General features: G+C 44.1%; 2 protein-coding genes and 1 long non-coding RNA gene across 4 annotated transcripts; 1 reads left to right on the top strand and 2 right to left on the bottom strand.

Annotated features, from left to right (window-relative positions):
• Window positions 1-2681: 2681 nt before the first annotated feature.
• Window positions 2682-4419, bottom strand: LOC127906441 (uncharacterized). The gene is made up of 3 exons (XR_008061383.1): window positions 3472-4419; window positions 3296-3418; window positions 2682-2891 (listed from the first exon to the last, which is right to left on the bottom strand). It is a non-coding gene; the product is annotated as an uncharacterized LOC127906441 (long non-coding RNA).
• Window positions 4420-20455: 16036 nt separating this feature from the next.
• On the top strand, window positions 20456-50912 carry LOC118391636 (macrophage mannose receptor 1). The gene is made up of 49 exons (XM_052458582.1): window positions 20456-20628; window positions 22425-22570; window positions 22666-22778; window positions 23066-23199; window positions 23310-23533; window positions 24102-24217; window positions 24323-24441; window positions 27566-27701; window positions 27788-27870; window positions 28083-28202; window positions 28302-28403; window positions 28548-28706; window positions 28834-28916; window positions 29036-29180; window positions 30442-30486; window positions 30707-30874; window positions 31116-31235; window positions 32149-32259; window positions 32343-32375; window positions 32918-33052; window positions 33200-33346; window positions 33516-33650; window positions 33770-33924; window positions 34129-34273; window positions 34372-34426; window positions 34634-34700; window positions 34812-34945; window positions 35067-35110; window positions 35452-35625; window positions 37337-37491; window positions 37606-37719; window positions 37915-38030; window positions 38455-38606; window positions 38699-38904; window positions 40427-40826; window positions 40959-41128; window positions 41251-41321; window positions 41421-41521; window positions 42858-42977; window positions 43072-43209; window positions 43311-43465; window positions 43644-43743; window positions 43858-44093; window positions 44223-44409; window positions 47482-47730; window positions 48824-49006; window positions 49098-49154; window positions 49273-49418; window positions 50308-50912. Exons 1-49 carry the CDS (start codon window positions 20586-20588, stop codon window positions 50350-50352), a joined length of 6492 nt encoding a protein of 2163 aa, XP_052314542.1. The 5' UTR covers window positions 20456-20585; the 3' UTR covers window positions 50353-50912.
• A 5718-nt stretch (window positions 50913-56630) lies between these two features.
• On the bottom strand, window positions 56631-129333 carry LOC118391635 (AF4/FMR2 family member 1-like). 2 transcript variants are annotated; one of them, XM_052458567.1, is made up of 19 exons: window positions 129119-129333; window positions 120982-121099; window positions 113740-114549; window positions 87265-87306; window positions 85779-85865; window positions 85453-85489; window positions 83532-83586; window positions 77085-77238; window positions 74497-75471; window positions 70249-70343; window positions 68784-68997; window positions 68512-68603; window positions 68340-68403; window positions 68080-68216; window positions 66296-66367; window positions 66044-66137; window positions 63666-63712; window positions 60862-61088; window positions 56631-60576 (listed from the first exon to the last, which is right to left on the bottom strand). In XM_052458567.1, exons 1-19 carry the CDS (start codon window positions 129133-129135, stop codon window positions 60452-60454), a joined length of 3462 nt encoding a protein of 1153 aa, XP_052314527.1. In that variant the 5' UTR covers window positions 129136-129333; the 3' UTR covers window positions 56631-60451. The 2 variants fall into 2 exon arrangements, with proteins under 2 accessions (XP_052314527.1, XP_052314526.1); XM_052458566.1 differs by having other exon boundaries at window positions 60862-61091; window positions 129119-129332.
• Window positions 129334-138333: the final 9000 nt, after the last annotated feature.

Raw genomic sequence — 138333 nt, 5'->3', positions numbered from 1 at the left:
AAAGTACTCATTACATTTTGAAAGCTTAGCAGGACAGGAAAATTGTGTTGTTTATTTATTTTATTTTATTTTATTTAACCAGGTAGGCCAGTTGAGAACAAGTTCTCATTTACAACTGCGACCTGGCCAAGATAAAGCAAAAGTAGTGTGACAAAAACAACACGGTTACACATAAACAAACGTACTTTCAATAACACAAAAGAAAAATAGAAAAATGTATGTACAGTGTGTGCAAATGTAGAGAGGTAGGCAATAAATGGGCAAAAGAGGCAAAAATGATTACAATTTAGCATTAATACTGGAGTGATCGATGTGCAGATGATGTTCGAGTAGAGATACTGGGCTGCAAAAGAGCGAGAGGCTAAGTAGGAGGTGAAAGCATGGCCAGCTGTGGAGAAATGCTTATTGAAATGATTGATTATTGTTGATTTATTGGTGGTGACAGTGTTTCCTATCCTCTGGGCAGCTGGGAGGAGGTGCTCTTATTCTCCATGGACTTTACAGTGTTTCCTATCCTCAGTGCATTGGGCAGCTGGGAGGAGGTGCTCTTATTCTCCATGGACTTTACAGTGTTTCCTATCCTCAGTGCATTGGGCAGCTGGGAGGAGGTGCTCTTATTCTCCATGGACTTTACAGTGTTTCCTATCCTCTGGGCAGCTGGGAGGAGGTGCTCTTATTCTCCATGGACTTTACAGTGTTTCCTATCCTCAGTGCATTGGGCAGCTGGGAGGAGGTGCTCTTATTCTCCATGGACTTTACAGTGTTTCCTATCCTCAGTGCAGTGGGCAGCTGGGAGGAGGTGCTCTTATTCTCCATGGACTTTACAGTGTTTCCTATCCTCAGTGCAGTGGGCAGCTGGGAGGAGGTGCTCTTATTCTCCATGGACTTTACAGTGTTTCCTATCCTCAGTGCAGTGGGCAGCTGGGAGGAGGTGCTCTTATTCTCCATGGACTTTACAGTGTTTCCTATCCTCTGGGCAGCTGGGAGGAGGTGCTCTTATTCTCCATGGACTTTACAGTGTTTCCTATCCTCTGGGCAGCTGGGAGGAGGTGCTCTTATTCTCCATGGACTTTACAGTGTTTCCTATCCTCTGGGCAGCTGGGAGGAGGTGGTCTTATTCTCCATGGACTTTACAGTGTTTCCTATCCTCACTGCAGTGGGCAGCTGGGAGGAGGTGCTCTTATTCTCCATGGACTTTACAGTGTTTCCTATCCTCAGTGCAGTGGGCAGCTGGGAGGAGGTGCTCTTATTCTCCATGGACTTTACAGTGTTTCCTATCCTCAGTGCAGTGGGCAGCTGGGAGGAGGTGCTCTTATTCTCCATGGACTTTTGTGTCCCAAAACTTTTTGGAATTAGTGATACAGGAAGCAAATTTCTGTTTGAAAAAGCTAGCCGTGGCTTTCCTAAATGACTGAGTATATTGGTTCCTGACTTCCCTGAAAAGTTGCATATCGCGGGGGGCTATTCGATGCTAATGCAGTACGCCACAGGATGTTTTTGTGCTGGTCGAGGGCTGTCAAGTCAGGGGTGAACCAAGGGCTATATCTGTTCTTAGTTCTACATTTTTTGAACGGGGCATGCTAATTTAAGATGGAGAGGAAATCACTTTTGAAGAGCAACCAGGCATCCTCTACTGACGGGATGAGGTCAATATCCTTCCAGGATACCCAGGCCAGGTCGATGACAAAGGCCTGACAAAGTGTTGAGGGAGCGTTTGACAGTGATGAGGGGTCGTTTGACTGCGGACCCAGTATGCACGCAGGCAATGAGGCAGTGATCGCTGAGATCCTGGTTGAAGACAGCAGAGTTGTATTTAGAGGGCAGGTTGGTCAGGATGATATCTAAGAGCGTGCCTATGGTTACGGATTTAGGGTTTTACCTGGTAGGTTCCTTGATGATTTGTGTGGGATTGAGGGCATCTAGCTTAGATTGTAGGACGGCCGGGGTGTTAAGCATGTCCCAGTTTAGGTCACCTAACAGTACGAACTCTGAAGATGGATGGGGGGCGATCAATTCTCATATGGTGTCCAGGGCACAACTGGGAGCTGAGGGTGGCCGGTAGCAGGCGGCAACAGTGAGAGACTTATTTCTGGAGAGATTAACAACTGGGGGCCGAGGGGGGACTATAACAAGCGGCAAAGGTGAGCGACTTGTTTCCGGAAAGGTTGGTTTTTAAAAGTCAAAGCTCAAATTGTTTGGGCACAGACCTGGATAGTATGACAGAATTCTGCAGGCTATCTCTGCAGTAGATTGCAACTCCGCCCCCTTTGGCAGTTCTATCTTGTCGGGAAATGTTATAGTTAGGATTTTTGGTGGCCTTCCTAAGCCAGGATTCAGACATGGCTAGGACATCCGGGTTGGTGGAGTGTGCTAAAGCAGTGAATAAAACACACTTAGGGAGGAGGCTTCTGATGTTAACATGCATGAAACCAATGCTTTTACGGTTACAGAAGTCAACAAATGAGAGCGCCTGGGGAATGGGAGTGGTGCTGGGAGCTGCAGGGCCTGGATTAACCTCTACATCACCAGAGGAACAGAGGAGGAGTAGGATAAGGGTATGGCTAAAGGCTATAAGATCTGGTCGTTTAGTGCGTTCGGAACAGAGAGTAAAAGGAGCAGGTTTCTGTGCGTGGTATAATGGACAGACAAGGGTAGGTTGTGAGTAAACAGAGAACATCCCTGGTCATCCCTACTGCCTCTGATCTGGAGGACTCACTAAACAGAGAACATCCCTGGTCATCCCTACTGCCTCTGATCTGGAGGACTCACTAAACAGAGAACATCCCTGGTCATCTCTACTGCCTCTGATCTGGAGGACTCACTAAACAGAGAACATCCCTGGTCATCTCTACTGCCTCTGATCTGGAGGACTCACTAAACAGAGAACATCCCTGGTCATCCCTACTGCCTCTGATCTGGAGGACTCACTAAACAGAGAACATCCCTACTGCATCTGATCTGGAGGACTCACTAAACAGAGAACATCCCTACTGCATCTGATCTGGAGGACTCACTAAACAGAGAACATCCCTGGTCATCCCCACTGCCTCTGATCTGGAGGACTCACTAAACAGAGAACATCCCTGGTCATCCCTACTACCTCTGATCTGGAGTACTCACTAAACAGAGAACATCCCTGGTCATCCCTACTACCTCTGATCTGGAGTACTCACTAAACAGAGAACATCCCTGGTCATCCCCACTGCCTCTGATCTGGAGTACTCACTAAACAGAGAACATCCCTGGTCATCTCTACTACCTCTGATCTGGAGTACTCACTAAACAGAGAACATACCTGGTCATCTCTACTGCCTCTGATCTGGAGGACTCACTAAACAGAGAACATCCCTGGTCATCTCTACTGCCTCTGATCTGGAGGACTCACTAAACAGAGAACATCCCTGGTCATCCCTACTACCTCTGATCTGGAGGACTCACTAAACAGAGAACATCCCTAGTCATCCCCACTACCTCTGATCTGGAGGACTCACTAAACAGAGAACATCCCTGGTCATCCCTACTGCCTCTGATCTGGAGGACTCACTAAACAGAGAACATCCCTGGTCATCCCTACTGTCTCTGATCTGGAGGACTCACTAAACAGAGAACATCCCTGGTCATCCCCACTACCTCTGATCTGGAGGACTCACTAAACAGAGAACATCCCTGGTCATCCCTACTGCCTCTGATCTGGAGGACTCACTAAACAGAGAACATCCCTGGTCATCCCTACTGCCTCTGATCTGGAGGACTCACTAAACAGAGAACATCCCTGGTCATCCCCACTGCCTCTGATCTGGAGGACTCACTAAACAGAGAACATCCCTGGTCATCCCCACTACCTCTGATCTGGAGGACTCACTAAACAGAGAACATCCCTGGTCATCCCTACTGCCTCTGATCTGGAGGACTCACTAAACAGAGAACATCCCTGGTCATCCCTACTGCCTCTGATCTGGAGGACTCACTAAACAGAGAACATCCCTGGTCATCCCTACTGCCTCTGATCTGGAGGACTCACTAAACAGAGAACATCCCTGGTCATCCCTACTGCCTCTGATCTGGAGGACTCACTAAACAGAGAACATCCCTGGTCATCCCTACTGCCTCTGATCTGGAGGACTCACTAAACAGAGAACATCCCTGGTCATCCCCACTGCCTCTGATCTGGAGGACTCACTAAACAGAGAACATCCCTGGTCATCCCCACTACCTCTGATCTGGAGGACTCACTAAACAGAGAACATCCCTGGTCATCCCTACTGCCTCTGATCTGGAGGACTCACTAAACAGAGAACATCCCTGGTCATCCCTACTGCCTCTGATCTGGAGGACTCACTAAACAGAGAACATCCCTGGTCATCCCTACTGCCTCTGATCTGGAGGACTCACTAAACAGAGAACATCCCTGGTCATCCCCACTACCTCTGATCTGGAGGACTCACTAAACAGAGAACATCCCTGGTCATCCCTACTGCCTCTGATCTGGAGGACTCACTAAACAGAGAACATCCCTGGTCATCCCTACTGCCTCTGATCTGGAGGACTCACTAAACAGAGAACATCCCTGGTCATCCCCACTGCCTCTGATCTGGAGGACTCACTAAACAGAGAACATCCCTGGTCATCCCTACTGCCTCTGATCTGGAGGACTCATTAAACAGAGAACATCCCTGGTCATCCCCACTGCCTCTGATCTGGAGTACTCACTAAACAGAGAACATCCCTGGTCATCTCTACTGCCTCTGATCTGGAGTACTCACTAAACAGAGAACATCCCTGGTCATCCCCACTGCCTCTGATCTGGAGGACTCACTAAACAGAGAACATCCCTGGTCATCCCCACTGCCTCTGATCTGGAGGATTCACTAAACAGAGAACATCTCTGGTCATCTCTACTGTCTCTGATCTGGTGGACTCACTAAACAGAGAACATCCCTGGTCATCCCCACTGCCTCTGATCTGGTGGACTCACTAAACAGAGAACATCCCTGGTCATCCCTACTGCCTCTGATCTGGAGGACTCACTAAACAGAGAACATCCCTGGTCATCCCCACTGCCTCTGATCTGGAGGACTCACTAAACAGAGAACATCCCTGGTCATCCCCACTGCCTCTGATCTGGAGGACTCACTAAACAGAGAACATCCCTGGTCATCCCCACTGCCTCTGATCTGGAGGACTCACTAAACAGAGAACATCCCTGGTCATCCCTACTGCCTCTGATCTGGAGGACTCACTAAACAGAGAACATCCCCACTGCCTCTGATCTGGAGGACTCACTAAACAGAGAACATCCCTGGTCATCCCTACTGTCTCTGATCTGGAGGACTCACTAAACAGAGAACATCCCTGGTCATCCCTACTGTCTCTGATCTGGAGGACTCACTAAACAGAGAACATCCCTGGTCATCCCCACTGCCTCTGATCTGGAGGACTCACTAAACAGAGAACATCCCTGGTCATCCCCACTGCCTCTGATCTGGAGGATTCACTAAACAGAGAACATCCCTGGTCATCCCCACTGCCTCTGATCTGGAGGACTCACTAAACAGAGAACATCCCTGGTCATCCCCACTGCCTCTGATCTGGAGGACTCATTAAACAGAGAACATCCCTGGTCATCTCTACTGCCTCTGATCTGGAGTACTCACTAAACAGAGAACATCCCTGGTCATCTCTACTGCCTCTGATCTGGAGGACTCACTAAACAGAGAACATCCCTGGTCATCCCCACTGCCTCTGATCTGGAGGACTCACTAAACAGAGAACATCCCTGGTCATCCCCACTGCCTCTGATCTGGAGGACTCACTAAACAGAGAACATCCCTGGTCATCCCTACTGCCTCTGATCTGGAGGACTCACTAAACAGAGAACATCCCCACTGCCTCTGATCTGGAGGACTCACTAAACAGAGAACATCCCTGGTCATCCCTACTGTCTCTGATCTGGAGGACTCACTAAACAGAGAACATCCCTGGTCATCCCTACTGTCTCTGATCTGGAGGACTCACTAAACAGAGAACATCCCTGGTCATCCCCACTGCCTCTGATCTGGAGGACTCACTAAACAGAGAACATCCCTGGTCATCCCCACTGCCTCTGATCTGGAGGATTCACTAAACAGAGAACATCCCTGGTCATCCCCACTGCCTCTGATCTGGAGGACTCACTAAACAGAGAACATCCCTGGTCATCCCTACTACCTCTGATCTGGAGGACTCACTAAACAGAGAACATCCCTGGTCATCCCTACTGCCGCTGATCTGGAGGACTCACTAAACAGAGAACATCCCTGGTCATCCCCACTGCCTCTGATCTGGAGGACTCACTAAACAGAGAACATCCCTGGTCATCCCCACTGCCTCTGATCTGGAGGACTCACTAAACAGAGAACAGCCCTGGTCATCCCCACTGCCTCTGATCTGGAGGACTCACTAAACAGAGAACATCCCTGGTCATCCCCACTGCCTCTGATCTGGAGGACTCACTAAACAGAGAACATCCCTGGTCATCCCTACTGCCTCTGATCTGGAGGACTCACTAAACAGAGAACATCCCTACTGCCTCTGATCTGGAGGACTCACTAAACAGAGAACATCTCTGGTCATCTCTACTGCCTCTGATCTGGAGGACTCACTAAACAGAGAACATCCCTGGTCATCCCTACTGCCTCTGATCTGGAGGACTCACTAAACAGAGAACATCCCTGGTCATCCCCACTGCCTCTGATCTGGAGGACTCACTAAACAGAGAACATCCCTGGTCATCCCCACTGCCTCTGATCTGGAGGACTCACTAAACAGAGAACATCCCTACTGCCTCTGATCTGGAGGACTCACTAAACAGAGAACATCCCTGGTCATCCCCACTGCCTCTGATCTGGAGGACTCACTAAACAGAGAACATCCCTGGTCATCCCCACTGCCTCTGATCTGGAGTACTCACTAAACAGAGAACATCCCTGGTCATCCCCACTGCCTCTGATCTGGAGGACTCACTAAACAGAGAACAGCCCTGGTCATCTCTACTGCCTCTGATCTGGAGGACTCACTAAACAGAGAACATCCCTGGTCATCCCCACTGCCTCTGATCTGGAGGACTCACTAAACAGAGAACATCCCTGGTCATCCCCACTGCCTCTGATCTGGAGGACTCACTAAACAGAGAACATCCCTGGTCATCCCTACTGCCTCTGATCTGGAGGACTCACTAAACAGAGAACATCCCTAGTCATCCCTACTGCCTCTGATCTGGAGGACTAACTAAACAGAGAACATCCCTGGTCATCCCTACTGTCTCTGATCTGGAGGACTCACTAAACAGAGAACATCCCTGGTCATCCCCACTGCCTCTGATCTGGAGGACTCACTAAACAGAGAACATCCCTGGTCATCCCTACTGCCTCTGATCTGGAGGACTCACTAAACAGAGAACATCCCTGGTCATCCCTACTGCCTCTGATCTGGAGGACTCACTAAACAGAGAACATCCCTGGTCATCCCTACTACCTCTGATCTGGAGGACTCACTAAACAGAGAACATCCCTGGTCATCCCCACTGCCTCTGATCTGGAGGACTCACTAAACAGAGAACATCCCTGGTCATCCCTACTGCCTCTGATCTGGAGGACTCACTAAACAGAGAACAGCCCTGGTCATCCCTACTGCCTCTGATCTGGAGGACTCACTAAACAGAGAACATCCCTGGTCATCCCCACTGCCTCTGATCTGGAGGACTCACTAAACAGAGAACAGCCCTGGTCATCCTACTGCCTCTGATCTGGAGGACTCACTAAACAGAGAACATCCCTGGTCATCCCTACTGCCTCTGATCTGGAGGACTCACTAAACAGAGAACATCCCTGGTCATCCCTACTGCCTCTGATCTGGAGGACTCACTAAACAGAGAACATCCCTGGTCATCCCCACTGCCTCTGATCTGGAGGACTCACTAAACAGAGAACATCCCTGGTCATCCCCACTGCCTCTGATCTGGAGGACTCACTAAACAGAGAACATCCCTGGTCATCCCTACTGCCTCTGATCTGGAGGACTCACTAAACAGAGAACATCCCTGGTCATCCCCACTGCCTCTGATCTGGAGGACTCACTAAACAGAGAACATCCCTGGTCATCCGCACTGCCTCTGATCTGGAGGACTCACTAAACAGAGAACATCCCTGGTCATCCCCACTGCCTCTGATCTGGAGGACTCACTAAACAGAGAACAGCCCTGGTCATCTCTACTGCCTCTGATCTGGAGGACTCACTAAACAGAGAACATCCCTGGTCATCCCCACTGCCTCTGATCTGGAGGACTCACTAAACAGAGAACATCCCTGGTCATCCCCACTGCCTCTGATCTGGAGGACTCACTAAACAGAGAACATCCCTGGTCATCCCTACTGCCTCTGATCTGGAGGACTCACTAAACAGAGAACATCCCTAGTCATCCCTACTGCCTCTGATCTGGAGGACTAACTAAACAGAGAACATCCCTGGTCATCCCTACTGTCTCTGATCTGGAGGACTCACTAAACAGAGAACATCCCTGGTCATCCCCACTGCCTCTGATCTGGAGGACTCACTAAACAGAGAACATCCCTGGTCATCCCTACTGCCTCTGATCTGGAGGACTCACTAAACAGAGAACATCCCTGGTCATCCCCACTGCCTCTGATCTGGAGGACTCACTAAACAGAGAACATCCCTGGTCATCCCCACTGCCTCTGATCTGGAGGACTCACTAAACAGAGAACATCCCTGGTCATCCCTACTGCCTCTGATCTGGAGGACTCACTAAACAGAGAACATCCCTGGTCATCCCCACTGCCTCTGATCTGGAGGACTCACTAAACAGAGAACATCCCTGGTCATCCCCACTGCCTCTGATCTGGAGGACTCACTAAACAGAGAACATCCCTGGTCATCCCCACTGCCTCTGATCTGGAGTACTCACTAAACAGAGAACATCCCTGGTCATCCCCACTGCCTCTGATCTGGAGGACTCACTAAACAGAGAACAGCCCTGGTCATCTCTACTGCCTCTGATCTGGAGGACTCACTAAACAGAGAACATCCCTGGTCATCCCCACTGCCTCTGATCTGGAGGACTCACTAAACAGAGAACATCCCTGGTCATCCCCACTGCCTCTGATCTGGAGGACTCACTAAACAGAGAACATCCCTGGTCATCCCTACTGCCTCTGATCTGGAGGACTCACTAAACAGAGAACATCCCTAGTCATCCCTACTGCCTCTGATCTGGAGGACTCACTAAACAGAGAACATCCCTGGTCATCCCTACTGTCTCTGATCTGGAGGACTCACTAAACAGAGAACATCCCTGGTCATCCCCACTGCCTCTGATCTGGAGGACTCACTAAACAGAGAACATCCCTGGTCATCCCTACTGCCTCTGATCTGGAGGACTCACTAAACAGAGAACATCCCTGGTCATCCCTACTGCCTCTGATCTGGAGGACTCACTAAACAGAGAACATCCCTGGTCATCCCTACTACCTCTGATCTGGAGGACTCACTAAACAGAGAACATCCCTGGTCATCCCCACTGCCTCTGATCTGGAGGACTCACTAAACAGAGAACATCCCTGGTCATCCCTACTGCCTCTGATCTGGAGGACTCACTAAACAGAGAACAGCCCTGGTCATCCCTACTGCCTCTGATCTGGAGGACTCACTAAACAGAGAACATCCCTGGTCATCCCCACTGCCTCTGATCTGGAGGACTCACTAAACAGAGAACAGCCCTGGTCATCTCTACTGCCTCTGATCTGGAGGACTCACTAAACAGAGAACATCCCTGGTCATCCCTACTGCCTCTGATCTGGAGGACTCACTAAACAGAGAACATCCCTGGTCATCCCTACTGCCTCTGATCTGGAGGACTCACTAAACAGAGAACATCCCTGGTCATCCCCACTGCCTCTGATCTGGAGGACTCACTAAACAGAGAACATCCCTGGTCATCCCCACTGCCTCTGATCTGGAGGACTCACTAAACAGAGAACATCCCTGGTCATCCCTACTGCCTCTGATCTGGAGGACTCACTAAACAGAGAACATCCCTGGTCATCCCCACTGCCTCTGATCTGGAGGACTCACTAAACAGAGAACATCCCTGGTCATCCCACTGCCTCTGATCTGGAGGACTCACTAAACAGAGAACATCCCTGGTCATCCCCACTGCCTCTGATCTGGAGGACTCACTAAACAGAGAACAGCCCTGGTCATCTCTACTGCCTCTGATCTGGAGGACTCACTAAACAGAGAACATCCCTGGTCATCCCCACAGCCTCTGATCTGGAGGACTCACTAAACAGAGAACATCCCTGGTCATCCCCACTGCCTCTGATCTGGAGGACTCACTAAACAGAGAACATCCCTGGTCATCCCTACTGCCTCTGATCTGGAGGACTCACTAAACAGAGAACATCCCTAGTCATCCCTACTGCCTCTGATCTGGAGGACTAACTAAACAGAGAACATCCCTGGTCATCCCTACTGTCTCTGATCTGGAGGACTCACTAAACAGAGAACATCCCTGGTCATCCCCACTGCCTCTGATCTGGAGGACTCACTAAACAGAGAACATCCCTGGTCATCCCTACTGCCTCTGATCTGGAGGACTCACTAAACAGAGAACATCCCTGGTCATCCCTACTGCCTCTGATCTGGAGGACTCACTAAACAGAGAACATCCCTGGTCATCCCTACTACCTCTGATCTGGAGGACTCACTAAACAGAGAACATCCCTGGTCATCCCCACTGCCTCTGATCTGGAGGACTCACTAAACAGAGAACATCCCTGGTCATCCCTACTGCCTCTGATCTGGAGGACTCACTAAACAGAGAACAGCCCTGGTCATCCCTACTGCCTCTGATCTGGAGGACTCACTAAACAGAGAACATCCCTGGTCATCCCCACTGCCTCTGATCTGGAGGACTCACTAAACAGAGAACAGCCCTGGTCATCTCTACTGCCTCTGATCTGGAGGACTCACTAAACAGAGAACATCCCTGGTCATCCCTACTGCCTCTGATCTGGAGGACTCACTAAACAGAGAACATCCCTGGTCATCCCTACTGCCTCTGATCTGGAGGACTCACTAAACAGAGAACATCCCTGGTCATCCCCACTGCCTCTGATCTGGAGGACTCACTAAACAGAGAACATCCCTGGTCATCCCCACTGCCTCTGATCTGGAGGACTCACTAAACAGAGAACATCCCTGGTCATCCCTACTACCTCTGATCTGGAGGACTCACTAAACAGAGAACATCCCTGGTCATCCCTACTGCCTCTGATCTGGAGGACTCACTAAACAGAGAACATCCCTGGTCATCCCCACTGCCTCTGATCTGGAGGACTCACTAAACAGAGAACATCCCTGGTCATCCCTACTACCTCTGATCTGGAGGACTCACTAAACAGAGAACATCCCTGGTCATCCCTACTGCCTCTGATCTGGAGGACTCACTAAACAGAGAACATCCCTGGTCATCCCTACTACCTCTGATCTGGAGGACTCACTAAACAGAGAACATCCCTGGTCATCCCTACTGCCTCTGATCTGGAGGACTCACTAAACAGAGAACATCCCTGGTCATCCCTACTGCCTCTGATCTGGAGGACTCACTAAACAGAGAACATCCCTGGTCATCCCCACTGCCTCTGATCTGGAGGACTCACTAAACAGAGAACATCCCTGGTCATCCCCACTGCCTCTGATCTGGAGGACTCACTAAACAGAGAACATCCCTGGTCATCCCTACTGCCTCTGATCTGGTGGACTCACTAAACAGAGAACATCCCTGGTCATCCCCACTGCCTCTGATCTGGAGGACTCACTAAACAGAGAACATCCCTGGTCATCCCTACTGCCTCTGATCTGGAGGACTCACTAAACAGAGAACATCCCTGGTCATCCCCACTGCCTCTGATCTGGAGGACTCACTAAACAGAGAACATCCCTGGTCATCCCTACTGCCTCTGATCTGGAGGACTCACTAAACAGAGAACATCCCTGGTCATCCCTACTGCCTCTGATCTGGAGGACTCACTAAACAGAGAACATCCCTGGTCATCTCTACTGCCTCTGATCTGGAGGACTCACTAAACAGAGAACATCCCTGGTCATCCCTACTGCCTCTGATCTGGAGGACTCAACTAAACAGAGAACATCCCTGGTCATCTCTACTGCCTCTGATCTGGAGGACTCACTAAACAGAGAACATCCCTGGTCATCCCCACTGCCTCTGATCTGGAGGACTCACTAAACAGAGAACATCCCTGGTCATCCCTACTGCCTCTGATCTGGAGGACTCACTAAACAGAGAACATCCCTGGTCATCTCTACTGCCTCTGATCTGGAGGACTCACTAAACAGAGAACATCCCTGGTCATCCCTACTGCCTCTGATCTGGAGGACTCACTAAACAGAGAACATCCCTGGTCATCCCTACTGTCTCTGATCTGGAGGACTCACTAAACAGAGAACATCCCTGGTCATCCCTACTGCCTCTGATCTGGAGGACTCACTAAACAGAGAACATCCCTGGTCATCCCTACTGCCTCTGATCTGGAGGACTCACTAAACAGAGAACATCCCTGGTCATCCCTACTGCCTCTGATCTGGAGGACTCACTAAACAGAGAACATCCCTGGTCATCCCTACTGCCTCTGATCTGGAGGACTCACTAAACAGAGAACATCCCTGGTCATCCCCACTGCCTCTGATCTGGAGGACTCACTAAACAGAGAACATCCCTGGTCATCCCTACTGCCTCTGATCTGGAGGACTCACTAAACAGAGAACATCCCTGGTCATCCCTACTGCCTCTGATCTGGTGGACTCACTAAACAGAGAACATCCCTGGTCATCCCTACTGCCTCTGATCTGGAGGACTCACTAAACAGAGAACATCCCTGGTCATCCCCACTGCCTCTGATCTGGAGGACTCACTAAACAGAGAACATCCCTGGTCATCTCTACTGCCTCTGATCTGGAGGACTCACTAAACAGAGAACATCCCTGGTCATCCCCACTGCCTCTGATCTGGAGGACTCACTAAACAGAGAACATCCCTGGTCATCCCCACTGCCTCTGATCTGGAGGACTCACTAAACAGAGAACATCCCTGGTCATCTCTACTGCCTCTGATCTGGAGGACTCACTAAACAGAGAACATCCCTGGTCATCCCCACTGCCTCTGATCTGGAGGACTCACTAAACAGAGAACATCCCTGGTCATCCCCACTGCCTCTGATCTGGAGGACTCACTAAACAGAGAACATCCCTGGTCATCCCTACTGCCTCTGATCTGGCGGACTCACTAAACAGAGAACCTCCCTGGTCATCCCTACTGCCTCTGATCTGGAGGACTCACTAAACAGAGAACATCCCTGGTCATCTCTACTGCCTCTGATCTGGAGGACTCACTAAACAGAGAACATCCCTGGTCATCCCTACTGCCTCTGATCTGGAGGACTCACTAAACAGAGAACATCCCTGGTCATCCCTACTGCCTCTGATCTGGCGGACTCACTAAACAGAGAACATCCCTGGTCATCCCCACTGCCTCTGATCTGGAGGACTCACTAAACAGAGAACATCCCTGGTCATCCCCACTGCCTCTGATCTGGAGGACTCACTAAACAGAGAACATCCCTGGTCATCTCTACTGCCTCTGATCTGGTGGACTCACTAAACAGAGAACATCCCTGGTCATCCCTACTGTCTCTGATCTGGAGGACTCACTAAACAGAGAACATCCCTGGTCATCCCCACTGCCTCTGATCTGGAGGACTCACTAAACAGAGAACATCCCTGGTCATCCCTACTGCCTCTGATCTGGAGGACTCACTAAACAGAGAACATCCCTGGTCATCCCCACTGCCTCTGATCTGGAGGACTCACTAAACAGAGAACATCCCTGGTCATCCCTACTGCCTCTGATCTGGAGGACTCACTAAACAGAGAACATCCCTGGTCATCCCCACTGCCTCTGATCTGGAGGACTCACTAAACAGAGAACATCCCTGGTCATCCCTACTGCCTCTGATCTGGAGGACTCACTAAACAGAGAACATCCCTGGTCATCCCCACTGCCTCTGATCTGGAGGACTCACTAAACAGAGAACATCCCTAGTCATCCCTACTGCCTCTGATCTGGAGGACTCACTAAACAGAGAACATCCCTGGTCATCCCCACTGCCTCTGATCTGGAGGACTCATTAAACAGAGAACATCCCTGGTCATCTCTACTGCCTCTGATCTGGAGGACTCACTAAACAGAGAACATCCCTGGTCATCCCTACTGCCTCTGATCTGGAGGACTCACTAAACAGAGAACATCCCTGGTCATCCCCACTGCCTCTGATCTGGAGGACTCACTAAACAGAGAACATCCCTGGTCATCCCCACTGCCTCTGATCTGGAGGACTCACTAAACAGAGAACATCCCTGGTCATCCCCACTGCCTCTGATCTGGAGGACTCACTAAACAGAGAACATCCCTGGTCATCCCCACTGCCTCTGATCTGGAGGACTCACTAAACAGAGAACATCCCTGGTCATCCCTACTGCCTCTGATCTGGAGGACTCACTAAACAGAGAACATCCCTGGTCCTCCCTACTGCCTCTGATCTGGAGGACTCACTAAACAGAGAACATCCCTGGTCATCCCTACTGCCTCTGATCTGGAGGACTCACTAAACAGAGAACATCCCTGGTCCTCCCTACTGCCTCTGATCTGGAGGACTCACTAAACAGAGAACATCCCTGGTCATCCCCACTGCCTCTGATCTGGAGGACTCACTAAACAGAGAACATCCCTGGTCATCCCTACTGCCTCTGATCTGGAGGACTCACTAAACAGAGAACATCCCTGGTCATCCCTACTGCCTCTGATCTGGAGGACTCACTAAACAGAGAACATCCCTGGTCATCCCCACTGCCTCTGATCTGGAGGACTCACTAAACAGAGAACATCCCTGGTCATCCCTACTGCCTCTGATCTGGAGGACTCACTAAACAGAGAACATCCCTGGTCATCCCCACTGCCTCTGATCTGGAGGACTCACTAAACAGAGAACAGCCCTGGTCATCCCTACTGTCTCTGATCTGGAGGACTCACTAAACAGAGAACATCCCTGGTCATCTCTACTGCCTCTGATCTGGAGGACTCACTAAACAGAGAACATCCCTGGTCATCCCTACTGCCTCTGATCTGGAGGACTCACTAAACAGAGAACATCCCTGGTCATCCCCACTGCCTCTGATCTGGAGGACTCACTAAACAGAGAACATCCCTGGTCATCTCTACTGTCTCTGATCTGGAGGACTCACTAAACAGAGAACATACCTGGTCATCCCCACTGCCTCTGATCTGGAGGACTCACTAAACAGAGAACATCCCTGGTCATCCCTACTGCCTCTGATCTGGAGGACTCACTAAACAGAGAACATCCCTGGTCACCCCCACTGCCTCTGATCTGGAGGACTCACTAAACAGAGAACATCCCTGGTCATCCCTACTGCCTCTGATCTGGAGGACTCACTAAACAGAGAACATCCCTGGTCATCCCCACTGCCTCTGATCTGGAGGACTCACTAAACAGAGAACATCCCTGGTCATCTCTACTGTCTCTGATCTGGAGGACTCACTAAACAGAGAACATACCTGGTCATCCCTACTGTCTCTGATCTGGAGGACTCACTAAACAGAGAACATCCCTGGTCATCCCTACTGCCTCTGATCTGGAGGACTCACTAAACAGAGAACATCTCTGGTCATCCCTACTGCCTCTGATCTGGAGGACTCACTAAACAGAGAACATCCCTGGTCATCCCTACTGCCTCTGATCTGGAGGACTCACTAAACAGAGAACATCCCTGGTCATCCCCACTGCCTCTGATCTGGAGGACTCACTAAACAGAGAACATCCCTGGTCATCTCTACTGTCTCTGATCTGGAGGACTCACTAAACAGAGAACATACCTGGTCATCCCCACTGCCTCTGATCTGGAGGACTCACTAAACAGAGAACATCCCTGGTCATCCCCACTGCCTCTGATCTGGAGGACTCACTAAACAGAGAACATCCCTGGTCATCCCCACTGCCTCTGATCTGGAGGACTCACTAAACAGAGAACATCCCTAGTCATCCCTACTGCCTCTGATCTGGAGGACTCACTAAACAGAGAACATCCCTGGTCATCCCTACTGTCTCTGATCTGGAGGACTCACTAAACAGAGAACATCCCTGGTCATCCCTACTGCCTCTGATCTGGAGGACTCACTAAACAGAGAACATCTCTGGTCATCCCTACTGCCTCTGATCTGGAGGACTCACTAAACAGAGAACATCCCTGGTCATCCCCACTGCCTCTGATCTGGAGGACTCACTAAACAGAGAACATCCCTGGTCATCTCTACTGCCTCTGATCTGGAGGACTCACTAAACAGATGCTTTGTTTGTAAATGATTGTGTCAGTGTTGGAGCGTGCCCCCCTGTCTATCCGTTTTTTTTTATTAAAGAAGAAAATGGTGCCGTCTGGTTTGCTTAATATAAGGAATTTGAATTGATTTTTACTTTTGATGCTTAAGTTTATTTTAGCAATTACAAAGACTTGATACTTAAGTATATTTAAAACCAAATACTTTTAGACTTTACTCAAGTATAAATTTACTGGGTGACTTGCATCATTTTCTATTAAGGTGTCTCTACTTTTACTCAAGTATGACATTTAGGAACATTTTACACCACTGTGTATCAGTGAACAGTATAACTTAGATTCAGATGAAGGTACAGATTCAATCGTTTTACGTTTTATTTATGTAAATTAGGATTTTATGCTTTTATTGTTGTGCTGATGGTTCTGCTGTTCCACCAATTCACCATACATAAATCAAGGCCTCGATTTAATCAGCAAAAGCGACAACCGGACACCCGCATAGCTGATGCTTTGGCCATGTAGGAGGTGAAGACATACCGTCCTACTCGCGTTAGAAGTTCAGAACGAGAAAGTGTAGGCTCTATAGAAATAATGACGCTAAAATGGAAAAATCCTTCAATTAAATAACGAGGGTTTCTATCATCGTAATGGAGGTGTAGATTACATCTCACATTCCAGTGTTAGAACTTGTAAACAAGGCTAAACGACGCTAAAGCGCGTCTGGGTAAAAAGTTAAAAAGTAACCATTCAAGGCAGTTTCGGTGATATAATGTTTACAGACTAAAAGTATGTGGGTTTTAGGAGAATCATAAAACATATTTTGGACTTTGAGATTTCAAAATTGACATTGTGTCAAATGTACCTCCTGATCATGAATCAGCCCATTATTTCATTCAACTCAAGACATGGATGTGAGAAAATGGTAACTGACACGCTCTTTCCATGACAGACTCAATATTAGGGTTCCTAATGTGTTGTTTACTCCGTGTATAAACACCAACAACTATGCCATCAACCAATGTTTTATTTAACTAGGCAGTTAAGAACAAATTCTTATTTACAATGACGGCCTACCGGGGAACAGTCGGTTAACTGGGATTTTTCACCTTATCGGTTAAACTCTTTTACACACCAGTATCTCTACCTGTACATGACCATCTGATCATTTATCACTCCAGTGTTAATCTGCTAAATTGTAATTATTCGCCTACCTCCTCATGCCTTTTGCACACAATGTATATACTCTTTTTTTATATATTTTTTAAAACATTTTTTTTAATACGGTGTTATTGACTTGTTTATTGTTTACTCCATGTGTAACTCTGTGTTGTCTGTTCACACTGCTATGCTTTATCTTGGCCAGGTCGCAGTTGTAAATGAGAACTTGTTCTCAACTAGCCTACCTGGTTAAATAAAGGTGCTTGCACAAAGGATAGTAACATCTCATCCTGTGATCTTGGAATCTGGTTAAATAAAGGTGAAATAAAATAAAACTGGAATTTTTGATTACTGGCCCAACATTCTAACCACAAGGCTTCCTGCTGCCCCGGGGCAAAATATTCACGTCAATTTGATCAGATCATGAAATCTATAAGAAATGTGGTGTAAATATTCGAATATATGTCACGGACTACTTTCCTTTATTTTAATATTCCTCCCCACTTTATGAACTACAATTTATTTAGGCTTTTTAGGGAATTCATAAAGACTATTTTTGACCTTTATTTAATCAGCGAGTCACGGTTGAGACCGGTGTCTTTTTTTACGAGGGAGCCTTGCATATACAATTTCATAAAATAAATAAAAAATCGAATACAATATAAATCTAACAACACATATTGAACAGACAAACATTAATATACACAAAACACAGACAACTAAAATGAACACATTCTTCACTGTACAAATCCTCTGTCTGCTTCCTGAACTGACCAAGGGACACTAACACATCTATTCGAAATGTATTTTGGAGATGTGGAGCAAGACAACTAAAGGCTGACTTACCAAACTCTCTAGACACCAAATGAGTCTCTAGAGTTAACCGGCCCTGTGAATGAGTTTGTTAACTTGTCATTTTAAATCTTACCAGTGATGTTAGGTAAGTCGGAAGCTTGTGGAGCAGGGCTTTGTAAACAAAAAGAGTGTAATGATGTGATCTACAGTGTCTTCAGAAGGTATTCATACACCTTGACTTTTTGCACATTTTGTTGTGTTACAAAGTGGAATTAAAATGGATTAAATTGTCTATTTTTGTTGTCAACGATCTACACAAAATTATCTTTAATGTCAAAGTGGATGAAAAATGATAACATCTGTTAAAAGAAATGATAGAAAATAAAACATGAATATATCTTGATTAGATAAGTATTCAACCCACTGAGTCAATACATGTTAGGACCATCTTTTGCAGCTGTGATGACGTCTTTCTGAGTCAGTCGCTTAGAGCTTGTCACACCTGAGTTGTGCAACATTTGCCCATTATTGTTTTCAGAATTCTTCAAACTCTGTCAAATCGGTTGTTGATCATTGCTAGACAGCCATTTTCAGGTCTTGCCACAGACTTTCAAGCAGATTTAAGTCAAAACTGTAACTCGGCCACTCAGGAACATTCACTGTCTTCTTGGTCAGCAACTCCAGTGTAGATTTGGCCTTGTGTTTTAGATTATTGTCCTGCTGAAAGGTGAATTCATCTCCAAGTGTCTGGTGGAAAGCAGACTGGACCATGCTTTCCTCTAGGATTTTGCCTGTGCTTTGCTCCATTCCGTTTATTTTTTATCCTGAAAAACTACACAATCCTTAACGAATACAAGCATACCCATAACATGATGCAGCCACCACTATGCTTTAAAAAATGAAGAGTGGCACTCAGTGATGTGTTGGATTTGCTCCAAACATAACACTTTGTATTCAGGACATAAAGTTAATTTCTTTGCTTCATTTTTTGCAGTTTTACTTTCGTGCGTATTTTGGAATATTTGGTATTCTGTACATGCTTCCTTCTTTTCACTCTGTCAGTTAGGTTAGTATTGTGGAGTAACTACAATGTTGTTGATCCATCCTCAGTGTTCGCCTATCACAACCATAAAACTCTGTAACTGTTTTAAAGTCACCATTGGCCTCATGATGAAATCCCTGCGCAGTTTCCTTCCTGTCCGGAAACTTTGTTAGGAAGGACGCCTGTATCTTTGAGTGACTGGGTTTATTGATACACAAACCAAAGTGTAATTCATAACTTCACCATGTTCAAAAGGATATTCAATGACTGTTTTTTTTTATTGTGAGGCATTGGAAAACCTCCCTGGTCTTTGTGGTTGAATCTGTGTTTGAAATTCACTGCTCGACTGAGGGACCTTACAGATAATTGTATGTGTGGGGTACAGAGACGAGGTAATCATAAACAAATAGTGTTAAATAATATTATTGCATATAGAGTGAGTCTGTGCAAATTATTATGTGACTTGTTAATGCACATGTTTACTCCTGAACTTATTTAGGCTTTCCATAACCAAGGGGTTGAATACTTATTCACTCAAGACATTTCAGATTTTCATTTTTAATTCATTTGTAAAAATGTCTTAAAAACATAATTCCACTTTGACATTATGGGGTATTGTGTATAGGCCAGTAATAAAACAAAGTATATCAATTCCATTTTAAATTCACACCAAAATGTGGAAAATGTCAATGGGCGTTAATACTTTCTGAAGGCACTGTAGATTACATTTACAACAGATTTACCAATAACGTTTCTATAAATAGTGAAAAGAACAGGTCCTAGTATTGACCCCTGCGGAGCACCTTTGTGTACTTAAAGAAATGTGGACTTAACCCCACCAACAGTAGGCCACTTTTGGTGATGGTTTGGCATCACAGCCCAGGTCAAGTGTTTGTCATCCCTGGTTTACTGCCCCTCAATCTTTGGACCTTGGGCTGGTTATTAAAAGAAGAGAAACTGTGCCAGGATGCTCAAAGCTGTGTTGAGTTACAGCAGGTACATACCCATTTCTAGAGAACGTTGAGAAGACTACTCCATTAGGATGTATTAGACCCTGAGAACTAAACCAAGACTACATATCGATCGGCTGGATAAAACACACAGCATGCTGCTACTGCTTTTCACCCTTGGTGGTCTGCTCAGTTGTGGTAAGTATAATCATTATTTATATCCAAAAGTATCTTTCTGTAGAACCTAATATCAAGTTCACATTGCTATAATTGACATGGAATGCTTACACTGACCTATGTATTTATTTGAACAGTGAAGCTAAAACCTTTACATTTGGCTCTATGCTCCAGCATTTTGGATTTGAGACCAAATGTTTCATGAGTCAACAGTACAGAATGTCACCTTTTTATTTGAGGGTATTTTCCTAAGAATCTGTTTTTACCGTTTAGAAATGAAAAGCACTTCATGTTTTGAGTCCCCTTCATTTGAAGGTGGCAAAAAGTATTTGGACAGATTCACTTATATGTGCTTTAAAGAAATCAAAAGTGTAATATTTTGTCCTATTTTCCTAGCACGCAACGATTACATCAAGCTTGTGACTCAAACTTGTTGGATGTATTTGCTGTTTGTTTTTGGTTGTGTTTCAGATTATTTTGTGCCCAATAGAAATTAATGGTAAATAAAGTATTGTGTCATTTTGGAGTCACTTTTATTGTAAATAAGAATATAATATGTTTCTTATCACTTCTACATTCATGTGGATGCTACCATGATTACGGATAATCCTGAATGAATCGTGTGTAATGATGAGTGAGAAAGTTACACAGGTATAAATATCATGCCACCCCAAAAATACTTACCTCCCCTGTTATTGTAATGGTGACAGATTAGCATGTCTTGTGGGTATGATATAAAATAATAACCTCCCATGTTATTGTATTGGTTAGAGGTTAGCATGTCTTGTGGGTATGATATAAAATGCTAACCTCCCATGTTATTGTATTGGTTAGAGGTTAGCATGTCTTGTGGGTATGATATAAAATACTAACCTCCCCTGTTATTGTATTGGTTAGAGGTTAGCATGTCTTGTGGGTATGATATAAAATGCTAACCTCCCCTGTTATTGTATTGGTGAGAGGTTAGCATGTCTTGTGGGTACGATCTTTGTGCCTCCGTTACTTTCTCACTCATCATTTATACATTCAGGATTATCCGTAATCATGGTAGCATCCACATTAACGTTAAAGTTATTGATGGAAGGAGGGCACGATGCCCTTTCAACCTTGGCACGAAGAGGTTGTGGAATGTTTCCTCATCTAACCCAATATAAATAAGGATACAAATAACAACACTAGGAATAGCCATGATAAGTTATGATCAGTTATACTGGACTGAAGTAATTATTTGTTTTCTTCTTGTTGTGTAATTAAGCAATAATGTACAAGGTCGTGCCTAAGAACAGCCCTTAGCTGTGGTATATTGGCCATATACCACAAACCCCTGAGGTTCCTTATTGCTATTATAAACTGGTTACCAACTTAATTAGAGCAGGAAAAATAAATATTTTGTCATACCTGTACATTATTGCTTAATTACACAACAAGAAGAAAAAATAAATGGGGCGGCAGGGTAGCCTAGTGGTTAGAGCATTGGACTAGTAACCGAAAGGTTGCAAGTTCAAATCCCCAAGTTGACAAGGTACAAAATCTGTCATTCTGCCCCTGAACAGGCAGTTAACCCACTGTTCCTAGGCTGTCATTGAAAATAAGAATTTGTTCTTAACTGTCTTGCCTGGTTAAATAAAGGTAAAAAATAAAATAATAATGTGGTCTTATATACCACGGCTATCAACATAATCAACATTCAGGGACCGAACCACCCAGTTTATAATGTTCCATACATCTTATTGTATTTACTTTGTTATTTTCCCATAAACTGAACTATGATCAGTTAGACCTGCAGCTAAACACTCCTGTGATTGTTGTGTTGTCAGCCTTCAGTCAGTGTGAGGAGGGATGGAGGGCCTATGAGAACAAGTGTTACTACTTCTCTACCAGCACAAAGTCCTGGGATGATGCCCGCACAGACTGTGTGGGACGGGGGAGTCATCTGATGAGCATCCTGGACATTCCTGAGAGGGTGAGCTTCTGGGTTTGAGATGCGTCCTACAGTCGTCTAGTTCACAACTACTGTATATGACTCTGTGTACTGTGACCTCTGCTCTCTCCTGGTAGACATGGGTACGGACTCAGGTTGGTACAGAGATTTTCTGGATCGGTCTGAATGACATTGCTGCTGAGGGAGTGTGGGAGTGGACTGACGGGAGCACCTTCCTCCCCTTCTTAGCGTACGTAGCCACACTATGATCCTCAATGATCTGACACTATATTAAAACACATCAGCAAATGATGGTTCCATGAAATTAACCATTTTGGTTGGAGGGTAATCAAGTGCTGTTAATCATTGACTTGTATCAAGCACAGTAACACTCTATAGTAGCCTTTGTTGTGTGAAGGTTGTTGGTGATTGGTTGACGGGCACCATACTTCCCAGGATGGTTGGGTATCAAAGCCATCATTTGACCACATGATTATTAATATTCACCTCTGATTTTCTCATGTGCACTCTACACAGATACTGGAAACCAGGGAATCCTGACAACTGGGAGGACAACGAGGATTGTGGCGAGGTGGTCGGGGGAGAGCAAGGACGATGGAATGATGACGTCTGCACTAGCCGGCGGAAGTATATATGCAAGCGCCCCAACCGTAGGTTTAACTGGCCAATCAACATGTGCCGTTGCCTGTTGTCTACAATAATGCTTATGGGACCGAAGAAGGTGAATGATATGCGTAACACATTTCACTCCTTTCCTCAGCTAATCCTCCAACAATGTGCGACACAGCCAACGGATGGAGCCAGTATGGATCCAACTGCTACAAACTAAAGACAGACACCAGGAAGAGCTGGTTGGGAGCCAGACACGACTGTGTTAGAGATGGGGCAGACCTGGTGTCCATCGCATCACCGGAAGAGGAGCAGTACATCACAGGACGACTGGACGATTCCTTCTTTGACATTTGGCTTGGCTACACCACTCTGGTAATCAAAACATACAGTATATGACCCATCCAAAAGCTATCAGACCCAGCGCCAAAATCAATATAGTCAGTACAATCCAGGATGAATTAATAAAATAAAATATAATCCTTTGACAGATATCATTTCAATGTACATTACCCACTGGGCACACACTGGTTGAATCAATGTTGTTTCAACATCATTTGTCAAGGGACTGTGACGTTCACCTACTCTGCGTCTCGCAAATATTTGTTATGTTTCTATGTGGACTTTTCAACGTATACATAGTCCTGATGATTATGTTGAAATTATATCAATTTAACAACCTGTTCGTCAGGTTAAGTCAATGTATTTAAGTTTAAGATTTACCCTAATCAATTGATTACAAAGCTGGTTGAAATGAAATGAGAAGAGTAATGGTTCATTTATTTTTTCCCCCAAATAAAATGTATTATCCACGTTGATCCCTCTTCACAATACAAAGACAAATTCAGTTGAAACAACATTGATCCAACCAGTGCGTGCTAGCTACATGTATTCTAAAACTTACCCCTTGTTATAATGAGTTCTCTTTTTTTTTTTCCCACAGAAATGCACAACAATATCATGTCAGGTTGAAATTGACAGCACTCAGTTCAGCTGGTCTGATGCTTCTCCTGGGACCTACACCAACTGGGGAACTGATCCTGTGCAGCCAGATCTCAGGTAGGACAGGACACGTGGGGTGACAGATCTATATAATCAACTGTATCACAGAGATTGTGCAGGGTTTATTCTTGCTTCGTAGTCAAAATATGTTCTCTCCGACAGTGAAAAGCAGAACGGGATTTGTGTGGCAGTGATCAAGGAGGCAGGACAGGACTTTGGGAAGTGGAAGTCCCATATATGCCGCTATGAGCGTCCTTACATGTGCAAAAGAGCACTCAACAGTAAGCTCAGATCTTCAGAAAACATTACTAGATAAATAACCACGTGAATTATGTGGTATTAGCTCAAATGACTCTTGATTCAACTTGATCTTGATTCAACTTAATACATTGCCAATGTATTAAGTTGAATTATATGCCAATTATTATATGGTTTGATATGGTCCTATTTAATTATCTCAAGGCTATTCAATACAAAGCAACAATGTAGATACAAGTGGTCACTGCTCGGTGGCAGAAAGGCGCTAACTTCGAAGGTCTACTGAGGCTCCTGAGTGAAAACATGGTCCTTTTTCTAAATTAAATCTGCTCAATACAAAACTAAATAGGGAATAAATATATATTTATTTACAAAGCTAAAAGACCGAATTTCAATATCCATCCTCCGTGAAGACAATCTGTTCCTGTTTTCATTGTGTATTTCTGAGTCTTGCCATTTTACGTCGCCATAGAAACGGCCCCCTCTCAACGCAGATTGATCGCGGTTATATGCAATGAAAGCCAATGAATGATCTGTATGTGAAAAATGACGAAGGTATCAAGTTGATTTTGATTTGTCCAACCAGCGGAAACACCTCCAAATGGTACCACCTCACAACACCAAATATGGAAGAGATACTGCCAAGAGCAGCGCAGTCTAAACTAGCAACGATCACAGCAAATTCATGTTCTTATTTCATCAACACTGTCAAGTGCACGCATAATAGCTAAGGTGACAATATTGTAGAGAACAATCTAATGATTAATTCTATGTAATTTATAGTAACACAGGGCAAAGAAAACAATGTTTTGACATTGATTTCGTAGCACCCTCTTGAATGGCCCGTTTTTTTCTACATTGTACAGCAGTGTGTGAATGCTCTATTACCAGTGGTCACCAACCTTTTTTGAGTTAAGATCACTTTGAATCAAAATGCAGATTTTTTAAAACATTGCTTAAAAAAACGTAAGCCTATGCAACATTAACCAATTCAAAACAGAACTCTAGCAATGAGGTTTGTGCATTAAGCTAATACATCTAATACATTATCACCACATATTGGGCTTTGCTTGAATTGCCCTGCCAATGCATTTAAAAATATATATATTTTAAAATTAGAGTTAGGCTTTATGATCACCCCGGTAATAGATCCGTTCTTGTATTACTTTTGAAGCACAGCTGAGTGAGTGTAGCCGATGTGAAATGGCTAGCTAGTTAGCGGTGGTGCTCACTAGTGGCGTTTCAATTGGTGACGTCACTTGCTCTGAGACCTTGAAGTAGTGGTTCCCCTTGCTCTGCAATGGGCCACGGCTTTGAGGGTTACTGTTGATGTGTGCAGAGCGTCCCTGGTTCGCGCGCAGGTTGAGGCGAGGGGATGGACGTAAAGTCTATGCTGTTACATGAGCATACATTTAAATCATTTGCTTTTTTATTTTTATTTTACTGTGCTGATGGTGCCTGCATCTGATGGTCAGTCTCAGCGGAGGGAGAGAACAGCAGACTGAGGGTCAGTCTCAGCAGAGGGAGAGAGCAGCAGACTGAGGGTCAGTCTCAGCAGAAAGAGAGAGCAGCAGACTGAGGGTCAGTCTCAGTGGAGGGAGAGAGTAGCAGACTGAGGGAGGGAGAGAGCAGCAGACTCAGTCTCAGCAGAAAGAGAGAGCAGCAGACTGAGGGTCAGTCTCAGTGGAGAGAACAGCAGACTGAGGGTCAGTAGCAGACTGAGGGTCAGTCTCAGCAGAGGGAGAGAGCAGCAGACTGAGGGTCAGACAGAAAGAGAGAGCAGCAGACTGAGGGTCAGTCTCAGGAGAGGAGTAGCAGACTGAGGGTCGTCTCAGCAGACTGAGGGTCAGTCTCAGCAGAGGGAGGGCAGAGAGGGTCAGTCTCAGCAGACTGAGGGTCAGTCTCAGCGGAGAGAGAGAGTAGCAGACTGAGGGTCAGTCTCAGCAGAGGGAGAGAGCAGCAGACTGAGGGTCAGTCTCAGCGGAGGGAGAGAGCAGCAGACTGAGGGTCAGTCTCAGCGGAGAGAGAGAGTAGCAGACTGAGGGCCTGTCTCAGCGGAGGGAGAGAGCAGCAGACTGAGGGTCAGTCTCAGCGGAGGGCGAGAGCAGCAGACTGAGGGCCTGTCTCAGCAGAGGGAGAGAGTAGCAGACTGAGAGTCAGTCTCAGCGGAGAGAGAGAGCAGCAGACTGAGGGTCAGTCTCAGCAGAGGGAGAGAGCAGCAGACTGAGGGTCAGTCTCAGCAGAGGGAGAGAGCAGCAGACTGAGGGTCAGTCTCAGCAGAGGGAGAGAGTAGCAGACTGAGGGTCAGTCTCAGCAGAGGGAGAGAGTAGCAGACTGAGGGTCAGTCTCAGCAGAGGGAAAGAGCAGCAGACTGAGGGTCAGTCTCAGCAGAGGGAGAGAGTAGCAGACTGAGGGCCTGTCTCAGTGGAGGGAGAGAGTAGCAGACTGAGGGCCAGTCTCAGCGGAGGGAGAGAGTAGCAGACTGAGGGCCTGTCTCAGTGGAGAGAGAGAGTAGCAGACTGAGGGCCTGTCTCAGTGGAGAGAGAGAGTAGCAGACTGAGGGTCAGTCTCAGCGGAGAGAGAGAGTAGCAGACTGAGGGTCAGTCTCAGCAGAGGGAGAGAGCAGCAGACTGAGGGTCAGTCTCAGTGGAGGGAGAGAGTAGCAGACTGAGGGTCAGTCTCAGCGGAGAGAGAGAGTAGCAGACTGAGGGTCAGTCTCAGCGGAGGGAGAGAGCAGCAGACTGAGGGTCCGCCTCTCATCATCCCTCTTTTCTACCTTCCCTCCACTGACACCTTCCAGATGATAGCGAAACCTGAGTCGCACCACATTAATGCACAAATTCATGTTGTCACTCCTATGAACAGAGAGAGTGAAATATTCCTCGATATTAAAAAATACCTAAGCCGCTAATAATAACAACACAAGCCTATAGATACACTTTCCTACTGATTCATTACTGCTGCACTGCTTGTTGTACATTACTGCAGATGCTGCCATCTGAGCCATCCGTTTGGCCAGCGGTAGACCTATAGTGGACTTGATTTGCTTTCTGGGCCCGCCCGGATAGGCAGAGTGTGTACCAGTCGAGAGCGATCGACCGGTTGGTGACCACTGCTCTGTACTGTGTTCTATTTTCCTCTGAAAAGCAATTTGCCCTCCCGGTTGGATCAGCTTCAGTGGGAACTGTTACTGGGTGGTCAGCAACACGCTGTTCCTGACCAGTTGGCATGAGGCTCAACAGAAGTGTTCAAGTGAGGGGGCTAACCTGGTGACAATTAAGACGTAAGAAACAACACATGATTTACTGAACATAATGATTGATAAGAAAATGAAAGCATTTTCTAATTCGTATCACTTGTTGTGTTAAGTCAAGAGGAGCAATACTTCATCAACACTCATCTTCCAGACCTTAATCAAGGGGAAGTGCCCGATGTCTGGATTGGTGTTGCAGGTATATCAGACGTACAGATTTAACCCCTAGCTTTATTTGGCCAATATCTTATGAGCTTTTCAGTGTGATCTGTGGCACTTGACCGATTTAGCATTGACAAGCACTGCTGGTTGCATCATGTAAAGAGAGACTGCAGAATATGTACTAAAAACTCAAATTTTAAATCAATGAAAAGGCCAAGTCTACAATTTCCTGATTTGTGATGTCACTAGATGAGGACCAGGATGGTACATTCAGATGGGTGGACAAAACAGATATTACATTCTCCAATTGGAAACCTAGCTTTCCCAAGAACACAGTAAACCTCTGGGACTGTGGTCAAATCTACACCGGTAAGGGCATGTTGTCTGTACTACACTTATTATAATCAATCAACAAACTCTCTGGATCATAGACGAAGAAAGGTTTGTTTTATTGTTTTTGTCTTACAGGAGATTTCTCTGGAAAATGGGAAACAACCAATTGCTTCAAAAACCTGGGATACATTTGTAAAATGGTGGGGGGTCAAAATGTTAAGCCGACCTCTGTTCCAGGTTAGTGGAACAACTGTGGCTGACAACTGGAAGACCTTTGTTTTGTATTCCTATAAATCATGTCAATGCAAACTAATACGTTCTTCATTCTATCGATATATTGTTTGACATATAACATAATACTTTTACATTGTGTTGGTGTAGATTCTCATTGTGATGCTGGGTATCTTCTCTATGGAGACTACTGCTATCACTTTGAGACTGAAATGGTGAAAAATTGGCAAGATGCAGAGAGTTACTGTGCCAGTCAAAGAGGCCACCTGGCAAGTTTTCATACTCAAGAGGAACTGAGCTTCATAACTAGTGAGTGGTTGACTAAATGTAAAAATAATAAAAATATTTAAAAAAAACATCTATATTTTGTACAAATAACAGGTAGTATTTTATTTTCTTAAAAATATTATATTCCATTGGAAATGCTATTTTGCAGCTCATATGCCTGCACCATCCTGGGTTGGTCTTAGTGACAGTAGGACAGAAGGAGTGTGGGTCTGGTCGGATGGGACTCCATCCGTGAGTGACACATATGCCATTGATTAAAAGTTTGTGGGCCAATTTTTTTTAAATGGTATACACATTTGAGAGAGTCTAGCTTAAATGAACATTCAGTTTGGCTTCACTCTCTCTTCCAGGACTTTCTACCATGGGCGCCCAACCAGCCTGATAACTGGCAGGACAATGAGGATTGTTCCAATATTAGGGGATTCAACCACCATGAAGCAGGGCTACTCAACGATGAGTTCTGTACCTCCACATTGGAATTTGTCTGCAGAAAAGGTCTGATTTGTCCTTTCACCATTTCCCATTGTTGAATGTTCTGTAAAACATATACATACAGTGCATTTGGAAAGTATTCAGACCCCTTCACATTTTCCACTCTTTGTTTCTTTACAGCCGTATTCTAAAATTGATCAAATTTGTTTTTTTCCTCATCAATCTATACACCATACCCCTCACAAAGCAAAAACAGATGTTTAGACATTTTTGCGAATGTATTAAAAATCTAAAATTAAATATCACATTTACATGTATTACAAATATTCAAACCAGCCGTATTCTAATAACTCAGTACTTTGTTGAAGCACGTTTGGCATCGATTACATCTTTGAGTCTTCTTGGGTGTGATGCTACAAGCGTGGCACACCTGTGTTTGGGGAGTTTCACCCATTCTTCTTCTGCAGATCCTCTCAAGCTCTTTCAGGTTGGATGGGGAGCGAAGCCACTCCTGTGTTTTCTTGATTGTGTGCTTAGGGTTTTTGTCCTGTTGCAAGGTGAACCTTTGCCCTGTACTTTGCTCCGTTCATCTTTGCCTCAATCCTGACTAGTCTCCCAGTTCATTCTGCTGAAAAACATCCCCGCAGCATGATGCTGCCATCTCCATGCTTCACCGTAGGGATGGTGCCAGGTTTTCTCCAGACGTGACACTTGGCATTCAGGCAAAATTGTTCAATCTTAGTTTCATCACAACAGAGAATCTTGTTTCTCATGGTCTGAGAATCTTTAGGGGCCTATTGGCAAACTCCAAGCGGGCTGTCATTTGCCTTTAACTGAGGAGCTGCTGCCGTCTGGCCACTCTACCATAAAGGCCTGATTTGGTGGAGTGCTGCAGAGATGGTTGTCCTTCTGGGAGGTTCTCTCATCTCTATAGAGTAATTCTAGAGTTCTGTCAGAGTGACCATCAGGTTCTTGGTCACCTTCCTGACCAAGGCCCTTCTCCCCCGATTGCTCAGTTTGGCCGGACGGTCAGCTCTCTGAAGAGTCTTGGTGGTTTCAAACTTCTTCCATGTAACAATGATGGAGGCCAATGTGTTCTTGGGGACCTTCAATGCTGCAGAATTGTTTTGGTGCCCTTCCCCAGTAGCTTGCTGAGGATTTTTTTTTTTATGTAATCAATTTTAGGTCTGTAACGTAACAAAATTTGGGAAAAGTCAAGGGGTCTGAATACTTTCCGAAGTTACTGTATATTGGCTCACTAATCAAAAGTAAATGCCTGTTGACCACAGAATGTTCATCACTCAACTGCCTTTCTAATCCTCAGCAAAAGGTCAAGGACCCCCACCCATACCTCCCACATCGGGGCCAGGTAAAAGTAGCAGCTTCTCTCCTAGGTTTTACCCTTCTTTGCAACCCCAAAACCTCTCGCTTGCAATTTCCAACAAGAAATCAGTTTGACCATTGGCCATTTTAACCACACAATTATATTTGTGCAGTTCAAATGCAAAACAAACAGGTTTCTTTTTTTCCAGAGTGTGTTGTAAGTCCTACCCTATTCCAAAAGATATCATCCGATTCTTTTCCTGCAGATTGGAATGAGAAGTGTGGCTCTTGGATGTCAGACCCGTTTAATGACTACTGCTACCTGTTTAACTACCTGTCCATGAGAAAATGGGCTGATGCACGTGCTGACTGTGTAAACCAGAAAGGGGACCTTCTCAGCATCACCGAGCCCTTTGAGCAAGCCTTCATTCAATGTACAAATGTTTTTTTAAATATATATATATATATATTTTTTAAATTGGACCTTTATTTAACCAGGCAAGTCAGTTAAGAACAAGTTCTTATTTTCAATGACGGTCTAGGAACAGTGGGTTAACTGGTTAAGTGCTATTAAGCTTCTCCGTAAAAAAGAAAGAAAAAGTACTACAACAATGTTGTTTATTCACAATGGGAATTCAAATGAATAGTACTCTGATGTGTTGTGTTCATGAACAGCTAAGGTCCAGCTGATTCCTACGGGCGTCTCCGTGTGGATGGGAGGACATGACTCCATTACAGAGGGGGGTTGGGAGTGGACTGATGGCTCTCCTTTCAGATACATCCACTGGAATGCAGGTAATAGTCCAGATGCTTTCAGATACCTCAAATCAATTAAAATTGTATTTATCACATGCGCCCGAATTACAGTGGAATGCTTATTCACAATCACTTAACCAACAATGCAGTTTTAAGAAAATAGAGTTAAATAGAGTTACTGGGGGTACCAGGTAGTAACATGGCTATATACAGGGGGTACCAGTACAGAGTCAATGAGCGGGGGTACCAGGTATTAGCATGGCTATATACAGGTGGTACCAGGTATTAACATGGCTATATACAGGGGGTACCAGGTATTAACATGGCTATATACAGGGAGTACCAGTACAGAGTCAATGACCGGGGCTACCAGGTTAGTTGAGATAATTGAGGTAATACATGTAGGTAGGGGTAAAGTGTACATGTAGGTAGGGGTAAAGTGTACATGTAGGTAGGGGTAAAGTGTACATGTAGGTAGGGGTAAAGTGTACATGTAGGTAGGGGTAAAGTGTACATGTAGGTAGGGGTAAAGTGTACATGTAGGTAGGGGTAAAGTGTACATGTAGGTAGGGGTAAAGTGTACATGTAGGTAGGGGTAAAGTGTACATGCAGGTAGGGGTAAAGTGTACATGTAGGTAGGGGTAAAGTGTACATGTAGGTAGGGGTAAAGTGTACATGTAGGTAGGGGTAAAGTGTCTATGCATAGATAATAGATAATAAACAGCGAATAACAGCAGCGTAAAAAATGGAGGGGGGGTCAATGCAAATATTCCCGGCTAGCCATGTGATTAGCTGTTCAGCAGTCTTATGACTTATCCACTGGAACGTGGGTAATGCTTATTTCTTTGTATATTTTTGTTGCATGTATTTTAGAGGGGGGACTCCCCCGAGTTGCGAGGTGGTACAAAACACCAAGCATCACATTTCTCTACCTCCTCTTTGCCTCACTCAGGCAACCCAGACAACTATGGAGGAGAGGATTGCCTTTCCATGCTTATCAACACCGGCTACTGGAACGATGACAACTGTGATTACAATAGAGGATACATATGCAAGCGCAGAGGTAACCTGGTCCTGTACAGATGGCTGTGTTTTTGAACCTTTTCAAATGTTATTTTTAAACCCTACTTCCATGGTTTCTTTCAGGAAACACACCAGTTTCTCCTCCACCCCACGATGGTAAGATAAAGTAACCCTGCTCTTATAGATAAATCATTTATTTTTCCTTTATTTAACTAGGCAAGTCAGTTAAGAACAAGTTCTTATTTTCAATGACAGAATACGGGGGAATACTGGGTTAACTGCCTTGTTCAGGGGGCAGAACGACAGATTTTTAGTTTGTCAGCTCAGGGATTCAATCTTGCAACCTTTACGGTTACTAGTCCAACGCTCTAACCACTAGGCTACCTGCCGCACCAATAAACTTGGTGAGGAGTGTTTGACCTGTAGTAGAGTTAGATAAACCACGCGGTCCATCAGAACAGCCACATTATTCAATGGTAGTTTTAAACTATTTCCCTTCTTCACAGTAATCTCAGATGCCTCTACTGTTAGAAGTGAGTTAGAAAGCTCTCTAACTGGGATCGTCAAGGCTGGAATAAACTGTGGACTATTAATGCCCATGTTTACTATTGCCTTTTTGATTTAAGAGTCTGGAGACTCCTTTTTCAATGTCTTTGAAACCTGTTGACCGTGTTTCTACGGGTTGCGATCTCCTGTAGGGTTTGAAACTGCTTACATCTGTGAGGACTCCAGTGCTGTCCTCCACTGTGATACCAACAGTGTCATCAACATCCAGTCAGCTTTCTTTGGCCGCAAGAGTGACAAGATCTGCCCCCACCAGGAAGGAGCTTCAGGTACAGAACAAATGGCTTTTACCTCTGAAACTCAAATATGTTAAAGCTATAAGAGCAACTAAATCCTAATGGCATATTATTTATGTGTTAGGCTTAATACAGTGTTTCAGACAGCCATGTTACTAACGCATTGGTTATCCCTATCAGGAACATGCACTGTAGATGGCATCCTGCCTTTGGTACGAAAGGCGTGTGACAACCGACCCTTCTGCTTCTTGTATGCCTATACTGAAACTGACCCCTGCCCTTCAATCTCCAAATACCTGGAAGTGGTGTACAGCTGTGAGCAAAATGGTAGGTGACCAGACCCAACCAGACCCTAACCAGACCCAACCCCCACCAGACTCAACCAGACCCTAACCAGACCCAACCCCAAAAAACTGAAACCATGAATCACTGTTACATTATTTTACTGCACTTATTTACATGATGTGCCTCTTGTGGTTGTGTTTTGATCTTTCAGTGTGTCTGAGGGGACTTGGTGTGGAGGATGGTAACGTCACTGACTCCATGCTGTCCGCCTCGTCCTCACAGAGTTCACACGGTCCGAACGGAGCTCGTCTGAATGGTGGCTCCTGCTGGATGCCATCAAATCCCTGTATGTTTCACCTGGCACCTCGTCCTTCATCTCACAATTGGTATTCGTGAAAGAATTATAATTTTTCCAGAAATTAACTTCAATCATGTTCATTTTCCTCTTCACTGATATCACCGCAGTAAACTCCTGGATCCAGGTGAACCTCGGTGAGGCCAAAAAGATCACAGGTGTTGTGATCCAGGGGTGTCCTGGTGCAGATCACTGGGTGACTAAATTCAAGATCCAGCACAGTATGGATGGAAGCAAATGGACTGAATACAAAGACGATGGAGGGGTAAACCACATCAAACATACACGGCCGGTTTCCCAGGCACAGTTTACGCCTAGTCTAGTCCTAGACTTAAAAAGCCATCTAAGACCAGGCTCAATATGTGTCTGGGAAGCCAGCCCACAATTTGTAGGTCTTTGGTCCAATATTGGGATAGCTGGATTATAAACTCCAGATCATAATTGCACTTTGTTCTTCCTGTTTGTCCAGGTATTCACAGGCTGCATGGACAGAAACACCCCAGAGACACAGCTTCTGGGCACTCCTGTCTCTGCCCAGTATGTCAGGATTCTTCCCCAGGAATTCAACGGACAGACTGGTCTTCGATTTGACATCCTGGGATGTATACCCGACTGTAGGCGAAAACTGTTTCGCTAACCTCTTAGCATTTCTTTGTTGAGAAATGTTTGGTGTCCACTCAGAATACAGAGAGAGGTGTTTTTCTTTTCACAGATGCTGTGTCCTGTGATGCAAAGCCCAACTTTAACTTTGCAAATGATCTTATGACGTAAGTCCCTGCGTCTACTGCCCTCTACTCCAAAATGCCTGCTCCGTTGCCCAGATCCTGACGACTACGCCAAGATCCCGACGACTACTGTGTCAAGTTATTTTGGGTCTGGGCTGAGCAGGCAGTGTGAAGTAGAGGCAAAATAGGATTTTAATAAGACATGAATGGAAAATACATTAAGCTAATTTCACATTGTGTATCTTTCAGAGTACACTGCCCAGCAGGATGTGCGCAAGTACTATATACTGTTTATGGCTCTGGCGTATATCGTGGGGTGAGTGAATTAAGTGATTTAACCATCAACTCCCAATGATTCAACAGAAAATTTGGAGTGAAGAATGTGAGGATATTGATGTACGTTGATATGTGCTTGCGTTACACGAAGGACTCCAACATCTGTGCAGCTGGTATCCATGCAGGAGTAATCCTGAATGATATCGGAGGAGACTGTACTATGTTGAAAGAACCAGGCCAGAACTTCTACAGTGGCTCCACCAAGAACGGAATCACCTCCAGGCAGTGAGTGTCTTATTATTATTGCGTGATGGTGCACTGTCTGCACTAAATTAATTAATTCATTAATTACGACCCCCCCAAAAATGCAACCAATACCAACATAGTAAACTTTGACCTTCAACAGGTATGATGGGAACTATGAAATTTCATACCAGTTTGCAGATAAAGGTATGTTAGACTACACCAATGCTCAGACATCAATCAAGTTACCTAAGGACACTAATATGGGCTCCCGAGTGGCGCAGCGGTCTAAGACACTGCATCTAAGTGCTAGAGGCGTCACTACAGACCCTGGTTCGATCCCGGGCTGTATCACAACTGGCTGTGATCGGGAGTCCCATAGGACGGCGCACAATTGGCCCAGCGTCGTCCGGGTTTGGCCGTCATTGTAAATACTAATTTGTTCTTAATTGACTTGCCTCGTTAAATAAATAAAAAAATGATTTGAATGTTATTGAATGTGCTGTAGGCTACATGCTGTCTCAACTCCTACTTTGATTCCTCTGCAGAGTTGAGTTGCTCGGGGCCTGACTGGTATGAATTTGGGGAGTTCTGCTACAAGCCCTACGGAGATAAAAAGACATGGCATGCAGCCCGTGGAGAGTGCAGGAAGCTGGGAGCTGACCTGGTGTCCATTCAGTCCATGACAGAACAGAGCTGGCTGGAGAGCTACCTTTACATGGGTAAGAGTCTGTATGGGGAAGTTTCGGTCCATATGGGGAAGTATGGGGAAGTATGGGGAAGTATCGGTCCGTATGGGGAACTATGGGGAAGTATCGGTCCATATGGGGAAGTATGGTGAAATATCGGTCCGTATGGGGAAGTATCGGTATGTATGGGGAAGTATCGGTCTGTATGGGGAAGTATGGGGAAGTATCGGTCCGTATGAGGAAGTATGGGGAAGTATCGGTCCATATGGGGAAGTATGGGGAAGTATCGGTCCGTATGGGGAAGTATGGGGAAGTATCGGTCCGTATGGGGAAGTATGGTGAAATATCGGTCCGTATGGGGAAGTATCGGTATGTATGGGGAAGTATCGGTCTGTATGGGGAAGTATCGGTCTGTATGGGGAAGTATCGGTCTGTATGGGGAAGTATCGGTCCGTATGGGGAAGTATGGGGAAGTATCGGTCCGTATGGGGAAGTATCGGTATGTATGGGGAAGTATCGGTCTGTATGGGGAAGTATGGGTCCGTATGGGGAAGTATCGGTCTGTATGGGGAAGTATGGGGAAGTATGGGTCCGTATGGGGAAGTATCGGTCCGTATGGGGAAGTATCGGTCTGTATGGGGAAGTATCGGTCCGTATGGGGAAGTATCGGTCTGTATGGGGAAGTATCAGTCTGTATGGGGAAGTATCGGTCCGTATGGGGAAGTATCCGTCTGTATGGGGAAGTATGGGGAAGTATCGGTCTGTATGGGGAAGTATCGGTCTGTATGGGGAAGTATCGGTCCGTATGGGGAAGTATCGGTCTGTATGGGGAAGTATGGGGAAGTATCGGTCTGTATGGGGAAGTATCGGTCTGTATGGGGAAGTATCGGTCCGTATGGGGAAGTATCGGTCTGTATGGGGAAGTATCGGTCCGTATGGGGAAGTATCGGTCTGTATGGGGAAGTATCGGTCCGTATGGGGAAGTATCCGTCTGTATGGGGAAGTATCGGTCCGTATGGGGAAGTATCGGTCTGTATGGGGAAGTATCGGTCCGTATGGGGAAGTATCAGTCTGTATGGGGAAGTATCGGTCTGTATGGGGAAGTATCAGTCTGTATGGGGAAGTATCGGTCCGTATGGGGAAGTATCAGTCTGTATGGGGGAGTATCGGTCCGTATGGGGAAGTATCCATCTGTATGGGGAAGTATCGGTCCGTATGGGGAAGTATCAGTCTGTATGGGGAAGTATCGGTCCGTATGGGGAAGTATCCGTCTGTATGGGGAAGTATGGGGAAGTATCCGTCTGTATGGGGAAGTATCCGTCTGTATGGGGAAGTATGGGGAAGTATGGGTCCGTATGGGGAAGTATCGGTCTGTATGGGGAAGTATCGGTCTGTATGGGGAAGTATCGGTCCGTATGGGGAAGTATCGGTCTGTATGGGGAAGTATCGGTCCGTATGGGGAAGTATCCGTCTGTATGGGGAAGTATCGGTCCGTATGGGGGAGTATGGGTCCGTATGGGGAAGTATGGGTCCGTATGGGGGAGTATGGGTCCGTATGGGGAAGTATGGGTCCGTATGGGGAAGTATGGGTCCGTATGGGGAAGTATGGGTCCGTATGGGGAAGTATGGGTCCGTATGGGGAGTATGGGTCCGTATGGGGAGTATGGGTCCGTATGGGGAACATGAACGCTACTTATTGTTGGAAAGCTTAGCTGACGACTTCTTTTGATGTGTTTTCCACCAGCCACCAATGATGTGTGGATTGGGCTGAATGATATAGGCTTCTCAGGCCTGTTCTCCTGGTCAGATAACCACTGGGTCACTTTCACCTACTGGGCACCAGGAGAACCCAACAATCATCAAGGCTTCAATGAGGACTGTGTGGAGATGTTTTATCAGGTAACACGGTTAGCTCGGCCACACATGCTTAACTCTTACCCCATTCTCTTAACCTTACTGTTATCGTTAACCTGACGCTTGTCCAACCGAACGTTTTATGTTCCTTTATTACAGACTGGTAGATGGAATGATGTCCCCTGCACAGAACTGAACACTTATATATGCAAGATGCCCAAAGCCCACTACCTGCTTCCCTCCGTCATGCCCACTGTGTACGGATGCACACAGGTGAGTGCTTGTCCTGTTGTACCTGTACCTGCCTATAGCTGTCCCTCTGCAGCACCACATCAGTGTGTGTGTGTGTGTGTGTGTGTGTGTGTGTGTGTGTGTGTGTGTGTGTGTGTGTGTGTGTGTGTGTGTGTGTGTGTGTGTGTGTGTGTGTGTGTGTGTGTGTGTGTGTGTGTGTGTGTGTGTGTGTCGTAGGGCTGGGACGCCTATGGCTATTCCTGTTACTGGATGGAAGAGACCGCCAGAACCTGGTCAGACGCCAAGGCCTTCTGTGAGCAGCAAAACAGCAAACTTCTACACATTGGGGACATGTGAGTGTGATCACCTCAGCATCTCACAAGATGTCTTTATGTGTATGTTGTGGCAGATACAGATCATCAGTCTGGTGTACTTCAGTCTGTTGGAAACCGGCTGGTCCATTTGATTTCTTATCTGAAGGGGCATCATATTTTTGGGGCGGCAGGGTAGTGGTTAGAGCGTTGGACTAGTAACCGGAAGGTTGCAAGTTCAAACTCCCCAGCTGACAAGGTACAAATCTGTCGCTCTGCCCCTGAACAGGCAGTTAACCCACTGTTCCTAGGCCGTCATTGAAAATAAGAATTTGTTCTTAACTGACTTGCCTGGTTAAATAAAGGTAAAATAAATAACAGCTTAGAATCTTGGCATGCCTCAAGATGTCTATAATGCTGGTCTTTGATTGATTGTTGAATATAATATCTGTGATGTCTTTCCCAGTTATGAACAGTCTCACTTCACGGTGAAACTGGCTAGATACACTGGTTTGTGGTGGATTGGACTGAGGGCCACGGGTGACTCAGGAGGGGTGGATTACATCTGGGATAATGGAGCACCTCTCACCTTCACACACTGGGATCGAAACCAGCCAGGTACAGTCATTTTACACCCATTATCGAATCTGAAGTATTTTCCTGTCAGTATATCAGTTGAATTGTTTACCATTTTCTTTGTGATCCTCCAGATAACCATGCGGGAACCTGCGTTGCCATGACTACGGGCCTTACTGGTGGGTTCTGGGATGACAAGCCATGCACTGAGGTGTTCCCATTCGTGTGTGAGACACCAAGACCTGACATCACCCCGCCCACTAAACCTCCAACTCCTCCCCCTTCATCGGACTGTGCGGACGGTTGGACGGCTGAGCGACACTTCAGGAACTGCTACAAGGTAAAGATATAGACTAGCTTCATCTGGACTGATACATGGTAACTATACACACACTATCTTTATGTGAACTGATACAAGGTAAAGATATAGACTAGCTTCATCTGAACTGATACAAGGTAAAGATATAGACTAGCTTCATCTGGACTGATACATGGTAAATATACAGACTAGCTTCATCTGAACTGCTACAAGGTAAAGATATAGACTAGCTTCATCTGGACTGATACATGGTAAATATACAGACTAGCTTCATCTGAACTGATACATGGTAACTATACACACTATCTTTATGTGAACTGATACAAGGTAAAGATACAGACTAGCTTCATCTGAACTGCTACAAGGTAAAGATATAGACTAGCTTCATCTGGACTGATACATGGTAAATATACAGACTAGCTTCATCTGAACTGATACAGTGTAAAGATACAGACTAGCTTCATCTGAACTGATACATGGTAACTATACACACACTATCTTTATGTGAACTGATACAAGGTAAAGATATAGACTAGCTTCATCTGAACTGATACAAGGTAAAGATATAGACTAGCTTCATCTGGACTGATACAAGGTAAAGATATAGACTAGCTTCATCTGAAATGATACAGTGTAAAGATACAGACTAGCTTCATCTGAACTGCTACAGTGTAAAGATACAGACTAGCTTCATCTGAACTGATACATGGTAACTATACACACTATCTTTATGTGAACTGATAATCATTAAAGACACAGACTAGCTTCATCAGAACTGCTGAACTAGTACAGGGTAAAGACACAGACCAGCTTCGCCTGAACTGCTGAACTAGTACAGGGTAAAGATACAGACCAGCTTCATCTGAACTGCTGAACTAGTACAGGGTAAAACACAGACTAGCTTCATCAGAACTGCTGAACTAGTACAGGGTAAAACACAGACCAGCTTCGCCTGAACTGCTGAACTAGTACAGGGTAAAGATACAGACCAGCTTCATCTGAACTGCTGAACTAGTACAGGGTAAAACACAGACTAGCTTCATCAGAACTGCTGAACTAGCACAGGGTAAAACACAGACTAGCTTCGCCTGAACTGCTGAACTAGTACAGGGTAAAGACACAGACCAGCTTCACCTGAACTGCTGAACTAGTACAGGGTAAAGATACAGACCAGCTTCACCTGAACTGCTGAACTAGTACAGGGTAAAGATACAGACCAGCTTCATCTGAACTGCTGAACGAGTACAGGGTAAAGATACAGACCAGCTTCACCTGAACTGCTGAACTAGTACAGGGTAAAGATACAGACCAGCTTCACCTGAACTGCTGAACTAGTACAGGGTAAAGATACAGACCAGCTTCATCTGAACTGCTGAACTAGTACAGGGTAAAGATACAGACCAGCTTCACCTGAACTGCTGAACGAGTACAGGGTAAAGATACAGACCAGCTTCACCTGAACTGCTGAACTGATACAGGGTAAAGAGCCTCAACACTATATGAACTGAAAAAAAACCTTAGCGTCTCGAAATGTTTGTTGTAGCTCTTCATGGTGGACTTCTCCAAGAAGAAGAGTTGGCCTGCAGCCCGTGAAGACTGTATCTCCAGGGGGGCAGACCTTGTCAGTATCCATAACATGGAGGAAGAGAGCTTCCTGTCCACGTACACCGAGGGGAAGTCCAAGTGGATCGGTCTGAAACACAACCCTACAGATGGAGGTTACCACTGGAGTGACGCTACTCCTGTGAGCCACACCAACTGGGGACTTGGGGAGCCCAACAACCATGAGGGTCGTGAGGACTGTGTAGAGATGGTGAGCAACACAAATGGGTCGTCCTCTTGGTGGAACGATCTCAACTGTGATGCCCATCAGGACTGGATCTGCATGATCTCCAAGGGGAAGAAACCCATCGTGCCTCCAGTTCCCCCTCCTCCTGTTCCAGGTAGCTTAGCTTAGTGCACCTCTGATCGCACTGTTAAACCACAAGATGGCACCATAGAGTCATGATCATTGATTTGTTCCAGAAGTTTCTATGACCTGTATGACCCTGAGAAATGGCTTGTATCTTTTCCAGCACCTGACTGCGGTACCAACGCTGTCTGGAGGAAGAACAATGGCATCTGCTACTACTACAATGACACCGACATAGTAGACTTCCAGACAGCTATGTCCCGTTGCTACGATGAGAAGGCTCTACTGGTCTCCATCTTAAACAAAGATGAACAGGCGTACATCAACACGATGGTGTGAAATGCTTGTCCAAGCAGACCTTTTTTTTGTGTTTGTTTTGTTTATCGGTTGTCCAGGAGATGTTACAAAAACTCTCAGTGTGCGGCGCCTCTCAGTAACGCTTCTTGACATTGCAGATTGGGACGGGACGGGCTGAATCATCATGGATTGGAATGGTTGTGTTTGGGATCGCAGCAGACCAGTACCAGTATGTCTTTTTTTGTATTGTTACTACCCAAACTGTTGTACAATATGGTGTGGGACATTGTCAAGACTGCTAACCACCTATCTCTGTTTCCCTACCCAGGTGGGTGGACTGGTCCCCTGTCACATATGTTTTCTGGGGTCCGGGAGAGCCTAATAATGCCAATGGGGAGGAACAGTGTGTCCAGATGAACAGACATCAAGGTACTGATGTAAACATGTTGAACTTTCTGGGGGGAAAAATAGAATAAAAATAGAAATAAAAAATATTCAACTCCCATCCAACAATTTTGGTCGCATATTTTGCTATTTTGCAACCAGATAATAATGATTAGTCTTCGTTGTACTGTTGTTTTCGAGTGCCTTAGAGATAAAAGTGCGCACAGATTCATTACTGTTTCATCATTACTAAACGGATAAACGGATTGTCAGGTAAAAAGATACTCTATGACCCATATATTACCGACTCAATGTTTTTTTTTTCTCCTCCTATTGTGAATTGTCTATACGTTCGTAAAATCAAATCAAATCAAATTGATTTATTATTTATTATAGCCCTTCGTACATCAGCCGATATCTCAAAGTGCTGTACAGAAACCCAGCCTAAAACCCCAAACAGCAAGCAATGCAGGTGTAAAACAATTCTCAGGCTGTACCAAAACCCCTCGCGGGGAATTTGTTGACACCTTGTTCAGTCATGTAAATTCATTAGCTAGCTAGCAAACTTAATTAGCAGCATATCCAAACATTTGAGGAAATAAAGGAAAAGGGATACTTCTTCAGAAGATCAATAATCAGATTTTTGCAATGAACGTGACGCTCTTAAAGAGACAGTGTATAATTTTCAATGGGTTGCATCTCAATACATGATGTAGAAACCTACTATTCCACAAATGACTGGAATGTCAATGACAGAGTTTTGCATCAACATTTTTAATGGCTTTTTACAGGGTTAAGGCACGAAAGTAGCTAGCACTTTGTATAGGCCCAATATAGGCTGTGTCTCAATCAATTTAAAAATCTTATTTTCTGGTGCTTTTATGTTGTGCTCCTAATTTTTATGTTGTGCTCCTAACTTTTATGTCGTGCTCCTAACTTTTTATGTTGTGCTCCTAACTTTTATGTTGTGCTCCTAACTTTTTATGTTGTGCTCCTAACTTTTTATGCTGTGCTCCTAACTTTTTATGTTGTGCTCCTAATTTTTATGTTGTGCTCCTAACTTTTATGTTGTGCTCCTAATTTTTATGTTGTGCTCCTAACTTTTTATGTTGTGCTCCTAACTTTTTATGTTGTGCTCCTAACTTTTTATGTTGTGCTCCTAAATTTTTATGTTGTGCTCCTAACTTTTTATGTTGTGCTCCTAACTTTTTATGTTGTGCTCCTAACTTTTATGTTGTGCTCCTAACTTTTTATGTTGTGCTCCTAACTTTTTATGTTGTGCTCCTAACTTTTATGTTGTGCTCCTAACCTTTTATGTTGTGCTGAAAATGGTTAATTTAGAGCCCTGCATCCAACATATTCTGCATCTTGTGTCTCGTAGGTAACTGGAATGATGTCAACTGCGCCCGTACCAATGCAGGTTACCTGTGTAAGAAATACCCTAATGAAGACCACACTCCACCTCCTCCCACCCAACCCTGGACGGGATACTGCCCAGCGGGTAGGGCAGACACACCCCCATTAATACTACAGGTTCTGATTGTAAAATGATCCCCCAAAACACTAGTAGTAACCAGTGTCTTTGTCTGTTCTAGGATGGATGCTGTTCCGAAACAAGTGCTTTATGTTCCAAGGGCACGGGCACGGGATGAAAGCCAACTGGACCTCTGCTCGGAGTTGGTGCCAAAGTAAAGGAGCAGAATTAGCTGTCATCGACAATCAATATGAGAACGGTAAGCTACAGAAGCAACTCTAGCTTTGGAGATCCAGTCGATCAACGTGCCTTTGACTTTTTTCATGGTGGTTTTATATTTGAATGGCCTCTGTTCTCCAGACTTTGTGTCCAGCTATCTAAGGGATCTGAGGCTGCCAACATGGATTGGCTTGACAGACAGCCTGGTGGAGGGAGGGTTTGGCTGGAGTGATGGTGTGAGTCCAGTGTTGTACACCAACTGGGCCGACAAGGAACCCAACAACAATGGAGGACGGGTGAGAATCATGCACAGCTCCAACATACTTCAGATGAGGGGGTTTTTGAAGGTCACCCCGAAGGTTCTAAGGTTCTAAGGTTCTAAGGTTTTTCCACTAATAGACTGGATCGGTTTAAAACGAGATTATAAGATACAAGTTTCACAAAGATTAAACTTTGACCTATTTCCTCCCCCAGGAGCACTGCACCGCCATTACCCATAACTACTTGGTGAGTGGACGCTGGAATGATGACTTGTGCACTGAAGAACATAGCTGGGTCTGCTCCATGAAGAAATGTTAGTGCTGACCTTTTTTTTTTACAACTTTTTTGTTGTTGCACACAACTCACTCTTTGCTGCTTAATGATTTTGTGACTTTTTGTTAAAAGTTTAATCATTTAATTCCGACAGCAAGCAGTATAGCTCCGCCAGCTCCAACCAAAAACCCCTGCCCCTCTGGTTACATCTCCTGGTATAAGAACTGCTACAAGCTGGTGGAGGAGCCAAAGACGTGGGAGGCAGCTCAGGTGGCCTGTGAGCAGGAAGGTGGTAACTTGGCCAGCATAGACATGAGCTACGACCAGGCCTTTGTGGCCGGGGTTGTACTCCAGGGCAAAGCAGACGCATGGATTGGACTAAGACGCAAGGTGCTAGCCCAATCCTCTTTATTGAATTGAACTGGCATTAATCACAACAAAGATCATTTGAAGTTGTAATTTCTTTGATTATGGTAAGTGGACAAGATGCTCTTGGTTGATTGTTTGTTGTATCTACAGGATGATAGCAGTTCATATACATGGACAGACGGCTGGTCAGTGTTCTTCACTCACTGGGGACCTGGGGAGCCTAGTAACCACAAAACAGAGGGCTGTGTAGCAATGCGTGCAGAGCCTATCTTCCATGGAACATGGAACGACACCGATTGTAATTCTGCCAAGGCCTATATCTGCAAGATCTCCTCAGGTAGGAGCTACAGCGCCTTCAGAAAGTGTTCATACCCCTTGATTTATTACACATTTTGTTGTGTTACAACCTGAATTGAAAAATTGATTAAATATATATATTTTTTTTAAATCTCACCCATCTACACACAATACCCCATAATGACAAAGTGAAAACATGTTTTTTTAGAAATGTTTGCAAATGTATTGAAAATGAAATACAGAAATATCCCATTAACATAAGTATTCACACCCCTCTGTCAGTGACATGTTAGAATCACCTTTGGCATCAATTACAGCTGTGAGTCTTTCTGAGTAAGTCTCTAAGAGCTTTTGCACACCTGAATTGTACAATATTTTCACATTATTCTTAAAAAATGATTCAAGCTCTGTCAAGTTGGTTGTTGATCACTCTAGACAGCCATTTTCAAGTCTTGCCATAGATTTTCAAGGTGATTTAAATCAAAACTGTAACTAGGCCGCTAAGGAACAGTCAGTGTTGTCTTGGTAAACAACTCCAGTGTAGATTTGGCCTTGTGTTTTAGGTTATTGTCCTGCTGAAAGGTGAATTTGTCTCCCAGTGTCTGTTGGAAAGAATGAAACAAAGTTTACCACTAGGATTTTGCCTGTGCTTAGCTCTATTGTGTTTCTTTATATATATATATACAACAAAAACATTCCCTTGTCCTTGCCGATGACAAGCATACACATAGCATGATGCAGCCACCACCATGCTTGAAAATATGAAGAGTAGTACTCAGTAATTTGTTTTGTTAGGTTTTCCCCAAACATAGCACTTTGTATTAAGACATAAAGTTCATTTGTTTGCCAATTTTTTTTCAGTTTTACTTTCGTACCTTATTGCAAACAGGATGCATAGAATATTTTTATTTAAAAAAATAAAAAATGTGTAAAACTTTCTTTAAACAGAATTCCACTTTGATATTATGGGGTATTGTGCGTAGGCCAGTGACAGAAAATATAGATATTTTTAAGTCGGAAGGCACTTTACATCTCCACTGCAGCATATCCCCCTGAGGTCGATGTCCACACCCCCGCCGAAATCTGATTTGCATAACAACAACAAAAATCCCCATTAAAATCTGTCCGCCTATGTTGCACTTCTGCATCTGCAGTGAAATGTGACAGAGCTAGAGAGGTGTTTGTCAGACCATGAGACATCGCGAAAAAGACGAGACTCTCACGAACACAATGGTGTTCTCCGTTTGGTTCTACGACCCCCACAATCGTTTTGGGACTCGTCTGAAGTTGGTGCAGCCGATCTGCCAACTTCTGTCTGAAGCTTCCGAAGAGTTTGGGATACACACGAATATGTTTAGTTCCAAAAATAAAGTTTCCTGATCTTTCTTATATCTCTGAGATATAGGAAAAGCACTTCAGAACAAACTTCCTTTAGATTTATTTTTCTGGGACTATCTGTTGTTCAATGTAGTGAATCTGTTATTCAATGTGTTTCTATGGGCTAATAGCAGTAAGGACTATCTGTTATTCAATGTGTTTCTATGGGCTAATAGTAGTAAGGACTATCTGTTATTCAATGTGTTTCTATGGGCTAATAGTAGTAAGGACTATCTGTTATTCAATGTGTTTCTATGGGCTAATAGTAGTAAGGACTGTCTGTTATTCAATGTGTGTGTATGGGCTAATAGCAGTAAGGACTGTCTGTTATTCAATGTGTTTCTATGGGCTAATAGCAGTAAGGACTGTCTGTTATTCAATGTGTGTGTATGGGCTAATAGCAGTAAGGACTGTCTGTTATTCAATGTGTTTGTATGGGCTAATAGCAGTAAGGACTATCTGTTATTCAATGTGTTTCTATGGGCTAATAGTAGTAAGGACTATCTGTTATTCAATGTGTTTCTATGGGCTAATAGTAGTAAGGACTATCTGTTATTCAATGTGTTTCTATGGGCTAATAGCAGTAAGGACTGTCTGTTATTCAATGTGTGTGTATGGGCTAATAGCAGTAAGGACTGTCTGTTATTCAATGTGTGTGTATGGGCTAATAGCAGTAAGGACTGTCTGTTATTCAATGTGTGTGTATGGGCTAATAGCAGTAAGGACTGTCTGTTATTCAATGTGTTTGTATGGGCTAATAGCAGTAAGGACTATCTGTTATTCAATGTGTTTCTATGGGCTAATAGTAGTAAGGACTATCTGTTATTCAATGTGTTTCTATGGGCTAATAGTAGTAAGGACTATCTGTTATTCAATGTGTTTCTATGGGCTAATAGCAGTAAGGACTGTCTGTTATTCAATGTGTGTGTATGGGCTAATAGCAGTAAGGACTGTCTGTTATTCAATGTGTGTGTATGGGCTAATAGCAGTAAGGACTGTCTGTTATTCAATGTGTGTGTATGGGCTAATAGCAGTAAGGACTATCTGTTATTCAATGTGTTTCTATGGGCTAATAGTAGTAAGGACTATCTGTTATTCAATGTGTTTCTGTGGGCTAATAGCAGTAAGGACTGTCTGTTATTCAATGTGTTTGTATGGGCTAATAGTAGTAAGGACTATCTGTTATTCAATGTGTTTCTGTGGGCTAATAGCAGTAAGGACTGTCTGTTATTCAATGTGTTTCTATGGGCTAATAGCAGTAAGGCGTATCTGTTATTCAATGTGTTTCTATTGGGTAATAGCAGTAAGGACTATCTGTTATTCAATGTGTTTCTATGGGCTAATAGCAGTAAGGACTATCTGTTATTCAATGTGTTTCTATGGGCTAATAGCAGTAAGGACTATCTGTTATTCAATGCGTTTGTATGGGCTAATAGCAGTAAGGCCAAATAAAATGTTTAATCCCCCCCCAAAAATTGATATTTTTGGGATTCTTCAAGGGGTCTTAAAATTCTAAATCAAATAGCAAAATGATCCTTGGTACGACCTTCTTAAAACAACTCATTATAGCTTAGTAGGACCCCCCCCATTTTAGACAGGGCTTAGACTCTTATGGGATAAGCAGACTAATTTAACTAGCCCACTCTTGACAAGTGTACTATATTTTCCACAGGTTTCCGATAATTGCAGATGTCACCTGTTAAAATACTAAATATTTACATTCCTCTCTCCTCAGAGTCTCCTCCTCCAACCCCAGCCCCTGGAGATGGGAAATGCCTTTTAGGCTGGGTTCCCTTTGGTCGCTACTGCTACTTTGTCTACAACGGGCCCCAGGGATTCTCCTGGCCAGAGGCAAGACACTACTGCCAAATAGTGAGAGGAGACCTGGTGTCCATCCACAGTAGACCAGAGGTGGAGTTCATCTTGAAAATGAATTACACCAGAGTACACAACGTCTGGATAGGCCTGACCAGGGACAACAACTGTAAGTGGGTCGTTCCACGAAACCGTGCCTTTTGCATACCTTCTTTATTTGAAGTAGAAATAAAAAACTTGTTTTGTTAACTGAAGTGCCCTTTAAAATAGACCCATGGAGAATTCAATATATCAGATTTTTTAATATGAATAAAGTCTTGCTAAAGTGCCAAAATGTTGCATTTCAACCCATTTTAATCCAATCTAATGTAAAGACCTAGTTATTGTGTTGCTTCGGGGCGGCAGGGTAGCCTAGTGGTTAGAGCGTTGGACTAGTAACCGGAAGGTTGCAAGTTCAAACCCCTGAGCTGACAAGGTACAAATTTGTCGTTCTATCCCTGAACAGGCAGTTAACCCACTGTTCCTAGGCCGTCATTGAAAATAAGAATTTGTTCTTAACTGACTTGCCTGGTTAAATAAAGGTAAAATACATTTAAAAAAATTGATGACTATTTATTTAATGTGATTAGTGATTAATTTACATCTGTCACTCATTTTAAGGTCAACCCCCTGTTACGTGACCTGAACTCTCATTTTAATGTGGTGAAACTATTATTTTAAATATTTGGTTCAATAGAAACATTTTAAATATCTAATAGTCAAATCATCGTGTAAAAGCAGGTGAGCTGATTCTACTGTTTAATTTGCCATTTTCTGGTGTTTTGTGGTGAAACACTGAGTGGGACGAGTACAACATGTCAACCCTGTTACCCCATAGATAGACAGGCTAGAAATGTTTGAGCAATTACATTTTTCAGTGATGCTTGCATTCAATTGCCAATCGCTGTTGCACACAACCAGCTTCCATTCCCCTCTGTCACGAGAGGATCTATGGCTGATTTAAGATGACAGAGTTACAGTCAACCATGTTAATTTATTTGGCACTTAAGAGACACTTACTACAGTATTCTTTTAATTTAACCTCTTCTTGAGATAGGAAAACTTAGTTTATTTATTAAGTTGATCGTGTGCTCTTCATTACAGACTTTTAAACCAAGTTACACTTCTCAAAAGGCATTGAATACACTGACTTTCACTGTGTGGTTTTCTCACCTAAGTATCTAACGTTATACTAATATACTAATCTTTATACCTGTTTCCAGTTGGCTGGAGTTGGACAGACATGCATTCCTTGGCTTTCCTAAACTGGGCGCCTAACGAGCCCAACGAAGCCTTCCACAATGGAGACGTGGGAGGAGAGAACTGTGTCGAGATGTACCCTGACGGACAATGGAATGATAACAACTGTATGCAGAAGAGAGGATATGCCTGTCGCCACCGCCAATGTGAGTACTCAGTATAACTGATACAGACAGGCACAAGGGTCCATTGATGCGGTATTTTCAGATGTAAATGCCACTGTTATTTCTCCTGCAGACTACACCACAGATGGCGGTGGTATAGTCATTCCCACCGATGCTCCCCAGGCTAGCGGTAAGTTTGCTAGACTAGTTACAACATTTGAAAAAAATAAACATAGATCGTTCCCGAAAACATAGATCATAAAAAAACATAGATCATATTCATTCATATTTTGTCCTTTGTTTAACAGGTGCTGGACTGATCGCTGGGGCTGTGATTGGGGCCATTGTTGTCTTCACCTTGATATTTGGACTGCTTTATTATGTCTTCAGCATCAGAGGAGTCAAGCTGAGTGACGTCAGCTTCCCAACGAGAACGGGAAGGAGTGTTGATGTGGTAAGTGAAGCTTATAGCAACTGTGGTTTCTTAAGCATAAAATATGTACATGATGGTAACAGAGCACCAGAGAGGAAATAGCACTTAGCTATAAACAAAGAAAATAACAAACAGGGATAATATCAAATCAAATTGATTTATAAAGCTCTTCGTACATCAGCTGATATCTCAAAATGCTGTACAGAAACTCAGCCTATAATCCCAAACAGCAAGCAATGCAGGTGTAGAAGCAAGGTGGCTAGGAAAAACTCCCCAGAAAGGCCAAAACCTAGGAAGAAACCTAGAGAGGAACCAGGCTATGAGGGGTGGCCAGTCTTCTTCTGGCTGTGCCGGGTGGAGATTATAACAGAACATGGCCCAGATGTTCAAATGTTCATAAATGACCAGCATGGTCAACTACTAATAATCCTAGGCAGAACAGTTGAAACTGGAGCAGCAGCACGGCCAGGTGGACTGGGAACAGCAAGGAGTCATCATGCCAGATAGTCCTGAGGCATGGTCCTAGGGCTCAGGTCCTGTGAAAGAGAGAGAGAGAGAATTAGAGAGAGCATTCTTAAATTCACACAGGACACCGGATAAGACAGGAGAAGTACTCCAGATATAACAAACTGACCCTCGTCCCCCGACACATAAACTACTGCAGCATAAATACTGGAGGCTGAGACAGGAGGAGTCAGGAGACACTGTGGCCCCATCCGATGACACCCCCGGACAGGGCCAAACAGGAAGGATATAGCCCTATAATAGACATCCTTGCCTAGTTCCTCTTATCTATATTGAGATAAGGGGCGATGTTCATGTGAGGAGGTTTACAGGGATTCACTCTCCAAATGTTCAAATTTAAGAATGAATCTTCCCTCAAATGACACAATTTGTTCTTATATTGCAGCCTGCTTTTAACAACCCCAACTTTGGAGGAGAATCGGAAACATGAAACATGGGATTTGGATGACTTTTTGTATATTTGTAATGAACCATGATTGCCACAGTTTCTCTTGTATAAGAAATCACCATGTCAATAACGTAGGTCTGTTTAAATAAAGCATGAATACAACAATCTCTAATCAGTCGGCAACATGTAATATTTAAATTTCAAATGTTTATACTTTTTTAGGTTGGATGCTTGTCTGTGGTAGTGTGTATCGCACTACATTAGTAATAAAATCACTTTTCTGAATACCAAATAAACTGGGCTACAACTACCACCGGAGATTTAATATTTCTGCCAAATGGTCAAGCTATTTTACGATAATGTGTGGAATTTTATTATTTACTGTTGTATTTAATGTATTGATAATGCATTATTTTCTAAAAGAGGTTTGAATATATAAAAAAAGTAATATTTTTTAATACTATTTCTAAGTCTCTTGCGTGCCGGAGACCTTTCAAATGTGTCTGTGGCTGAAAATATTGTAGTTATATTTTTACTTGATTTACTTTTGTTATATCATCAGATTTTTACTTTTGTTTAATAAATATTTTGTTATCATTTCACCTCATAATTCAGTTTGCTTGTGTTAGGGACTGTGTAATAGCAGTCTAAGTCCAGAACAGACTGTGGGAGGCACACAGTACTACATAGAGCCATGACTACATGGAACTCTATTCCACAGTACTACATAGAGCCATGACTACATGGAACTCTATTCCACAGTACTACATAGAGCCATGACTACATAGAACTCTATTCCACAGTACTACATAGAGCCATGACTACATAGAACTCTATTCCACAGTACTACATAGAGCCATGACTACATAGAACTCTATTCCACATCAAGAAACTGACGCAAGCAGTAAAATTAGATTTCAAAAACACCTTATGGAACTGTGAAGAAACACAAACACACTTAGTACTGTAGATATGTGGTAGTGGTGGAGTAGAGGCCTGAGAGCACACAGTATTCTTCTAACTGTTATGGTAAAGCAATATATATACACTGCTCAAAAAAATAAAGGGAACACTAAAATAACACATCCTAGATCTGAATGAATTAAATATTCTTATTAAATACTTTTTTCTTTACATAGTTGAATGTGCTGACAACAAAATCACACAAAAATTATCAATGGAAATCAAATTTATCAACCCATGGAGGGTTTGGATTTGGAGTCACATTCAAAATTAAAGTGGAAAACCATATTACAGGCTGATCCAACATGATGTCCCAGATGTGCTCAATTGGATTTAGGTCTGGAGAACGGGCGGGCCAGTCCATAGCATCAATGCCTTCCTCTTGCAGGAACTGCTGACACACTCCAGCCACATGAGGTCTAGCATTGTCTTGCATTAGGAGGAACCCAGGGCCAACGGCACCAGCATATGGTCTCACAAGGGGTCTGAGGATCTCATCTCGGTACCTAATGGCAGTCAGGCTACCTCTGGCGAGCACATGGAGGACTGTGCGGCCCCCCAAAGAAATGCCACCCCACACCATGACTGACCCACCGCCAAACCGGTCATGCTGGAGGATGTTGCAGGCAGCAGAATGTTCTCCACGGCATCTCCAGACTCTGTCACGTCTGTCACATGTGCTCAGTGTGAACCTGCTTTCATCTGTGAAGAGCACAGGACGCCAGCGGCGAATTTGCCAATCTTGGTGTTCTCTGGCAAATGCCAAACATCCTGCACGGTGTTGGGCTGTAAGCACAACCCCCACCTGTGGACGTCGGGCCCTCATACCACCCTCATGGAGTCTGTTTCTGACCGTTTGAGCAGACACATGCACATTTGTGGCCTGCTGGAGGTCATTTTGCAGGGCTCTGGCAGTGCTCCTCCTTGCACAAAGGCGGAGGTAGCGGTCCTGCTGCTGGGTTGTTGCCCTCCTACGGCCTCCTCCACGTCTCGTGATGTACTGGCCTGTCTCCTGGTAGCGCCTCCATGCTCTGGACACTACACTGACAGACACAGCAAACCTTCTTGCCACAGCTCGCATTGATGTGCCATCCTGGATGAGCTGAACTACCTGAGCCACTTGTGTGGGTTGTAGACTCCGTCTCATGCTACCACTAGAGTGAAAGCACCGCCAGCATTCAAAAGTGACCAAAACATCAGCCAGGAAGCATAGGAACTGAGAAGTGGTCTGTGGTCACCACCTGCAGAACCACTCCTTTATTGGGGGCGTCTTGCTAATTGCCTATAATTTCCACCTGTTGTCTATTCCATTTGCACAACAGCATGTGAAATGTGTTGTCAATCAGTGTTTCTTCCTAAGTGGACAGTTTGATTTCACAGAAGTGTGATTGACTTGGAGTTACATTGTGTTGTTTAAGTGTTCCATTTATTTTTTTGAGCAGTGTATATTTTTTACCTTTATTTAACCAGGCATTAGTTAAGAACATATTCTTATTTTCAATGACAGCCTAAGAACAGTGGGTTAACTGCCTGTTCAGGGGCAGAACGACAGATTTTTTTTTACCTTGTCAGCTTGGGGATTTGATCTTGCAGTTACTAGTCCAACACTCTAACCACTAGGCTACCCTGCCACCTCTACGCTCTAACCACTAGGCTACCCTGCCACCTCTACGCTCTAACCACTAGGCTACCCTGCCACCTCTACGCTCTAACCACTAGGCTACCCTGCCACCTCTACGCTCTAACCACTAGAGCCACCTGCCTCGATGTATTCAGCTTTTCACTGCTGGTATAGTGACTTGCCAATTTTAATAGAGAAAGTACAAAATGTTTTGTAAATTCATACACTGTATAAATTCATACACTGTATACTCTAGCTTGTGTTGTGCTTTTGTTAATCGTTTGAATGTTTTTTTTCAAGAGGATACATGGCCAAACGTATGTGGATACCCTTCAAATGAGTGGATTTGACTATTTCAGCCAAACCCGTTGCTGATAAGGTGTATAGAATCGAGCACACAGCCATGCTATCTCCATAGACAAACATCGGCAGTAAAACGGCCTTACTGAAGAGTTCAGTGAGCTGAACATTCAAACGATTAACGATCCACGTGGCACCGTTATAGGATGCCACCCATCCAGCAAGTCAGTTGGTCACATTTCTGCCCCACTAGAGCTTCCCCAGGTCGACTGTAAGTGCTGTTATTGCGAAGTGAAAATATCTAGGAGCAACAACGGCTCAGCTGTGAAGTGGTAGGCCACACAAGCTCAAGGATCGGGACCGCCGAGTGCTGAAAAGCGTGTAAAAACCGTCTGTGCTCAGTTGCAACACTCACTACCTAGTTTCAAACTGCCTCTGGAAGCAACTTCAGCACAACAAGTGTTGGTCAGGAGTTTCATAAAATGGGTTTCCAAGGCCGAGCAGCCACACAAGCCTAAGATCAACCATGCGCAATGCCAGGCTTCGGTTGGAGTGGTGTAAAGCTTGTCGCCATTGGATTCTGGAGCAGTGGAAACATTCTCTGGATTTGATGAATCCCACTTCACCATCTGGCAGTCTGACGGACGGATCCAGGAGAACGCTACTCGCCCAAATGCATAGTGCCAACCGTAAAGTTTGCGGAAGGAGAAATAATGGTCTGGGGCTGTTTTTCATGATTCGGGCTAAGCCCCTTAGTTCCAGTGAACAGAAACCTTAATGCTACAGCATACATTCTAGACGATTCTGTACTTCCAACTTCGTGGTAACAGTTTGGGGAAGGCCCTTTCCTGTTGCAGCATGACAATGCCCCATGTAGTGTATTTGTGGATTCTGGGATTAATTTACTTCTACCTGATACCTTTCATCAAGGTTTTCAATGTTTTATTTGTAAAAGGTCAAGGTAAACGAATCCATGAAAATAATATAATTTAATGTATCTTCAATTACCCAAGTTTCATGAATTTGATGATATAAGCTTGCAGCCCATTCAAAAACAGTACGGGACTTGAACCAGGAAGAAGACTTTCATAGGGTATATAATGTTACCCAGGACCTTCTAATTAGCAGGTTTTTGAATGGGTGGAGTTTTGACTTGCCAGGTGACATCACAAGACGGTATAAATGACTAGACCAATAACAAAGAGAGTTCCAAACTAGAGGGCAGCATTCCAGAAAGAACTTTCGGACTAATTATATATTTTATCCCCTGCAAATGATTTAGAAGCCGATCGTCTTCCTGCTTTGTATGCGTTACCTTACCTGTTGTATTAAACACTCCTCTCTCTGACATTATTCACACGCTCTCAGCATTCGCTGCTTCAAGTTCAGTATCCCACCGCTCCTCTCCTCGTTAGAGATATTACAGTACATTCGGAGAGTATTCAGACCCCTCAACTTTTTCCCCCACATTTTGTTGTTACAGCTTTATTCTAAAATGGATTAAATAAAAAAATGCCCTCATCAATCTACACACAATACCCCATAATGACAAAGCAAACACAGGTTTCTAGATTTTTTTGCAAATGTATGTACAAATAAAACACAGAAAAATCTTATTTACATAAGTATTCAGACCCTATGCTATGAGACTCAAAATTGAGCTCAGGTGCATCCTGTTTCCATTGATCATTCCTGTTTCTACAACTTGATTGGAGTCCACCCACCATTGACAATGCAAGGCAGAGCAAAAACCAAGCCATGAGGTCGAAGGAATTGTCCATATAGCTCTGAGACAGGATTGTGTCGAGGCACAGATCTAGGGAAGGGTTCAAAAACATTTCTGCAGCATTGAAGGTCCTCAAGAACACAGTGGCCGCTTGAGCTAACGTAGGCTAATGTGATTAGCATGAGGTTGTAAGTAACAAGAAATATTCCAGGACATAAACATATCTGATATTGGCAGAACGCTTCAATTATTGTTAATCTAACTACACTGTCCAATTTACAGTAGCTAGTGAAATAATACTTCAACATGTATCCAACTAATTAGGCATATTTGGGCAGTCTTGATACAACATTTTGAACAGAAATGCAATGGTTCATTGCATCAGTCTAAAACATTGCACATACACTGCTTCCATCTAGTGGCCAAAATCTAAATTGAGCCTGGGCTGGCATAATACATTATGGTCTTTCTCATGCATTTCAAAGATGACGGTACATCAAATACAAAAAAATACCAGATCTAATGTGTTATATTTTTTTCCACAAACTTCAAAGTGTTTCCTTTCAAATGGTATCAAGAATATGCATATCCTTGCTTCAGGTCCTGAGCTTCAGGCAGTTAGATTTGGGAATGTCATTTTAGGCAAAACATCAAAAAAAAAAGGGGAAACACCAAGACGCTTCCCAGAGTCCGACCAATCAGCAATCAGGGGAGAAGGGCCTTGGTCAGGGACCTGACACCTACCTGACACCCTAGAGACCCACTTCAATTTGCTTTCTGCCCCAATAGATCCACAAACGATGCAATGTCACTCATGTCTAATAAATGTATCGCAGTGTGTGTGTGTGGCAGACTTACAATGATGGCAAAAAAACATCTGAGAGTGTGCTGACCCCGGTGCTAGAGGGGGTACACCGCTGGAGGTTGAATGTTAAGGGGTACAGGACTATGAAAAGTTTGGTAACCTCTGGTCTACCGTATCAAAAGCTTTGGCCAAGTCAATAAAAACAGTAGCACAACATTGCTTAGAATCAAGGGTATTAGTGACAAAAACCATTGAGGACATTTAAGGTTGCAGTGACACATCCATATCAGAGAGAAAACTATAGACACCAAGAAAACCAATCCGTTGATTATTGACAAGTTTTTCCAACACAAACAGGTCAAAATAGAAATAGGCCTGTAAAAGTTGGGATCAGCTTGATCTCCCCCTTTAAATAAAAGGAGGAACCGTGGCTCTCTTCCAAGCAATGGGAACCTCCCCAGAAAAGGAGAGACAGGTTAAAAAAAGGTCAGCGATAGGCTTGGCGATGATAGGGGCAGCAACCTTGAAAGGTCTAAATCACCTGACCCAGATGTTTTTTTGGGGGTCAAGTTTCAGGAGCTCATTCAGCACCTCAGACTCAGTGACTGCCTGCAGGGAGAAACTTTGTAGCGGGGCAGGGGGAAAAGAGGGAGGAGCATCGGGGATAGTCACATTAGAAGGGGTGGGAGATGAGGAAATGTTGGACTGGCAAGGAGGCATGGCTGAGTTATCAGCAACACAGTTAATTAATTCAGTTTTTTGAACGTATCTGGGGGGCTACATGTTCTTACATTGAAATCGTGTTTTATAGCAGACGTCATAATTATGAAATATATCAGAATGCCCATAGTTCGATGTGGCACTGTACTGCTGTAGTTCCAGCAGAATAATTCACATAGCCAGCACATTGTCCCCCAAAGTTTATTGCCTCAAACATTTTACAGTGCAGAGGTCTGAATATACTGTTGAGCCACAATTCATCTTCAGCAGCCAAAAGCTACAAAATGTCTGCAAAACAGCATCTTTGGGAAAACTTGAGTCAAAAGAAAACCAAAAATTCATTGTCAATCAGTCTTTATACATCTCTGTACATTGCAGCTCAAACTATTTACATATTTCCACAAGGCAAAAAAGTTTAATTACAAAAGATTTCTGCACATTTTCCCAGTAAATGACCACGGTGATGTTGTTCCTTTTAGCGTGATATCATATATTTATGGACAATAATTATAATTCTGCCCACAGAATACCTAGAACTTAAGCGCAAAAATAAAAGATTGAAATGAAGCATGACAATAAAGCTTCAAAAATATGAAAAAGGACATGTAACATGACATAGAAACCAGAGCAACGTTTTAGTCAGTACAAAATGTAGAATGTCATCTCAAAACAGGACAACATTTCATTTCATGTGCAGTTTGACATCCAAGTTGGGTATCTCAAAGTATGATTGATTACTTACAAAGCAGCCTACTTTGGAGGGGGGATTTTTTAAATATATATATAAAAAAAAAAAAAAAAAAAGCCATGGTACCAGTATAGTCTATTCATACGGTTCATATTTGTGATAAAATAAATACAAACACATTTTTCTTTTGTGGTTTCATGTGCAGCCCTTATATATTTGTACGCCAATAGAAATAGCTGTTCCAGTGAGCTCCAATTTCTTTTTTTTTTTTCTTTTTTTTTTTTTTTTTTTACAGTATAGTAACAATAAAACAATTCATTTAACTAAACCGCACAAATTTAGTCAATTTTAAGCAAAGCATGGTGATGTAAACCAATCTCCAATCTTTCATCAAAAAACAGTATTTTATTCATGTTCTATGTATCATTTTGCATTCACCGCCCTGTTTTATTGCTCTTAACCAAAGCCTTTACAACAAGCAAGAGGACTCCAACCCTGGAGGAAACCGAAAAATACACTGAAACAAGTGCAAATGACACACGTTGGTTTTTATCTTGCTGTAAGCATTGTTATGTTAATGCTGAAATGAGAGAGAGGAGGCAGGGTTGTATAGGCTTAAATATCAGAATATTGATTGACTGATACAAAATCATAAGGATCGCTAGTATTTCGCCATCAATAACATCCGTTAAACATTAAATAAACCACTGATTTAATCAAATACAAGTGTGTAATTGTAATACCATCAAACCCTCACCTTTTTTTTTTTTTAAATCAGAAAAACAAATACCAAGTCATTCATTCTACAGAAATTGAACAGGGTGCTTTAAAGGGAAATTATTGTCAATTCATTCTACAGAAAGGCATTGTCTAAGTCTGGTAATATTTCATCTCAATGAATAGACGGTGCTGAACACACACAATGAAGATAAATGTCCATGATAAAAATTAATACTCCTCTAAAGACAGGCTTTGTCCAAATTGGACCCTGTTCCCTATATAGTAGACTACTTGGTCAACAAAAAAAACAAAAAAAAATAGTGCACTATATAGGGAATTGGGTGCAATTTGGGACGCATATCTTGTCACCTAGGGAGTTGTGTGGTCTAAAAATGGTGGTAATAGGTACGGAAGAGATAAAACGGGCAATAGGGTCAAAGACCAGTTGTAGGATTTAGCCAATCATTTGCCCAGTCACTTCTGCTGACCTGTGTGGTACATAAAACTGTATTTTCAACTACCATACGAAAAGAAAATAAAAAATCCAGCAATCATTTAGACGTGTTGATAAGTGTTATTTTCTAATGACATGGGCCGTTATTGTATGTACACACAACATGTGACACCAGAGCTACGGCAAAGGATGTAAACTAAACAGCCGGTCAACGCTCCCTCACAGGTTGCCAGTCCTACAGTGAATCATTTCCAACAGTCACGGCTGTTCGTAAAGGGATGAGTATCCTGCTTTTCAATACTAAATCCACTTTTGACTTCAGTTAAATGGGACTTGCTTTGTCAATGATCAATACAAGATGATGCTATATTCACTAAGTATTCCATTTGGGGAGACAAGATGGCAAGTGTCCTTAAAAAACAACAACATCTAAGGCACTTTTATTTTTACTGAACTGGTTTGATGCGCAGCTTCAGCCTGAGTGTTAAAAAGCATGTATGCTGGATAGATTACAGAACTAGAGAAAACCCTCTCAACCATCACATTAGGCCACAGGTCCCTTCCTCTCTCTCTCTGCCTCCATCAGACAGCATTGCTCTGCTTCCCATGTGCAGTGAAGATGAGGTAGTTACTTCCTGCTTCCTGTCTGAAGAGTAAGGACCAGGGCTACTGGTCAAATCAGACCATTTCTTATCTAAAATGTCTTAGATGAGCAGTTGTTGACAAAAAAAAGGGAAAGCAAGTACAAAATCCAAGTCAAATTATATTTCTGTTATGACTGATTGAACACAGTGGACCCGCCCTGGCACGTAGAATCCATCTCTTTTGAAGAGAAAAATGGGGGAAAAATAATAATAATATATCTTCACAAAAAAAAAAAGCATCAAGGACTATCTTTGTCTCCATTCAAGAATACTGACCGTCCCATATTTCAGGACAATGCATCTAGTCACTTTATAATACTTTATGGTACAGCAGAGACATACTAACTATATCCTGCCGAATTCAAACAGTATTATTATAGACGTGTCTTGGATGGATAGATCCCTTCACTTCTATAGGACTTTTTAGTTGGTTGTGAAGTAAAACTATTGGCCATATCAACACTTTTAATCAAACAAAACAAAAATTAATTGAAACAATATATTTAAAAAGTGATATAATAATAAGGCTAATAAATAAGCTTTTGTCATTACTGCTTTGCATTACCACAGGAGAAAGGTGAGAGGCCTCTCTGAACCACAACCCAAAAAAAGCAGGTATCTTCAGACAACCATCCTGCAGGGACATGGCCTCACTGACCTCCAGGACAGACAGGACCCAGAGGGGTTGAGCAGGCCAGGGGAAGACACCCCTACTGACCCCCAGAGGGGTGGAGACAGCCCTACTGACCCCCAGAGGGGTGGGGCAGGCCACGGGGAGACACCCCTACTGACCCCCAGAGGGATGGCAGGGCCAGTCAGCTGGCTGTGTGGCTCGAGGTTGAGAAAGGGAGGAAGTCCTATTCAGCTCCGCCTCCATCAGCCCCCCCTGAGCTCCAGAGGATGTGATAGTTGTTTGTTGATGGACCCTTCAATGTGACCAACAGAGGACAGGGACCCAAAAATGCATGTAATCTGTGTGTGTGTGTGTGAGATAGATATATTTATATAGATATATGTAGTTGAGAGAAAAAAGGTGACTTGGTATCCATGTGAACAACTTGTAGAGGGACTTGGGATCCTGCATTCATCTGATGGCCCGTCAATAAATAAAACCAAGAAGGATGTCGCGGACAGGGAAAGCCAGGGCTGGGCTGGGCATTGTCGACAGGGCTGGGCTGGGCATTGTCGACAGGGCAGGGCTGGGCTAGGCATTGTCGACAGGGCAGGGCTGGGCTAGGCATTGTCGACAGGGCAGGGCTGGGCTGGGCATTGTCGACAGGGCAGGGCTGGGCTAGGCATTGTCGACAGGGCAGGGCTGGGCTAGGCATTGTCGACAGGGCAGGGCTGGGCTAGGCATTGTCGACAGGGCAGGGCTGGGCTAGGCATTGTCGACAGGGCAGGGCTGGGCTAGGCATTGTCGACAGGGCAGGGCTGGGCTAGGCATTGTCGACAGGGTAGGGCTGGGCTAGGCATTGTCGACAGGGCAGGGCTGAGAAGCGGTCACTGTGCCTCACGGGTGTCCAGTCGGAGCCACTGCAGTCCCTGCCGTGTGTGACGCACCAAAGAGCTCATGGTGGACGTCAGGCTCAACGGGCCCAGAGCCAAGTCCAACTCAGACAGCAAACCTAGAGACATGGAGAGATAAGGAAATAGACTGAGTAGGAGTAATGAAACACTTGCATGAATATTACTACAATCAAAATCAAATGTATTTTTAAAGCCCTTTTTTACAATCAGCCAATGTCAAAGCACTGTACAGAAACCCAGCCTAAAACCTCATCACCAGTATCTTTTCCCCCACGGTGATCATGACCTCTAGTGGTCACACACAGAACTACAGCTATAAAGAACCCATCTTCCTGTGTAATAATATCCCTGTGACTTTAACCCTCCCCTTTGCTCCGCCTCACCACTGCCTTTGTGGGCCAGCTCGTCAGCCTGCTCCCAGATGTCGTGAGCACTCAGGAAGAGTGCCGTGATGTTGACGTAGGAAGACGCCACCTGCTGGATGACCTGTGGAATGGCCACGGTGCTGACGGTGCCTGCCCCCGCCCCGCTGCTGTGGTTGGAGCCCGGCCCAGAACTGGCTGTGCTGGCAGGAGACGGCATGGGAGACATGGGGGATGGGGTACCTGTGCTTCTGGGGAAGAGAGAGCAAGCCAGGGCATGAGACTAAGGGACAAATCATTTACTAAACCCTAAAACTCAACTAAATCAACTAAAGATGGGGGGAGGTCGGTCTACAATAAAGTGCTACTCTGCCTTCTTAACAACACTATCAACAAGGCAGGTCCTACAGGCCCTAGTTTCTACCTTCTTAACAACACTATCAACAAGGCAGGTCCTACAGGCCCTAGTTTCTACCTTCTTAACAACACTATCAACAAGGCAGGTCCTACAGGCCCTAGTTTCTACCTTCTTAACAACACTATCAACAAGGCAGGTCCTACAGGCCCTAGTTTCTACCTTCTTAACAACACTATCAACAAGGCAGGTCCTACAGGCCCTAGTTTCTACCTTCTTAACAACACTATCAACAAGGCAGGTCCTACAGGCCCTAGTTTCTACCTTCTTAACAACACTGTCAACAAGGCAGGTCCTACAGGCCCTAGTTTTGTCGCACCACTACTGTTCAGTCGTGTGGTCAGGTGCTACAAAAATTGCAATTGGCTCAGAACAGGGCAGCATGGCTGGCCCTCGGATGTACACAGACAGCTAACATTAATAATATGTATATCAACGTCTCCTGGCTCAAAGTGGAGGAGAGATTAACTTCATCACTACTTGTATTTATGAGAGGTATTGACATGTTGAATACGCCGAGCTGTCTTGTCTAAACTACTGGCACACAGCTCAGACATCCATCCATACTCCACAAGACATGTCACAAGAGGTCTCTTCAGTTTCTAGAACAGACTATGGGAGGCATACAGTACTACATAGAGCCATGTCTACATGGAACTCTATTCCACAGTACTACATAGAGCCATGTCTACATGGAACTCTATTCCACAGTACTACATAGAGCCATGACTACATGGAACTCTATTCCACAGTACTACATAGAGCCATGTCTACATGGAACTCTATTCCACAGTACTACATAGAGCCATGTCTACATGGAACTCTATTCCACAGTACTACATAGAGCCATGACTACATGGAACTCTATTCCACAGTACTACATAGAGCCATGACTACATGGAACTCTATTCCACAGTACTACATAGAGCCATGACTACATGGAACTCTATTCCACAGTACTACATAGAGCCATGTCTACATGGAACTCTATTCCACAGTACTACATAGAGCCATGTCTACATGGAACTCTATTCCACAGTACTACATAGAGCCATGTCTACATGGAACTCTATTCCACAGTACTACATAGAGCCATGTCTACATGGAACTCTATTCCACAGTACTACATAGAGCCATGTCTACATGGAACTCTATTCCACAGTACTACATAGAGCCATGTCTACATGGAACTCTATTCCACAGTACTACATAGAGCCATGACTACATGGAACTCTATTCCACAGTACTACATAGAGCCATGACTACATGGAACTCTATTCCACAGTACTACATAGAGCCATGACTACATGGAACTCTATTCCACAGTACTACATAGAGCCATGACTACATGGAACTCTATTCCACAGTACTACATAGAGCCATGACTACATGGAACTCTATTCCACAGTACTACATAGAGCCATGACTACATGGAACTCTATTCCACATCAGGTAACTGATACCAGCAGTAGATGTTTTTTAAAGAAGATAAAAAACACCTCATGGAACAGCAGGGACTGTGAAGCAACACAAACATAGGCACAGACACATACATACGCACTATATACACACACAACTGTAGATATGTGGTAGTGGTGGAGTCGGGGCCTGAGGGCACACGGTGTGTTGTGAAATATGTGAATGTATTGTAACGTTTTTAAAATTGTATAAACTGCCTTTATTTTGATGGACCCCAGGAAGAGTAGCTGCTGCTTTGTCAGGAACTAAATGGGGATCCACAATAAACCCCAGGAAGAGTAGCTCCTGCTTTGGCAGGAACTAAATGGGGATCCATAATAAACCCCAGGAAGAGTAGCTTCTGCTTTGGCAGGAACTAAATGGGGATCCATAATAAACCCCAGGTAGAGTAGCTACTGCCTTGGCAGGAACTAAATGGGGATCCATAATAAACCCCCAGGTAGAGTAGCCACTGCCTTGGCATGAACTAAATGGGGACCAATAATAAACCCCCAGGTAGAGTAGCTGCTGCCTTGGCAGGAACTAAATGGGGATCCATAATAAACCCCCAGGTAGAGTAGCCACTGCCTTGGCAGGAACTAAATGGGGATCCATAATAAACCCCCAGGTAGAGTAGCCACTGCCTTGGCAGGAACTAAATGGGGATCCATAATAAACCCCCAGGAAGAGTAGCTGTTGCCTTGGCAGGAACTAAATGGGGATCCATAATAAACCCCCAGGTAGAGTAGCTGCTGCCTTGGCAGGAACTAAATGGGGATCCATAATAAACTCCCAGGAAGAGTAGCTGTTGCCTTGGCAGGAACTAAATGGGGATCCATAATAAACCCCCAGGAAGAGTAGCTGCTGCCTTGGCAGGAACTAAATGGGGATCCATAATATATACAAACACAGATCTACAACAGTCTATATAGGTATTAGATGAAAGACTTACTTTGAGACACATGGTGAAGGAGCCTGGGTTGCAGACTTTATAGAACTCTGAAAAGGAGGATGAGAGACAATGTCTTATGTTTTTATTTCAAACGTTTAAATAAATAAAAACATTAGGTTGACTGCTCCAAAGATCGGTTTCCCCAGAAACATATCCCGAACAAAAATATAAAAAAATGCAACATGCAACAAAGGGTGTCACTACAGTGCAAGAGGCATCACTACAGTCCCTGGTTCGAATCCAGGCTGTATCACATCCGGCCGTGATTGGGAGACCCACAGGGCGGCGCACAATTGGCCCAGTGTTGTCCAGGTTTGGCCGTCATTATAAATAATAATTTGTTCTCAACTGACTTGTCCAGTTAAATAAAAAGGTTTTTCATTTTTATTTAAGGAAATCAGTCAATAGAAATAAATTCATTAGGCCCTAATCTATGGATTTCACATGACTGGACAGGGGCACAGCCATGGGTGGGCCTGGGAGGGCATAGGCCCACCCACTGAGGAGCCAGGCTCAGACATGAGATTTTCCCCACAAAAGGGCTTCATTACAGACATAAATACTCCTCAGTTTCATCAGCTGTTCGGATAGCTTTTCTCAGACATGGTTACACGTGGTCTGAGGTTGTGAGGCCGGTTGGACGTACTGCCAAATTCTCTAAAACGATGTTGGAGACGGCTTATGGTAGAAAAATTCACATTCAATTATCTTGCAACAGCTCTGGTGGACATTCCTGCAGACAGCATGCCAATTGCACACTCCCTAATAACTTGAGACATCTGTGGCATTGTCTTATGTGACAAAACTGCACATTTTAGAGTGGCTTTGTATTGTCCCCGGCACAAGGTGCACCTGTGTGGTGCTCATGCTGTTTAATCAGCTTCTTGATATGCCACACCTGGGGGAGACATGTTTGCCTGCGCTGCAGACGGCTATATCGGTCAGCTAATACAAGACTATTAAAAAGGCCCAGAGCACTACTTGTGAAAGAAATGTCTTCAGATTTTTCAGGGGGTGCTACATCATCCCTACTTCCAAGCGGTGACGATGGGCCCAACACCTTACGTTTATATTTTTGTTCAGTATAGATTTAGACCAGGGGAGAATGACTGCCCCCTCTCATTGAAACCATGGAAGTTTAAGACCGACCACGGTACTGCAGTCATTGTTTGCAGAAAACAGGATCCCCCCATGAGTGAATGGGAAAATTGCAATCTTCTTTAAATTAATTTGGCCTCAATAAATCGGTGGCTTTGTCCGTTCATATTTACAGTCATTGATCTAGACCCGGACAACAAAAAAATGCACTTCAGCAATGATGTTTTTTTTATAACTAAGCCAAGATCTTTATTTTATTTAACTAACCCAAGATCTTTATTTTATTTAACTAACCCAAGATCTTTATTTTATTTAACTAAGCCAAGATTTTTATTTTATTCAACTCAGCCAAGATGGACCACAGCCTGTCGTTTCCAATGGGAGCAAATGAATCATATTGGGCAGAACAAAAGCAGAGAGGTGGGCAGTGCCAAGCACAAGCTAACGAGATCCTATTGGCACGTTCTAGCATGTATTTGCATATTTCCATTAGGGAACGCCTACTCTGAAGTGCGTGTGTGCAATATATTCAATTTTCCAACCCTAAACAATTACATTTTTGGAAACTTGGGCAAAAAGTAAATAAAACAAAAGTTGTAGTCCACTCTTCATAAAACAGATTCTAGTTTTGGAAACAGAATACTGTATGGAGATCAAAATGGTAATAAATAAATAAATAAAAATCGATGAGAAAATTAGCAGAATGACGGCCAAAATCCATCTCGCTCCATCCACTTCCTCTCGTCACAATAGTTGGTGGTGAGTGGAAATGCCAACCGGACGCTTCAGATTTATACATCCGGTGAAACTTCTGGCTCGTCTGCGACTTCAGACCTCCCCCGGTCGAGTCCCCAGACCTCCCCCGGTCGAGTCCCCAGACCTCCCCCGGTCGAGTCCCCAGACCTCCCCCGGTCGAGTCCCCAGACCTCCCCCGGTCGAGTCCCCAGACCTCCCCCGGTCGAGTCCCCAGACCTCCCCCGGTCGAGTCCCCAGAACTCCCCCGGTCGAGTCCCCAGACCTCCCCCGGTCGAGTCCCCAGAACTCCCCCGGTCGAGTCCCCAGACCTCCCCCGGTCGAGTCCCCAGACCTCCCCCGGTCGAGTCCCCAGAACTCCCCCGGTCGAGTCCCCAGAACTCCCCCGGTCGAGTCCCCAGAACTCCCCCGGTCGAGTCCCCAGAACTCCCCCGGTCGAGTCCCCAGAACTCCCCCGGTCGAGTCCCCAGACCTCCCCCCGGTTGATTCCTCAGAACCAAAAGGACAAACACATAATAGAAGCCTACCTTGAAATGATCTGTCAGGGTCCTTGAATACTTAAGTGCTGCTTCTCGTTTGTAGCGAAACATGGCCATCTGTAGAAGGGACAGGCCCCTCATGCTGCCAGACAGAAAATAACAAAGGTTACATTCTCATAATTCCTCTCCGAGGAACATTTCATTTAAATGACTTCTGAGGTAAAAATGGATCCAAATGTACCACTACTTTACATTTTGGTTACATTTAACAGAAATATATAGTTGCGGTTATCTATTTACCATAAAACTGTAAAGTCCTTGTCTGTAGCAGGAGCCGAGGGGTTCACAGAGCCCTTTAGTTTCAGTATAAATCTGTGAAGACCAACAGACGTGGTATTTAAAACGACAACAACACACAACTAGCCAAAGCACAGCAGACACAGTAAAGCAGAGGAGAGTCTCACATCCTGTCCTAGATCACACATCCAAATTGAGTTGCGTCAGCAGGGGACAGTAGAGGGAGTACTTAGATCATAGAAAAATGGAATTACATTGTTTCTATCATTCTGTGCATAGACTACTCACTACAGCTAAGAAGCCCCACATAGACTACTCACTACAGCTAAGAAGCCCCACATAGACCACTCACTACAGCTAAGAAGCCCCACATAGACTACTCACTACAGCTAAGAAGCCCCACATAGACTACTCACTACAGCTAAGAAGCCACACAGACTACTCACTACAGCTAAGAAGCCCCACACAGACTACTCACTACAGCTAAGAAGCCCCACATAGACTACTCACTACAGCTAAGAAGCCCCACAGACTACTCACTACAGCTAAGAAGCCCCACAGACTACTCACTACAGCTAAGAAGCCCCACAGACTACTCACTACAGCTAAGAAGCCCCACACAGACTACTCACTACAGCTAAGAAGCCCCACATAGACTACTCACTACAGCTAAGAAGCCCCACATAGACTACTCACTACAGCTAAGAAGCCACACAGACTACTCACTACAGCTAAGAAGCCCCACACAGACTACTCACTACAGCTAAGAAGCCCCACATAGACTACTCACTACAGCTAAGAAGCCCCACAGACTACTCACTACAGCTAAGAAGCCCCACACAGACTACTCACTACAGCTAAGAAGCCCCACAGACTACTCACTACAGCTAAGAAGCCCCACACAGACTACTCACTACAGCTAAGAAGCCCCACATAGACTACTCACTACAGCTAAGAAGCCCCACAGACTACTCACTACAGCTAAGAAGCCCCACATAGACTACTCACTACAGCTAAGAAGCCCCACACAGACTACTCACTACAGCTAAGAAGCCCCACACAGACTACTCACTACAGCTAAGAAGCCCCACATAGACTACTCACTACAGCTAAGAAGCCCCACAGACTACTCACTACAGCTAAGAAGCCCCACAGACTACTCACTACAGCTAAGAAGCCCCACACAGACTACTCACTACAGCTAAGAAGCCCCACATAGACTACTCACTACAGCTAAGAAGCCCCACATAGACTACTCACTACAGCTAAGAAGCCCCACACAGACTACTCACTACAGCTAAGAAGCCCCACACAGACTACTCACTACAGCTAAGAAGCCCCACACAGACTACTCACTACAGCTAAGAAGCCCCACACAGACTACTCACTACAGCTAAGAAGCCCCACACAGACTACTCACTACAGCTAAGAAGCCCCACACAGACTACTCACTACAGCTAAGAAGCCCCACACAGACTACTCACTACAGCTAAGAAGCCCCACACAGACTACTCACTACAGCTAAGAAGCCCCACACAGACTACTCACTACAGCTAAGAAGCCCCACAGACTACTCACTACAGCTAAGAAGCCCCACATAGACTACTAACTACAGCTAAGAAGCCCCACACAGACTACTCACTACAGCTAAGAAGCCCCACATAGACTACTAACTACAGCTAAGAAGCCCCACATAGACTACTAACTACAGCTAAGAAGCCCCACATAGACTACTAACGACAGCTAAGAAGCCCCATCTAGTACATGTATGTTTTGGGGTTGCTCACTTGATCAGATCCAAGGTTTCAGCGAACATCGTATACGCCGACTTCGGGGTCTGGGGATCGGTTTCCATAGCGATGCCGCTCTCCACGAAGGACATGGCAGCATCTAGGTAGTTGAAAGCTTTGCCCACCTTATCCGGCTGGATTAAAAACACACAGGGACCTTGATTTAAAATTGGGACACCGAATCCACCGAGCTCGTCTCTTATGAGAAAGTGAAAGAGAAATGTAGACGTGAGAGAGAGAAAGGAGGGGAAGGTTACCGTGGCATCTGCCTTGTGCTTGAGTGTTTTGGCTTCCTTCATGTGATACTCCACTGGCTGCTGCCTGTGGGCGGCAGGAACAGAGTTACAGATCAGACACAACAATACCCCTTAGAGAGAGATGGAGAAATGGCCACCCACACAACAATGACAAACAGGGAGGGACGTTTACCGCTCTTCGAACTGGAGCAGGGGTCTGGAGGACAGGGCGGCCCCGGTGGGCTGGGAAGGCACGGAGAAGGCAACGCTGCTCTTGAGGCCTTTCTGCCAGGACCACAGACGAGACAGTATTAGAACAGCCTTCATATCAACATCCGATTCTCATTTATATCATACAAAGCTTCATACAACCAATTAATGCGACGTAAATATTGAGCTTCTTTCCTTTGTATAACATTAAAACATCTCACACACATGCGTTAATGTATGACTCAAATATACGACCTTGGCATGCTCTGTGCGTTGTTTTCCAGTGCTCTTCTTGTGCTTGACAGGTGTGGAGGCCTCCCTGTCCCTGCGGTGGGCTGCAGATGCTGTGCTAGGCTCTGGGGCATCCACCGCATGCCGTTTGTGGCCCCCCTGCCCTTTCCCAGGGTCCTGAGTGGCGGTGGGTTGCAGCAGAGGGACAGGAGCCCCCTTAGACCGCTTCCTCTCAGTCCTGTGAGAAAGCAGGCCAGACAGCATGTTACAGAGGGGAGAGTAGAATGAGGGGGAAGAGGAATGCTGTTGATCTCTATTGGGGGACTTTCCAAGTCTGACACCCAGACCAGTCTCTAGGGTGGCATATGGCCAAATGAGATGTAATTAAGGTGCTTGGAAATCACCAAACCTTTTCTTTGATGCATCTCCAATATCGTTGTAATGTTAAAAGGTAAACAAGAAGAATGATATACCAGAAGTAGTTTGGGGCAGAGAAGCTATGGGTGGATGGATCCGCTGCATAGATATGAAGACACTAACTAGGAGGAGAGAGAGAGAGAGCAGGTGTAGTGTTACTCACTAGCTAGGAGGAGGAGGAGAGAGAGCAGGTGTAGTGTTACTCACTAGCTAGGAGGAGGAGGAGGAGAGAGAGCAGGTGTGGTGTTACTCACGAGCTAGGAGGAGGAGAGAGAGCAGGTGTAGTGTTACTCACTAGCGAGGAGGAGGAGGTGGAGAGAGAGTAGGTGTAGTGTTACTCACTAGCTAGGAGGAGGAGGAGAGAGAGCAGGTGTAGTGTTACTTACTAGCTAGGAGGAGGAGAGAGAGAGCAGGTGTAGTGTTACTTACTAGCTAGGAGGAGGAGGAGGAGAGAGCAGGTGTAGTGTTACTCACTAGCTAGGAGGAGAGAGAGCAGGTGTAGTGTCACTCACTAGCTAGGAGGAGGAAGGGAGAGAGAGAGAGCAGGTGTAGTGTTACTCACTAGCTAGGAGGAGGAGGGGAGAGAGAGAGAGCAGGTGTAGTGTTACTCACTAGGTAGGAGGAGGAAGGGAGAGAGAGAGCAGGTGTAGTGTTACTCACTAGCTAGGAGGAGGAGGGGAGAGAGAGAGAGCAGGTGTAGTGTTACTCACTAGGTAGGAGGAGGAGGAGGAGAGAGAGCAGGTGTAGTGTTACTCACTAGCTAGGAGGAGGAGGAGGAGAGAGAGCAGGTGTAGTGTTACTCACTAGGTAGGAGGAGGAGGACATGAGAGAGCAGGTGTTGTGCTACTCACTAGCTAGGAGGAGGAGGAGAGAGAGCAGGTGTAATGTTACTCACTAGGTAGGAGGAGGAGAGAGAGCAGGTGTAGTGTTACTCTAGCTAGGAGGAGGAGGAGGAGAGAGAGCAGGTGTAGTGTTACTCACTAGCTAGGAGGAGGAGGAGAGAGAGCAGGTGTTGTGCTACTCACTAGCTAGGAGGAGGAGGACACGAGAGAGCAGGTGTAGTGTTACTCACTCAGACTTGCGGGAACCAGGACCTGAAGTGGAGGGTTTAAGATCTTTCTGCAGCTTTGGCTTCTTCCTTGGCACGGTTTTCACATCCTTCTCAGCCTGAGAAACAAAACGTATTAGCGAGAGGCTCGCTCTTCTTCCAGTTATAGAAAGAACGAACCAAGCTTCTATGGCGAAACCACCATTATCATAGTACAACCACTTTATAATGTTAGCCAACCGTACAGGTTGGCAGCCCTCAGATGGGCAATGACGCACAGCCTCGATAAGAGCCTTCTGAAGGAGGCCAGGCTGCCCTGTTCACCTCAATGAGCAGAGAGCCAAAGAAAACAAACCAGGTACTGGTTCGACTCAATTTTTGGAACTAAGCCATAGGACTGGTCTCTAAATGTGATCAAAATTGGTTGTGTACACATATCGTAGGTGCAGCTAAATGTTTCTGGCTTCAACAGTGCAGCAATACCTCACAATACACACACATTACCAAAACTACAAAGAAAGGAATCAAAAATATATATAAAAAAATTAGCCTATGCAGAGTTCAGAATATATATATATATATAGGATGGTGTGTATAGACAGTATGGCCAGTAGTTATTATGGAATGGTGTGTATAGACAGTAGTTATATAGGATGGTGTGTATAGACAGTAGTTATACAGGATGGTGTGTATAGACAGTAGTTATACAGGATGGTGTGTATAGACAGTAGTTCTAAAGGATGGTGTGTATAGACAGTAGTTCTAAAGGATGGTGTGTATAGACAGTAGTTCTAAAGGATGGTGTGTATAGACAGTAGTTCTAAAGGATGGTGTGTATAGACAGTAGTTCTAAAGGATGGTGTGTATAGACAGTAGTTCTAAAGGATGGTGTGTATAGACAGTAGTTCTATAGGATGGTGTGTATAGACAGTAGTTCTAAAGGATGGTGTGTATAGACAGTAGTTCTATAGGATGGTGTGTATAGACAGTAGTTCTATAGGATGGTGTGTATAGACAGTATAGACAGTAGTTATATAGGATGGTGTGTATAGACAGTATAGACAGTAGTTATATAGGATGGTGTGTATAGACAGTAGTTATATAGGATGGTGTGTATAGACAGTAGTTCTATAGGATGGTGTGTATAGACAGTAGTTCTATAGGATGGTGTGTATAGACAGTATAGACAGTAGTTATATAGGATGGTGTGTATAGACAGTATAGACAGTAGTTCTATAGGATGGTGTGTATAGACAGTAGTTCTATAGGATGGTGTGTATAGACAGTAGTTCTATAGGATGGTGTGTATAGACAGTAGTTCTATAGGATGGTGTGTATAGACAGTAGTTCTATAGGATGGTGTGTATAGACAGTAGTTCTATAGGATGGTGTGTATAGACAGTAGTTCTATAGGATGGTGTGTATAGACAGTAGTTCTATAGGATGGTGTGTATAGACAGTATAGACAGTAGTTATATAGGATGGTGTGTATAGACAGTATAGACAGTAGTTATATAGGATGGTGTGTATAGACAGTATAGACAGTAGTTATATAGGATGGTGTGTATAGTCAGTAGTTATACAGGATGGTGTGTATAGACAGTAGTTATATAGGATGGTGTGTATAGACAGTAGTTATATAGGATGGTGTGTGTATAGACAGTAGTTCTATAGGATGGTGTGTGTATAGACAGTAGTTCTATAGGATGGTGTGTATAGACAGTAGTTCTATAGGATGGTGTGTATAGACAGTAGTTCTATAGGATGGTGTGTATAGACAGTAGTTCTATAGGATGGTGTGTATAGACAGTAGTTATATAGGATGGTGTGTATAGACAGTAGTTCTATAGGATGGTGTGTATAGACAGTAGTTCTATAGGATGGTGTGTATAGACAGTAGTTCTATAGGATGGTGTGTATAGACAGTAGTTCTATAGGATGGTGTGTATAGACAGTAGTTATATAGGATGGTGTGTAAAGACAGTAGTTCTATAGGATGGTGTGTATAGACAGTATAGACAGTAGTTATATAGGATGGTGTGTATAGACAGTAGTTATATAGGATGGTGTGTAAAGACAGTAGTTCTATAGGATGGTGTGTATAGATAGTAGTTATGTAGGATGGTGTGTATAGACAGTAGTTATATAGGATGGTGTGTAAAGACAGTAGTTCTATAGGATGGTGTGTATAGACAGTAGTTATATAGGATGGTGTGTATAGACAGTAGTTATATAGGATGGTGTGTATAGACAGTAGTTATATAGGATGGTGTGTATAGACAGTAGTTATATAGGATGGTGTGTATAGACAGTAGTTATATAGGATGGTGTGTATAGACAGTAGTTATATAGGATGGTGTGTGTATAGACAGTAGTTATATAGGATGGTGTGTATAGACAGTAGTTATATAGGATGGTGTGTATAGACAGTAGTTATATAGGATGGTGTGTATAGACAGTAGTTCTATAGGATGGTGTGTATAGACAGTAGTTCTATAGGATGTTGTGTATAGACAGTAGTTATATAGGATGGTGTGTATAGACAGTATAGACAGTAGTTATATAGGATGGTGTGTATAGACAGTATAGACAGTAGTTCTATAGGATGGTGTGTATAGACAGTAGTTCTATAGGATGGTGTATAGACAGTAGTTCTATAGGATGGTGTGTGTATAGACAGTAGTTATATAGGATGGTGTGTATAGACAGTAGTTCTATAGGATGGTGTGTATAGACAGTAGTTATATAGGATGGTGTGTATATACAGTAGTTATATAGGATGGTGTGTATAGACAGTAGTTATATAGGAGACTTTCCGCTACGGTTTGATTGAACGCTAAAATGTGCCACAATGAGTGACCTAAACAACTGAGCGTGTTATGATAGTCAGCGCCAGGCGCCTCGGTTACAGTATCTCAGAAACAGCTGGCCTCCTGGGCTTTTTCACGCACGAGTGTCTAGCGATAACAGAGGAAGGTACGACAAAAAAAACATCCAGTCAGCGGCAGTTACGTGGGGTCGGAAAAAAATAAAAGAAGCTTGAGAGGTCAAAGGAGAATGGCAAGAATGGTGCAAGCTAACAGGCTAGACCACAAACAGGCAAATAACGGAGCAGTACAACAAGTGGTTCGCAGAGCGGCATCTCAGAACGCACAACACATCGTTCCTCGTCACGGATTGGCTATTTGCAGCAGACGACCACACAGGGTTCCACTCCTATCAGCTAAAAACAAGAAGATGAAGAAGCAGCTTCCGTGGGCACGAGATCACCAACACTGGACAATTGAGGAGTGGAAAAACATTGCCTGGTCCGAACAAATCCTGGTTCTCTGTTGCGTCATGATGATGGCAGAGTCAGGATTTGATGGATGCAGCATGAGTCCATGGCCCCATCCTGCATGGTGTCAACAGTACAGGCTGGCGGCGGTAGTGTAATGGTGTGAAGAATGTTTTCCTGGCATACGTTAGTCACTAAGGTGCAGGGTAGAGTACTGGGTGATAGCTGGCTTGTAACAGTGACTGAAGTTCAGGGCGGAGGCCTTTAAAAAAAAAATATATATATATTTTTTTACCTTTATTTTACTAGGCAAGTCAGTTAAGAAAAAATTATTATTTTCAATGACGGCCTGGGAACAGTGGGGTAACTCCCTGTTCAGGGGCAGAACGACAGATTTGTACCTTGTCAACTCGGGGATTTGAACTTGCAACCTTTCGGTTACTAGTCCAATGCTCTAACCACTACCCTGCCGCCTGCTAATGGTGGCTGTTTAACAGTCTGATGGCCTGGAGATAGAAGCTGTTTCTCAGGCTCTCGGTCCCAGCTTTGATGCACCTGCACAGTCTCCGCCTTCTAGATGGTAGCAGGGTGAACAGGGTGTGGCTCAGGTGTAGCATCAGGCCCTTGATGGGGGGGGGTAGGTGTCCTGGAGGGCAGGCAGTGTGCCCCCGGTGATGAGTTGGGCTGACCGCACCACCCTCTGGAGAGACCTGCGGTTGCGGACGGTTGCCGTAATGGTTACGTAATAGGAAGGTGTACAGGAAGTACTAGACACTGTCTGCCGGGATGATAGCAAGCACAACCCCCTTGTGTTTTAGAGTACGATAGGACTGTTGATACACTTGGCTAGGAGTGGGAGAAGGTTACTACTACTACTACTACTACTACTACTACTAAGGACTGCAGAACCCAAACCAGCTCATCAAGCAAAAAACAACAACCACTACTAATCAACAACACCACGAATACCATTTCATCATAAAAAGCCAACCTACCGGTCTCTTCTTGCAGACTTTGGTAGGGATGGGGGCAGCGGGGTTGCTGTCCCCCCTCTCGGGGGCCGTGTTGGGTCCCTTCCTGATGGCTGGCTCCTGTCCCCCTGAAGAAGGCCTGGAGCCCTGGGAGGGAACCCTGGACAGCAGGCTCAATTCTATCTTTACCAGCAGGGCCCGTGGAGGACCTTGGCAGACCCTGGAAGCTTTGGCTGAGGACTCCCGCTTGGCCTTGTGTGCTGGGTCTAGAGAGTGGCGCCGGGGCTTCTTTTGGCCCTTCTGAGGGGCCGGGAGGGTCTCCGTCCTGACACCGATGGTCTTCACCACAGCTGGGGCTGGCTGGTCTACCTCCTGGGCAGGACTGGGACTAGGAGACTTCTCCCGCTTACAGTCCAGCACCAGAGTGACCTTGGGGCCACCCTGTGACTCTGGTTGTTCGGTCTTCTTCTCAGAGGTGCCACGCTTGGCAGGCTTCCTGCTGTTTGTTTTGGCTCCGCTGCTCTTGCTATTGCTGTGGCCGGTTTTCGTTTTGACCTTTGGCTTGTCTGTGAACGAGGTGTCTTTGTCACGGGGGACCACCTCCACACTCTCCACCTGTAACCCAGCCTGAGGGTCTTTAGGTCGGGGAGCCTTGGCTGGTCTAGAGGGGTGTTTGTTCCCCACGGTCTTTCTCTGACTGCTGCTGCTGTTGCTGCTGTTCCCAACGTGCGAGGCGGCCGGGGACTTGAGTTGGACATGCTGGTTGCGGGCAGCTTCTTCACTGCGTTGAGGTTTGGCTTCGCCGTCACTGAACTCTGAGCGACGTGGGGGTGTGTGGGATTTGTAGTCCCTGGGAGGAATGGCCTCCTCCTCATGGCTCTGCTGCTGTTTGGGTAGAGGGCTCAGTAGAGCATCACTCTGGCTCTCTGTGCTGGGGTTCTGCTGGCTCACTCTGATCCAGTTGTTCAACTGCCAGTTAGTCACCACGGGGCCCTCCGCCTGGACAGACAATATACGATCAATGAAAAGAAACGCAAATATATATTAGTGGGTGGCTGCTGAGGGGAGGACGGCTCATAAGAATGGCTGGAACAGAACGAATGGAATCAAACACCTGGAAACCATGCTACTCCAGTCATTAACACAAAAATAAATAAATAAAATATATATATTTTAGTACCAGTCAAAAGTTGACTCCTACTGATTCAAAGATTTCTTTATTTTTTGTATTACTATTTTCTCAATTGTAGAATAAAAGTGAAGACATCAAAACTATGAAATAACACATATGGACTCATGTAGTAACCTAAGAAAAGTGTTAAACAAATAATTTCAATTAACAGGTGTGTGCCTTGTTAAAAGTTAATTTGTGGAATTTCTTTCCTTCTTAATGCGTTTGAGACAATCAGTTGTTATGACAAGGTAGGGTTGGTATACTGAAGACAGTCCATCATTACTTTAAGACATGAAGGTCAGTCAACATGGAACATTTGAAGAACTTTGAAAGTTTCTTCAAGTGCAGTCACAAAAACCATCAAGAGTCATGATGAAACTGGCTCTCATGAGGACCGCCACAGGAAAGGAAGACAGAGTTACCTCTGCTACAGAGGATAAGTTCATTAGAGTTAACTGCACCTCAGAAATTGCAGCCCAAATAAATGCTTCACAGAGTTCAAGTAACAGACATCTCAACAGCAACTGTTCAGAGGAGACTGTATGAATCAGGCCTTCATGGTCGAAGTGCTGCAAAGAAACCACTACTAAAGGACACCAATAAGAAGAAGAGACTTGCTGGGGCCAAGAATCACAAACAATAGAACGGTGGGAATCTGTCCTTTGGTCTCATCAGACCAAAACGACAGATTTCTACTGGAAGAAACTGTCAAAGTTCTTCAAATGTTCTATATTGACTGTCGTTTCTCTTTGCTTATTTGAGCTGTTCTTGCCATAATACAGACTTGGTCTTTTTTCCAAATTGGGCTCACTTCTATATACCACCCCTACCTTGTTACAACACAACTGATTGGCTCAAACGCAGAGGAAAAAAATCCAATAATTAATTTTTAACAAGGCACACCTGTTGATTGAAATGCATTCCAGGTGACTACTTCATGAAGCTGGTTGAGAGAATGCCAAGAGTGTGCAAAGCGGTCATTAAGGCAAAGGGTGGCTACTTGGGAAGAATCTCAAATATATTTAGATTTGTTTAACACTTTTCTTAGGTTACTACATGATTCCATGTGTTATTTCATAGTTTTGATGTCTTCACTATTATTCTACAATGTAGAAAATAATTTAAAAAATAAAGAAAAACCCTGGAATGAATAGGTGTGTCCAAACGTTTGACTGGCACTGTATCAATTAAAAGACAAAGCAAGTTGCCTGAGAGTTAGACAAGACCGACAATATAACATCACTGTAAAGAACCATATCGGACCAGGCACAGATTAGAGGCCTAAATGTAGTTCTGAGATTGTCCATTGAGCAAGTTTATTTTAGTCCAGGACTTTAATTTGTGTCCAGGAAATTCGACCCCACAGTGTATATATGATCAAAGCACATTACTTAAGTGTTCTGAGTGCATGACTAATCAGTGTGCTGTGTGATTGTACCTTTGTCACAGGTGGGCTACTACTCCTGAGGGGCTGTGGGGGGGCCTCTGTCCCACTCTCACCGCTCTCACTGCCTGACTCTGACCCTGAGCTGCTCTCAGAGTCACTGGAGCTGGCTGACTCCACCCCACTGGAATGTGCTGCTGTAACCGTACTGGGGGACCAGAAAGAGAAAGAACAGGGTTACAACCATACTGAGACCGAGTAGAGTCACTCGCAACCAGAGAACACAGAGACAGACCCAGATTAAAATCAGATAAGCAGGTTAAGATAGGACAGAGAATGAAAAAGTTTCATATCCTGACACAGCATGACAAAAAAAAAAGCAATACTGTTTTATTTAAAAAAGCAATGTATTGAGTTAAGATTAGGGGTGAATCGGTGATGACATTTTGTCAGCCGGTTATGGTCTAATAAAACCCATTTAATATTCATATTAATGTCTAATCAAATCCATTTAATATTCACCATCACAAAAAGTGGTTTGCAGTCTGTTCCATCTGAGTAAATAGGCATTTTAAGATCATAGATTTAGCCAGTGGTAATTTGTGGAATAGACACTGGCTGGAATGCGGTTTTAACTAACCAGCATTCAGGATTAGACCCACCCTTGTATAAGTGGCTGTGCACCATGCCACAGGCTGTAGGCCAGTCCATTGCGGACCGAGTGCTCATATGAAGTGGCTATGTTGAGCGAGCATAAATGTGACGTGTAGAATAAGGTAACCATCCACTATACATAATAATACAGTCCACACTCAAAAAGGTGATTACTAGAATGTTTCATTTTGGAGTATAGGCTAGCTAGACCAATTACGTACCAAAAGACATGTTAAAAATCACACAGTGTAGGGTGTCGTCTTTCAGATGGGACGTTAAAACGGGTGTCCGTCCTAACTCTCTGTGATTATTAAAGATCCCATGGTACTTATAAGAGTAAGGGTGTTAACCCTGGTGTCCTGGATAAATTCCCAATCTGGCCCTCGTACCATCATGGTCACCTAATCATCCCCAGCTTCCAAATTGGCTCATTCATCCCCCCCCCTCCTCTCCCCTGTAACTATTCCCCAGGTCGTTGCTGTAAATGAGAACGTGTCCTCAGTCAACTTACCTGGTAAAATAAAAAAGGTAAAATAAAAAAGGTAAAATAAAAAAGCATATTTGTAAACGTTTTTCTGCCACCCGTAATATAGGCTGATTGGGCTCATATACAGGCCTATGCATATGCATTAACTAATATTCATATTGGTGTTTTGGAATTAATCACCCCCTTTAGAAAGCGCCGTCTGTTTCATTATGTTAGGCTTTGAATCAACATCCACAATGACCATGTTTTACACTCAGTTTCAACCTGCTGTTGAACTTCCATCTTTAAATTGGATCAAATCACAGTGAGGTGAGTTTTAAAAGCACGATACTGTTTTGATGATAAGTGTTTGATGTGACTTTAGATTTAATTTGCATTGATGTCAGAGTCGCAGTTGCAAATGAGAACTTGTTCTCAACTAGCCTACCTGGTTAAATAAAGGTGAAATAAAAATTAAAAAAAATAAAAGAGTGGTTAGAGGGACAATAGATCCCTGAGTTCCAGGCCATTAGTACACCTGAAGGTTGTTAGCGAGTTGGGTACTACAAACTATGTCCAGAATGGATAAAAGGAGACTACTGGAGACCCAACAGTCACGTGGAATTTTACTGCGGTCATGACTCCCGGTGAGGCGGTAATACGGTCACCAGAACAGCCCTAGTTAAGATGGTGATTTCCCCCTGCAACGTCACTATAAACCCCGAGTTAAGAGCTACCTACACAAATTCATATAGCCTAGGCTAGGTGGCATAGCTGCAATTTGACAAGAGATGGGACACATTCCATGAGCTAGCAAAATATTTGGCCCCCTAAGAGTGAGCGGAGGATAAAGATGCGTGTGTTGACTCATAACCAGTGGTCAACCGTGGTTATATCAGCGGGGCGGACGAGTTTAGGGTCACTAAATATTGTGTGGATGAAGGGTGGGCGGGCAGGTTGAATAAAGAGAATACAATTCCTTAAAAACCATAAATGTATAATTCTTGTGAAATGTATATATTTAGGCATTTATTTTCAGCTATCTGGCATCATTGACTAAAGCCTAAGGCATAACTGCACTCACGCCAAATAGCCTGCCTACAAATAGCCTGCCTACAAATAGCCTGCCTACAAATAGCCTGCCTACAAATAGCCTGCCTACAATGTCGGAATTTAATTCAGTAAAAGAAAAAGAGAGTTGAAAATAAATAAATGTTTGCTAAAGATTTGGCGACGTGGTAAAAAAAGGATGATAGCAGTGATGTTTTGCGTGATGATTGTGAGGCGCTATACATATTCGACAGTCACAAGACGGGTACTTCTAATAGTGCTAAGGGAACTTGCAGGGATACTGTTCAGATGGGTGAAATGTAAACTGAAATCTGGACAGTGGACTGTACGTCTTGAACCTCTCACATTGCCTTAATCTTAACTCCTGCAGAATTAAGCATTCCTTGCATTATCATGACACACCAAATTAAAGGCAACATTTTCACTTCGGGAACAAGAGTGGAGAAATATGATTTCTTTCCTTCAGAATTTTGAGAGAGTGTGAATGTGCAGTTCGATATCATCTGTAGAGGTAATTTCTTCACCAATGTCCTAAAAGCTGATATTTTAAATGTATACTATTCATCCAGGCCAAACTGAAATATTATCAGAAACATGTTGAGTCGTTTTTCACAGATTTCTATTTCCTTACCACCGGTCAAAAGTTAAGACTGAAAATATTTTTTTGTTATTGCATTTTCTCCCCGGTCCCTTAAACGTCTTTGCTCCACGAAAGAAGCAGAGATGACAAGGAAAACTTTACACAGTTGTCAAACTAAATTGAAGCATTCATTCTATCGATTTATGACATTCTGGTGAGCAAGGGTTGATTTAGTCTTCTAGGGCAACATATAATGACAGAAGAGAAGCTGTATGTATATAATTATAGACAATGTTGACTAACAATTAGCCTACCAAAATGTTGGAAGTGATAAGCAGGAACACATCTAAAAGCAGGCAAAAATAAATCCTGCAGGCATGCCTGTCACTCTGACAGAGCTCCAGAGTTCCTCTGTGGAGATTTGGGAACCTTCCGGTTTTCAGGTGTAGGTGAGTGAAAAGGGGGATACTGTAAAGCTCGTTCACCATCCACCAAACCTGTATTTTACTGCGGTCATGACTCCCGGTGAGGCGTTAATACGGTCACCAGAACAGCCCTAGTTAAGATGTTGATTTTCCCCTGCAACGTCGCTATAAACCCTGTGTTGAGGGCTACCTACACAAATTCATATAGCCTAGGCTAGGTGGTATAGCTGCAATTTGACAAGAGATGGACACAAAATATTTGGCTCCCTAAGAGTTGAGCGGAGGATAATGATGCGCGTGTTGACTCATAACCAGTGGTCAACCGTGGTTATATCAGCGGGGCGGACGAGTTTAGGGTCACTAAATATTGTGTTGATGAAGGGTTGAAAAAAAAAAGAGAATACAATTAATTAAAAACAAGGTGTAGGTGAGTGAAAGGGCGGCCGCTTGACGGCCGGCCGCCCAACAACCTGCCCGCTTGACCCTATCCCCTCCTCTCTTCTCCAGACCATTTCCGGAGACCTTCTCCCTTACCTCACCTCGCTCATCAACTCATCCCTGACCGCTGGCCACGTCCCTTCCGTCTTCAAGAGAGCGAGAGTTGCACCCCTTCTGAAAAAACCTACACTCGATCCCTCCGATGTCAACAACTACAGACCAGTATCCCTTCTTTCTTTTCTCTCCAAAACTCTTGAACGTGCCGTCCTTGGCCAGCTCTCCCGCTATCTCTCTCAGAATGACCTTCTTGATCCTAATCAGTCAGGTTTCAAGACTAGTCATTCAACTGAGACTGCTCTTCTCTGTATCATGGAGGCGCTCCGCACTGATAAAGCTAACTCTCTCTCCTCTGCTCTCATCCTTCTAGACCTATCGGCTGCCTTCGATACTGTGAACCATCAGATCCTCCTCTCCACCCTCTCCGAGTTGGGCATCTCCGGCGCGGCCCACGCTTGGATTGCGTCCTACCTGACAGGTCGCTCCTACCAGGTGGCGTGGCGAGAATCTGTCTCCTCACCAATGGTGTCCCCCAGGGCTCTTGTTCTAGGCCCTCTCCTATTCTCACTATACACCAAGTCACTTGGCTCTGTCATAACCTCACATGGTCTCTCCTATCATTGCTATGCAGACGACACACAATTAATCTTCTCCTTTCCCCCTTCTGATGACCAGGTGGCGAATCGCATCTCTGCATGTCTGGCAGACATATCAGTGTGGATGACGGATCACCACCTCAAGCTGAACCTCGGCAAGACGGAGCTGCTCTTCCTCCCGGGAAGGACTGCCCGTTCCATGATCTCGCCATCACGGTTGACAACTCCATTGTGTCCTCCTCCCAGAGCGCTAAGAACCTTGGCGTGATCCTGGACAACACCCTGTCGTTCTCAACTAACATCAAGGCGGTGGCCCGTTCCTGTAGGTTCATGCTCTACAACATCCGCAGAGTACGACCCTGCCTCACACAGGAAGCGGCGCAGGTCCTAATCCAGGCACTTGTCATCTCCCGTCTGGATTACTGCAACTCGCTGTTGGCTGGGCTCCCTGCCTGTGCCATTAAACCCCTACAACTCATCCAGAACGCCGCAGCCCGTCTGGTGTTCAACCTTCCCAAGTTCTCTCCACGTCACCCCGCTCCTCCGCTCTCTCCACTGGCTTCCAGTTGAAGCTCGCATCCGCTACAAGACCATGGTGCTTGCCTACGGAGCTGTGAGGGGAACGGCACCTCAGTACCTCCAGGCTCTGATCAGGCCCTACACCCAAACAAGGGCACTGCGTTCATCCACCTCTGGCCTGCTCGCCTCCCTACCACTGAGGAAGTACAGTTCCCGCTCAGCCCAGTCAAAACTGTTCGCTGCTCTGGCCCCCCAATGGTGGAACAAACTCCCTCACGACGCCAGGACCACCTTCCGGAGACACCTGAAACCCCACCTCTTTAAGGAATACCTAGGATAGGATAAGTAATCCTTCTCACCCCCCTAAAAGATTTAGATGCACTATTGTAAAGTGGCTGTTCCACTGGATGTCATAAGGTGAATGCACCAATTTGTAAGTCGCTCTGGATAAGGGCGTCTGCTAAATGACTTAAATGTAAATGTAAATGACACGGTAGAGCTCTTTCACCCTCCACCCAACCTGTAGCTAGAAATAATTTGTCAACCCACCTGTCTATTGTAATAGGACTGTCCCCTGGGTGCATACACCAACAGAAGCCGTTTACGCTTGGGGCCCACTAGCCCGAGCCCTCAACTCCTTCCTGTGCTCAGGTGTTGTGTGTGTGTGGGGGGGAGGTCACTTGGGGGACACTTTGTTTCGGAGGTCCCCATCACACACAGGTGAGGTGCATGCATGACATGGCGTTTTTGTATGTCATATTGTAAGGGGACTTCATCTCATCTCAATAGTTTTGGTATGTAATTTCGCGGCTGTTTTTTTTTTTTACCATGTCCTCACTGACGTTAAAGAGACGGGATGGGAATCTCCCAGCTGTGTTCTACTACAACACACAGAAAGGTGTTCAGATAAGAAACGGTGACACAAACGGCTGTGTGGCCCTCTGCAGGCTCAGTCTGTAAAGAGAGAATATGTGGCAGAGGCTCCTGCTATGTGTCCCTGCCGGTGAAATCTCTAATCTGTGAGCAGGGTGGTAAAATCTGCTGGTGAAGGGCCTCCCGGGTGGCGCAGTGGTCAAGGGCGCTGTACTGCAGCGCCAGCTGTGCCACCAGAGACCCTGGCTTTGTCGTAACCGGCCGCGACCGGGAGGTCCGTGGGGCGACGCACAATTGGCCTAGCGTCGTCCAGGTTAGGGAGGGCTTGGCCGGTAGGGATATCCTTGTCTCATCGCGCACCAGCGACTCCTGTGGCGGGCTGGGCGCAGTGCGAGCTAACCAAGATTGCCAGGTGCACGGTGTTTCCTCCGACACATTGGTGCGGCTGGCTTCCGGGTTGGATGTGCGCTGTGTTAAGAAGCATTGCGGCTTGGTTGGGTTGTGTATCGGAGGACGCAAGACTTTCAGCCTTCGTCTCTCCCGAGCCCGTACAGGAGTTGTAGCGATGAGACAAGATAGTAGCTACTACAAAAAAAAAATGGATACCACGAAATTGGGGAGAAAAAGGGGTAAAATTCAACTAAATAAATACATTTTAAAAATCTGCCGGTGAAACCTCTAATCTGAGAGCAGGGTGGGGTTATCTATACACACTTACATAGGGTCACCGCAACGTTTTCAACCCGAACGGAAGGCCAGGGCCTGGGGCACAGCGTAGCCCCTCGTTGGGGACTTGACACAGGGTGAGAAGGGTATACTCACCATGAGCTCTGTTGACAGATGGAGGGCGGGGCTAGTGGAGGTGATCCATAGTGTTCTGGGAAGAGAAGAGGGAACACCAAAACATCATTACTAAAAACGCAGACAGAATAAAGCACGCAGCAATAAACAGCGTCACGGCCGGTCACCAAATCAGAGAGCTCAGTGGAGGAGATCCAGGCATACGAGGTCAATCAAGGGTCAGAGCTCATTTGAGAGAAGCTAGCGGTTTATTATTTCTTGGCCATCCAGTTCAATAGACGGGGAGATGAACAACATGGTTGTGATCAACAACTTTCTAACTGCGGGGGACCAGAGGTTTAAGTGTTTGTGACGGCGTCCGCCGGCGATGACAAAAGATAGAGGGTGAGAGGGCGAGCGAGCGAAAAAGAGAGCGTGAGCGAGCAAGAGTTCGGGCGAGCGAAAAATAGAGTATGAGCGAGCGAGCAAAAGAGAGGGCGAGCGGGCGAAAGATCGAGTGTGAGCGAGCGAGCAAAAGAGAGGGCGAGCTTGCGAAAGATCGAGTGTGAGCGAGCAAGAGTTCGAGCGAGCGAAAGAGAATATGAGCGAGCAAGAGTTCGAGCGAGCGAAAGAGAGAGTGTGAGCGAGCAAGAGTTCGAGCGAGCGAAAAAGGGAGTGTGAGCGAGCAAGAGTTCGAGCGAGCGAAAGAGAGTGTGAGCGAGCAAGAGTTCGAGCGAGCGAAAGAGAGAGTGAGCGAGCGAGCGAGCAAAAGAGAGGGCGAGCGAGCGAAAGAGGGCGAGCGAGCGGGCAAAAGAGGGCGAGCGACAGGAGTGGAGGAAGTGACCATTCTCCAGTAGTTTTGATGTTAAGAGGCCATGGGAGGGTTTTTAAAAAGTCTCCTCTGTCATGAGGATAATACAATCTGACACCATAATACAATCTGACACCAAAAGGGAAGGTGTCGTTGTGGTGGATTGAGAAAGAGAGAGGAGTGAAAGGGAAGGTGTCGTTGTGGTGGATTGAGAAAGAGAGAGGAGTGAAAGGGAAGGTGTCGTTGAGGTGGATTGAGAAAGAGAGAGGAGTGAAAGGGAAGGTGTCGTTGTGGTGGATTGAGAAAGAGAGAGGAGTGAAAGGGAAGGTGTCGTTGTGGTGGATTGAGAAAGAGAGAGGAGTGAAAGGGAAGGTGTCGTTGTGGTGGATTGAGAAAGAGAGAGGACTGAAAGGGAAGGAAGGAGAGAGAGCAAGACACACACACAGAGAAACAAATGTATATAAAGCAAGAGAGGGCACCCAGCTGGCATTTACAGCACAACCACGGAAACAGGGCTGCACAAGAGCGACCCCCCATCAACTGCCAATGAGCTAATAAAAGCCTTGTTCTACTTTGAGAAGTACATTGCTGAGCTAGTGTTTAACTTCATGTTGTAATATGGTATATCCAGTGAGTATAGACTCCCAATCCCCCACATTAACGTGTTGTAATATGGTATATCCAGTGAGTATAGAGTCCCAATCCCCCACATTAACGTGTTGTAATATGGTATATCCAGTGAGTATACACTCCCAATCCCCCACATTAACGTGTTGTAATATGGTATATCCAGTGAGTATAGAGTCCCAATCCCCCACATTAACGTGTTGTAATATGGTATATCCAGTGAGTATACACTCCCAATCCCCCACATTAACGTGTTGTAATATGGTATATCCAGTGAGTATAGACTCCCAATCCCCCACATTAACGTGTTGTAATATGGTATATCCAGTGAGTATACACTCCCAATCCCCCACATTAACGTGTTGTAATATGGTATATCCAGTGAGTATAGACTCCCAATCCCCCACATTAACGTGTTGTAATATGGTATATCCAGTGAGTATACACTCCCAATCCCCCACATTAACGTGTTGTAATATGGTATATCCAGTGAGTATACACTCCCAATCCTCCACATCGACTTACTTTGTCCTGGAGACGCAGGTGGGACATGCTGTGCTTCCTGTGAGGGGACAAAGTTGAGGCAACCAGCCTTAGTGACACACACACGACAAGGGAGGCTTTCCCTCACAACAGACTACTGATGATTAACATATGTAATGTAGGTGCTGTGAATGACTGACTGAGTGGAACACGCGTGTAACATTTTTTTTTGGGGGGGATTCTAAGTTGCTAGTAGAGTAGAACCCATGGCCTGAAGTGTTTAAGGTTGAATACCTAAAGCTAATACAATAGTGTGTAGTTGCAGTAGGTTGTGCATCTAAGGCAACGCAGAGGGCCTTCAGGCTCACCTTGACTGGGAAGGAGAACTTGGAGGGCTCAACTGTGCTGGGTGTCTGGATGGCAGTCAGGAGAGGAGGCCAGGAGTGGGTCATTTCCTGAAGGAGGCAGAGAGAGAGGGGAGTCAACCCAGTGAGGAGGACTAACTACCCTACCCAGCAGGACCCAGAGAGGACTAACTACCCTACTCAGCAGGACCCAGTGAGGAGGTTGAGGAGGACTAACTACCGTACCCAGCAGGACTAACAACCCTACCCAGCGAGGAGGACTAACTACCCTACCCAGCAGGACCCAGAGAGGACTAACTACCCTACCCAGCAGGACAAGAACTAACTACCCGAACCCAGCAGGACTAACTACCCTACTCAGCAGGACCCAGTGAGGAGGTTGAGGAGGACTAACTACCCTACCCAGCAGGACTAACTACCCTACCCAGCAGGACCCAGTGAGGGGGTCGAGGAGGACTAACTATCCTACCCAGCGAGGAGGACTAACTACCCTACCCAGCAGGACCCAGCGAGGAGTACTAACGACCCTACCCAGCGAGGAGTACTAACGACCCTACCCAGCAGGACCCAGTGAGGAGGACGAGGAGGACTAACTACCCTACCCAGCAGGACCCAGAGAGGAGGTCGAGGAGGACTAACTACCCTACCCAGCGAGGAGGACTAACTACCCTACCCAGCAGGACTAACTACCCTACCCAGCAGGACCCAGTGAGGAGGTCGAGGAGGACTAACTACCCTACCCAGCGAGGAAGACTAACTACCCTACCCAGCAGGACCCAGAGAGGAGGACTAACTACCCTACCCAGCAGGACCCAGTGAGGAGGTCGAGGAGGACTAACTACCCTACCCAGCAGGACCCGGTGAGGAGGTCGAGGAGGACTAACTACCCTACCCAGCGAGGAGGACTAACTACCCTACCCAGCAGGACCCAGAGAGGAGGACGAGGAGGACTAACTACCCTACCCAGTGGAGGACTAACTACCCTACTCAGCGAGGAGGACTAACTACCCTACTCAGCAGGACCCAGAGAGAAGGACGAGGAGGACTAACTACCCTACCCAGTGAGGAGGACTAACTACCCTACCCAGCAGGACTCAGAGAGGAGGACTAACTACCCTACCCAGCAGGACTCAGTGAGGAGGACTAACTACCCTATCCAGCAGGATGAGGAGGACTAACTATCCTATCCAGCAGGACCCAGTGAGGACGAGGAGGACTAACTACCCTATCCAGCAGGACAAGGAGGACTAACTACCCTATCCAGCAGGAATCCTATGACTCATTCATACAGCACATGAAGTGGGGTTCTGTCCTGAATAAATGCTAGCTAGCTCTTTAAACATGGGTTGGATTTAACACAGGAATGTGAAAAGTGGCCATGTGCTCAGCAACTAAATCCCTCTTTTAGCCACGATGATAATGAACACTAGCAAACTGAGCAACCTCCACCTCTACACGATTCATTAGTAAAGATTTGAGAAGTGCTTACCCTCAGAATGTCTTCCACACAGTCAGCTTCATGTGACAGCGTCTGGAAGGCAGCACAACACTGTTTGAGTGACACAGAAACCAGCCAATAGGGGAAGCTTGAACAAAACACATACATGCATGGTGGTAAATGCACTGAAACAACTACGATCAAGTGACTTTCCCTGACACACACACGCACACACACACACCCCTGATACAGTCCAGTGAGCTTGAGAAGAGGCCCCTTCTCAGAGGTCAGACTGAGGCCAGGACAGGGTGTGTGTGTGTGTGTCATCCATGATTGGAATCTCAGAGCTCAAAGATGGTCACAGGATTTCAGTTAAAGTTCGGACAATCAAAGAATTTGCCTTTTTTAGGTCGACTTTCATATTTAACATTTTTAGTTCTTCTCTCGTCATTGTATGTCACACAAACAAATAATACATGTTCAAGATTTGGGATAATTGTTTACAGCAATGTTTTAAGTTGTTTCTTATAAGAACAGCAATGTCTCGAGTGCACAGACATGTCAACTAAGGCTTACATGATTTAGGCTATTCATTGATAGGAATGTAAAAAAGGCAGGAACGATGTAGCGCGCATCAAATTATTTTATCAGATTAACATTCTGACAACACAAACAACAGTATTCTGTTGTCACTTCAGCTTAGTCAGCTGAGCCAAGCAGTTTTCAGTGAAACATTTCAACTGACTGGTTTCAGAAGCCAATAAGTGTACCAAAGACAGACTTTTAAAAGATGTAGGCCTAAATTACAACATGTCGGGGATTTTTCTGCCATTGTAATCCTTGGCCGGGTCACCTAAGTGTTTTTTTCAGGGTCGCCTAAGTCCAAACAGTGTTAATCTTAAAAAAAATAAAATAAAAACTATACATTGGGATGACAATATGCTTTCAAGTGTAAAATTAAACTACTACAACCAGGGTAAAAAAAGTAGATATCATGGACCAGTATATTATTAAATAACCATCTTTGGGAACTAACAAATCACCAAAATAAAAGCTAGACCAGGGGTTCCCAAACATATTTGACCCGTGGCCCCATTTTGATATATATATATATATATAGATATGTGACCACACTATGTAGAAAAGTGATATAATCTAGTGGCAATTTTTTTTATTTAATTTTTTAAAATTATTTTAAATTGGGGTTATGACAGTCAATTACAAATCAGTCTAGCAGTACTTTTGACTGTCTTTTATTGTGAAATAACTATGGTTTGAAGTGACTGAACTACATCAGAAAGGTTTTGGGAAGTTCAGAAGATCATCAGGCAATCATAAAAAAAAAAAAAAAAAAAATTCTGTGTAGAAAAGCAGCTCATCATTGAGGTTCTTTCCCCCCCAGTCTTAGTGTCTGTGTTCTCATCCACTCTGTTCTAATGAAGCTTGTGGGCATTGTAGACTGAAACAGAAGGCACATACAGTGCACTCGGGAAAGTATTCAGACCCCCGGTCAATTTACACACAATACCACACAACGACAAGACATGAATAAAAAAAAAAAGTTAAAAACAGGAAGTATCATATTTACAAAAGTATTCAGACCCTTAACTCAGTACTTTGTTGAAAAGCACCTTTGGCAACAATTACAGCCGAGTATTCTTGGGTATGACGCTACAAGCTTGGCACGCCTGTATTTGGGGAGTTTCTCCCATTCTTCTCTGCAGATCCTCTCAAGCTCTGTCAGGTTGGATGGGGAGCGTTGCTGCACAGCTATTTTCAGGTCTCTCCAGAGATGGTCGATCTGGTTCATGTCTGAGGTCTTACTTGGCCACTCAAGGACATTCAGAGACTTGCCCCGAAGCCACTCATGTGTTGTCTTGACTGTGTGCTTAGGGTCGTTGTCCTGTTGGAAGGTGAACCTTTACCCCAGTCTGAGGTCCTGAGCAGGTTTTCATCAAGGATCTCAGCTATTTTCAAGTATTTCCGGAGATGTTCGATTGGGTTCAAGACCGGGCTCTGGTTGGGCCACTCAAAGAGCATGTTTTCATCAAGGATCACTCTGTACTTTGCTCAACTGATCTTTCCCTTGATCCTAACAAATCTCCCAGTCACTGCCGCTGAAAAACATCCCCACACAGGCACGTTCACGCAGATGAGCAGAGACCCTGGGCATCATTCCTTTGGTGTTTTTCAGAGTCAGTAGAAATGCCTCTTTAGTGTCCTAAGTTTTCATAACTGTGACCTTAAGACACTAACAGCTTACTGACGGTAGGCAATTAACAACCGTTCTACAGGTGCATGTTCATTAATTGTTTATGGTTCATTGAACAAGCATGGGGAAACAGTGTTTAAACCCTTTACAATGAAGATCTGTGAAGTTATTTGGATTTTTACGAATTATCTTTGGAAGACGGGGTCCTGAATAAGGAACGTTTCTTTTATTGCCGAGTTTATATTTGACAACATTTACTACTCTACATCCCTAAAGAAAATAAACATACTTTTTAATCCATACATTTTCACTAACACCCAAAAGTACTTTTTTTGAATGCTTAGCAGGACAGGAAAATGGTCAAATATATGCATTCATCAAGAAAACATCCCATGTCATCCCTACTGCCTCTGATCTGATGGACTCACTAAACACAAATGCTTTGTTTGTAAATTATGCCTGATCGTTGGATAGCCAGGGGCTATCTGTAATATTAAAAATGTTTAAAAAATTAAGTGCCATCTAGTTTACTTAACATCAGGAATTTTAAATGATTTATACTCTTACTTTTGAAATGATTTATACTCTTACTTTTGATACCTAAGTATATTTAAAACTTTTTTTTAAAGGGTGACTTCCATTTTTACTTGACTCATTTTCTATTAAGGTATCTTTACTTTTACTCAAGTATGGCAATATGGTACCTTTACTGAGTGAGGAGTTTGCTTCCGTCTGGCCACTCTACCATAAAGGCCTGCTTGGTGGAGTGCAGCAGATTTTTGTCAAATCTGAAAATGTGGAAATGGTCTGACTATTTTAGTTTAACTGAAAAGTGCAGTAACAGCATGTTAAATTCTGCAGTAGCTGCCTAAAACTATGGAACCCATCCTAATCACCAGCTTTTTAATATATATATATATATATTTATTTTTTATTTTTATGACGATACAGTCAACATATCCTATTTGTATGGTCTTTCATTTGTAACATTGTGTGGTGATTTCAGAGGTGTCACCACGGGTCCCAGAGGTAGTGGGTAAATTGTATTTAACCTAACCAACTCCAGACCCTTTACACCGAAAAAGAGACAACTGCGATTGGACAAAAATGTACAGGGTTGACTGAACTGGCTGTATGCAGGGTTGCATCGTGAAGACCTTTGCATCTGTAATTTTAAAAAAAAACTCAGTATTTCATCACTATTGCATTGATTGATTCATTCCAGTCAATCATCTTGGATTAAAAAGAAGTAGGTAGCCTAACCACCTGAAGCTTGAATATAAACCTAATTTGATCATTCACATTTTCTTAGAACACAAATAAAATTGGCCTATTTTAGGCTATAAATACATAGCTTTCCCCTGTACCAGATTGGATCTAGGCTTCCTGCAGCTGTGGTTGTCATCGGTAGGCTGCTCTAGGCTACCTGTGGTTGTCGTCAGGAGGCTGCTCTAGGCTACCTGTGGTTGTCGTCAGGAGGCTGCTCTAGGCTACCTGTGGTTGTCGTCAGGAGGCTGCTCTAGGCTACCTGTGGTTGTCGTCAGGAGGCTGCTCTAGGCTACCTGTGGTTGTCCTGTGGTTGTCAGGAGGCTGCTCTAGGCTACCTGTGGTTGTCGTCAGGGAGGCTGCTCTAGGCTACCTGTGGTTGTCGTCAGGAGGCTGCTCTAGGCTACCTGTGGTTGTCGTCAGGAGGCTGCTCTAGGCTACCTGTGGTTGTCGTCAGTAGGCTGCTCTAGGCTACCTGTGGTTGTCGTCAGTAGGCTGCTCTAGGCTACCTGTGGTTGTCGTCAGGAGGCTGCTCTAGGCTACCTGTGGTTGTCGTCAGGAGGCTGCTCTAGGCTACCTGTGGTTGTCGTCAGGAGGCTGCTCTAGGCTACCTGTGGTTGTCGTCAGGAGGCTGCTCTAGGCTACCTGTGGTTGTCGTCAGGAGGCTGCTCTAGGCTACCTGTGGTTGTCGTCAGGAGGCTGCTCTAGGCTACCTGTGGTTGTCGTCAGGAGGCTGCTCTAGGCTACCTGTGGTTGTCGTCAGGAGGCTGCTCTAGGCTACCTGTGGTTGTCGTCAGGAGGCTGCTCTAGGCTACCTGTGGTTGTCGTCAGGAGGCTGCTCTAGGCTACCTGTGGTTGTCGTCAGGAGGCTGCTCTAGGCTACCTGTGGTTGTCGTCAGGAGGCTGCTCTAGGCTACCTGTGGTTGTCGTCAGGAGGCTGCTCTAGGCTACCTGTGGTTGTCGTCAGGAGGCTGCTCTAGGCTACCTGTGGTTGTCGGCTCCTGTGGTTGTCGTCAGGAGGCTGCTCTAGGCTACCTGTGGTTGTCGTCAGGAGGCTGCTCTAGGCTACCTGTGGTTGTCGTCAGGAGGCTGCTCTAGGCTACCTGTGGTTGTCGTCAGGAGGCTGCTCTAGGCTACCTGTGGTTGTCGTCAGGAGGCTGCTCTAGGCTACCTGGGTTGTCGTCAGTAGGCTGCTCTAGGCTACCTGTGGTTGTCGTCAGTAGGCTGCTCTAGGGCTGCTCTAGGCTACCTGTGGTTGTCGTCAGTAGGCTGCTCTAGGCTACCTGTGGTTGTCGTCAGTAGGCTGCTCTAGGCTACCTGTGGTTGTCTCAGTAGGCTGCTCTAGGCTACCTGTGGTTGTCGTCAGTAGGCTGCTCTAGGCTACCTGTGGTTGTCGTCAGTAGGCTGCTCTAGGCTACCTGTGGTTGTCGTCAGTAGGCTGCTCTAGGCTACCTGTGGTTGTCGTCAGTAGGCTGCTCTAGGCTACCTGTGGTTGTCGTCAGTAGGCTGCTCTAGGCTACCTGTGGTTGTCGTCAGTAGGCTGCTCTAGGCTACCTGTGGTTGTCGTCAGTAGGCTGCTCTAGGCTACCTGTGGTTGTCGTCAGTAGGCTGCTCTAGGCTACCTGTGGTTGTCGTCAGTAGGCTGCTCTAGGCTACCTGTGGTTGTCGTCAGGAGGCTGCTCTAGGCTACCTGTGGTTGTCGTCAGGAGGCTGCTCTAGGCTACCTGTGGTTGTCGTCAGGAGGCTGCTCTAGGCTACCTGTGGTTGTCGTCAGTAGGCTGCTCTAGGCTACCTGTGGTTGTCGTCAGTAGGCTGCTCTAGGCTGCTCTAGGCCTGTGGTTGTCGTCAGTAGGCTGCTCTAGGCTACCTGTGGTTGTCGTCAGTAGGCTGCTCTAGGCTACCTGTGGTTGTCGTCAGTAGGCTGCTCTAGGCTACCTGTGGTTGTCGTCAGTAGGCTGCTCTAGGCTACCTGTGGTTGTCATCAGGAGGCTGCTCTAGGCTACCTGTGGTTGTCGTCAGTAGGCTGGTCTAGGCTACCTGTGGTTGTCGTCAGTAGGCTGCTCTAGGCTACCTGTGGTTGTCGTCAGTAGGCTGCTCTAGGCTACCTGTGGTTGTCATCAGGAGGCTGCTCTAGGCTACCTGTGGTTGTCATCAGGAGGCTGCTGCTCTAGGCTACCTGTGGTTGTCATCAGGAGGCTGCTCTAGGCTACCTGTGGTTGTCATCAGGAGGCTGCTCTAGGCTACCTGTGGTTGTCTCTGCTCTAGGCTAGTGGTTGTCGTCAGGAGGCTGCTCTAGGCTACCTGTGGTTGTCATCAGTAGGCTGCTCTAGGCTACCTGTGGTTGTCATCAGGAGGCTGCTCTAGGCTACCTGTGGTTGTCATCAGTAGGCTGCTCTAGGCTACCTGTGGTTGTCGTCAGTAGGCTGCTCTAGGCTACCTGTGGTTGTCATCAGGCTACCTGTGGTTGTCGTCAGTAGGCTGCTCTAGGCTACCTGTGGTTGTCATCAGGAGGCTGCTCTAGGCTACCTGTGGTTGTCATCAGGAGGCTGCTCTAGGCTACCTGTGGTTGTCATCAGGAGGCTGCTCTAGGCTACCTGTGGTTGTCATCAGGAGGCTGCTCTAGGCTACCTGTGGTTGTCATCAGGAGGCTGCTCTAGGCTACCTGTGGTTGTCATCAGGAGGCTGCTCTAGGCTACCTGTGGTTGTCGTCAGGAGGCTGCTCTAGGCTACCTGTGGTTGTCATCAGGAGGCTGCTCTAGGCTACCTGTGGTTGTCGTCAGTAGGCTGCTCTAGGCTACCTGTGGTTGTCGTCAGGAGGCTGCTCTAGGCTACCTGTGGTTGTCATCAGGAGGCTGCTCTAGGCTACCTGTGGTTGTCATCAGGAGGCTGCTCTAGGCTACCTGTGGTTGTCATCAGGAGGCTGCTCTAGGCTACCTGTGGTTGTCATCAGGAGGCTGCAGTTGATCAGACGGCAGAACGTTGACAAATCCTATTTGGTGGTGGGTATAGCTTCCATATGAAACAGCCTGATGCAAATCAGCAGTGAATTCACTTACATCCCCGTTTTCCGTCACAATTTGCTGTTACCATATGTAATGATTTGCATCACATTGCTAAAAATGCAGTCTGGTTTGTTGTAATGTTGTACAGTAAGTGTACTGTAAGGATTAACCCTCTCATATGAATATGCATTTTTGAATAGGCTAATGTTACTTGATGAAGACATGCTGTTAGCAACTCTGAGCTTTTGTCTCGAAGCTAAAAATGAAAGGACTGTAGCCCCTCGTCTGCACATGCTTGTTAATTGTTGCATTACTCAAGAGTGTAATGTGGTTAAGATGAAGTCGCTTGCATAGTTCAAGCACCCCTCTACACAAAACAGTGAGTTAATTAGTTTTAATTCAACCGTGTAGGGGTTTCATTTGTTTTGTCTGTCTGACTGACTCATCAACATAACAGCACTCAGACGCTTACCCACCGACTCCTAGGCTACGTCCCCAAATTCCCCATATAGAGCACTATTTTTGACCAGGGCCCTATGGTTTCTAATCAAAAGTAGTGCACTATGTAGGGGATAGGGTGCCATTTTGGGACAAACACCACAAAACAGTAGAATGTCAAACCACAGGCAATTACAATCAGACTTCTCTCCTCAGACTACTGCTGCACCATAACAGTGGTTTGGGGTTAGTGCCTAACAACTACTGTACTCCAACATACCATCTTGGAAGTGAAATATTTGTTTATAAAAAAACTATGGAAGGGATTATGTCCCCGATACGGTAATTCTTCTCAACAACAAAAAGCTTCAGCACAAAACATGGTGTTGTGTGACAAGTCTTTCGTTGTTTTTAACCCCCCTCCTCAGGTTTCCATGTTTCAGATAAGAGGACTAAAAGTGGTCTTCACTCAGGTCACAGCGATAGTTACGTAAGGTGGTGATGACAAAGCAAATGTATTGTGCTGCTGAAGGGAGGGCTGAGTGGAGAACTGCTGCTGGCAAGCTCTCAGTGGCAGCTGAGGTCAATAGCTGCCTGGCTGGCTACCACACAAACAGCACTAAGCGTGGAGGGGTGGGGTGGGGCTTTTCCCTCTGTTGGAGTGAACAATGCCACACCGCAGCACAAACACAGCCTGGACCGGAGAGCCACTTAATACTTAGCCAACCATTGCTGACTAGGTCATTAAATGTAGATATAGACACATCAAGGATTTAGTCTTTAGAAGAGGAGGAGTGTGTGTTAGCTGGCTCCTACTGCTCAGACAGAACTACACTACCTGGAGCTGGGCAAAGAGAGAGGGGCATCCCAACCTAACATGTAAATCAAAGTTTATACAGTGGGGCAAAAAAGTATTTAGTCAGACACCAATTGTGCAAGTTCTCCCACTTAAAAAAGATGAGGCCTGTAATTTTCATCATAGGTAGGTACACTTCAACTATGACAGACAAAAAGAGAACCCCCCCCAGAAAATCACATTGTAGGATGATTTCTAATGAATTTATTTGCAAATGATGGTGGAAAATAAGTATTTGGTCACCTACAAACAATCAAGATTTCTGGCTCTCACAGACCTGTAACAACTTCTTTAAGAGGCTCCTCTGTCCTCCACTCATTACCTGTATTAATGGCACCTGTTTGAACTTGTTATCAGTATAAAAGACACCTGTCCACAACCTCAAACAGTCACACTCCAAACTCCACTATGGCCAAGACCAAAGAGCTGTCAAAGGACAACAGAAACAAAATTGTAGACCTTCACCAGGCTGGGAAGACTGAATCTGCAATAGGTAATCAGCTTGGTTTGAAGAAATCAACTGTGGGAGCAATTATTAGGAAATGGAAGACATACAAGACCACTAATAATCTCCCTCGGTCTGGGGCTCCACGCAAGATCTCACCCCGTGGGGTCAAAATGGGGGGGCCGAGTGAATGACCTGCAGAGAGCTGGGACCAAAGTAACAAAGCCTACCATCAGTAACACACTACGCCGCCAGGGACTCAAATCCTGCAGTGCCAGACATGTCCCCCTGCTTAAGCCAGTACATGTCCAGGCCCGTCTGAAGTTTGCTAGAGAGCATTTGGATGATCCAGAAGAAGATTGGGAGAATGTCATATGGTCAGATGAAACCAAAATATAACTTTTTGGTAAAAACTCAACTCGTCGTGTTTGGAGGACAAAGAATGCTGAGTTGCATCCAAAGAACACCATACCTACTGTGAAGCATGGGGGTGGAAACATCATGCTTTGGGGCTGGTTTTCTGCAAAGGGACCAGGACGACTGATCCGTGTAAAGGAAAGAATGAATGGGGCCATGTATCGTGAGATTTTGAGTGAAAACCTCCTTCCATCATCAAGGGCATTGAAGATGAAACGTGGCTGGGTCTTTCAGCATGACAATGATCCCAAACACACCGCCCAGGCAACGAAGAAGTGGCTTCGTATGAAGCATTTCAAGGTCCTGGATTGGCCTAGCCAGTCTCCAGATCTCAACCCCATAGAAAATCTTGAGGGAGCTTTTTTTTGCCCCACTGTATGTGGCATACACAGATTTGTGGATGTTATCGCAGGTGCAGCGAAATGCTTAAGTTTCTAGCTACAACAGAGCAGCAATATCTAGCAACACACACATCCATTTATAAAATAATTAAGAAAGAATGAGCAGTATAAAAAAAGAGCAAAGAGAGTCCGGAATATGAATACACTGCTCAAAAAAATAAAGGGAACACTTAAAAAACAATGTAACTCCAAGTCAATCACACTTCTGTGAAATCAAACTGTCCACTTAGGAAGCAACACTGATTGACAATACATTTCACATGCTGTTGTGCAAATGGAATAGACAACAGGTGGAAATTATAGGCAATTAGCAAGACACCCCCAATAAAGGAGTGGTTCTGCAGGTGGTGACCACATACCACTTCTCAGTTCCTATGCTTCCTGGCTGATGTTTTGGTCACTTTTGAATGCTGGCGGTGCGTTCACTCTAGTGGTAGCATGAGACGGAGTCTACAACCCACACAAGTGGCTCAGGTAGTGCAGCTCATCCAGGATGGCACATCAATGCGAGCTGTGGCAAGGTTTGCTGTGCCTGTCAGCGCAGTGTCCAGAGCATGGAGGCGCTACCAGGAGACAGGCCAGTACATCAGGAGACGTGGAGGAGGCCGTAGGATGGCAACAACCCAGCAGCAGGACCGCTACCTCCGACTTTGTGCAAGGAGGAGCAGGAGGAGCACTGCCAGAGCCCTGCAAAATGACCTCCAGCAGGACACAAATGTGCATGTGTCTGCTCAAAAGGTCAGAAACAGACTCCATGAGGGTGGTATGAGGGCCAGACGTCCACAGGTGGGGGTTGTGCTTACAGCCCAACACCGTGCAGGACGTTTGGCATTTGCCAGAGGACACAAAGATTGGCAAATCCGCCACTGGCGTCCTGTGCTCTTCACAGATGAAAGCAGGTTCACACTGAGCACATGTGACAGACGTGACAGAGTCTGGAGACGCCGTGGAGAATGTTCTGCTGCCTGCAACATCCTCCAGCATGACCGGTTTGGCGGTGGGTCAGTCATGGTGTGGGCTGGCATTTCTTTGTGCATTCCTCCATGTGCTCGCCAGAGGTAGCCTGACTGCCATTAAGTACCGAGATGAGATCCTCAGATCCCTTGTGAGACCATATGCTGGTGCGGTTGGCCCTGGGTTCCTCCTAATGCAAGACAATGCTACACCTCATGTGGCTGGAGTGTGTCAGCAGTTCCTGCAAGAGGAAGGCATTGATGCTATGGACTGGCCTGCCCGTTCCCCAGACCTGAATCCAAATGAGCACATCTGGGACATCATGTCTCACTCCATCCACCAACGCCACGTTGCACCACAGACTGTCCAGGAGTTGGCGGATGCTTTAGTCCAGGTCTGGGAGGAGATCCCTCAGGAGACCATCTGCCACCTCATCAGGAGCATGCCCAGGCGTTGTAGGGAGGTCATACAGGCACGTGGAGGCCACACACACTACTGAGCCTCATTTTGAGTTGGATCAGCCTGCAGTGTGGTTTTGAGTTTGACTCCAAATCCAGACCTCCATGGGTTGATAAATTTGATTTCCATTGATAATTTGTGTGATTTTGTTGTCAACACATTCAACTATGTAAAGAAAAAAGTATTTAATAAGAATATTTCATTCATTCAGATCGAGGATGTGTTATTTTAGTGTTCCCTTTATTATTTTGAGCAGTGTACATACGAAACGGTTCCGTATTTCACTGAAAGAATAAAACGTTTTGTTTTCGAAATGATAGTTTCCGGATTTGACCATATTACTATTAACCTAAGGCTCGTATATTTCTGTGTTTTATTATATTATAATTAAGTCTATGATTTGATAGAGCAGTCTGACTGTGGTCGGCAGCAGCAGGCTCGTAAGCATTCATTCAAACAGCATGCATTTGCCAGCAGCTCTTCACAATGCTTCAAGCATTGCGCCGTTTATGACTTCAAGCCTATCAACTCCCGAGATTATGCTGCCAATTAGAACACCTATTAGAACATCCAATAGGGTGGCAATTAGAACACCTATTAGAACATCCAATAGGGTGGCAATTAGAACACCTATTAGAACATCCAATAGGGTGGCAGTTAGAACACCTATTAGAACATCCAATAGGGTGGCAATTAGAACACCTATTAGAACATCCAATAGGGTGGCAATTAGAACACCTATTAGAACATCCAATAGGGTGGCAATTAGAACACCTATTAGAACATCCAATAGGGTGGCAATTAGAACACCTATTAGAACATCCAATAGGGTGGCAATTAGAACACCTATTAGAACATCCAATAGGGTGGCAATTAGAACACCTATTAGAACATCCAATAGGGTGGCAATTAGAACACCTATTAGAACATCCAATAGGGTGGCAATTAGAACACCTATTAGAACATCCAATAGGGTGGCAATTAGAACACCTATTAGAACATCCAATAGGGTGGCAATTAGAACACCTATTAGAACATCCAATAGGGTGGCAATTAGAACACCTATTAGAACATCCAATAGGGTGGCAATTAGAACACCTATTAGAACATCCAATAGGGTGGCAATTAGAACACCTATTAGAACATCCAATAGGGTGGCAATTAGAACACCTATTAGAACATCCAATAGGGTGGCAATTAGAACACCTATTAGAACATCCAATAGTCAAAAGGTATATATGAAATACAAATGGTATAGAGAGAAATTATCTATCATCTACCTCACTTGCTTTGGCAATGTTAACACATGTTTCCCATGCCAATAAAGCCCTTGAATTGAAATAGTATAATAACTACAACCTAAAACTTCTTACCTGGGAATATTGATGACTCATGTTAAAAGGAACCACCAGCATTTCATATGTTCTCATGTTCCGAGCAAGGAACTTAAACATTAGCTTTCTTACATGGCACATATCGCACTCTTTCATTCGGTATCGTTGTAATTGTCATTATTACAAATATATATTAAAATAATTTTAAAATAGTTTAAAAACCATAAAATCGCCCGACCTCTAATATCAATACATACACGCAAACTATCTAGGTCAAATAAGGGAGAGGCCGTGTGTCATGTGGTGTCGATGTATCCGTTAAAAAAAACAGGTTTTGGTGTTTATTTGAGCAATATGAGATGGAACAGAGTTGCATGCAATAAGGGCTCTATATAATACTGAATGTCTTCTTGAATTTGTTCTGGATTTGGGGACTGTGAAGAGACCCTTGGTGGCATATCTGGTGTGGTAAGTGTGCGTTTCAGAGCTGTGCTTTATCAACACGTTCTTATAAAAAGAAGAAGTGATGCAGACAGTCGCTACTCAATTCTTAGCCAGGAGAGACTGGCATGCATTGTATTTATAGTAGTATAGTATTTATAATCAGCTCTCTGATTACAAATGGGCCAGCTAAAGCTTAACTGTATTTTTTAACAGCACTTGACCACATGACTGGACAATAATCAAGATAAAACTAGAGACAACAGGACTTGCTTTGTGTAGTGTGTCAAAAAAGCAGAACATCACTACGGACTGACCTTTCCCTATCTTTACAACCACTGAATCTATATGGTTCTAACCATGACAGTTTACAAGCCAAGGTTACAAAAAGCAATTTAGTTTCCTCAACTTGTTCAACAGCCACACCATTCACTACCAGATTCAGCAGAGGTCTAGCGCTTAGGGAATGATTGTACCAAATACAACGCTTTAAGTTGTAAGAGATGTTCAGGACGAGCTTAATACTGCCCACCCATTCCAAAACTCTTCGTTATGGGCTTCGGTGACCTCATTAACTGTGGTTGCTAACATGTACAGTACCAGTCAAGTTTGGACACCTGTTCACTCAAGGGTTTTTATTTTTACTATTTTAGAATAATATTGAAGATATCAAAACGATGAAATAACACATGGAATCATGTAGTAATAATTTTTCATTTCTTAAGTAGCCACCCTTTGCCTTGACAGCTTTGCACTCTTGGCATTCTCTCAACCAGCTTCACGAGGAATGCTTTTTCAACAGTTTGAAGTAGTTCCCACATATGCTGAGCACTTGTTGGCTGCTTTTCACTCTGTGGTCCAACTCCCCCCAAACCATCTCAATTGGGTTGAGGTTGGGCGATTGTGGAGGCCAGGTCATCTGATGCAGCACTCATCACTCTCATTCTTGGTCAAATAGCCCTTACACAGCCTGGAGGTGTGCTGGGTCATTGACCTTTTCAAAAACAAATGATAGTGGGACTAAGCGCAAAGCAGATGGGATGTCGCTGCAGAACGCTGTGGTAGCGTGTGCCTTGAATTCTAAATAAATCAGTGTCACGAGCAAAGCACCATCACCTCCATGCTTCACGGTGGGAACCACACACGTGGAGATAATCCGTTCACCTACTCTGCGTCTCACAAAGACAAAGCTCAGATTTCCACCGGTCTAATGTTCATTGCTCGTGTTTCTTGACCCCGGCAAGTCTCTACTTATTGGCATCCTTTAGTTGTGGTTCCTTTGCAACAATTTTACCATGAAGGCCTGATTCACGCAGTCTCCTCTGAACAGTTGATGTTGAGATGTGTCTGTTACTTGAACTTATTTATTTGGGTTGCAATCTGAGGTGCAACTAACGCTAATGAACTCTGGGTCTTCCTTTCCTGTGGCAGTCCTCATGCGAGCCAGTTTCATCATGGCGCTTGATTGTTCAAGTGAAGTTGCAAAAACCAACTTTAAAAGTTCTTGAAATTTTCCAGATTGACTTATTTTAATGTCTTAAAGACTGTCGTTTCCCTTTGCTTATTTGAGCTGTTCTTGCCATAATATGGACATGGTATTTTACCAAATAGGGCCATCTTCTGTATACCACCCCTACCTCATCACAACACAACTGATTGGCATTAAGAAATTCCACAAATTCACTTTTAAACAAGGCACACCTGTTAATTGAAATGCATTCCAGGTGACTACCTCATGAAACTGGTTGAGAAAATGCCAAGAGTGTGCAAAGCTGTCAAGGCAAAGGGTGGCTACTTTGAAGAATCTCAAATACATACACAAAAGGCTTTAATACCAGTGGCGTGTCATCGGTAAATATATTTTATAAACCAGGAGGGCCTACATGTTTGATATTCCATTAAAGAAAACCTTCTGAGTTCTATTAGATACATAGCTCTGAATCCATGATATAGCAAAGGTTGAAAAGCCATAAAACAAGTTCTCAACAGGTTATGGTCAATAATTTCAAAGGCTGCACTGAAATCTAACAGTACAGCTCCCACAATCTTCTTATCGTCAGTCATGTGTATCAGTGCAGTCAGAACATGTTGATTGCCTTTTTCTACAAGCATGCTAAAAGTCTGTTCATTTGTTTACTGAGCAATAGCATTGTATTTGGTCCCAAAAAAATCCCAACTGTTTGCTAAGAGCTGGAAGCAAGCTTATGGCTCTGCTGTTAGAGCACGTAAAGGCCGCTTTACCACTCACGGGTAGCGGAATGACTTTGGCTTCCCTCCAGGCCTGAGGACAAAGACTTCCCTCTTTCCTCTATTGAAGACATGACAGACAGGAGTGGCTATAGAGTCAGCTACCATCCTCAGTAGCTTTTCATCTAATATCCTGACTACACTGCACGTTAAAAAATGAATTTAGAAAATTTAGAAATCTATATTATTCAATTATTGCGCGCGCCAACGAGCGTCTGCGTTGCCAAGGGATAAAATAGAAGTCAGTTCTATTTGTGACGCAGATCGTGCTGCAAGTCCTGCCTCTATCTCCTCATTGGTTTATAGAAGCAGGTACCCACGTTCCATCTCCTCATTGCTTATACCCACATGGTGATTGAAAGACGAACTGTGTTGCTGGCCGTAGTGGTAATACTATGAAAGTTTAGATGCCTATCACCATATAAGTTCAAAGATGAAAAAGCCTGGAAGGTGGAGAGATGACTAGAAATTATTCGGTTGACCGTTTTGTGTGTGGATTAATTGTCGGAGTAGAGGACCTTGTGCATTTCAGGTAAAATAACTCAATGTTTATATCCAAGGACAAATTAGCTAGAAAATGCAAGCTAGCTATATTGCCATACATGTTTAATGCTTTTCGACCTGTTCCCAAATGAATGTAATTGGTTCAGTTTGTTTAGATATTTTAACCTGCGTGTCGTGATCGCGTTTGGTGTGGGGGGACAAAATAAATTGATGCACGATGGCGCACGCGCGCAGCCGGTTTGGCTTCCGTGTGAGTTGTCAATGCCAGGAGTTCAGTATTGGGAAATAATTTTCCACCTGTCCCACACTAACTTTACAAAATTATAACTTAGTGCTTTTCTTTCATTATTCGTTTTTTTATGCCTGAATACGATGGCTCGCTCTTCGTTGTTGGCATTAACTGCTTAAGTTCGCCCACTTTGCCAATGAGGTAATCATTAAAATAATAGCCAACATTACATAGTTTTGTGATGAATAAGCCATCTGATTCAATGGAGTTCAATTCGTCTTTCTACCCATAACGTAATTTAAAGTATGCCAAAGTTATTTCCCATATCATTGATATTGGCTTCATAACAGTTTCTTATTTTTGTTAAGTGGACGGCAGGGTAGCCTAGTGGTTAGAGCGTTGGACTAGTAACCGGAAGGTTGCAAGTTCAAACCCCGAGCTGACAAGGCCAGACTTAGCCAGTCCCCCCCCCCTCTCCAACATCTTTCAACCATACCATTTTTCAATTCCTCATCAATCCATGGAGCCAGTTTTAAAAGTTAGTTTAACAGTTGCATGTTTATCAATAATTGGAAGAAGCCATTTCATAAATTAATTAAAGGCGCAGCGTCTGGATGTTCCTTATTAAAATCACATCAGACCAACACATTTTTTTTTACATCATTCACATAGTGTTAGATCATAGAAAAGTTTTTGCTGTGACTATTTTAGGCCCAGCTTTAGGAACTTTGGTTGTCCTAGATATAGTCACTATATTGTCATCATTACATCCAATGTGTGTGTATACAGCTTTAGAAGAGAGTTCTTACAGTATTAGTAAAAATGTGATCAATGCATGTGGACGATCTTGTTCCTGTAGTGTTTGTAAACACCCTGGTAGGTTGATTAATAACCTGACACTGGTTAGTGAAGATTCCTCTTGAGCAGACAGCTTGATGAAAGACAGCCAATATTCAGGTCCAAAAGAAAGTACACCTCGTGTTTATACCATCGGGCATTTCACACACATTATTTAGATACTGACTGTTGGCACTTGGTGGCCTATAGCAACAACCCCAAAATAATAGGCTTTAGATGAGGCAGGTGAAAACCACAACACTTCAATAACACTTGACATGAGATTTTCTCTAAGCGTTACTGGGATATGGCTCTGAATATATATAGCAACACCTCCCCCATAAGCATTCCTGTTACTACTGCTGTATCAAATTAATGATCTAAGTGAGTCTCAGAAACGACTAATATATGTATGCTATCAGATGTTAGCAAGTTATTGATTTCATGAACCTTATTTCTAAGGTTACATATTAATATGGGCTATTTTCAGCCCTTTCTTGGGTAGCTTCTCCAAGATAGACGTAATATGGAAAAGAGCAAACAAAGCTAAATATACATTTAGTCCATTAATCATTTGGTGTGTGTGTGCTGCAGCGTTGAAGCTACATTACCCATAGGCTTGGCTCTCTCATTCCTTCCAGGCTCCTGGGAGGGAGGGTGGACAATGAGCCGGTCATATCAGATGTGAGCAATGTCCCCACACGCTCTGGCAGCTTTCATGGCTGGGATAGTTATTTTCTCTTCTGGCCCACAGCTTCAGGGTAATCCTCGTTGCAGAAGATGTACACTCCTTTCAAGTTCTTGGCTCTTTCCAGAACCGCTACCTTGTCCTTGAACCTCAGGAACTTGGCGACTATCGGCCTGTCACCTGAGCCGGTGGTGGGTTTTCCAGTCCTATGGGCACACTACAACTCAGATCTTCCTGTGATATATCTTCAGTTTCTCCGAGACAATTTCCCTCACTTTGTCCAGACTCCGTCCAATCTGGCGTAAGCTAACCATTTAGCTTTCTAGCTAACTAGCTAGTAAATTAGGTATACTAATCTATAAATTAGGGCCTAATAAAAAAAGGTATTTAAATGGACCAATTTCCTTTTATGAATTGTAACTCAGTAAAATCATTGAAGTTTGTTCTTCAGTATAGATAATGTATGGAAAAACTGTCTACAATGTACATATGAAGTGGGTAAAACAGTATGTAAACATTATTCAAGTGACCAGTGTTCAATGACTATGTATATAGGGCAGCAGTCTCTGAAGGGACAGTGTCTAAGGTTCTGGGCAGGGTACCAAGGCCGGCTAATGATGACTAACAGCCTGATGGCCTGGAGATAAACAGCTTCTTTCAGTCTCTCGTTCCCAGATTTGATGCACCTGTACTGACTCTGCCTTCTAGATGGTAGCAGGGTGAACAGGCCATGGCTCAGGTGGCTGAGGTCCTTGATCTTCTTGGCCTTCTTGTGACACCGGGTGCTGTAGATCTCCTGGAGGGCAGGCAGTGTTGCAGGCGGTGCAGAATGCTCTCATTTGGTGCATCTGCAGAAGTTTGTGAGGGTCTTATGGGTCAAGCCAAATTTCATCAGCCTCTTGAAGGGGGGGCTAGTTGGCGCTAGTTGGCTGCATCTGAACCGAAATACCAGTATTTTTCCTTCATAGCTTATTCTCCATCTTGTTTTTAAATAGGGAGCAGAGAAAATGTCTGCGCTAGTATTTCCATGACTGATCAAAACTTGTTTTCTCATGTCTCCATCTTGTCCCTCTGCAGCAGACATATGGGTGAGCAATGTTTGGAACATCGAATTACAATATATAGAGTCGTAACACACATTGTATCAGCACCCAAGTATCATGATAATATGGTATCACGAGGTCCCTGGCAGTCCTACAGAGGGTGCCTCGAAATGTCAAATTAGTCTTATTTTTTAAAACTCCGTAGGCAAGATGAATCATATTTACTGCCAACAAGACACACCCTTCTTTCCAAACCCCATACTACTGTAGAGTAGGCCACCAGACTACTGCTCAACCACATTCCACACACACACACACACGACTAACCAACGCTGGGGATCTAGGATGGGGTACAATGGCATGGACTGTTTCCAAACAGGAACCAGGTCTGGATCACAACAAACAATCACCATAGCAACACCACCTCACTGCATTCAATATGTGTACCAGACAGGCAGTATAGTCTAGCTACTTTGAGTATTGCAGTTCTAGGTGAGGAGACTTAGGCTGTGTTTACATAGGCAGCCCAATTATAGACAAAAGATCTGATTGGTTAAAAGACCAAATAGTAGAAAAACATCAGAAATATACAACTGTGTGATAAAAATCTAGGAATCTGTTTGGCCTACCTTGAGTTTGGCCAGTGGCTACAGAGAAGCCTCCTCAACAACCATGTATTACTACTGACTGTGATTGTCTCACTGCGTGTTAACAAGCACCAGACTGCCGGGCACGATGACAGTGTGCGCGTGTGGGCGTTTTGCTGAAGTGCAAAGCCACACAAAACACACACCCATTTCTCAGAGCGCCTTTTACTTCAGCCTCGTCACTGACCCCAAAAGAAGACTTTCCTGACTGTCCCCACTACTAAGCATACGTCATTATGTCCAACATGTGTGCTACAGATCCAACGCATTACTATGTTTAGTCTCGGCTTCACTTCTGTTTATCAGTACTTTATTTAAAACATTTGCTGAGCGTATTGAAGACTGTTCACAACGCAACCATTTCTTTAGTTCTAGTTCATAGGTCTATGTGGAAACTTATTGAACCAAACAGTTTCTCTCCGTACCTTCAGCCCCACTCAAAATGTTCCCAGGTGTCTCAGAGTCTGAGTTGCCCAGGCAAACAACCAGAGAGAGAGAGATTATTGTGCTAAATTCCATTGTTAAATCGCAGAAGCATTACACTAGTGTATGACTGAGGCAAGGCTTAGACAGCAGAGTAGAGCACAATGCTTCAAGTAGCCGGAGAGGGAGAGAGCAGGCAGCTTCCAAGCTCGATAACCAATGGAACCCGGGACACACAAAAAAAACACACCTGTACATCACCCACTCTCCAGGACATTCACTATGGATTCAAATCAATGAAACATCAGGACTGCATGTGTTCAGTAGGACACAACATTGTGGAATGTTCAGATAGAAATATATAATCTAGAACAGATGTGCCTCTCTGACAATGACTAGGAGAGTTCTGACCCCGTCAGCTCTATTCGTGTTCAGTTTGTAGAGTGAGGGGTGAGTTGAAGGTTCGGGGTTATGAGTCACTACACAGCTATCCTCTGCTGGATTAGCGTCCGCAATGGATGGAAACGGCAGCCTGCCAAATCAGCACTGCTGGGTTAGCGTCCACGTGTACCAGGGCCAGGCAGGGGCCAGGGCAGGGCGAGAAAGGGGTCCCCAACAATGAGCAGAGCTGCTGCAGGTGCAGCTTGGGCTGTGGGTAGGGAGGGTGAGAGGGGGGGGATTGGCCACATTCCACATAAGAGAGACGGTTAATATATTTGGATTGTGGACAAGCCTTGGAATGGCTGGATTAATAAAACTAATGACGTGTGCCGCTCTGCTCTCAGGAGACGTCCTCACTGGGTGGAGAGAAAGTTGGAGAATAATCTTGGCTCAAAACAGTATCGTCAACAAGCTCAGCTCTTCCAGGGTTTATGCATAGAGAAGTCTTGGAAGGGCAACATAAAAAATAATAATAATCGTCAGGGAGAATCTAAAATTTTAAAAAAAATGTCATGGTATGATTGGTTTTGTTATAATGTTTGAGTCACTCAAAATAAGAATACGGCATAAAGCATAGCAACATTTGTAAAATAGCAGGAAACTAGGTTTAAAACAGTAAAGATTTCTCTCTGCCCCATGGCAAAATGTGTAAAATAGCAGGAAACTAGGTTTAAAACGGTAAAGATTTCTCTCTGCCCCATGTCAAAAAGTTTAAAACAGTAAAGATTTCTCTCTGCCCCATGTCAAAATGTGTAAAATAGCAGGAAACTAGGTTTAAAACAGTAAAGATTTCTCTCCGCCCCATGTCAAAATGTGTAAAATAGCAGGAAACTAGGTTTAAAACAGTAAAGATTTCTCTCCGCCCCATGGCAAAATGTGTAAAATAGCAGGAAACTAGGTTTAAAACAGTAAAGATTTCTCTCCGCCCCATGGCAAAATGTGTAAAATAGCAGGAAACTAGGTTTAAAACAGTAAAGATTTCTCTCTGCCCCATGGCAAAATGTGTAAAATAGCAGGAAACTAAGTTTAAAACAGTAAAGATTTCTCTCTGCCCCATGGCAAAATGTGTAAAATAGCAGGAAAATAGGTTTAAAACAGTAAAGATTTCTCTCCGCCACATGGCAAAATGTGAAGAACCACTTTAAAACAGTTAAATGTTCTCTGCTACCGAGGGGCAATAAAATATTAGATCGGAGATCACGCCATTGGTCACACCCTCGCCATGCCCACCACCTAAGCCCCATTTTGATCCAGAAAAAACCCTGTGAATTAATTCATTGCATAGTGAATTTGTTAGGCCTACAAAAACATACAGTACCCGATTAGTCAAGTTGACTCAAGCAGCGTTGTAACAATTCACAGAAACTTTTGAATCGGGGGTTGATTCATACAAGTGAAATCGGTCCAAATCTAGCCTGCATAGCTCCAAAAATGGATTCAAACGTTACAAAATCTATTGATTACATTATTCTTTCTACCCTCCAAAAATACATAATCTTTTGTGACAATTGATGAGTCTTCTTCGTTGAGTGACAACCCATGTCATTTCCTTGGTTACCGCCATCTATCCCCTGTTGAAAATTATGTTTTACTGGAATAAAAGCTATGGGAGGCAAGACATCTGGCTATACCTGCTGAACGGGGCTGATAATACATTTTATGTTGATTGTTTAATTTCACCATCAGCAATCGCTTTGGAAGTGTTTCTTTAAAATAAAAAATCAGTGTATATGTTAATTTTTAGAGATGAAATTATCAACTAACCCTGTATAACGAGGAATCTCTTTTGCGAGACGCACTGCATGGACGAATCGATTAGAGGATCACTCCATAAAAACTTCCAAACGCTCAAAACCATTCGATTGTGCTATATACAGTGCATTCGGAAAGTATTCAGACTCCGACTTCTCTACATTTTGTTAAAATGTATTAAGATAAAAATTCCCATAATGACAGAGAAAACAGTTTAGCAATTTTTGCAAATGTATTCTAAATAAAAACAGAAATACCTTATTTACATAAGTATTCAAACCATTTGCTATGAGACTATGCATCCCATTTCCATTGACCATCCTAGAGATGTTTCTACAACTTAATTAATTGGAGTCCACCTGTGGTAAATTCAATTGATTGGACATGATTTGGAAAGCCACACCTGTCTATATAATGTCCCACAGTTGACAGTGCATGTCAGAGCAAAAACCAAGTAATGAGATCGAAGGAATTGTCCGTAGAGCTCTGAGACAGTAATTGTGTCGAGGCACAGATCTGGGGAAGGGTACCAAAAAATGTCTGAAGCATTGAAGGTCCACACAGTGACCTCCATCATTCTTAAATGGAAGAAGTTTAGAACAACAAAAGAACTAGAGCTGGCCGCCTAGCCAAACTGAGCAATCGGGGGAGAAGAGCCTTGGTCAGTGAGGTGAACAAGAACCCGATGCTCACTTTGACAGAGCTCCATAGTTCCTCTGTGGAGATGGGAGAATCTTCCAGAAGGACAACCATCTCTGCAGCACTACACCAAGCAGGCCTTTATGGTAGATTGGCAGATGGAAGCCACATGATAGCCCGCTTGGAGTTTGACAAAAAGCACCTTAAGACTCTCATCTCAGACCATGAGAAACAAGATTCTCTGGTCTGATGAAACCAAGATTGAACTCTTTGGCCTGAATGCCAAGCGTCACATCTGGAGGAAACCTGGCACCATCCCTACGGTGAAGCATGGTGGTGGCAGCATCATGCTGTGGGGATGTTTTCAGCAGCAGGGACTGGGAGACTAGTCAGGATCGAGGGAAAGATGAATAGAGCAATGTACAAAGAGATCCTTGATGAAAACCTGCTCCAGAGCGCTCAGGACCTCAGACTGGGGTGAAGGTTCACCTTCTAAACAGGACAACGACCCTAAGTACACAGCCAAGACAACGCAGGAGTGGCTTCCGGACAAGTCTCTGAATGTCCTTGAGCGGTCAAGCAAGAGCTCAGACTTTAACCAGATCGACCATCTCTGGAGAGATCTGAACACTCCCCATCCAACCTGACAGAGCTTGAGAGGATCTGCAAAGAATGGGAGAAACTCTCCAAATACAGGTGTGCCAAGCTTTTAGCATTATACAGAAGACTCGAGGCTGTAATCGCTATCGCTGCCCCCCCCCAAAAGCTACATTGCCCCACCCCTTAATCTGACAGTGGTAGATGTCTAGTATCCTTATAGCGCAAATCAGGTTCCTACATAGTACACACCATAGACATTAATCACCTACACATATCCACCCAACCCAAACAGATCCAGCTCAGACTCCCAGCTCGAGCCCAATCAGCAGCAGATCCATTTAGAATGGAACATGAAGGTTTATGCAACAAATGTCAGTGCATCGAATCGTATCAAACTGATTTATTCTCTAATCAAAACGCATCGTTCCTGCGTTGTATTAGTGCCCATGTACAGAGCCTTCAGGAAGTATTCACACCCCTTGACTTTTTCCACATTTGGTTGTGTCTGAATTTAAAATTGACATTTTTGGTCACTGGCCCAAACACACACACACACACACACACACACAATATCCCCATAATATCAAAGTGGAATTATGTTGTGTTTTTTTGTATAAATACAACAAAAATGAAAAAGCTCAGTCAATAAGTATCCAACTAATTTGTTCAGGAGTAAAAATGTACTTAACTAGTCACATAATAAGTTGCATGGGCTCACTCTGTGTGCAGTAAGTGTTGAACATGATTTTTTAATGACCGCCTCATCTCTGTACCCCACACATACAATTATCTGTAAGGTCCCTCAGTCGAGCAGTTAATTTCAAACACAGATTCAACCACAAAGACCAGGGAGGGACTTCAATAACTCGCAAAAAACGGCACCTATTGGTAGATGGGTCATTTTTTTTAAACTAAAATAAAAACTTGCCAAATATCCCTTTGAGCATGGTAAAGTTACACTTTGGATGGTGTATCAATACACAGTCACTACAAAGATAATGGCGTCCTTCCAAACTCAGTCACCGGAGAGGAAGGATTTCAGCATGAGGCCAATGGTGTCTTTAAAACAGTTACTGGGTTTAAAGGCTGTTATAGGAGAAAACAGATCAACATAGTTTACTCCACAAGACTAACCTAATTCACAAAGAACAAAGCCTGTATAGATGTTTTTTTTATACAAATATTACAAAACATGCATCCTGTTTGCAACAAGGCACTAAAGTAATACTGCAAAGTATTTGGCATAGCAATTCATTTTTTTAATGTTTGGGGCAAATCCAATACAACACATTACTGAGTACCACTCTCTATATTTTCAAGTAGCGGCTGCATTATGTTATGGGTATGCTTGTAATTGTTAAGGACTGAAGCAGGTTTATCAAGATAATAAAAGGGAATTATCTGAGCTCAGCTCAGGAAAAATCCTAGAGGAAAAACCTTGGTCAGTCTGCTTTCCACCCGACACTGGGAGATTAATTAAACTTCCAGCAGGACAATAACCTAAAACTAGAGGTCGACCTACATGGCCGAATTCAAGTTTTGATAACAAATCGGTAAATTGGCATTTTTGGATGACGAATATGGCCGATTACATTGCATTCCATGAGGAAACTGCGTGGCAGGCTGACCACCTGTTACGCAAGTACAGCAAGGAGCCAATGTAAGTTGCTAGCTAGCAGTAAACTTATAAAAAACAATCGATCTTCACATAATCACTAGTTAAAAAGCTTGCCCTGCGTTGCATAATCAATGCAGTGCCTGTTAATTTATCATCAAATCACAGCCTATTTCGCCAAACGGGTGATGATTTAACAAAGGCGCATTTGAAAAAAGCACAATTGTTGCACGAATGTACCTAACCATAAACATCAATGCCCTTCTTAAAATCAATACACAGAAGTAAATATTTTTAAACCTGCATATTTAGTTAAAACAAATTCATGTTAGCAGGCAATATTAACTAGGGAAATTGTGTCACTTCTCTTGCGTTCATTGCACGTAGTTTGGGCAGCCTGGCTCGTTGCGAACTAATTTGCCAGAATTTGCCATAATTATAACACAGAAGTAAAAGCAATATTTAGACTTAGGGTTGCCACCCGTTCGATAAAATACAGAATGGTTCCGTAATTCACTGAAAGAATAAACGTTTTATTTTTGAAATGATAGTTTCCGGATTTTACCCTATTAATGAGCAACAGCTCGTATCTCTTTGTTTATTTTATTATATTATAATTAAGTCTATGATTTGATATTTGATAGAGCAGTCTGACTGAGCGGTGGTAGGCAGCAGCAGGCTCGTAAGCATTCATTCAAACTTTACTGCGTTTGCCAGCAGCTCTTAGCAATGCTTGATCTCAGCTCTGTTTGACTTCAAGCATATCAACTCCTAAGAAGTGCCTATTAGAACATCCAATAGTCAAAGATACACAAAATACAAATGGTATAGAGAGAGAAAGTCGACGCGTCATAATTCCTATAATAACTGCAACCAAATATTTCTTTACTGGGAATATTGAACCACCAGCTTTCATATGTTCTGAGCAAGGAACTGAAACGTCAGCTTTTTTACATGGCACATATTGCACTTTTACTTTCTTCAAAACATTGTTTGTGCATTATTTAAACCAAATTGAACATGTTTCACCATTTACTTGAAACTAAATAGTGTATTATATTAAGTAAAAATAAGTGGTCATTGTTCATTCAGTATTGTCATTATATAAATAATAAATAAATAAATAAAAATGGCCGATTAAATCGGTATCGACTTTTTTTGGTCCTCCAAGTCAGTATCGGTGTTGAAAAATCATAATTGGTTGACCTGTACCTAAAACAAGTACAAATCTACACTGGAGTTGCCGACCAAGAAGTAATGAATGTTACCGAATTGGCAGAGTTACAGTTGACTTAAATCTACTTTAAAAATCTATGGCAAGACTTGAAAATGGACTCACAGCTGTAAAATCGCTGCCGAAGGTCACTAACATACATTGACTCAAGGTGTGTGAATAATTACGTCAATTAGGTATTTAACTTTCAATCAAATGTGAAAACAGGTCTAAAAACATGTTGTTTTCACTTTGTCATTATGTGGGTCGTGTGTGAGGTTTTGAAGAAAAGAAAATGAAACAAAAAGTAGAATATGAACACCATCTTAAGGTACTGTATCTTACTCATTTAGCTCTGATCCAGAGACTCACAGGAGAAACTGCTCAAGGGCACAGAGACATGTTTTATTTTTTAACCTAGTTGGCTCAGGGACTCGAACCAGTGACCTTTTGGTTACTGGCCCAATGCTCTTAACCGCTAGGCCGACCCTGTATCAAGACAAGTGTGAAATCTTGAAAAAGGGAAAGACGCACATTGGTAACGATGAGAACACGATTATGCCAGCATTCACTTATTGAGACAAATGGTCACTGTCTGTCTCGGTGAGCATTCATTACTATTGGAGACTACAGGACACAGGTGTGGAATGCACTAAATTTAGGGGACAGATTATTTCTCTGTTGGTGTCCATCGTCTGTTCCTCCTACAGGTAAACAGGCAGGGTGAGGTCCCATCGCGAAGTCTGCATTCCCAAATGGCACCCTATTATAGTGCACTGCTTTTAAAAATCAGAGCCCTATGGGGGTCCCGCTCAAAAGTAGTACACTAGGTAGGGAACAAGGTGCCATTTGGGACACAAACAAAGTCTCATCAAAGAAAATTATGGAAATATTCCCACAGAGAGAGAATAGGACTAGACGAAAGCATGCAAATCTCTGACATTTCGTTCTGCATGATTTCCACTGAGCTGACCTAGCCTCACAGAGTGTGTGAATAAGCTACATTGACACTGGGCCTGAATGCATTCTCTCCCCAAAAAATTATCCGTCTGTAGTTTTAAGCTGATCAAACTTTGGAAGAGCTACTTTCCAGAGCAAGTCGAGGCATCCAAAAGTTCAATATTAACCAACTAAGAAACAGGCCCATCTGATACATGTTCCATTTTTAGGATATGTTCAAGGTTTGTTAGTTTGATGTTACGTAATGTTTAACTTTTCTTTGCTGACCAACTATTTCTTCCATCTAAAGTCCACCGTCCAGTTCTAATCTAAAGTCCAGTTTAAACCCAATCTCCCAGGCTTGTGTGTTCATTATGCGTCTGGTATTAACTGATATTTCTCACACAGCAGGCTATATAGGCTAGCCAAAAGAAGGAACACACACACACACACACGGTTAAAAACAGAACATGGTTCTGCTTACCTCTATAGACTGTGATGGTATCTTCAGTTTGGAAAGGCTGGGCTTGGTGCTTTTCAAGTCTGGTAAGGGTTCATGATAAGACTGCCCATGGAAGTCTTCTGGAGAGGGCTTGAGGTCCGGAGACTCGCTGGTCACCTGGTCTTGGCCGTCCATGGGCCGGACATAGGCTGTTGGCTTCTGGGGCATAACCAGGTTGGGTTTGGAGGCCAGTGGTGGAGGGAAGGTCTGAGAGGGTAGGGTTGCCCCATCGATGGCCGGAGGCGGGATGTCTCTCTGGGGGTCATCCAGGGGGGACACCATGGGGAAGTGTGAGTCGGGGTGTAGGGGAGAGGCCGGGTGCCTCTCAGGGTGCAGGGGGGAGTCCTGGTGTTCAGAGTCGCTGGGGTCACTGGAATGTAGGGGGGATAGGGGATCGGCTGGGGGGGACAGGGCGGAGAGGACTGGAGGAAGACTGGCACACTCCCTCAGGTCTGGCCAGAGCTCAGTCTTTCTCTGGTGTGGGTCTGGGCAGGCCTGGCCCTGGCTGAGACTCAGGGAGGACTGGGTGTAGGAGGAGGAAGGACCGTGGTTCTGGCCAGAGTGGCTACCACCACTCTGGCTCTGGCTTGCCCCGTACTGAGGAGGGTTCTGGAATGGAGGCTTCGCTCGGTCTCGGCTGCGAGATGGCCGCCCATATTTTGTGGTGACATGAGATTGAGGCTCCTTAGAGAAGCTGCTGTCCAAACACTGGTGAGTGTTGGGATTGTTCACATCCTCATAACTACCCAGCATCCTCTGGATACGGCTGGACAGCTCATCTCCTTTGTTCGTCTGAAACAGAAAAGAAAAAGGTTACTCAGGTACATCAGTGTTGTTAAGAAGATGGGTTCTTATCAGCGCTACAGTAGTTGTTAGCCTTGAAAATGAATAAGAACAATAGAGTCTGAGACTGAGGAGTACAATAACATCTTGCTACACGCTCTTCGTTGTTGCGGAAGTTGACCTGATACTGCTAAAATGTTTACTTTGTATCGCTGAGTCTACCTTTAAAAACCATGGTTTAACTAGATAGAAATCAGCTACACTGTTCTTTCTAGATAAAAATCAGCTAAACTGTGTCCTTTCTAGATAAAACCATGGTTTAACTATCAAAATATTACTGTTGCCCTTCGTCTCTGTATGTAGCTGACTTTTTGGCAACCAATCAATATGACCTTTAAAAAGCAGGAGAGTAGACAAGATGAAGTTCTCTGTTACATTAGCTAGCTAACCCCAAGGGCTGTATGGGCTCACTGAGTCACTCCAAAACATCCTCTTCAGAAAAAGGGCAACGTTGGGCTGTGGTTCAGGAGATAGATGGGGGGGGATAAATCTGGATGCAACCTTTAGCCTTCACCAACACACTCAGTCATGGATTTTAAGAACGTATAGGATTGGTAAGCATTGGCTTGAAGGGAGTTTCCACTATTGTGGAATGCATGGCGGGGAGTGTGTGCCAGAGTACGCGCCAGGAGAAGGGCGGAGAACAAGGTTGCCAAAGTCCCTACAGTAGAAGACACAGAAACTGAAGAGGAAGCGAGACAACTCGCTGGCTCCTTATTTCTGGTTCATATACAGTCAATGAACTAAGTAGACCAGGCCAAGCTGCTGTCGCATTGGTGCCTATGGGAGAGCCACCCCTTAAGCAGACGGGTCAAAATGGTAAAACGGCCTGAGTAAAACATCTTCCATTTATCCAGCAAATTTGGTGCAGCATCACCTCGTGAAGACAAAGAATCCACCTATGCTTTGCTTCACCATCAATTCACATGGCCTGGGCGAGTACAATGCCTGTCCCTAACAGACTCCTACCTCACTTCTCTCTGGTCAATATGAGACGCTATGCATTGTGAATAAACCAGCAGTACCTAACCCTAAGCCCTGGGATGTTAGTGACAGCTAATTCACATCCTACAACATTGTTCACCTTGAGAGGCTGGCCTTGTTCACAGACCCGACTGACGCCAACACAACATAAGGATTTGCCAGAATGAACCAAATGCATCACAACAGGCAGCCGACCAAGGAAACAGAGCCTCCCATTCATCCACTGAACAAACAAAGCAATCAGCTTAGCCATGGTAAAGAGATATACTTTACAGCTGCCAGCACCAATTTTTCACAATTATTTCAAATGTTCATGTTTTTTTGTTTTAAGGATTGCTTAGAAACATCTCAAGCTCATCTTGGCCCACTTCCCTGGCCACACAGACAATGCATCGCTTCCCCGTGTTCCCAATAATGTTTGTACCATGTTTTGTGCTGCTATCATGTTGTGCTGCTGCCATGTTGTCATCGTAATGTGTTGCTATCATACTTTGTTGTCATAGGTCTCCATGTAGTGTTGTGGTGTCTTTGTCGTGATGCGTTTTGTCCTATATTTTTAATCCCAGCCCCCATCCCCACAGGCGGTAGGCTGTAATTGTAAATAAGAACGTTAACCGAGATATATATATATATATATATTATTTTTTTTTAAATTCATACAGCCTCTCACTGACCCACTGGGCACCAAGGCCAACCAGCACACAGACACGGAATTAAGAGAGTCTCACCAAATTGCATTATTTTAAGCCACACCCTCTTATTTTCTAGGGAGCCTAAATAGCTAACTGTGTTCCTTTAAAATCAGGGGTGGGCAACTTTGATTGTAACTCATAAGGAAGTGCAGTGGCTCGAGGGTCTAAGTAGCCACATCCATAACAACAAAAGCCCTAGCATTTTGGGGGCCCGAAATTGTGTTTGCGGGGCACCCGCCCGCCCCCCCCGCAAGCAACATTTTTTAGCAGCCCTACTTGACTGCAGAGATACATTTATAGTTATTCTCTGCAATTCTACACATTTTGCCATTGGGCGGAGAGAAGATTTAGTCATTTTAATAACTCATTTCATGGTCGGTAATTTGACCAAGATTAATACAAGTTCAGATATTTTAACCGTTAGACTAAATAGCTTTTGTCAAATTGACATAAAAATGTATTTTTGATAACCCAAACCATTTTCCTAACCTTAACCTAATTATCCTGACCTGCCATGTCAATTCTCCCAACCTGCTGCACAAGTTATATTAACCTGCTATGAAAAGTCCATTTAGACAAGAGCTGTATCCAGTCTAGACAAAACCACCCCTGCTTTAAATAACAAGCGGCTGCTGGAGCTGACAGGCTCTGATGGGGGACAGGAATAACTGGTTGGCCCTCCGGTTTAGAGTACTCCTCAGGGGTTCCCACTCCCTCCTGAGTAGTGACAAGGTAGGGGGCTCCAAGAGGCCTCATTAACCGAACAGCTCCATAATCTACAGAAGACGTGGCTGGCTGGGGATTGCATCGATTTCCAGAGGACATGGCTGGCTGGGGGTTCCCATCTGTCTCCAATCACATGCTGGGATTTACATGCTCACTAGGGGACTTGCAGTCCTCACCCAATCACAGGCTGGGATTTCCATCCACATGCTGCGGGGACTTACCACAAGAGCATTAGTAAGGTCGGGCACTGATGTTGAGCGATTAGGTCTGGCTGGCAGTCGGCGTTCCAATTCATCACGAAGGTGTTCGATGGGGTTGAGGTCAGGGCTCTGTGCAGGCCAGTTAAGTTCTTCCACATCGATCTCGACAAACCATTTCTGTATGGACCTCGCTTTATTCAGAGGGGCATTGGCAATGCCGAAACAGGAAAGGGCCTTCCCCAAAACAGTTGCCACAAAGTTGGACGCACAGAATCATCTAGAATGTCATTGTATGCTGTAGCATTAAGATTTACCGTCACTGGAACTAAGGGTCCAAACCCGAACAATGTAATAAAGCCCCAGACCATTATTCCTCCTCCACAAAACTTTAGTTGGCACAATGCATTGTGGCAGGTAGTGTTCTCCTGGCATCCGCCAAACCCAGAATCATCTGTCGGAATGCCAGATGGTGAAGCTTGATTCATCACCCCAGAGAACAGTTTCCACTGCGCCAGAGTCCAATGGCGGCAAACTTTACAACCCTTCCAGCCCGCGCTTGGTGATCTTAGTCTTGTGGGCTGTCGCTCGGCCATGGAACCCATTTCATGAAGCTCCCGACGAACAGTTCTTGTGCCGATGTTGCTTCCAGAGGCAGTTTGGAACTTGGCAGCGAGTGATGTCAGCCGAATCCGCTAATTTGAAAGGGTATCAATATACTTTTGTATATACAGTGCATTCGTATCTATATATTTTTGTATATACAGTGCATTCGTAAAGTTCAGACCCCTTGACTTCCCACATTTTGTTACGTTACAGCCTTAATCTAAAATGTATTAATTAGTCCCCCCTCCCCTCAATCTACACACAATACCCAATAATGACAAAGCATAAACAGGTTTAGAAATTTGCAAATGTATTAAAAATAAAAAGTGAAATATTATATTTACTTAAGTATTTAGACCCTTTTCTCAGTACGTTGAAGCACCATTAGCAGCGAATACAGCCTAGAGTCTTCTTGGGTACGACACTACAAGCTTGGCACGCCTGTATTTGGGGAGTTTCTCCCATTCTTCTCTGTAGATCCTCTCAAGCTCTGTCAAGTTGGATGGGGAGCGTAGCTGCACAGGTCGCCTCAGAGATATTAGATCGAGTTCAAGTCAGGGCTCTGGCTGGGAGACTCAAGGACATTCAGAGACTTGTCCCAAAGCAACTCCTGCGTTGTCTAGGCTGTGCGCTTAAGGTCGTTGTCTCATTGGAAGTGGACCTTCGCCCCAGTCTAAGGTCCGGAGCAGGTTATCATTAAGGAGCTCTGTTCATCTTTCCCTCGATCCTGACTAGTCTCCCAGTCTCTGAAAAAATATAACCATAGCATGATGCTGCCACCACCACGCTTCACCGTAGGGATGGTGCCAGCTTTCCTCCAAATATGATGCTTGGCATTCAGACCAAAGAGTTGGTTTTATCAGACCAGAGAATATTATTTCTCATGGTCTGAATGTCCTTTAGGTGACTTTCAGCAAACTCCAAGTGGGCTGTCATGTGTATTTTACTGAGGAGTGGATTCCATCTGGCCACTCTACCATAACGGCCTGATTGGTGGAGTGCTGCAGAGATGGCAGAACCTTGCAGAAAGATGACCATCTCTGCAGAAAGATTGGTCACTCTGACAGAGCTCCATGTGGTTCATGGTCACCTCCCTGATTAAGGCCCTTCTCCCCCGATTTCTCAGTTTGGTCTGGTGGCCAGCTCTCTCTGGGAGAGTCTTGGTGGTTCTAAAACATATTTTATTTAAGAATGATGGAGGCCACTGTGTTCTTGGGGACCTTCAATGCTGCAGAAAGTTTTGGGTACCTTTCCCCAGATCTGTGCCTCGACACAATTCCTTCGATCTCATGGCTTGATTTTTGCTCTGACATGCACTGTCAAACTGTGGGACCTTATATCGACAGGTGTGTGCCTTTCCAAATCATGTCCAGTCAATTTTAAAATTTACCAAAAAGGTGGACTCCAATCACGTAGTAGAAACATCAAGCATAGCCAATGGAAACAGGACGCACCTGAATCAATTTCGAGTCTCACAGCAAAGGGTCTGAATACGTACATAAATACGGTATCAGTTTTTTGTGTGCAGAAGTTTATAAAATCCTGGTTTCGCTTTACCATTATGGGGTATTGTGTGTAGATTGAAGAAAAACATGAATTTAAATCAATAAATTCAAAAAGCTGTAATGTAACCAAATCTGTAAAAAGTCAAGGAGTCTGAATACTTTCCAAATGCATGTATATAGTATGCACACACAGTCCACCCTGGTCCTGGCCCCTACTCATTTCAGACCTCCCTAAGAATGACTCAAAGCCAGGCCTATTCCCTACATCAGGGATGGGCATCTCCAGTCCTCGGGGGTCGGAGTGGTGTCACACACTGTCCACATCCCTAGTCAACACAGCTGATTAAACTAATTGCATTCTAAACTGAAGATCATGATTGGAGTCAGGTGTGTTAGCTGTGGCAAAAGTGTGATACCAATCAGGCCCCAGAGACTGGAGTTGCCCATCCCTGCACTAGGCTGAGCCAATTACATGAGAACGTAAAATTAAAAATAAAAAAAAACACCCTTGAGCCTGGAGCTAGCCTTCACTACAGCTGCATCAATGAGAGCATCTTGACAGGCTGCATCACCGCTTGGTTTGGCAACTGCTCAGCATCAAACCACAAGGCGCTACAGAGGTCAGTGCGCATAGCCCAGTACATCACTGGGGCCAAGCTCCCTGCCACTGAGGACCTGGATACCAAGTGGTGTCTGTTCAGGGTCCTGTTGGGTCCAGACTTGACGCATCGGTATCGCTTGCCATGCGGTAGCAGAGAGAACAGTCTGTCTATGACGTGGGTGGCTGGAGTGTTTGACAATTGGCTGGAGTGATTGACAATTTGCCCTACAAATTGTCAAACACTCCAGCCACCCACGTCATAGACAGACTGTTCTCTCTGCTACCGCATGGCAAGCGATACCGATGCGTCAACCCAACAGGACCCTGAACAGAGTCTACCCGTAAGGCAAAAGATTTATAAATAGTTAAGCAAATAGCTACCTGGACAATCAGCATTGACCCTTCTGTCACTAACTCTTTATTATCTATGCTGTTGCCTAGTCACTTCAGCCCTACCTATACGTACATATCTACGTCAATGACCTCATACCCCTGCACATCGACTCTGTACTGGTACCACGTTACTCATTGTGTATTTATTCCTTGTGTTTTCTCTACGCATTGTTGGGAAGGGCCCGTAATGATGCATTTCACTATTAGTCTACACCTGTTGTTTAGGAAGCATATGACAAACCCAATTTTATTTGACTTCAGTAGTAACTAGACCTAGGCCACAGAGGGGGTCACGGTATGAACGCAGGTCATCACGTCCAGAGCAACGCCTAACTACATCAACGAGATGTTCTGAGGAGTTTCTAATAAAAAAGGTTGGAGTCGAGTTCACAACAGCTCATCTCTTAAGAGCGACACACTGCCACGTGGGCTGTGTTACAAAACAAACTGTTACACTATCAAACGTGCAAACGCATTGGTCATGAAGTCATCAAGCAAAACACTTCCTCTGGCCTCTAATTATCTTATTTCAAATAGAATGGAATAATTAATAGCGTCATATAAAATAACCTGTATTTTGGGAATACGTCGGAATGTTTGTAGTTGTTAGTATGTCCTCCTGCAGTCCTAATAAGGGCCTAGAGGAGAAGAAAAGAAAGAACAGGAAGTAGTCTGACCTTATAGGGTTCCCCGAACAGGGGAACGGTCTCCTGGTAGAACTCCTTTTCCTGGAAGGTTCCCTGATTCCGTCGCTCCCGCTCTTGGATGCGAAGGAGGTTCCTCTCCTCATTGTAGCTGAGTGTGTGTGTGGGGGGAAAAAATAAATAAAAAAAATCAGACAGGTTTAGAGTGGACACTTTGAACAGTACACATTTCTCAAGTCTGTATACGCATAACTCAGACTTCAGGGTAAATTCAATTATGTACAGATATCAAAAATGGATGCCGTGGGCGAAAAATCGAAATACTTGGGTAGATCTCAGGTTATGATTTGGGCTTTATAGGAGAGCAAGTTGGATTGATATTATACAAAGTACACCATTACCAGAATCATTTTGAGAGTCCAAAATGGTGTAATTGGGGAGGGGGTTCCATCATACAGTGAGTGCCTTCAGTTCACACCCCTTAACGTTTTCCACAGTGTTGGGTTACAGCCTGAATTTTAAAAGTGATTCAATTGAGAAAATACATTTTACTGGTATACACTCACAATACCCCATTGTGTCATGAAAATATATTGAATTAATAAGACCCCTTTGTTTTATGGCAAGCCTAAATAAGTTCAGGACCCCAAAAAATGTGCTAAACCCATAAGTTGCATGGACTCACTGTGAGCAATAACTGTTTAACATGAGGTAGTCATTCAAAAATCATCCCTGTACCCCACACATACTTGTAATTGTAAGGTCCCTCAGTCGAACAGTGAATTTCAGACACAGAGTCAACCACAAAGACCAGGGAGGGTTTCCAATGCCTCACAAAGGGCACCTATTGGTAGATGGTTTAAAAATATATATATATACTTTTTATTTTTTAAAGCTGATATTAAAATATCCCTTTGAGCATGGTGAAGTTATTAATTACGCTTTGGGTGGTGTATTGATACACCCAGTCACTACAAAGATACAGGCGTCCTTCCTAACTTAGTTGCCGGAAAGGAAGGAAACTGCTCAGGTATTTCACAATGAGACCAATGGTGACTTTAAAACAGTTGGAGTTTAATGGCTGTGAAAGGAGAATACAATATTGATCCATCAGTTGTTACTCCAAAAATACTAACCTAGTGAAAAGGAAGTCTGTACAGAATAAAAATATTCCAAAACATGCATCCCGTTTGCAACAAGACACAAAAGTAACACTTCAAAATATTTGGCAAAGAAATTGACTTCTGGTCCTGAATACAAAGCATTCTGTTCATATTTTCAAGCATGCCGGTGGCCGCATCATGTTATGGATATGGGAATTATTTTAGGATAAAAAAGAAACAGAATAGAGCAGAGTACAGGCAAAATCCTAGAGTAAAACTTGGTTCAGTCTGCTTTCCAACAGACACTGGGAGACAAATTCACCTTTCAGCAGGATAATTAAGTAAAACAAGGCCAAATTAACACGAGTTGCTTACCAAGAAGACAGTGAAGGTCTTTCAGTTAATCTACTTTAAAATATATGCAAAGACCTGAAATGGTTTAAAATGGTCCTTCTGTAGCTCAGTTGGTAGAGCATGGCGCTTGTAACGCCAGGGTAGTGGGTTCGATCCCCGGGACCACCCATACGTAGAATGTATGCACACATGACTGTAAGTCGCTTTGGATAAAAGCGTCTGCTAAATGGCATATATTATATATTATTATTATATATTAACCAATTTGGCAGAGCTTGAATAATTTTTTTAATAAATTTTTAAAAAGTGCCAAATGTTGCACCATCCAGGTATGGAACTCTTAGGGACTTACCCAGAAAGTCTCATAGTTGTAAACAATGCCAAAAGTGCATTAAAAGTATTGACTCAGGGGTGTGAAAACACCTGTATTTTATTTTCAATAAATAGGCAAAAATGTCTAAAAACATCTTTTCAATGTCATTATGGTGTATGATGTGTAGATGTGAAGAGAAAATATATTTGCTCAATTTTGAATTCAGGCTGTAACAACAAATGTGAATTAAGTCAAGGGGTATGAACACTTTCTGAAGGCACTGTATCTGGAGACAGGTGTAATTATAGACAGAGACACAGCCCTATGGGGTTGACATCATCTGTTTCAAACACTCCCTCTAGAATGGCACACTGCCAAAATACATGTCAAATGGACAACGACTTACTTTACTGGATTTTTTTATTTATTTTTTAAATCAGCTCTGTTGAAGTAAGAAGGGTGTGGATAACTTGATCTGGGTGGAGAACTTGGATGTAGCTTCAATTGTTATTTGGAAATCTGGCAACAAAATAGACTGCCCTCAAATAGCTTGGCTATCGTCCTGCTCTGCCTTGCATCGTGTAATTTTATAGGAGGTTCCTAGAACACGCTCACAATCCAGTGGTGTAAAGTACTTCAGTAAAAATACTTTAAAGTACTACTTAAGCAGTTTGAGTATGTGTACTTTTACTATTTATATTTGACAACTTTTACTAAACTATATTCCTAAAGACAATAATGTACTTTTTACTCCATACATTTTCCCTGGCACCTAAAAGTACTCATTACATAAAAAAATTTAATAAAAATAAAAAAAATACTTAGCAGGACAGAGAAATGTTTCAATTCACACCCTTACCAAGAGAACATCCCTGGTCGTCCCTACTGTCTTTGATCTGGCGGACTCACTAAACAAATGCTTTATTGGTCAATTCTGTCTGAGTGTTGGAGTGTGCCCCTGGATATGCATGTAAAAAATAACATTAAAAGACACCTTAATATAGTATTCAGACCCTTTGCGATGAGACTCGAAATTGAGCTCATGTGCATCCTATTCCCATTGATCATTTATTTTTATTTATTGAAACCTTTATTTAACTGGGCAAGTCAGTTAAGAACAAACTCTTATTTACAATGGACTGCCTACCACGGCCATACCCGGACGATGCTGGGCCAATTGTATGCCGCCCTATGGGACTCTCAATCACGGCTGGATGTGATACAGCCTGGATTCGAACCAGGGACTGTAGTGTACTGAGATGCATGCCTTAGACTGCTGCGCCACTCGGGAGCCCATCATCCTTGAGATGTTTCCACAACTTGGTTAGAGTTCACCTGTGGTAAATTCAATTGATTGGACATGATTTGGTGAGGTCCCAGAGCTGACAGTGCATGTCAGAGCAAAAACCAAGCCATGAGGTTGAAGGAATTGTCCGTAGATCTCATACACAAGATTGTGTCAAGGCACAGATCTGGGGAAGGGTACCAAAACATTTTTGCAGCATATAAGATCCCCATTGACTCATCACATACAGTGCATTCGGAACGTTCAGACCCCTTGACTTTTTCTACATTTTGGTTACGTTATTATTATTATTATTACAAAATTGATTAAATAGTTTTTTCCCTCTCACCAATCTACACACAATACCCCATAATGACAAAGCATAAAACAGTTTAGGAAAAAAGAATAATAATAATGTTTTATTATATCATCATCATATCACATTTACATAAGTATTCAGACCTTTTGCTTAGTACTTTGTTGAAGCACCTTTGGCAGCGAATACAGCCTTGAGACTTATTGGGTATGACGCTACAAGCTGGTCACAAGCAGTTTTTTGCGAGTTTCTCCCAATCTTCTCTGTAGATCCTCTCAAGCTCTGTCAGGTTGGATGAGAGCGTCAATGCACAGCTACTATCAGGTCTCTCCAGAAACGTTAGATCGGGTTCAAGTCCGGGCTCTGGCTGGGCCACTTGAGGACATTCAGAGACTTGTCCCAAAGCAACTCCTGCATTGTCTTGGCTGTTTGCTTAGGGTTGTTGATCTGTTGGAAGGTGAACCGTCACCCCAGTCTGAGAACCTGCTCCAGAATGCACAGGAATTCAAAGATCTCTGTACTTTGCTCCATTGATCTTTCCCTTGATCCTGACTAATCTCCCAGTCCCTGCCGATGAATAACCTCCCCACAGCATGATGCTGCCACCACCACCATGCTTCACTGTAGGGACGGTGCCAGGTTTCCTCCAGACGTGACACTTGGCATTCAGTCCAAAGAGTTCAATCTTGGTTTCATCAGACCAGATAATCTGGTTTCTTATGGTCAGAGTCCTTTAGGCCAACTCCAATCAGGCTGTCATGTGCCTTTAACTGAGGAGTGGCTACCGTCTGGCCACTCTACCATAAAAGCCTAATTGGTGGAGTGCCACAGAGATGGGAGAACCTTCCAGAAGGACAACCATCTCCACAGAGGAACTCTGAAGCGCTGTCAGTGACCATCAGGTTCTTGGTCACCTCCCCGACAAAGGCTCTTCTCCCCCGATTGCTCTGTTTGGTTGGGCAGCCAGCTCTAGGAAGAGTCTTGGTGGTTCCAAACTTCTTCCATTTAAGAATGATGGAGGCCACTGTGTTCTTGGGGACCTTCAATGCTGCAGAACTTTTTTTTGCACCTTCCCCAGATCTGTGCCTCAACACAATCCCTTCTCGGAGCTCTACGGACAATTCCATCGACCCCATGGCGTTGTTTCTGCTCCGACATGCACTGTCAACTGTGGGACCTTATAAATACAGGGGTGTTCCTTTCCAAATCATGTCCAATCAATTGAATTTACCACAGGCGGACTCCAATCAAGTTGTAGAAACATCAAAACATGAATAAAAACAGGATGCACCGGAGCTCAATTTCGAGTCTCATAGCAAAGGATCTTAATACATATGTAAACAACATAAATAAATCAAATGTTTTACTGTTTTTGCTTTGTCATTATGGGGTATTGTGTGTAGATTTGAGGAAAAACATTTATTTAATCAATTTTAGAATAAGGCTGTAATGTAACAAAATACGGGGGGGTCTGAATAGTTTCCGAATGCACTGTACACTGCTGCTACCCATCTGTCACTTTATTTAGAGGAATACCTGTATGTATACTGAACAAAAATAAAATGCAGCATGTAAAGTGTTGGTCCCATGTTTTATGAGCTGAATAAAAAGTCTGAATGTATTTTTTTTAATGGTGGTTTTGAAGCAGTGGCTTCTTGCTTGCTGAGCGGCCTTTCAGGTTATGTCGATATGGGACATGTTTTACTGTGGATATAGATACTTTTGTACCGGTTTCCTCCAGCATCTTCACAAGGTCCTTTGCTGTTGTTCTGGGATTGATTTGCACTTTTCGCACCAAAGTACGTTCATCTCTAGGGGACTGAACGAGTCTCCTTCCTGAGCGGTATGACGGCTGCGTGGTCCCGTGGTGTTTATACTTGCGTACTATTGTTTTGTGGAGTGGTTGAAAAACAAGTTTAATGATTCCAACCTATGTGTATGTAAACTTCCAACGTCAACTGTATATAGCCAAATTGTCATTATTCAGTACTGGTACTGATTCCTTTCTCGCTGCATTGTGGGTAAGGACCTGTAAGTTAGCATTTCACTCTTAGTCTACACCTGTTGTTTACAAAGCATGTGATGAATACAATTTGATTATTATCTTTCAAATCTTGGCATGTTTTCAAACCATTATGGTCCATGATATGGGCTCCTGAGTGGCGCAGTGGTCTAAGGCACTGCATCTCAGTGCTAGAGGCGTCACTACAGACATCCTGGTTTCAGTCCAGGTTGTATCACAACCAGCAGTGATTGGGAGTCCCATAGGGCGGCGCACAATTGGCCCAGCGTGGCCCGGGTTAGGTTTTGGCCGGGTTAGGCTGTCATTGTAAAATAAGAATTGTATTCTTAACTGACTTGCCTAGCTTAATAAAAAAAATCAGCAAGGGTACGCAAGGCATTATTGTGAAGTATTGGAGTACGGGCATGCCATTTTGATTCCCATGTGATGCTATTTACAGGTGTAAATCATGTACAGCCACTGTAGAAAAGCTGCCTGCCACAGTGGTGGTCTGATGCACACTAACCCCTAGGAGTCCCCTTAAAACTGATTATCACCCCCCACACCCAAAATCTCATCTCCTCTCTCTTACATGAAGGCACAAGAACACACCAGACTGATAAGGACGAGAAGGATCATTCATGCAGCTAGGCCTACTTCTAAATCCAGCCATCCCATAATGTAGCCTGTGTAGTGTCTGGCTTTTCAGAAGGGATGCAAGAATGAGCCTTTATCCAAAATGTAGGCCTATATCACAACCATGTCTGCATGACATCATTCAAATACAAACTGCATACTATAACATAACGTAGGCCTTGCCGAGACCTACAGGCAAAACGTTGGCAGGCGCCTGCACAGAAATTCCTTCGAACCACAAAAGTCGGCTGATGGCAGGCTTTTAAGTTTTATAAGAGGCGCAGGGCTGTCTGTAGTTAGCAAAGTAGAAGCAACACGCAGCATACTAGCCTCCACTAAAGAGAAGGGCTGTGTGATGAGTGGGGGAGGGGGAAAGACAGAGAGACTCCTTCCCCTGCAGTGGGCAAAGGTCAACATGTGGTTCACCCTGTATCATTACTTACAATCCACTGACTAGTATACATAGGAGGTGAAAAGATATTCAGCCACTGATGGTAAACAAAGGAAGTTTGTCTCAGTAAAAAGATGGCTTTTAAATTAGCCAACCATCTTTATTGGTAACCAAGGTGCAACAGCATTTATTTTTCTCTAGTCTAGATTTAAAATCAAACTATTTGTCACACGCACCAAGGATAAGTGTAGAATTTACAGTGAAATGCTTAGAGGGTGATTTGAAGAGACTACAGAGTTGATACCTAAGCCCAAATAGCTACATTCTTCAAAAACAAATGGGTCAATTTCTCCTGTGCTACACCTTTAAGGTTTAGCTTCATGAGGACAGTTTATCCCTCCACATCAGCTGGTGCAATGGTTTCTCCCAGTAGTAGACAAGGGTAGGGTTCAATGCTATACAAAGGCAGTAGACGGAATTAACTTTCATCAACCCAAACACAGGTGTGTGTCTGCGATGCTGCTGCATGCATGGGATGTGTGAACCTGTACTCAATATAAGGATGTGATAGCAGGGTACTGTGGGCATAATTAACTTGTATTATTTTCCTTATTAGGCTAATCAATCAATCTATATCTAGGACTATTATGGCTTTACGCAGAGACAGACACTATGGATAGTTTTTAGACAAGGGACTATCAGCAACTATTGATGGTTTCGTCAATAACTATTCATTTCAAACCTGATAATGTTGTTGAGTAGCTAAACATATTGATATCAAAAAAAGGTACAATGGATGGAGACATGGTAAACTGGCATTCCTTCCTTCCCCCGCGTTTAGGGAAATTGGATTTATTTGCTAAACAAACAAGTTTCGATTTGAGACCTCTAAAAAAGGCAATCAGCTGTTCATGCGCGGTGGTTAGCTATTCGCCATATTCAATCCTGCTGGTTAGCAAGTAAAAATGTATAACAAGGAATGATTGAAAGTACACTAGTAGCTAGTTCTTCTGTACGAAATTAAACTACGGTTAACGTTACCTATCAGGATCAGGTTTAAAACGCAAAATCTAGTTACAAAAACAGCATGCTAGATAAGAGCTAGTTAGGCATCTCACTAACACTGCCAGGCTGGAGTGAAAGATCAAACTTCTGACATGACAATTAAATATCTAGTAGCTAAATTCGTGAGTAACGTTTGCTAAGGAACGTTAGCTAGTTAAACTCGCAGGGCCACATTACATAATGGCCAGTTATTTTGTTATCCAAATTATTGTTAGCTAGCAAACGAAATATATATATATATATATAGACTAATAAAAAAAAAGACGGATTGTTATTTAAATGAGCTAACTAAAATGTTAGCCGGTGGTGAGGTCGTGCGCTAGCTCCTAAATCTAAAAATACACTGACATCGTCGATCAGCTGGTTAGCAGTGGCACCAGGTTGCTAGCTAAATCACACACACCACAGCTGTGGCAGTGAGCAGGCTAGTTCCAGCTGATTCCACCTCCTTCGGCTACGCTAGCTAGCCGCGTTACCAATTCAGGTTGTTTATTTTATTTTATTACGCTTTAAAAAAAAAAAAAAAAGCTAATAACTTCGCCAAAACTCCGTTTAAAAACACGCTTCTAGCGATATCCAAAACACGTAGTTATCAAAGTAACGAGTCGAACTCAACTTTTTTGGAACGACTTAGCGTCTTTTTCGCTAGCTATGGTCAAATGGATTTGAGATAGTTCGTAGGTTTAGCTAACGTTCTCTGCTTACCTTGAACGAGCTGCCATGGTGCGCCTCAACAAAAAAAAACAAATTGTAAATTGCTTGCCATGTGTTTCTGACAATCCGTGATTGGATAATCTCTCTTCCCCCCTCCCCTCTCCCTTCTTTGATTACATTGTTTACCAGTCAAATGTCATCGAAATTTTGATATAAATGAACTGTCACTAACTGTTCTTTCATAGTTCTCTGCTAGTAACTGTGCATATGGATCCTGGTCTCGGGGCATACTGGGTTGTTCTATTTCATGCAGTCATCCGGGGGGGGACACACAGTGGAGCGAGATACGATGGCTTTTGTACTTAAACAGAAAAGCAACCTGCAATAAACAAAAAACGACTGTTCATTTGTTCTACTTATTTCCAAATTGTATTTCTGTTGTATATTATAGAATGTGTTTTCTTTCTCGCGTTTTTCAATTGTCAACTTTAAAGTTAAAGTTTGCACAGTTCCCCCTTGCACGTAGGGAAATGGTACAGCCACACCATTCCTATTATGGACATGTTATTCTTCTCTCTGAATCACCACCTTAAACTATTGCCAGGGATAGCAATTTATTTTATCTCTGAACTGAGAACTACACATACCATTAGACAGCACAGGCTACTTACTGCTGGATACAGAATTATATTGAAAGAGTTCATATTAATTTCCACAATTAAATTAAAATGACTGATATATTTTATGATTATGTGGATATTTAAAGTATGCCTTCCTATAAATTAATCTAAGTTATTGATAAATGTGAAGAATATAACTGATAATGGCATCCCATAGATACTGAACAACATTCCAATAGTAGTTAAAATATATATATATATATTTTCGTGGAGACACTCATTGAATTGAATATAGTGATATGAAAAACTAAGTTCAAATCAAATTGTATTTGTCACATACACATAGTTAGCAGATGTTAATGCGAGTGTAGCGAAATGCTTGTGCTTCTAGTTCCGACAATGCAGTAATAATCAACAAGTAATCTAACCTAACAATTCCAAAACTACTACCTTATACACACAAGTGTAAAGGGATAAAGAATATGTACATAAAGATATATGAATGAGTGATGGTACAGAACGGCATAGGCAAGATGCAGTAGATGGTATCGAGTGCAGTATATACATATGAGATGAGTAATGTAGGTTATGTAAACATGAAAGTGGCATAGTTTAAAGTGGCTAGTGATACATGTATTACATAAAGATGGCAAGATGCAGTAGATGATATAGAGTACAGTATATACATATACATATGAGATGAGTAATGTAGGGTATGTAAACATTATGTTAAGTGGCATTGTTTAAAGTGGCTAGTGATGCATTTTTTACATCAATTTCCATTATTAAAGTGAGCTGAAGTTGAGTCAGTATGTTGGCAGCAGCCACTCAATGTTTGTGGTGGCTGTTTAACAGTCTGATGACCTTGAGATAGAAGCTGTTTTTCAGTCTCTCGGGCCCTGCTTTGGTGCACCTGTACTGACCTCGCCTTCTGGATGATAGCGGGGTGAACAGGCAGTGGCTCGGGTGGTTGTTGTCCTTGATGATCTTTATGGCCTTCCTGTGACATCGGGTGGTGTAGGTGTCCTGGAGGGCAGGTAGTTTGCCAAGTTCAATGGAGCCTTAATGGGTAGGCCTATAATTCATACCATGTCGCAGGAGAGAACAACTGCCAACTCACAATGAAGCCAAGGAAGATAAAAGGCCAATCGCAGTACTGCAGAAAACAGGATCACCATTATAGACCAGCGTGCACAACTACGGGGTCATTTTAGATTGTTTTTTACATTTACAATTTTAGCCATTTAGCAGTGCGCTCTTATCCACAGCAACTTACAGGAGCAATTAGTGTTAAGTGCTTTCCCGGAGGCGGCAGGGTAGCCTAGTGGTTAGAGTGTTGGACTAGTAACTGGAAGGTTGCAAGTTCAACCCCCTGAGCTGACAAGGTACAAATCTGTCGTTCTGCTCCTGAACAGGCAGTGAACTCACTGTTCCTAGGCTGTCATTGAAAATAAGAATTTGTTCTTAACTGACTTGCCTGGTTAAATAAAGGTAAAATATTTTTTTAAATCCACCTCCCCACTCCACTTGAAGCTCAGAATAAGACCAAATTATATTTTCTTACTGCACTAGGTCAGTGTTGATAATAATGGAGAAGGCATATCCTATGTTTATTACTCTAATCATGTTAATATAATGTATGTAAATCAAGAGTGTAAAGCATTATTATAATTTTAATACAATCTAAAAATCTATGTTGTAAATCATCTTAATTGTTGTGGTATTGTGCCAATAGATAACTGCACGCAAGGGAGTTTGATTATTCATTCGTTCTATTCACACAATCATGCTGAGTTGAAAAATAAAATAACTGATCAGACTGTTGTACTTGATGTTACAGAGTTAATTTGTCACTTGGCTCTAAACCTTTGAAAGTAAGTCTTAAAAAAAAAAACACATACTAGATTTGTATCAGTTATTCCACAATTACCAGTTCACCACAGCTGGGAGAGGGAGCTTCACTAAATGTACTGTATGTTCAAATGTCATGTATGAACTCACTGTATTGTTTCTGTAACTACCATGGACATATTGTTTCTGTAACTGTCCCCAATATTGTGATTGGGGACAGTAAATCCTCATTGCTCAGGTAAGAAATCATTTGAAAGGGAACTGTACTGTGTGCTGTATTAGCCTGATGTGATTTTTTATTTTTATTTTACCTTTATTTAACCAGGCAAGTCAGTTAAGAACAAATTCTTATTTTCAATAACGGCCTAGGAACAGTGGGTTAATTGCCTGTTCAGGGGCAGAACGACAGATTTGTACCTTGTCAGCTCGGGGATTTTAACTTGCAACCTTTCGGTTACTAGTCCAACGCTCTAACCACTACCCTGCCGCCTCTACACTCTAACCACTAGGCTACCCTGCCGCCTCTACACTCTAACCACTAGATTCTACTGGATGTCTCCAGCTGGCAACACGTGCACCGCTTTTTTCATAGCTAGGGCTGTTGTGGTCATGTGATCAGGTCAGGCTTCTATGTTGAAAAGCTCTTAAGCCCTGTTTCTCCTCACCTCCCCATGGTGGAGACACAGAAATCCCCAGGTCTCTAGAGCTAGAGCCAGTAGGCTACATAAGGGCATGGCTCTGTAGTGTAGTGGCAGCCTGACCCACACAGAGACAGACGTAGATAGACAGACCAGACTGTAGTAGTCGATTCTATCTATCACCCTAACAGATCTATTGGAGCCAGAGACCGAACACACATCCAACCTGTCCGTTGAGAGAAGCTGTGCCACTACTGTATCACTGAGCGGACCAGCAGCCATTAAAATAATCACTGGGTCATTGGCCAGCCAGCTGCTCTTTTTTTGGTTTTGAATTGTTAGATGCAACAGAATGTTGTGTCAAATTGTTTTATTGCAGTTATTTGGGTTAAACTACACTGAACAAAAATATCAACGCAACATGTAAAGTGCTGGTCCCATGTTTCATGAGCTGAAATAAAAAAATCCCAGAAATGTTCCATAGGCACAAAAAACATATTTACATCCCTGGTATTGAGCGTTTATCCTTTGCCAAGATAATCCATCCACATGACAGGTGTGGCATATCAAGAAGCTGATTAAACAGCATGATCATTACACAGGGGCACCTTGTGCTGGGGGCAATAAAAGGCCACTCTAAAATGTGACGTTTTGTCACTCAACACAATGCCACAGATGTCTCCAGTTTTGAGGAAGTGTGTAATTGACATGCTGACTGCAGAATGTCCACCAGAGCATTGAATGTTAATTTCTCTGCCATAAACTACCTCCAACGTCGTTTTAGGGAATTTCGCAGTACGTCCATCTGGCTCAGTAGACCACGTTTAAGGCATCATTTGGGCGAGCAGTTTGCCGATGTCAACGTTGTGAACAGAGTGCCCCATGGTGGCGGTGGGGTTATGGTATGGGTCAGGCATAAGCTATTGATAATGAACACAATTGTATTCTAGCAATGGTAATTTGAATCCATAGAGATCCTATGACAAGATCCTGAGGCCCATTGTCATGCCATTCATCCACCGCCATCACCTCATGTTTCAGCATGATAATGCACGACCCCATGTCGCAAGGATCTGTACACAATTCCTGCAAGCTGAAAATATCCCAGTTCTTCCATGGCCTGCATACTCATCAGACATTTCACCCGTTGAGCATGTTTGGGATGCTCTGGATTGACGTGTAAGTCAGCGTGTTCCAGTTCCCGCCAATATCCAGCAACTTTTTACAAATCAAATCAAATACTATTTGTCACATGCCCCGAATATAACAGGTGTAGATGCTTACTCACAAGGCCTGAACCAACAATGCAGTTTTAAGAAAAACAAGTGCTAAGTAAAAAATAGATAAGTAAAAAAATCCCAAAATCCAAAAATCCTAAAATAATTAAAGAGCAGTAAAATAACAGTAGCGAGACTATATACAGGGGGTACTGGTACAGAGTCAATGTGGAAGATATACACAGGTGGTACTGGTACAGAGTCAATGTGGAAGACATACACAGGTGGTACTGGTACAGAGCCAATGTGGAAGATATACACAGGTGGTACTGGTACAGAGCCAATGTGCGGGAGAACAGGTTAGTTGAGGTAATTGAGGTAATATGTACATGTAGGTATGTAGGTATGTAGTTTGTGGCTGCTTTGCGTGATTTATTGTTGTCTCTACCTTCTTGCCATTTGTGCAGTTGTCTGAGCCCAATAATGTGTTGTCCCATGGTTTGTGCTGCTACCATGTTGTGCTGCTGCCATGTTGTGTAGCTACCATGTTGTTGTCATGTTGTGTTGCTACCAATGCTGTGTTCATGTGTTTGTCACGTTCTGACCATAGTTCTTTTGTATTTTCTTTGTTTTAGTGTGGTCAGGGCGTGAGTTGGGTGGGCAGTCTATGTTTTCTGTTTCTATGTGGGGTTTCTTGTTTGGCCTGATATGGTTCTCAATCAGAGGCAGGTGTTAGTCATTGTCTCTGATTGGGAACCATATTTAGGTAGCCTGTTTTCTGTTGTGGTTTGTGGGTGGTTGTTTTTTTTCAGTCTTTGTGTGGCTGCACCAGATAGAACTGTTTCGGTTGGCACTGTTGTTGTTGTTGTTGTTGTTGTTGTTGTTGTTGTTGTTGTTGTTGTTGTTGTTGTTGTTGTTGTTGTTGTTGTTGTTGTTGTTGTTGTTGTTGTTTTGTAATTTGAAGTGTTCCGTTTTTGGATTATTATTAAATCAAGATGAACACTAACTACGCTGCGCTTTGGTCCTCTCCTTCTGCCACCGACGACAACCGTTGCTGTCTTGCTATGTCGTTGTCTTTAGGTCTCTCTTTATGTAGTGCTGTGTTGTCTCTCTTGTCGTGATCTGTGTTTTGTCCTATATTTTCATTATTTTTTAAAATTTAAATCCCAGCCTCTGTCCACGCAGGAGGTGTTTTGCCTTTTGGTAGGCCATCATAGTAAATAATTGGTTAGTTAAATGTTGTTGTTTTTTAAGAAAAAAAAACAGTTAAAGTGACTATGCATAGATAATAAACAGACGGTGGCAGAAACATTATGTACAAAATAAGTTACAAATAAACTGAAAAAAACACACAATAGCACAATTGGTTAGGAGACCGTAAACCGGCAGCCATCTCCTCTGGCACCAGTCATTGAAGAGTGGGACAACATTCCACAGGCCACAATCAACAGCCTGATCAACTCTGTGTGAAGGAGATGTGTCGCACTGCATGAGGCAAATGGTGGTCTCACCAGATACTGACTGGTTTTCCAATCCACACCCCTACTTTTTATTAAGGTACTGTATCTGTGACCAACATATGCATATTTGTATTCCCAGTCATATGAAATCCATAGATTAGGGCCTAATGAATTTATTTAAATGAACTGATTTCCTTATATGAATAGTAACTCCAGTAAAATCTTTGAAATGGTCACATATTCTGTTAATATTTTTCCTCAGTATAGTTTAATGATTTCGTATGTCCCTTTAATTCCGTGCTGCTACTCCAGTTTCAACTGTTCTGCCTTATTATTATTCGACCATGCTGGTCATTTATGAACATTTGAACATCTTGGCCATGTTCTGTTATAATCTCCACCCGGCACAGCCAGAAGAGGACTGGCCACCCCACACAGCCTGGTTCCTCTCTTGGTTTCTTCCTAGGTTTTGGCCTTTCTAGGGAGTTTTTCCTAGCCACCGTGCTTCTACACCTGCATTGCTTGCTGTTTGGGGTTTTAGGCTGGGTTTCTGTACAGCACTTTGAGATATCAGCTGATGTACGAAGGGCTATATGAATAAATTTGATTTGATTTGATTTGAATTAACCAGAAGGTATAAGGCAAATGTGTAGTTTCAATATGACTCAAAAACTATAATCCTTTAGGTTTAGGATAAAGAAGAAAAACACTTTTACTACACTTGAAATCCCTGAAGCTAATTTTCTAAACCCACACAGTGTAATTTCAGCAGTGGAGGCTGGTGGGAGGAATTATAGGAGGACATGCTGATTAGAATGGAATAAATAAAAACCACATGTGTTTGACTCCGTTCCATTAATTCCATTCCAGCCATTACAATGAACCCGTCCTCCGATTGCTCCTCCCACAAGCCTCCACTGAATTTGAGTCTGTGTTGTGGGGTAGCTAGTCATGTGTCCTGTTGCGCATCTGTAAACTTCATGTGTGATGTGAACTCCCCCTGCTTAACTGTGACTCTAGTCTTATTGTTTATCCCACACTGCGGAGAGAGAGAGGGACACCTGCCCACTGTGACTGAGACAAAATTAAGAAAGTTCTTGACTATATACAGACTCAGTGAGCATTGCTATTGAGAGAGGCTGCCATAGGCAGACTTGGCTCTCACGGGAAGACAGGCTATGTGCACACTGCCCACAAAATGAGGTGGAAACTGTGCTGCACTCCCTAACCTCCTGCCAAATGTACTACTATATAAGATACAGATATTTCCCACAGACAGACCCATAAATATTTTGGGAAAAAAAGTCAAACATTGATACACTCCCATATATGTTAGGTGAAATACCCCAATGTGCAATCACAGCAGCAAGATGTGTGGCCTATTGCCATGAGGAAAGGGCAACCAGTGGAGTACACACAATATCGTAAATACCTATCTTCCCCTACTATTCGTACTACAACTATTAGCACATTACTAAAACACTGTAGATAGCTGCTATTATAACACTTGATGTCTTTATCATTTTCAAACCTGTTTGCTGTTTAATCTCTAACAGTTTGTTGTTGAACTTGTCTTTGTTTCTTCTCACTTGTGTTCATTGTTTATTTCACTTGCTTTGGCAACACGTTTCCCATGCCAATAAAGCCCCTTTTAATTTAATTGAAAGAGGGAGAGAGAGGGACCCCACTACACAGTCAGGGGGCCAGAGAGAGAGAGAGAGAGAGAGAGAGAGAGAGAGAGAGAGAGCTATTTCACTTGCTTTGTCAATGTAAACACGTTTCCCATGCCAATAAAGCCCCTTTTAATTGAATTGAAAGGGGCCACTTCACAGTCAGGGGCCAGAGAGAGAGAGAGAGAGAGAGAGAGAGAGAGAGAGAGAGCTATTTCACTTGCTTTGTCAATGTAAACACGTTTCCCATGCCAATAAAGCCCATTTTAATTGAATTGAAAGAGGGAGAGAGAGAGAGACCCCACTTCACAGTCAGGGGGCCAGAGAGAGAGAGAGAGAGAGAGAGAGAGAGAGAGAGCTATTTCACTTGCTTTGGCAATGTAAACATGTTTACCATGCCAATAAAGCCCATTTTAATTGAATTGAAAGAGGGAGAGAGAGAGAGACCCCACTTCACAGTCAGGGGGCCAGAGAGAGAGAGAGAGAGAGAGAGAGAGAGAGCTATTTCACTTGCTTTGGCAATGTAAACATGTTTACCATGCCAATAAAGCCCATTTTAATTGAATTGAATTGATTTGAAAGGGAGATAGAGAGAGGGAGATAGAGAGAGAGAGAGCGAGAGAGACAGAGAGACCCCACTTCACAGTTAGGGGGCCAGAGAGGGAGAGAGATAGAAAAAGAGAGCTATTTCACTTGATTTGGCAATGTAAATATATGTTTCCCATGCCAATAAAACACTTTGTTTTCCAAAGGAAGCTGGCCCTGTGCCACAGCCGGAATCATTGCTTTAGTGTCTCATGGAGGAGCTTTAACGCAAATCAGCATGACAACCCTGGAATGGAATGCAAAGCTTTTTTTGTTTCACAGGGAGATAATGTTAAATGGTAGCTATAAATGCAACTGATTCCCATGTGTTTTTTGAAGTCTTAAAATGTGGAATGTTCAGTTTTGGGGATGAGCCCTAGATTTAGATGTATATCTTGTTCAGCCTGTAAATGAGATCTGATGCTTATTGTGTGCTATACATGTGGCTATATGTCACATAGGAATTATATGGTTAGATGTAAAGATGCCTGGATAGAAATGTGATCCTGAGTGTGTTTAGACATCAGGACAAAAACACTGGGCTGGAATAAAACCAATCAAATGTGTGCCTCTCCCTCTGTGCATTGCTACTGGATGGCATTGGGCCAAGGCTCTTCAGGCAAGCAAATAATGTCTGTGAGCTGTGCAGCCAGCCCTTAATACGCCCAGAACGAAGTCTGCCTGCCTAAGAAAGGTCAGTCACTGGACACGCTCTCTCTCTCTCTCTCTCTCTCTCTCTCTCTCTCTCTCTCTCTCTCTCTCTCTCTCTCTCTCTCTCTCTCTCTCTCTCTCTCTCTCTCTCTCTCTCTCTCTCTCTCTCTCTCTCTCTCTCTCCCTCCCTCTCTTTCTCTCCGTAGGGCTGTCTGGCAGGCTGCCAAGAGCCAGAGCAGATAGAAATCCTCTGTGTCCTAAATGGCACCCTAGTTCACTACTTTTCCCCAGTTTGCTATATGGACCCTGGTCAAAAGTAGTGCACATTTTGGACGGAACTCCCACTCACCTCACAGGCTGGGCTGTGTTAGGGCCTTACCTCCCGCTCTGCTGTTATGCTGCTGTGCTCTGGCTGAGGGATTACATACAGTACTGCTGCCAGGAACTATTTATCCGGAGAAGTGTTGGAATACGCAGGTCGCTCAGGGGTGGGAGGGTGCCTCGTTCGAAGTGTGTCACAAATAGGCTGTAACTTATTGGCTGTGGGGCGGTGGAGCTTCGTCAATCCTGACAT

Source organism: Oncorhynchus keta, chromosome 12 (assembly GCF_023373465.1).
Source record: "Oncorhynchus keta strain PuntledgeMale-10-30-2019 chromosome 12, Oket_V2, whole genome shotgun sequence".
NCBI classification, from domain to species: Eukaryota; Metazoa; Chordata; class Actinopteri; order Salmoniformes; family Salmonidae; genus Oncorhynchus; species Oncorhynchus keta.
This window is presented reverse-complemented; position numbering and strand designations above follow the sequence as displayed.

What these genes read in the sequence shown, in the direction of transcription:
- LOC118391636 (XM_052458582.1), top strand. Translation starts at nt 20,586, where the DNA reads ATGCTGCTACTGCTTTTCACCCTTGGTGGTCTGCTCAGTTGTG. An exon ending in TCCTGGACATTCCTGAGAGG is followed by an intron (nt 22,571 to 22,665) that starts GTGAGCTTCTGG and finishes CTCTCCTGGTAG; the next exon opens with ACATGGGTACGGACTCAGGT. An exon ending in AATACAAAGACGATGGAGGG is followed by an intron (nt 33,925 to 34,128) that starts GTAAACCACATC and finishes CTGTTTGTCCAG; the next exon opens with GTATTCACAGGCTGCATGGA.
- LOC118391635 (XM_052458566.1), bottom strand. An exon ending in ATCTGTCAACAGAGCTCATG is followed by an intron (nt 77,239 to 83,531) that starts GTGAGTATACCC and finishes CTGGTCCCCCAG; the next exon opens with TACGGTTACAGCAGCACATT. An exon ending in CCTGGTTCCCGCAAGTCTGA is followed by an intron (nt 68,998 to 70,248) that starts GTGAGTAACACT and finishes GCTTTCTCACAG; the next exon opens with GACTGAGAGGAAGCGGTCTA.